The sequence below is a fragment of the Seriola lalandi genome, unplaced genomic scaffold (assembly GCF_002814215.2).
Source record: "Seriola lalandi dorsalis isolate HSWRI2012SDOR001 ecotype SW California unplaced genomic scaffold, Sedor1 jcf7180002054581, whole genome shotgun sequence".
Lineage (NCBI taxonomy): Eukaryota > Metazoa > Chordata > Actinopteri > Carangiformes > Carangidae > Seriola > Seriola lalandi.
Window position 1 is genome coordinate 850,671 of NW_019525134.1, and position 144,179 is coordinate 994,849.

Sequence of the window (144,179 nt, forward strand, 5' to 3'; positions counted from 1 at the left end):
AACGGACGTCCTTAAAATTCAGTTTTTCAATTCACTACTTTGTTAATCAGTTGTGAAGTTTCAGGACCACTAATTATGGGATGTGAGAAGAATTGGACATCAGACTGTGCATCTCACTCATCCTGTAACTCTCCATCACACATAATGTAATACAACAATCCTTCAGCTGATGACAGATTAAAGATTTTCTATATTCATTGTCACCATGGTGACATCGTCATTCATCGCTGTTGCTCTTGATAATCATCTCCTGTCACATAAAAAGTCATGTTTTAGTAACACACAACCGCTACATGAATCACCACGTATCCATCAACATTTGCAGTTGATAAAAAGTTTCCTCTGGCAGTGTTTCATGTGGTGTGTAAGCACTGGTCTGAGGTAAGATCACACATGTGATCTCTCTGTGGATAGATAGACGCAGTGGGTTACATTCATTTGTTTTTACCTAAGAAAGGTTTTAAAATGGAAAATAATAAGAAGCAACTGGAAAAATAACCTGCACAGAAATAAGAAACGTATTCCCTAAATTGGAAAGCAACATTAAATGACAAAACACAAAAGTTAAATGTTTTAATAGATTTCATAGAGGTGCAGTGCAGAAACACCACAAATGTATCAAACAGGCAAACAGGCCAACACACACACACACACACACACACACACACACACACACACACACACACACACACGGCCTACATACTGTAGCATGCTGTACATACAGAAGTGTTGGTGTGTGAAACACCACGTTCTTTCTAAAGAGCTCTAATGAGTTCTGGCATGTTTAATACATATCAGCTGAAACACATCCAGAAATACTGGAGTCGCTGCCAATAAAGAGTCGTGTGAGAAATGCATACAAAAAAAATAAATAAAAATGCAACTTCAGCAGAAATCGCTCCATATCATAATAGATGTAAAAAATTATAACAATAGTAAAATACAATTCCCAGTACTTATGGATCAAGCCTGACAATCACCAGATCTGAACTGGCTGATTCACAAGTATTGTATCATCTTTGTGTGGGAAAACATCTTTGTCTCATTTCCTGTGCACACAGCATGTGTTTGCATTTAAAGGCATTTTGCTCATTTCACAAGTTTTCAGTCTGGATAAGGAGACAAGTGAATCCAAACAACAAGCCGTAATCCCAGCAAACAACACCAGGTATTGTGCTGAAATCTCTTTAACTAAACTCACATTTCATCACTGTTTTGAGATTTCCATAAATACTGTGTAATGAGTTATCATCACTGTCTGCACTGTTGCCAAGCACACACAACTTCAAAATTCTGGTCTGCATTTACAGAGATATTTGTAATCAACTGAGTCCTGATTTTCACAAAACTGATTAGCTGCTGCCATTCAGTGTTTGGCAAGTGGTGTCCCCAACTGTTCAACTTTCAGAGCTGTATTTCAAAATCACGTCCTTGTGAATTTGTCTTCAGTCATACCATGAAGACTCCAACTGTTTTTTTTTTTGTTTTTGCAAAAGTTCCATGACAGAAAGCTATCCTTTGTGAAACAGGCCACACGAATACATAGCAAGCAGGAACTTAAGTCAGGCTCATTAGGCGGCACAAAATAAAGCCATCTTCAATCTTTAATAAATCCTGTGGGAGGAAAAGTGAAGTTACATTTTTTTACTTGGCAGCCAGACAGACGACATCACTTCCCAGAGATGCTTGCTGCACAGTAGGAGATAAACAGCGAGGCTAGAGGATGTGAGCAGGCTCTGCAGCCTAGCATTACATCCTGACTCCTCTACCCCCTACCACGCCCTCTACACCTGCATAACATCAGGAGCCAAACCCCAAGGGACTGATGCCATCTCCCAAATAAACAGCCAAAAGTAAATTCAATGGCAAAAGTGAACAAATTCATATTGGATTTGAGGCTGTGTGCATGAATTTACAGTGCCACTTAAAATATGACTTTTCTTCTATTAGTATGTATGTATGTATATATACTGTATATAAACATAAAGATGAAAAACCATGAGTATGCTTTCAGAACATTTGAGCACAACATGCACACAAAGCTTTAACTGCAATTGTTCAACAGTGGTGCTGCGGTTACAGGAGCAGCAACTCTCTGAGTATGTGATTTAATAATAATTTAATAATGCAAATACTGCCCATTAATATTTGATATATATATTTTGTTACCTTAAAGGGGATGTTTGTAAGTTTTCTCTGCCGCAGTAATGGTTTCTTGCAGGGAGCAGGTGGTGATTGTCGCCTGACAACAGCTTCAGCCTTCGTCTATAAGACAAGAGGTTATAATCGACCTCCTTCGTTCTGTCCGTCCAATGTGTTGCTGTTGTCTCTCGGCCGCTCCTGTTAGGGGTCGCCACAGTGGAACACCATCCTCGTAGTTTCTATGCTGGACGCGCTTCTTGATCGGACCGCCGGCTCCAACACCTGAGCCACAGCCCCTCCTGTACGTCCAAATTGTAATAAAGTAAAAAGTAAGACATATGAAAGTTGAATTATGAGCTTTCCTCATGTATTTGTATATTAGCGAAATACGTATGTTTTTCCATTATATTCCATATAGTTAATGGAAAATGAAGCATAAGAAAAATGAAAATGAATGTTGTTCTGTTTCTTCATATTCTATGGGCATGCAAACCCAAATCCAGTGGAGACTTTACTGAAGCAACATTTATGAGAAACTATGTGTATAAATATCTCCAATGCCATTCTCTCTCAAGACATATTTACAGTTATAGGTAACTGTAATTTCAGGTTGTGTAATGCTGAAAGAAAAATACCTGTATCTATTGTTGTGCAGGCTATATAATGAAAAGAAAACCATGGAGAAGATAAGCAGTTATGTTTGAGCTTCTCTCACTGAACAGATTTGTGTCCCATATGTGTAGGGCAACAAAAGAGAGTCCTCCTGAGAGGAACCAGAGCCGTGAAGCAGGAAACAGACGAGATGTTGAGATCTTAAACATCTGAAGGAATAGGCAAAATTCCAAAAAGAGCTTCAGAGCAGCAGGAAGGAAGTAAACAAGCAAGGAAGCCTTATTGGCTGGGAACCGAGGTGAGAGGTTGTTGAAGGAGCTTACAGCGCGCTGAAAGCTTAGGGAGGGACACAGTGATATTCAGTTAGTGATTTTCTAATTCACTGTAGAGATGAATGCAGAGGAAAAGAAGGGGAAGTGAGTTTATTTAGGCGGGAGCAGAAAGAAAAGGGAGAGAGTGAGACCTTTATTTGACGAGTACTAGACACAGGAGGTGAGGGGAAGAATGAGAGACCTTTAATTAGACAAGACCGACAGTGAGAGGATGTGAAGTCTAATTATGTACGTTTGAAAAAAGAAAAGAAAAGACGGTTGAAAGTGAGATCACTCGACTGAACGAGAGACTTCATTAAAGCTGAAAAGAAGCAGAGAAAGAGATGGACGGTGTATTTTGAATCACTGTGGGCGACATTTTAGGTAACGAGTGATTAGTTATTTTGTCTGTTTCATTAGCAAATGAATTTCCTATCAATTTAGTTTGCATGAAGCAGGGGGGCGGAGGGGGCGGGGGGTAATTTTGTACCAGAGCAGATCAGACTCAATGACCTTGTAAAGTGACAGTCTCATTGTGCACAAACAGGTATTTTCCTGCCTGCACCCCTTTGGTAATGTCCATGGCTCCCCACGACATTGGCAACAAAATATGAAGGGGAGCACATTGAAAGGAAACGTCAGTACAAATCAGGCAATTTGGCTTTGAATATTATGTTGTCCACTGCTGTCAGACGTCTCGGCACAATGGCTACCATTTTGTGCTGTTTCAATAGCCTCAGCAGAGAATTGTACAACACAGACATCTGAGAATCAACATGAACTCCTCACCTATGTCTGTAGAGATTCTCCGAACAGGTGGTATCATCACTCAGTGATCACATACAGGTTTGACTTTTCTCTACTCCTAAACTGCTAAAAAATAAACTGTAAAACTCATTTCTCCTGAATATGTTGTCTTGATCTCCATCATTATCAGAAATCGAAAATATGGATATTACTTTAATTTAAAACACACACACACACCTGTTCTGGTGAAAGTCTTGATTGCATATAAAGGGCTGAAGACCTCATTTACTGCTGGAGGACTGACTCAGTAGTTCGGTGCAGCATCAGGTCTGGTATCTTGCGAGATCCCCATTAATCACCGTGTTGTAACGACGGCTGCTCTTCCTGGACGCTCCTTAAATTCATAAACAATTCTTCAATGACGACAGATATATCAATACACATCCATATCCTCCATACTCACAATGAGACTCACAATACGCAACATAACCAACACCAACTCTAAACCTATTTAACACATACAATAGCTCTATTTAATCATTTTATTAAATGTTAATATAATTATTATAAAGTCTTTGTGAGTAACTAATTATCATTAGTTATTATCATAACTAAAACCATAAATAATTTTGTAAAAAAGTGAGACACCATTTATCTTAGGACAGATGTTTATTCAGCATCTAAAGTCTGAACTAAGGCCACTGCACTCTAAAGTTGATGCCATGCACTTGGGCTGATATAAACCTCCTTAAACCTGCAGTAACTGATGTTTTGGACCACGGAGCAACATTATTCTCATTTATTATTAATTCTAGCCACCTCATGATTATAAATCCAACATTCACCCTACTTTTCAGCTCTGTTTTTATGTCTCCACCAACTCCTGAGGGAAGAATCAGGCTCTTTAGCTGTTAAATGCTCCATTATGTTCACGAACTAGATGTTAACATTGTCCGTCTGCTCTTTGGTGCTGTGCACATTGTGCACAGTGAGTCTTTGAGTCTTTGAGCTTTCTCACTAAAACAAAAGCAACAACTATGGGAGAAGTGAGAGTGAAACACATCAGCAAAGGTGTGGTACAGAAAACAACCAAAACAATGAAAGGTGCTAAAAAGCTTTATAACGCTGAGGGGCGCAACGGTCTGGTGATAGTCCCCTCTGGCTTCATCATCACGAGCGACCCCTTTGACATTACACTGTCATTTGATCTATTGTTATTATAGAAGTATTGATTATAGCCACATTTAAGTACGATCCAGCTGACCATAAGTGCAGCCTGACCTGCACTGTCTCATGTGAAGGTAAAGTATTGACAGGTTGGGTTATGTAGCACATAGAAACTGGCTGAGTGTGGATATTTTTCACCTACAATCCTCTCAAATCTTCAATCTATCACATGGAGAATAGCCCAAAGTGCCCTCCTAACTTTGGATTCACTCTCAAGTTGAGTCTAAATAGAGCTGAAGGAGTCTAACAGAACTGGTTAGTGATTTTAAAGTGAGTGAACGTCGTCCTTATCTCCCTTGAAACCATTTTGGAATTCTTATAAGTTGAACCAATAATTATCTGTAAGTGAAATATTGAAATCTCTCCTCATGGTGATTTTGAAGCAGTTTCTTGCTTACTAAAAGAGAGTAATATCTAGGTATCAGCTGATCAATATTTTTTTTCTCATGTAGGTGCAACGTTTACCTCATATGTATTCAAATTTGGAAATGTAGAGATACTGTCATCACTTGTTGACCAGCAGTTTGTGTTCTTGACAGAGGCCCTCAAGGTACCGCCGCCATATACATTTCATATCTTCTCCACCAGAGACTCCCCATCTCCAATCAATAAGTAAGCAACTATTTACTTCTCTCTCTGCAGTTACAGAGCTGACTCATCCCGCCATGATCCCACTCTGCTCCCATGGCTCCATTCAATAATTGCACAAGGGTGTCGGACTCAACCTCATTTTACAACCACAGCTCACTCACTGCAGCAAAACTTCTCCGTCGACTTTTCTATTTACATTTCAGAGTCTCAGCTGCTCAGCCACATGAAGGGCCTCACTCTTTTAAGGGACGACACACATCCACATTTTTTGGCATGAAATGAAACACAGTCGTTCATTTACACACTAGAGTATATAGCACAAACACTGTTTTCACACTGCGTTTCGTATTTATGACTAAAACGTGATGTTTCCATCGCATTAAAATAGTCCAAAGCCAATTAATTTAAAAAAAGGGCAGAAAATGGCTGCAGCACAGCAAATCCACCGCAATGTCCTTGAAACCAGTCGTAAACCTCTGACTGCAGCACCAGAAATAAATTTCTGATCATAAGACCAGAAGTAAACAGCTGACTACACAACTGGAAACAAACAGGCAGCAATGAGACCAGAAATAAATGACCGACCCACAGAGCTGGAACTAAACTGGTGATCACAGGAGAGTAGATGGATGACCAATTATCAAGCGGTGAACAGGCAAAGCTCCAAGGGTTTGACATCCGTGAGCTGTGTGCGCCCTGTCTCTTATACACATCTCATTTGCTGTCTACAATGACTGTCCCAGAGGAGATGGGTCAGTTCCTCCAAAAGGTTACATTCTGTCACTTCAGGGAAGAGGGTCAGCTGTTTGTGAGGATTACAATCAGCTGGTAATTACTGTACAGTAGGTGTGTGTGTGTGGAGAGAGTGATGGACCAATAAAGACTTTGTATAGGGACATGTAACAGTACTAATAATGATTTTTCTTTTTACACATTATGGAATGACATCAATACTTTTCTTAGGGTAAAAGTGAACTACAGTGAGTATGCAAATAGCATCTGAAAGGTTCTGAATAAACTGATAAGATACACTTTGCAAGTATCTAATATTGATCCTGACTGAAAGAGCAGCTCAGCACAGATAGTGCCAGTCAATAAATGTTGGATCGGTGAAATGTTCAGAAACAGTCAAATCCAAAGCCTCCTGGACAGTTTATACAACCCGAAATAATCACTGTTTAATGTTAAATATTGGACTCGTATTATACCAGACACTTTCAAACTCACTGGATTATGAGGAAACTCAGCAGTGTTTAAACAATGCAGTATGTTAGTTAGTTATGAGATTGGTGAGCACTCGCAAACTAATTCAGCAATAAAGCCCCCGGTGAAATAATAGGTTGCTGCAAACCAAGCGATGTAAAGCCCTACACAGAGAAAATATGTCGTTAGGATAATGAGCCAATCAATTATTTGCATGTGCTAGAGTGACAGTTGGCGCTCACTGCTCAGCAAAGTTAATTCACCGCCTGCAAAATGTCACTAGGTGCCTCAGTTTTGCATGAGATTCCTTAAACCTAAACACCCTCAGAGAAAAGAAGAGATGTAAAACAAAAGAGGAACTACAGCATCTCCCTCCCACAAGAAAGTGAACCACAACCAATTATTCCATCACCCAAAGGCCTCTGTAAAAGGTTGACGAATTGTATGAGGCAGGTGATTAGTTTTAAGTGTCAGATGATTGGGATGTGAACTCTGCACTTAAAGAACTGTTACAAGAACTAATGGAAGGAAAGCTAATATTACTTAAAAACCCCTCTAACAAGCTTTCTGACTTTTTTAGCTAAACATAATGAAACACTTCAAATGTTGAAACGGCTTTCTTTGTCAAATACTAGAAACCCTTTCACAGTGCAGTCGATGCACCAGGCATGATGGGTACGCAGAGAATAACTTACAAGTGACAACTACTTCTGCATTTTTATTATACACACACACACACACACACACACACACACACACACGTATATATATATAGAAATGTGAGATTTCTACACGAGATCTGAATTGGAACTCTAGAGTTCTACTCTGACGCTATGAATTACTCACCAAGAAAGATTCTGCTAATTAGACTTAATATTTAATTACAAAACATAATAAGCCAAGACTATCCTCCAACAACAGACTGTAATGTCCTCAGGCATAACTGTGTTCTACACATAGCTCTTGTTTAACATTTCATTTGCTGAGGGATTTCCTCTCTTCTTACAGATGGTTCTGGATGTGTCATGCTATTTTACTTGCCGGTAAATCTTGAATCTTAATGAATAAACACATTCTGATCCTGTGACCTATGTGTGTTTTGTTTAAGCAATGAGACTGGTGCTTTTGATTCTTTGGTATATTATATAGATAACATTTTTTATTCACCTATTCTGAGACTTGATTCTTGTTTGTACCTTGTTCATAACTCTTCTACTCCAGGACAAACATGCATATTTGGCCCCTGTCTGCCCCTGTCTTCATTCACCCTCTGCTTTTGTGAAGAACCCTTTCTCTGGCTCTTTTTCTTCACAGCAGCTCGTATTACTCAGGGTATTAAGTGCCACATATACTGCACCTCTTCCAATCCATTCTCCGATCATTTGAGTTTACTTTCCATTCCAATCGCTACCTGGATTGAACTGGGTAGCATCAGTCTCAGAGATGTCTCTCCCTGTAATTGCATGACTTGTCTTTCCATAGAGTGGTGCAGCACCTCGTGGCTCAGTGCCACTGTAGTTTTTTGAAAGGCATAAGGGGCTGGCTTGCACCCACCCCCACCCGGGTGCCACAGTGTGTAAATGCAATGATTAATTTCAAGTTTCTTGAGAGCTGCGAGGAGTGTCAGTGCTTACACAAACTGTCCCATAACCACAGAGTCTAAACTCCTCTCCTGCAGCATTGCACTGGGCGAGATGCTATTTGCTCACACAGTCTACGTCCCACTGGCAGCAGCAGCTAAAAAACCTTAGTAACAACATGAAGAAAATGGGTATTTGTGTTTGCAAGCATATGCAGTATCAACTCTTGTGTGCTTGCCTTCTCCAGATTAGTCCAGACTACTGATTGATATGCTTATTATTGTTTTTGGGGTAGTTTTCACTTGCTCACATTTAACCACTTATGCATGTTTGTGATAGATTTGGCTGGAGTTCTCACAGTATATCTAACTGAACAAAAGGAAAATGTCCCCTTGACCTCTGAGGTTGAGAGCCTTTATTAGTTACTGCAGAGAGCAGGAGATATTGTAAATGCACTGCATTCTAATGGAAATGAGAGCAGGGAGAAACTGTTAATGTAGTTCAGACATCTCAAGACATCTATATATATATATATATATATATATATGCTGAATACATCTTAGGCAAATGCGAGCTGTGTTAATCCATTTGGACCTGTAGTGGCTGCTTATTAGATTACTGCTTAAATGTCATGTTTATCAGGTTCAGAGATGTAAATGGAGAGCATTAAATGTATCCTTTAAGGACAGCAAACGGTAGGAAGTGAGCTCTCCCTGGCTACCACACAGCTCGTGTTGAGTTTGGAACCAAATTTAATCCAATACACTCTTACTGTTACTGGCCCACAAGCCTTTGAGAATGTGGGTGGTTTACATTAAACTAAATGAATATTTGCTGCTACAGTCAGCCCAGAAAGTATTTGGACAATGAAATAGTGTTTGATATCATGGCACGGTTCTCTGTCTACTTCAGCTGTTCAACGAGATGATGCTAATAAGGTTAGTTGGTTTTAATTTTAGAGTATCTTCAGATTCAAATTAATATTCAATGAAGCGCGTGTTCTTTCCTTTTTATTTTACTGTTAGAGCCATTATGTGAATGTGGTGCCTGGAGACACAAGTGCCTCTCCATGAACAAGGGGCTTGTTGTGAACAGAGGCCAGCAGCGCTGAAGCACCGCTCACCTGTTCAGCCCCACAGCCAACTCCGCTCTGCTCTGCCCTGCCAAGCTACACCACAACCAGCTGGTGGCAATCTTCAATTACAACACCTGAGCCGCATTAACTCGTCTGTCGCGACCTGAAAGCCAGCAGGTGCATGAGGGAGAGGGGCAGGAGCTCACCGGTATCTGTGGACAAGGCTTGGCTCGTGTCAAAGGAATGAACAGCTGTTTTATTAATGTACTGTAGTCATGTTGTCTTCACATGGAAGCTGGAGATTTGTATTGAACAATGGAGCCACTTAGTCCATTGAAGTTTCACCCTGTCACTGCAGCAAATATCTCATTAATAGATGTTTAGTATTTCACTTGATCAGAAAACTTTGAGATTTTTGATTTGTAACAAACTAATTGCACAGCTTTCATACATTTGCACTTATAAGCTGAGAAGATGATGGTTGTATATCATCAGGAAGCATTAGCATCATATTGGGACCGTTTTGTGAGCAGAAACTCTCCAAGATGAGCAGTCTCCTCTCCTATATCACACACCACTTTCAACTAACTTGGAGTCAAAGATCAACTCCCACTGGGATTCTTTGAGAGGCAGCGCACCTGAGAAAAAAATAAGATGTTCAGTTTCACAGTTAAGTAATTACACAAGAAGCCTTCTGACCTGTTATCTGACTAGTTATTTTTGACATGATTAAATGTAGCCGCTGTGTACTGAGGAGCTATGCTTTTTTTACATCAATGTCCTTGATTAAAGTAAACCCTCTCTGCTTTAACCTCACAGTCATTTGACTTGCCCTTTAAAACAAATCATTACAACAAACTAAAATTCAAAGTGTTGTGTCACCATCAGGTCCTCGATCTTGATGGCAGCGTGCCTCATCGTTTGAATTAATTCTGAAACACTCTCAGCAAGTGGCTCCATTTAGACAAAGATGTAGTGAAGTGAAGATATTAGCCGGAAAATTTATGTTGTGGTGTTTTCATTGAGGAAGTGAGAGTGACAGATCAGCGACGATGCTGTGGACCGTTACGGGGTTTACATTTGTGAAGTAAATGATATCTCCGCCTCCTGTTTTGTGATTGATTGATTTAGTTTATCTATAGCTACAGTTGCTCAGAGTCGTCACATGATAGAAACAACCAAAAGATTTGTTGAATGAACTGTCTTTAAGATAGATGTTGAGTCTGTTTGAGGGCTTGTCGCTCGATTACAAAAGGTCTGTCAATGCAAATGGATAGCTTGTAGGTAATTCAGTAATGACTGTGAGTGTGCTCAGGTGGGAGGTAATAGAGTGTTAAATGAGTGATGCAAAGCTTCACAGGCTCAGCTGACGAGGGAGAGGTGGCTCCGGCTGCTTTAAGCGGCAGCTGATACACATACAGTACATGTGTTTTTTCTCTATGTTTCTCTATTTACTATGTGTGAGAGGAACTGAGGAGGCAAGATTCAATTAGTGCTGATGCTGTACATGAAACATGCTAAGTGCACCCCTCAAGAGTGGTTATTCACTCAAAGTAAATGTAGTGTGATGATGATTCACTTAAATTTACTTCATCAGTTTTATTCAGCAATAACATCCTCAGTTAATCAAAGTGAAAATGCCGGGCAGTAACAGAAAGTGCTGAGTGTGATCAGACTCAAAGACTTGTGACTGTCATTTGTTCCACCTATATCTCTGTTATCAATCATCTATATAGAAACGGCCTTGAACGGACAAGCACAAAAAATGCTCTGTGTGTCTCTCAAGTACTTGAAGCAGTGGTGCTCACACAAGGATGCAGATTTAAATTGATCACTCGGTCATCTTTTTTTTCCTCCTGTGAACAAACCGTGACAATGTCTGGAACATTGTTTTTGCTTATTTGAGCGCAGAGGCTTGAAAAAGCATCACTAGTAACAAGGCAGCGTCTGATCCGTGTTACATTTGTATTCAAGGTACTAAAAGACATGGATTTTTGAAGTCATTCATCAGTATAGCAACCATAGTGCAGGCTTTTAGAGGCATTGCTCCCAGGTGCATGGTTTGTTATATAGTGAGCAGATGTAGCTTGAAGAAGCATTGCTATTTGAAAGTATTTAATTGGAGACTGCATTTCAAGACAGCCAGCCCTGCCGCTGGTTTTATTCTAATTGCCAGCAGCAACGCACTTAATGAAGCGAGTGGTGAAGAGTGTGGGTAAAAGAGTGAGAGTGACCAGGTTTCCTAGGCAACAGCAGCAGTAGCCGAGTAGTGTTTTCATCTTGAGGAAAAAGGCTACAAGAGAGCAGTGTTTCCCTGCAGTGCTTCTTGCAGCTCTAAAATGAATATCTATACAGTCAGAGATATATATTCGTGGAAATGCTGAAAATTACATGCAAACCTGTAGAGTGAGGTCTCTACAATCCACCAGAGGAACAGTTTCCTCCAAACCTCAGGATAAGACTTGTTTAGGCCACTACTGAAGTACAATAGTGCACCAGTCCACCAGGGAGAGAGCTTTGAAAGCTTTCTGTCTTCAAGGAATGAGTCTTTTTTTTTTTTGCTCTGTATTGTTACAAGTATATATCACTGCCGTTTCTTCGGAAGCCAGAAGTGTCCATTTGCACCATTTCAACCACTGATGCCCACAGTGGATCATCATTACCCCTGCAGTGCAGGCCTGCAAACCGTCTCGAGCCCCATGGCCCCGGAAAAGTATGGGATATGAGGTCTGTGGGGTTGGTGCATTTCAGCCTCAGGTCGAGTTCAGGTTTGGTTATTTTCAAATCATTAATGAAGAAGTTGCTTTTTTCTTTTTGCCAGTGGTCTGCATCCATGCATGTGTCGTGTGTCTCAAGTAGGATACATTATGTCCGGAAGGAAAAAAGAAAGACAGGCAGAGCACAGCCGATGTGCTGCATTAGCCTAACGCTCAGTAATGGATGCAATAAAGCAAAAAAAACTTGCTAAAGGGAGAGTCTCAAAACCCCCAGTGATTCACGGAAGGACTCTTCACCGTAAAAACTTTATGATCTTGTATTGTACAAGATTGTACGTGTAAATAGAACTGTCAAGTTTAGCTTGGAACAACGCTCAGAGTTTAAACAGTATTGCTCAGTATTGGGAAAAGGCAATTAGCAAGAGTTTGATATGGACTAACAAGTTCTCAGACCTAAGTCATAACTGCTGGTATGTCAGTGTGTTCCTGTAAACTGTGAAACCGAGGATTCTATCATTAAATTATTTACTATTATTAAAAGGCACAATTCATTTGGACACCTATTTATTTAGTTTTAGTCTCATTGATTTAATAAAAGTTAGTTTTAGATAGAGGTTTGTGAGTTTTAGTGTCGCATTAGACAACATTCGCTAAAGACAGTTTAGCCTCGTTTTGTTTCCACCTCAAGTGGCTGTCAACGTATGAGCAAGAGATATAGGCGGTGGAGGATTCTGTTTTAAAGATGATTTTTTTTGGCATTTCTGCTTTATTTTTTATGGCAACAGGAAAGTCAGGAGAGAGAGAGAGAGAGAGAGAGAGAGAGAGGGGAGAGAGAGAGTATGACATGCAGCAGAGGGCCTGGGCTGGACTTAAACCTGGGCTGCTGAAGTACAGACATGGTACATGCTCTACCAGGTGAACTACCGGGGCGCCATGGAGGATTCTGTTTTACTGATCACACAACAGCATGTGATACTGATTTTGACGTTGCATTAAAACAGAAATGTGTTTATTTTTAAAATTTTTCAGTTTCATTTTTATTTATTGATGAAACGTTTTATGCATTTCACCATAGTTCTCGTTTTTAGTGTTTTATTTTTTATCTAGTTGTAATGGTGTTTTTTTGTCATGAAACAAAGGTTGTTTCACTTTGGTTAAGATTAAAGAAAGATGGTGGTTTTGGTTAAATGTAAACAGAGGTGAACCTGCTGAATACACCAAGTTATTTTTTTAGAACCTGTAGAATAAAAGGTTTGTAAAATATTCTATGAAGCGTGGTCATGGTAAACACAGCAAATATTTCAAACTAAATGAGTCTTTCTTTATTTCTAAACCTTCAAACACAGACCTCAGATCAGGTCTCTGGTGAAGACTCTTCTGCCACCTCGTTATCTAATGTCGCCATCGCAAGGACACTGACAGGTTTTTCTCCTGTGATGAACACAGTGTAAGGTCCATCACATTTTCAAAATAAAATAAAATTCATTTCATTGATTAAACGCTCTACTTCAAAGTAAGAGTCCTTCAATAGTCAAAAGTCAAAAGTATAATATTTGTCTTTTAAGTGTAGTTGAGTAAAAGTCATAAGTTTCCAAAAAAAACCAACAAACTCAAGTAAAGTACAGATACGTGAAAAATATACTTAAGTGTGGTACTCAAGCAGAAGTACTTCACTGCTGTCCACCCCTGAATGTAAATAAACATGAGTTTGAAGTGACTGGATATTTTGATGGAAAACAAACATGTCTGAACATCTTATGTTCAGTATCAACATATTTGTGAGTTACGAATTACATATATTAAAAACATATCCTCATCATGTTCATCTGAAACGTACAAAACATATTTGCGGTTGCAGTTTAGTTTTATATATATATATATATATATATATATATATGATCAGAGGTTAAGAGACAGGGTTGCACTTTCTGCTGTGCTCAGCATCATGTTTCTTTCTGCTTTGCCACTGAACATAAACTTTGGCTTCTAAATGCTGTTGGAACAAACAATCAGTGCTTCTCTTTATCTGGAAAGGAGCTATATGTGAAGGCAGATGGTCTATTATTATGAGATATTATAGTTTCATGTGCTGTCATGGGTCACAGCCAGCTGCAATTTGTTTTATTTTCATTGTACATGTGACATATTGCAAGCGGAATTGGTAATTATCTAGCTTAGCTTATATAAGCTACTTGATGTGTCTTGGCACGAGGTATATTTTGGTCGTTCCCAGATTAGTTATTGGAGATATTCCTTTAAATTCAGCCGGTTCAGGTTTAAACTCATGCATACATGGGCTCAGTTTTATTTTGGTTCAAACCTCTATCCTGATTTTCTTTTTAGATTTATTGAAATGCCTCAGTTTGATATTCACGCTTTTATAACTTTAAAGCAAGCTTACATGGTACAGCGGTTGATGCCAGACTGCCACAGTGTAAAAAAGAATATGATCTCTGTAACTGAATTATAAGTCAGGCTGCTCATGAGATATGTATGGTGTTATTGACTCAATTTAACATCTTCAATTTATCATCTTCCCAGCCTCATCTTTATTGCGCTGTCAATTACCACATGGTCTTGGGTCTCTCTCTCTTCCAATTCTAGGTGACTCCCCCTGAATAGCAAAACACTTCCATGAGTCAAAAAGCAGATAATAACCATAATACTGAGACAGCACATCCCTCAAGTAAGAGGGTATCCAGCAGAACATAGACACATTAATAATTGATAGATAGAAAGCCAGCAGTACATGGCAATTCTGAGAAGGCCAGTGCCTGCCACAGGAGAAATTTCCAGCAGCAAATAGGTCTTGAAGGTGCCAGTTATGTCATCTTTCACTACAACAGTGAATTGAAATGCCGAGCAAATCTAATAGACTAATAAATTACAAAATAGAGCCCCTTACCCTGAGTTAAAATTCAGTGGAGACCAGGAATGCTGTAATACCTCAGTAACAATTTAACCAGTGTTAGTAAGATCACAAAATATCTTTGAATGGCTCAGTTGAAAGCCTCAAAAATGTAGTTACTGTAACAGGTTAGTTTTTGAGCAAGTAGTTCAACACTCTGTGTTTGTAGAAGTCAGAGAACAGCCTCCCCAGTCTATTGTCTATCCACTTGTTTTTCTGCTTCTATCACTGCAGTAGCTGGCGCTCTGTGCACAGCGAGGTAGCTGCCCCATGTCCACCTTTAAGGTTACACGTTATTGATAATATTGGCTTCCTCTCGCTCGCTAGGAAGCAGCGTAGGCTAAAATTAGCAGCAGGTTAAGCGTGGCATCACAGCAGATGAAGTCAGTAAAGTTACTCATGCAAGTTCCCTTTGAGAGAGTTGGACGAGAGCCTGAAGGCCGACAGTTGTGTCTCCTCAAGCTGCTGCAGCTCCTCCATCCTGCTGCTTGGACCGAGAGACACAGAAACGAATTGACAGGCAGAATTTAAGTTTTGGGTTTTTTTGGCTTTTCAAATTAAAATTGCATTTGTGTGAGTTATACAGGAAACGCGAGGAATCAGTTTATTACGTACAGCCGTGCAGTCTGATCCAGAATATTAGTCCCGACATTAGAAGTGACTCTTCTCTTCTCTCACTGGCTTCCGTTCAAAGCCCGCATCCAATACAAAATCCTCTCCCTCACCTTCAAATCCATCCATGATCTCGCACCCCAGTACCTGTCTGACATCCTACACCCCTATACCCCGTCCCGTGACCTACGGTCCTCAGACACTGGTCTGCTCTCCACCCCCTACACCAACCTGCGATCTATCGGTGACAGCGCATTCAGTGTGGCAGCCCCCACCCTCTGGAACTCTCTCCTGGAAGAGACCTGCACAGCCTCATCTCTGGACATTTTCAAAAAACTGCTGAAAACCCACCTGTTCACCAAGGCCTATGGCCTCTAGCTGCCTCATCTCCTCCAATCTCCTCCAATCTCTGCCATCCCTATTCTGTCTCGTCTTCTTTATATTTATTTGTTCTTGTTATTTTGTGTTTCTTTCCCTTTAAAGCGGCCTTGGGTACCTTGAAAGGCGCTATAAAAATCTGAGTTATCATTATTATTATCATTATTAAATGGACATACTGTTGTTGCCTCCCTGTACAATGGTCCTCAAGACGCTCACAATGAGGAGTCTTCAGAGCCCGTCAACTGAGTCCTTCGCTGTTATCTATTCAGACATGGCCTCTTCTTGCCTTAACATCAGTTAAGAAGGTGAGAGGGGACCATCAAAGTCAAAAAACTCATCAGACTGGACCGGAGCTGTGCCATGCTGAGGAACAAGCATCCTTTGCACCAACAAGCATGAAGAGTTATCTCAGGTCCAGCACAAACATTTGGAAGCTTTTCATCCTCCATCTCTCAGGGAGAAAAACACACTGTGAAATAATGCCCTGTAACTACCATGGCATGTCCAACAGGTGCACTACGGCGCACAGGAGCTTTGTGTGCTGTCCTGTCATAGGGGCTGTGTGTTTGCATTTTATAAGCCTATATGGAAGAGGTGGTGGTCTATATGTTCGGTGAGTCAGGGTCTCTCTAAAGGTCTATTTTTTTGTGACCTATGAATGGTGAGCTGTTCTCCATTAGTCTATCCGTTGCCCCCATGTTCCAGTCTGCATTGCTCTCATCAGTGAACGTTCCTCTGCATCAGCCTTTTTCTGACAACTGGCAGGAGCAAGAGGCCATGCGCAATTCTCTTATCCATGAACATACATTGCATTCTCGAGAGACCTGGACATGTGACCGCCTGTGTGTATGGATGAGTATTGAAGTCTTTCAAGCCCTGGCAGAGGCTGTGTGTTTGCTGTGATGGTAACTAATCTGACAACCTACAGTTCGGCAGCACATTTACATCCTGACAGACAAACACTCAACACAAAAGGGAGCTAACCTTGGACGTAAAAACTACGTAGGTGAGAATTGATGAGAGCATGATTCGTACAGTCGTCTGCTTCTGCTCATCCATGAATCTATTGTCAAACTGAATGTGATCTTGTATCTGGCATAGACTTGTTTTATGTAGAATATAACACCTGAAAGATACAATTAAATGTGATGGGACATTTTTGTGAAGCCATTTTATGCTCAGAGTCACTTTCTGCCAGTGTTCACTGAGATAATGTGTGAAAAGCAAGCATATGATTATTGACTACACAAAAATCTTAATATAACAATGTCATACATTGACTGAAGCCTAAGCCATAATGCTCACTGCCAGCTATGACTGAGGACGATGTGGCTAATGAGTGTAGATTAACAGGCTTATACAAGGGAGATTGTTGCCTTTTATCTATTTCCAGAAGAGTTAATACCTCCAGTTCTGTTGGCCTGTGCAGTTGCTCAGCAGTCCCAGGGTGCCCATAGCACATGTTTGATCTTTGAAGCAAATATAATATAGGTACAGTAGGCTGGTCCACTGTTACACTGCAGTGAAAGGCAATTACAAAAGTCAAAGTGCTGACTCTCCTGCACTACATCTGTTTTTAGCCTTGCTAGTGTCACTGCTTTGGTCCACACTGAAATATAATATGAGGTTTATGGCGTCCAGAGGATAAATCTTCATCACGCTGGTGATGCCCTGACGTCTCCTCATGTGTCACCAGCAGGTTGGCATGGCTGATTCACAAGTAAGTACTGAACGGATTACCATGCAGTTGTGTAAAGATATTCACAATGTGCAATGTTTTGAAATAGCGCCTTCTGTAAATTAAAATTTATATTTGACCAATAAGTTGGTTTGTGACAAAATACCTTCAAAGTCTATGAGTTTCCCATCAGCCTCAGTTCTACTTTGTGCCAATTAGCAACAGTCTTACAATCTTACACATTGGTGAAAACACTAATGTTTGAACTGTAGAGAAGTGTCAACCACTACCATATATATATATATATATATATATATATACACACATACATATTTGATACCTAAATGTTATGGGAAAAAACAACTTACTTGTTAAATATGTGTAGCTCATGTTTTGCAACTTTGCTTAAACTAGATAACAGAAAAAAAGATCTCATGAGTGACTTAGCATGATTAACATGAACCTTTCTGCTCACACATTCTTCAGACAAACTCACACACCGTGCACATTTCTTCACACTTACGTGCTCACAACATAATAAACAGGGGCAGGGGGGCAAGCATTGATACACATACCTTGATTTGCATTGTCATTGGACAGAGATGAAGGCTGATCATTCTGCTGCCCATCCCTGATACACCCTGCTGCTTCACTGCTTCCTGCTTCTGTAGGTTTACACTGAAGAAATTCTCAATATTTTGAGACCTTTTCATTGGTCCTGTTGTTGCTCTTTCCCCATTTACCGTCTGTCCCTGAAAAAATAGCAATACACATTCTTGAGTTACTTCATCAAGTCACAAAATTATGTCTTTCTTAAAACTGGACCTTTGTGCCTATTATCTTGACACAGATATTACATTTGGTCATATTATAAATTATACATTTACAATATAAAGCATCTCAAACAGACATGTTAGCAAAGTCAGTAATTGGCAGGACAATGCTCTTTATGATTGAATATCTTGGCCAGTTCGTTACATTGTACCTGTAACTGGACTGTCAGTTGTATAATATGGAGTGTCCCTGACTGACCACATTTCTACCATTGGTCAGATCGGTCGGAGTTGGAGCTTAGCTGAATGTGAGAAAATTACCAAACAAGAGAGAGCAGGGGGGAGAGAGAAGTCATTGGTAACAGCTAAAGAAATTAGCAGATGTGAATAGCATGTAAACAACAGAAACACCTGCAACTGGAAATGAGACAATACGCTTACTGCAGCATAGCAATAAAAGCCCTGTTATATATGTAAAAATAAAAGGTTTCTGCCCATTGAAACGCTACAGGGCTTTTAATTTGAAACGCCTACAGTTAGTGTTGAGTTTGTAATGCAGTAATGTGGAGTGACTGAAAATGAGGCTTCTTACTATAATGTGACCGACTCTACATCTGAAACAGAGGGAGTTAGACATAAAGACCTGCCTCTATTAAAACTCATGACATTCTAGAGTTGAAGTAAATAAAGCTACTATTGTGGATCCAGACGGAGGCTGTGCTCTGTGTCAGACACTAAATAATGAAGATAATCTGTCTCTTCTAACTTTCTCTCTAAGTGATCATGTTACAGTAAATACAGCTGAAATCACAGCTCAGTCTTTGTCTTTAATTTATGTGTTTGGTGATTTTGTCAGACACGTCGTAGTTATAAAATCAGGATTTGACCATGGCGGCCCAGACCTATACCAGACTCTGACCTAGTCTTGTTTGAAGATGACACAGAAGTCTCTCTTTACTGACATGCTGTCAGGGACGGTGTGTTGGCGAAGGTGCATTGAGGAAAGTATATACACTGTTGCTCATAAAGTTGGAATAAAACCTTTTTTAAAATATTTTTTTAGCGCCAAACAAATGTTATGCATGAATTCATTTCACCTGGGTAATTGGGACACATAATGTAATCATTGCACCTGGTCAAAAGTGATTACAGATGCATTTAAATAGGAATAAACAGAAGATTGTGTCTGAAAACAAAATTATTCCAACTTTATGGGCGACTTTATACTGTATATTAATAATTCTCTCAACTAGCCAGCCTGGCTTGTTAGCTAGCTGCTGCTAGCGTTAGCTGCCCTAGAAGTTCTCCAGAGTAACGAACAGTCACAGTCACAAACACTGCACAAACTTCAGTTTACTTACCGATGACTTTTGCTTTCTTGTAACAGCGGAATTGTCTAGATAAATCCAGCCTTGCCAACCGCCTTCATGAATGTATTTGACTGCCTTGCCGGCTTTGAGTGCGTCCTTGTTTACTCCCTATCAACACGTTGCTGGGACAGTGGTTCCTCCCCAGCAGCCTTTAAAGTCACGTGCTCCACGACCGCAACAATCAGAGGGATGATCTGAACACAGGTGGCATGCATAAAATTAAATATAATAATTTGACCAATATTTAAGCACTGTTATATAAACAAAAAAAACTTGGGGCGGCCAATGAGAGTCTAAACCACCCCGTTGGCCCCGCCTATGCTAATAAACCCTCCTGATATACTGTAGGTTGCTAAAGACTTTTATTCTGACACCATATTCAAGCCATGTACTACTTTCACCACGGTTGTTTAAGATCAAAAACGACTTTTGGACCTTTTATATCTGATTGTATCAGTTTTCTTTCCAATGAGTGTTGCATCCTCAGCGCTGCTCGCAGGGCTACTGACTCTCCGTAGCTTTTAGCTGATCTTTCCATCTGTAAATCTCTTTCCGGATTTTGGAAGTGACCTGACCTTGACTGATACATCTTGTTGTGTTAAAAAAATATGCATTGTGCGCTATTATAATGATTATGGAGGACATATCTATACTCCAAGTGAATTAAAATGAGTGCTGTCTTAAATGTCCTCTGAAGAGTAAAAGGTGGAGCAGAACCACATTAGTAATGAGTGACTCGGATAATGTTTGTGAAACAGGCCGGAAATTCATCCTGCTCATGTAACTGTAGTTCACAGATGATTAAATAATATGGTATCTGTGCAACAATGATTAAGTCACTTAAGATCACAGCTAATGCGCTAATGATCAAACACAGTATAGATGCACAGAGTGTGAACATCCAGACATAGAGACAGTTCCCCTTTCACTGAAGGCTTTCCATCCAGGCTCACTGTCCGTTAAAGTGAATATTTCCCTCCGACTTTAATAAAAGGCACTTAGACGTCTCCAAATTAACCTCACGAGACCAACTTCCTGTCAGCTGCAGTGTGCACTAAATGTGTAGCAACGGGCAGCTCATCAGCGCTTTGAAGAAATGTTCCGTATCAGCTTTAGTGCAGTGTGGGGACTGAGTACTTCTGGCACATTGTTTTCTAGTTGAAGTGGTGAGCACAGGTCCTGGGACTCTGCTACTTCAAGCCCTGAACGCCTCCCTCTCAGCATTCTGGAGCCTCCTGACTTAGAAATGAAGCTCTGTTCCCCACATGACAAGAATACTAGTTCTTCTTAATGAGTCTTGGTCCTAGAGTGAAACACATTTTACACAATGTAGCTCCAAGGCTGCAAAGCCTCTTATAAAAATGTAACAACCAAAACCTTGTTTAACACTCAAAAGCGATGAATAATAATAATAGAAAACAAAGAAAACAGTGACAGCATTCATTTTTTCCCTGCAGTGATTTTATTACAAAGTTCATGAGGACTTACAGTATTACAAGAGAATTTGTCAACATGCGAAAACAGAACAAAGCAGAACACAGGAGTTTAACAAACTGGTAAGATAAGACAATCCACTGTTCACGATAAACATAAAAACTGATTAAGTCCTCAGGAGGTGGGAGCCGGTGAATGACTACAGTGCAGGCATAGAACGGCCACATTCACACTGACTCAGCAAAGGTCAATCCAACCAAGGCAAGATGTGCACATCTCAAGAAAACATGTTACAATTTTTATATGCCATCGGCTTTTCTCAGAACTTTTAGAAAGCTTCACTTGTATGTACATAAAACTGTACAAAAACATGGCATCACAAGCATTTTATCCTATATAAATATACCAACAATTAGGATAACAACTAGATTCTCTCTTGCAAAGACATATTTTCAAGGCAATTGTCTTTGTTCTAGATGAACTGTGAAAAAGATGAAATGTTCAGTTAATTTCAGTTCGTTTGGGAGAGGGCCTTTTGAATATGAACCAGCACTGACATTTCATAAAGTAAAATAAAAGGAAAAAGAGTAAACAGTTTCTACCAATTATCTTTGGAATTCATGCTAAAATCATAGGCTGCCTGACAGCAGACACGGTTGTGGAGATCTATGTACACTACACCACCAACAGATTTCTTTATTTTTTCACACAACCACTTTGCTAAGAGTCTTCGATCAGTAAGAAAAAAAAAATCCCTTGCCAATTTCAGTACAGTAATTTGTCCATCTGTCCACATAAATGATCACCATACGATACACACTACAGAGAGGCAAAAGATACTAGTGAATTCAACATTAAATCAATGTTAAGTACAAATTAAACATTATTCAACATACTTTTGAGTGTATTTAGGTGCTTCATGATGTCCTCTTACTTGGATCAAGAAGAACCGTTCTGTGTTTGAGAGAGAAGTTCATTCAGCATGAGTTCAAAAGAAAGGTCAAACCTGGTGATATATTGTTCCAGGGGAGAGTAGCAGGAGGTCATTATCGGCTGGAGTGGGAGAGTCCGACTCATTTCGAGAGGGGAGGGGGGAAATAAGCTCAGCCTTGTTTTTGTTTTTGTAGAGGACTCCAATCAAACTCCTGTCATCCCATTTGGTGCAACAACCGACGATTACCACTTATCTGCTAAGAGTTAGCCCCATTTAATTAATGTAGTGGTGATCAAAGAGACAAATCTGAAGATACGTTCCAGATTCACTGACGTGATAAGAGTACTCAGGCTGGAATCAGGTTGAGATTTAACCCCAGAGATAAATCTGGATGCGAAGCAGTTGTGAATCAGAATTAAGTCAAAGCATTTAAATAGATAAAGTTATGATTGAGGCTATGTGACATTGGTTTTATCACTCAGTGCTATCTTTCTCACTTGTCATTAATTCCAGGTCAGTGATCTTACCCGCTGCTTTCAGTTCGTGAAGCGGCTATCCACAGCTCTGAGAGGGGCGCTCGGGGGAGCCGTGGGGGTTTAATCACAGTGTATCATGGCTGTTGTTTGAATTTTATTTCAGTCGCTAAATGGCTTTGAAAACGGCATAATGTGCTTTCTCCCCCTCAAGGCAGGATAATCGCCCACCTTATTTAATCATGGCCATGTCCAGTAATTTCCATATGTTTTCAGTTTAATTATTCGAAATGCAGTTTTCAATGGCAGCACGATGAGGTAAGTGCTGATAAAAATACCCCCTTTAACTGATTGTAGCTCTGCGGGTGGATTTGCATTATCTGGTGGGTGCCTTGTCCTGGGGGTGTGCTCACACATGCCCTAGCTCAGGACTCATTACTCACCCTAATTAGGAAATGTCCATTTTTGGCTCTTCCACCCTTACTCAGAGACACAATCTCACTATGGAAATACTCTGCAGAGGTGAAAGGTATCTACAAATCAATGTTTAAATCAAAGACACTGGCCAGCTCTATGATGTTGTAAGGCAGGCTAGTGTAGTCATCATTAACATCCAATTACTCACTAATGTATTAGTGTCCTTCAGACATATCCTTCAGATTCGCTCGGAAAATCTTTGTAAAGATAAAGGAAGCCCACGGGCATGCCCTATTTTTTATTCTCTGTTCAATAGCCAGAGGAGGAAAAACGCCTAATAACTTATTAAGCATGTTGTCCTCAATACAAAGAAAATCATCATCAAGTGGAGCTGCAGTAAATCGTGCCTGACTGCTGCTCTGCAGACCTGTGTTTAGACTCAACAGTTTTCTGCATTTTCAGATATCAATTACTGATACCGCAGCAAATATTTACTCACGTTATTGACAATAACTCTGGAGATTTATTCAAACCTATCTATTTAATAGGTAGTCTCTGTGAGTGCTTTGTGCATTGAATTCACCTCTGAAGAAGTATGTATCTAGTGAGAGCTGATATTTTGAAAAACAAAGAAAGAGCTGTGAATGTGGAGCACTCATGTAGTTTACATCAGCTTGATACCAACTTCCAAAAGTGCTCCATCTCTCCAGTGGCTCTCAACACTGAAGTGCCTTTTCATGTAAATAACTCGCGCATTCATCAGATCTACTGAAGTTCTTATAGACCATGAGGGGAGAGGACGATGAGCTTCAGAGGAAAGCGTTGAGCCCGTCTGATTGTCACAATAGAGAGAAGTGTTTTAAACTGAGACACTGGCATGATTTCATCAACAGGGTGAGTCACAAGGTTTCATAAGAAAAGCCAATCATAATATGTCGGGTGAGTACTCTGCGTTTGGTCATTGCGACTCCGGGGTTACTGTGGCCAAGTCAACCGTTTTCATGATGAACGATAGGTCACAGTGCTCAGAGTCAGTGGAACATAATGTCAGTTTAAATGTTGCCACACAGCTTTCTCCACCAGTGGCAGCGCTCTACAGGGAGCAGAGGTAAAGGCCATTCTACCATGATTAGGGGTCGAAGGTGTGTGTGATTGCGTGGAGCGGATAAATGCCTTCCACAATATCGAGCTCCACTTCTGGAGATGGTTTCAATCAAGTTTAAACAGCAGCAGCAAAGAAAAGCTTAAATATGCTAAAATTCTGAGGCAATTTTTTTTTTCAGCTTATGCCAGACAAAAATATATGTAGAACACACCATTCAATTGTATTTACAGCACTGTACATTAAGATAGACCGTTTCATTTGATTGTTAGTCAAAAGTCTAAACTCGCCTTTTGATAGGGCCTGACTGGCTGTCTAGGAAATTATATCTAAAATGGCACAAGAGCACTGATCACAACTTTCAAATTCAAGAGATCACTTCACAGAATGGGACGTGGCTAACTACAACAATAATCACTTCCTACTAAAGTAGCAATTTCCATCTGTATTTCCTTTTGATCTGTTTGAATTGTATCCTTCAAGATTTAGTATAAATAAATCAGTGAGTGCATCAATTAACTGTGTGGAATTCTTAATAAATATGCTAATAACTTAATAATTTAAGGAGCAAATGACAAAAACAAGTGTTCATGCCAGTGATTGAATGAGTCACAGCCTATTGTTACCTACAAAACGGGCATTGGCTTTAGTGTGTGGACAGCCTGTTTCTCCTCCCCATGTGGGTGTATCTTTCCTCATTTGTGCACCAATCAGATGATGATAATTCTCACAGGTAAATTTCTCTTTTTGGAGTGTGGGCAGAGGGGGAGGTGGGTGGGAACTCAGAGGCCACGCTCAGGGGCATCTCCTCTAAGGGGCAGTCCTGACTGGCGTCGTGACCACTGCTGGAATAGGCACTGCGGGAGGGCGGAAGGCGCGATCGGTGCTCCTCACCACCCAGCCTGACGCTCCCGTTTGCCAGGCGTCCCAGGCTCCCTCTCTCCTGGTAAGGCACGAAGGTGGAGAGTTTCGGGGGGTTCCTGGTCTTGCGTACAGGGGAGGGATGCCCGGGCATCCAGCAGGCGTCTGAGTGGCCCAATTCGCTGCACTCTGTCGTACAGTTTCCGGTCATTGCCACATCAGGGAGGGAGCGGATATCTGTGGGCAGGAGAGAGAAAACGCCGCCATCAGAGAGAGCTGCATAGTGACATAAACATCGGAGCAACATTCATAAAAGAAAAAAATAAAAGTCATAAAAAGGCATTTGTGAATAGAAATGGTGTCATCTGAAACACCCCATGAAACCCACCCCCCTCCTTGAGGTCTTTGCAGCTGTTGCTAAGCAGTCAGCAGCAGTTGCTATGTAGCTGTTGCTATGCACTGTGTAATGAGCGCTACTGTGTGTGTGTGTAGTCCACAAGCCGATGTGATACATTCAGGAGACAGCATGCTGTGTCTATGTCATTTAGAAGTATCCAACAGCAGTTTGTCTGGTATATCTGTAATACAGTACATCATCGTATTGTTAACACGATCAGAAGCAACATATTGATCTCTATTCGAGGGCTGTGAATGCTGCTCCAGATATGTGTCACCATGGAGAAAGCACTACAGGGATGGACAAAATACTACAGACACACACACTGCAGACGCAGAATTTGGTTACAAAGGGAATGGCTCCGTCCCTTTGGGCAAAACCACTGCTGACTGAGTTATTGATTGACAGTGCTGAAATGAGTTCCCTGCCCCTGATTATCATCCATTTTTTTATTCAACTGCTCCTAATTAAATAAATGGGTCCATGACCCAGTGACCTCGTTTTAATGTACAATCTGTCAAAGCTCCAAAATAAGTTTGCCTCAGCTATCAGTCAAGAGGCTCACACAGTCTCTGAAAGTAAAACTGCACTCAGGAACCCATGGATTTGTTTACCAGAAAAGTGCAGCTGGCAAACAATAGACTTGTTAAGCAGCCCACCTGTTGACAAGCTAAACATACAGCCAAGATTAAATGGAAATACCACTCAATTTATCTTTGTTATCCCTTCAGTCTAGGACTAGGACAGCCAAATCAATGTCTGTGAAGAGAGGAACAGACAACTAAGATTGGCGAGTCTGTGATGTCCCCTGCATGTAAAGTTTTGATTGCTGTGATAAATGCATTACTGTAGTGCCACAGTGTTGTTCCCGCCGTGGAAGAACACGTCCATCACGGATCCTCGGACTTGTTTTGTGGCAACAGTGGGACAGTGTGTGAAAAAAGAGAGCAAATGTATTCACAGGGAAAGCGGAGAGGTTCGGCGCTGCACACACAACAGGCAGAAAGATGTTGCTGCATGTGAATGATGCAACCACAAGAGATGACGTATTAGAGGTGGTGGCGAGAGTTCACAGCTAATACAGAAAATGCCAGCTTGACAGTAAGCCTATGAGACATAGCATCAGTATTGTACTCATGACCACTGGCAAGATAATTATCCCACAAAATGTCAGACCTCTGAGGCTGGAAAAACTGCATCTGCCCCACCAAGGCTTCAATCAATCACAAGCCAGAGTGAGACAGCATGACTTCAAATCTGAAATTCCTTCAAATAAATGTATGGAAGTTATTTGTTCTCGTTTCGTTTCCCTTATTTATGTCTAAAATATTCATTTCTCATGGATAATCCACATACAATTGTCCCAATGTTTATTAAAATAATAAAAATTGGACAAGAAGAATGCATAGCTTGATCTATTGTTGCGGTTAATCTCGTTGTTCCTGTAATCCTAAATAGCTAGATGTTTAGGCTTTTTAATACATTTACTTCACAATTGAGCAATGTTCTGCCTTACTCATGCTTAATTATATCATTATGCTTAAGTGGCAAACTCTCCTCTCTGTTTATGAGGCCAGTGCCAGTGAACTAAGATTCTTTTCAAATGAATGAACCACATTTTAATGCTTGATTAGGAGAGAAGAAACTGAATTTGGAGCTTTAGGAAAAGACAGGCAACCCAGGCATGAGTGCGTGTGTGCACACACTGCCTGATGCATGATGATTGGAGTTTCATTTTCTCAGCTCCGCTAAGAGCGTTGTCTGTATGCATCACTGCAGTGAAATGGACTCTTGCTACAAAAGATGTTCACGGGAAGAGACTTGGGGAGAGGGTTGAGGAGTACGCTTCTAAGCACAAGCACAGTCGTGTAGGCATCTACTCCAAAAGGATTTCACACTTGATTAAAACCTCTCCACAGCTTCCAGGAGGTTTATGCCACACCAAGCGGCCTCGTGTAAAATTAGATCCACAACTGCAAATCAGTGTATGGACAAAAGATGTACATTTACACAGGTTTTCTAAAACACTTCACATGTCACAATTGGGCATATTTATTATTTTATGAATTAGAAATTGCCTGTATGTGTGTGTGTGTGTGTGTGTGTGTGACAATGTTTGGTATGAACACACGTACAGCTAATTCACAGTGAGGCACAAATATTCATATTTGCCTATTAAATGACGAATTTCTCTTTTAACTCATTCAGCCTCTTTAAAGAAAAGATAAAAGACGTAAAGATTAACACTGATTTCCACACTGACGTTGGCACTTTACTTTAGGTCGACTGTGTTTTGAGAAAATATAATTTGGACTTATTTAATGGAATGCCAGATAAAAGAAAACATGTAATATAAAATGATACCATGCACCGGTGACAGGAATTAAAGCACATACTGAACCGTGCTCATCATCATCAAGGGCCAGAAAATCAGCAATGACAGCTAAATACAGCGTCTAACTTGCCAAAGTCTGCCATTTTCTTCCAACGGTGCCAAAGCACATATCGCACGTCATCAAGAGAAAACATAGATGCTCTAATGCCAGCTATTTTAGTAGGCCATTACCTTGTCTGTTAGTGTTTCATCTAAATTTTATATGGTTTTATTTATAAAGTAGGTTTGACACATTGTCTGTTCTTACCAGACAATTTAACAAACGAGAGCTCTATGTTCAACTGCAGCCTGTCACATTGGAGTAATTGTTTCTACATGCTGTCATTAGTGTTCTATAGTGCAGATAATTTCCAGTCACACAGGTCAGTTCACAACAGTTATTCAACATGTAATAATAATAAATAGTTTATTGTTGTTACGACAGCATGTTATGATAGGGTGTATCATTTGTGAAAGCACAAGTTTGAACATTTGCTTGCACTGACCTTTCTGTCACACTCGAATCCATCTCCACAAAAAAATCAATACTGATAATTATACTTTTGTGTCTGCCTTTTGCTGTGGCCATTAGCCATCTGTAGCTGTAGTACCCACTTACAGTGTGGCAGAGTACTGTACTGTCTGCTCTGCACATCAAAAGCACACTCCCACTCTGAGCTGCAACAATCACTGTTTGAATATTTGCTGGACATGATAAAGCAAATGAGTCAACCACGAGGTGAAGGAGCAGCCAAAGGCACACTGGGAAAATTGGTATTTTCTCACCCACTCAAACCTGTTTTCTGCTGTACCTATACCTGAAATAAATCTGCTCACAGTCTGGAACAAACCCTTTAGAGTTTATAGTCTTGTATGTCATGGATGGAGAGCCAAGGTGGACAATGGAGAACAGATGGGCAAACCACAGCACTATTATGCCAGTGGCTGGAACAGGCTGACTGGATTTAGAGAGCTTGTGATTTGGTTTTGAAGAGCAGTGACTCAATGACATTTCTTCCTCTCTGCAGAGCAGAGCTCTTTTCCTCTAGTCTTGGGGATAGATTGCACCTGCAGCTTCCTCCTTTTTTTATATTGGGTCAGTCCAATATTCCCGCTTAAAGCAATATCATGAAAAAAAACAAAACAAAACAAAAAAAAACAAGACAGTAATTTCCACCTTCCACCACCTTCAGTAGCACATCACACTGAAGCTTAACGAAGCTTCTAAAAGCACCTCCAATGCAGTAGCATAACATGCACTCCACAGTGCAGTTACAGAGTGGGGGTACACACAGAGCTTAACCCCCCGGCTGACAGATACATGTGAGGGGTGGGTTTGCATGCAGCTTGCATCAGTGTGCCAGTGGGAGGTGTTGAGTGTCTGAGGCAGGCTTCCTCATCGTCTGATCCCCTGCCCACGGGCATGGGGGAAGCTGCCTCTTCCTGAGATTTCACACTGCTCCTCTCTGTTTGATTGCAGCCTCTCCCCACCGGCTGCTTTCCAGCGTGTGCGCCACACTGCTATGATCGATGGCGAACAAATATGAGCGACCCACACCTCATGGAGGGATAACGGGGAAAAACAGCCACTATCGTTTGGGAGTGTGTGAGTGATATTAATGGTATATTTGTGGTCCCTGCAAACAGTTTATGTGGTAAATGACTAAAAAGTTCCAAGAAACAAAAGGAAAAAGAAGAAATATCCCACGTGAGCAGATATTAGTGTCTGGTGCTGGCTATCAGTATAATAACTGTGTGTGAATGTATTCTGTGGTTGTCATCCTCTGTGAAAAAAAACAAAAAGAACCCAGGGTTTTGTATTTCTTTAGCTATGACATGTCAAGTCTTGTTATTCAAGTGCTCAGAACACTTCCTCACAGTAAGCAGAAGCTACCAAAAACAATCCTTTTTTCCTCCAGAGGTGCATTTTTAAGAGAGGAAAACTTGCTACAAGCACACAAACATAGTGTTGACATGTACGTTTTTCCTTGCTCAGTGTAATGGAATACAAACCTTAGACGTGCACTTTCACATCTCAGGAGCAAAATTACAATGTGTAGGCTTGAAGGCTTTGTCACCTTGCCTTTACAGAAAGTGAGATGTGAGATAAAGCTGCAGTTAACCATTTAGTGGCAGAGCTGTGGTGTTATTCTGCAGGTAATTGGCATGCCAATTAATTCCATGCGTTGTGCAGGATACTTCACGCACACAGCATCACATGCCTCTTACACAGCCTTGTTGGATACGTTTATTTTTAAAACCTATTATAAATGTATTGTTAATTGATTTCATGTCTTTTGTTTCAGTTGACAAAATGAAAATATATGAATACATCCCTTTATAAGGAGATAATTCAGTCTCTGTTTGGTTTCTGGGTGTAAATGTTGTGGAAACAGGTTAATTAGATGATGAAAAAATATGATGCCAGGGTGAGAATTTGGTTGCAAAGTTTCAGGGCACGCATGTCAAAGTCTCAGTAAGGTCTGAATTCTCAGCTTCTTGAGCAGGCAAGCCTCTTGCTGACAAAGGCTGATGAGTGGACATGTCGGCCAGAGGCCTGTCAGGAAAAGCGCTGTAGATGGTTCAGTGGGTGATGGTACACCTCCTGTCAGTTCTCTCGCCATCCACCATTTTGTCTCAGAGTTCCTCTATTTGAAGACTGCCTTTTGTATCACTGCATTTGACAAAGCCTTAGCACCTGCTGACAGATCACGCTATGCACCAGCTCCTCCAATTGAGAAGTTGATATGTGGTGTGATATGTCAACCAATACTAAGGCTTTGTCAAACTGTGACACACACAAGGCATCGTCGGATAAAATAGATTCAAAACACTGGTGGAGGAATGTGAGGAAACAGGACTAAATCATAATATAGCTGCTTTTGTAAGTAATATAATCGTTTGTTGGCACACAGAGGTGTTTGTGAAATGCTTGTGTAGAGAACAGCTTCATGCCTCTGCCCACAACAATATGTCAGGCTTGCTGGTCAATTACTGACTGGAAATTGCATTCTGAACTTTAACAACAGAATATTGATCTGCAGCAGCTGCCAATGCAAAAAAAACAAGAAATTATTTCTCATGAACATAAGAGATTCAGGTTTATGATTACCATCCAAGTCCAGTTTCAAGACTGTTCCTTGATTGATTTACACTTGGTCAAACCCCAGTATATGGCTGGAGCACGTACAGTCCATGTGTGAAATTGAGGAACCGCTGAAAAGAGTTGACATCGTCACGTCCTATTTACATTCTGCCTAGTATCAGCTGGTTCCAGCCCTTTATTTGTTTGCTTCTCTCCTCCTCTCTGTGCTCACATATACAGTACTTTAATACAGCTGAATTCACAATAAAGCTGTTCTCATTTACATGTTTTTCTGTTTCTGTTGACAGATAATGGAACAAGTTTGAAATAGTGACTGGGACACAGTCCATTAAGACTACATGTTAACTTCTAAGACATTTCCAAGCTGCTTCGGTTAAAATCCTGATTTTATAGCCACGACGTCGTCTGACAAAATCACCAAACACATAAATTAAAAGACAAAGACTGAGCTGTGATTTCAGCTGTATTTACTGTAAAATAATGACTCAGAGAGGAAGCTAAAAACACCAGAATATCTTTCTTATTTAGTCTCAAACAGAGCACAGCCTCCGTCTGGGTAACAAACTGCTGCTCCACCTCTCTGCCACTAGACACACAGCGATAGAGAGAGAGAGAGAGAGAGGGAGAGAGACAGAGAGAGGGAGAAGAGAGGGAGAAGAGAGAGAGAGAGGGAGGGAGGGGCTTTACTCTCCTCTAAGTAGCCAAGGTTTTTAAAAAAGAAAACACTGCAGACTGTAAACGCCCCCCAACAGAACCTGTTTGCACCAATTCAGTTTGAAAGAGCAACGGCCAATGACGACACTCCAACTAAGTCACATGGCATTAGGCCGACCAATGGTGGATCACTCCACTCAGTCAGTCAGTCACTCAGGAACACTTGTGATTATAGGGTTGGCCCCGCTTTGTGTTTCTACTTAATAAATGGCATCTGCAGGGAAAACACAAAATACATTAGATATGTAAATAAAAATCAATGATTATATAATAATTAATTAATAATAATGCAGATGGATAAATTACATATCCATCCAGCCCATAGTATAGCATGTCTTGACCATAGATCTGCTGTTGAAGTTAAATTTACCTAAATCTCTCATTGGAGCAGTCGGCTTGGATAATAAACAGCGTTACTCTATACGCTGTGTTCAATCTCGTATTCATACAGAGAGCGCTTCAGGGACTCGGAGTAAAATGTGCATGTTGAGGTTGAAACGCATTAGTTAGACATCAGTGCCTAAATATAGAAATTTGCATTTGTTCCTTGGGCCAATGCAGGTATTTTATTTTATTAATGCTGTTCATTTAAATCTTTACTGTGGGCCACGCCACAGTTGATGTAGGATGTAATACTTCACACACAGATGCTGACTTGGATTAAAACATCGTATTAGTACAGTTAGTTCACAATTAGTAGTTCATATATATGTATATGTGTCCCATATGATCATGTACAGAAAGTATATGTATAATATTATTCATTTGTCATGATCCATGAAAATACAATCATAATTTGTATTTTAACAACATGTAATTGATATAATTAATTGAATAATGAGGAAATTTACTGCCACATAGACCACACAGATTTACTGTTTTAGTAATCGTATATTTCTGGGAGCCACGTGATAACCTGGTTGTATAATTACATTTAGACCCACTTTCCTTCTTTCCTTCTTTGTCTCACTCCTGAAATACAAAACCATGCATTTGATATTTCTGAGGCGCTCAACATCTGACAGTCCACTCCACACAATTTTTCACCCATGTTCATCTTAGAATGCAGAAAGTTTTGTGGAGGTTTTGGTCGGTGGAGCATCAACTCTCTGTGGGGCGTGGAAGAGACACAGGCGGGGAAAATGCGGCGGTGAAGTTAAGACAGCAGGGACTTGAAACGCAGCTCCCGTCCATTCACCTGGCGAATCTCTGTTCTCAAGCCAACAAAAAAGAATGAACTACCACTCATCAACAGGACAAACTCGGACTTTTCACGCTCGGCTGCCTTGTGCTTCACTGAAAGCTGGCGGGGAATCCATCCCGGACAGCTCATTACAGCTGCCTGGTTCTCATCTCCAGCGAGCGGAGTGCATAACGGAGCAATTGGGGAAAACAAGGGGAGGTGGAATCTGCTTTTATATTAATCAAGGTTGGTGTATAGATGCCACACATTGAGAAAAATAAAATGTGCAGTCCAAACATAGAAACTCTCATCCATGAACCGCAAACCTTTTTCTTCTCAGCCTGAGTTTCACTCTTTTATTCTGGTCAGCGTTTACCGCCCACCTCAGGCCTGTGTTAGTGAGGTGATGCAACACCTGACTGAGCAGATAATCAGCATGGAACATAAACAGCCAAACTCCCTCCTGATTATTTTAGGTGACTTTAACCGAGCAAACCTCAGCCACAAACTACCAGAAATACAGACAACATGTTAAATGCCCCGTTAAGGGTAAAAACACCACTGCTCTGCTATGCCATATTAAAGGACTCTGTTCTTCTCTGCTCCCCCTCAGGAAGGCACCAGGTCCAGACGGTGTGTTTACCCTCCTGTCTGAAAGTCTGCACTGACCAGCTGACCCCCATCTTCACTCGTATCTTCAACAGATCTCTGGCGCTGTGTTAAGTCCCCTCCTGTTTCAAAGGCTCCACAACCATCCCAGTCCCCAAGAAATCCTCCATCACAGGACTCAGTACTGCAGGTCTGCTGCCCTCACGTCTGTGCTCATGAAGTCCTTTGAGAGAGGACATCGCAGGCCCCCCTGCTGGACTCCCTGCAGTTCACCTACAAATAAGTCAGTGGATGTTGCAGTCATCATTGGACTGCACCACTTCCTGCAACACCTCAACTCCCCGGGGACATATGCAAAGACCCTGTTTGTGGACTTCAGCTCGGCCACTGTCATCCCACAGATCCTCCCATCTCCACCTGGTTCCTGACAGACCAGAAGCAGCAGGTGGGGCTGGGGAAAATCACACGCAGCACCCGGACAGTAAGCACGGGCGCCCCCCAGGGATGTGAGCTCTTCCCATTGCTCTTCCCACTCTACACAAACAACTACACCTCAGGAGACCCATCTGTTAAACTCAGACGACACAACATCGGCCTCATCGAGACAGTGATGAGTCTGCACACAGACGGGGGGGGGGGGCAGCTGGTCTGCAGGTGCGATCACAACAACTTCGAGCTGAACATGTGGACAAAGACTGTGGAGATAACTGTGGACTTCAGGAAGACCCCCCCCATCCACTGCCCCCATCTCCAAGCACCTGAAAGCTCCTGATCAGTTCAACCTGCCTCAGGAACTGCTGATCCTGTTCTACACTGCAATCATCGAGTCGCCTCTCTGCACTTCCATTACAGTCTTGGCCACTAAACAAGACAATTACAGGCTACAGTGGACAGTCAGGAAGGAATGATCATTGGTGCCAACCTGCCCACCAATCAGGACTCAGGAAGCGGACAGGAAACACCACCGCAGTCCCATCACACCCTGGACACAAGCTGCATGAACACTGCACGCGCAAACTCGTACCATCACTCTGATGAACGATCAATCAGTCATGTGATATCAGAAAACAATCACTGTGATGCTAAGAACATCCACTTACCTACAAATTATGTTTATATTAGGTTTAAACTCATACTGTGTAAATATCAATACATGTATATACTGTAGGTAGATATGTAAACATGCACATACTGGACAGAATCAGCTGCTGCATGAATGAGTAACTTATTCCACTACCCAATATTCAGTTCAGCACTTCTTGCATTCTTCCCACGCCCTGCTGTTTCCTCCTGGTTGACTTGTATCATGTATGTCTGCTGTGTTGTATATGGACATTATATGTCTCTTTATTATATATATCGTGTCCATTATTGTCTGGACTGCATTTTTTCCATCTTTGCTCAGCTCTGTTATCCTGGATTCTGCTGTACGTCCATGTCTACCTCCCTGCACACTGATACTGGTTCTGTGCGCTGTGTGCAGGTACACGCACAGCCACTGAGAACTGGAGTCAGATTTCTGGTATGCACAAACATACTTGGCCAAAAAAACTGATTTTCTTATCCCCTTCAGTTTTGAGTGTAATTTAATTAGAAAAGCTCAAAGTGTGTAGACTAAAACCCTGTGGTGTGAGGTTGTGACTGGACACTCAATAGTCTGATGATTTTTTTTTTTTTTTTTTACTTTTGGCCATTAAGAGCAACTCCATTACAGATTCCACACAGGTAAAATAAGGAGACAGGGTGTTCATCAGCTTGAAACAAACTCAGTTGGAAAATGTTAAGAATACATCCTGACTGCCTAACGTTTGCTAAGTTCTGCTTTCAGTGGACGTGTCTGTCAACAAGCAGCAGAAGACTGTTTCTGACTGTTTAGCCAATAAAAAACATGCTTTGTTTTTCGCTTAACAACTGGTGACAGCTGTGAGATTGGAAGTGAAGATGGATGGAGCAGAGTAAAATTAACACCAAAAATACACACTCAAACCTTCTTTCTCCAGCGTCGCTTCTCTTTCTTGCTCCCTGCCTTTGAATCTTTTCTCTTGCTTCAGGCTTTAACATCTGCAGTGTGTGGCTCTTTCTACCTCCATGGCCTCGTACCAGCAGCTACAAGATGTTTCTTTTTGTAGGAGCAGAAGAAGAAACAGTCGGCCCTATTGTGAATGTCTGTTGTATTTAAGCTGCTAATTTCCTCAAAGTGAATTTACAGAGGAACACTTCCAGTAATGTGTCATGGTTTGTCCTGACAGGACTCTTTCTGTTGGCTCTCTGTTGGTTATTTTACTTCCTGTCTTTGTCCTGTTTCCCTCTTTGGTGATTGTGTGCCCCACCCTTATGTGTTTCACCTGTGTTCAATCACCTGTGCCGCCCTGTGTTTGGCTTTTCTGTTTTGCCTGTTTAGTTCCTAGTTTTTGGATTATTTTTGGATTTGTCGTTAGTGACTTTTTTTCTTATTAAAACCTCTTTTTCCACCAACTCCCTTGTGTTGGCTGCATTTGGGTCCTGTATGTACAACCCCTGACACAATGCGCTTTTCTACTCAGGTGGAAATATGTTACTACTAGTGTCTTTATTTGTGGGCCAAACATTAAGCTGCCTCCGTTTAACCCAGCACAGAATTAACTTCTTGATTTAAATATAAAATGTGTTTCTTATTGGAGGGGTGAAAGAAATGAAGAACTAAATATACAAACTGGATATTAGTGGCCAAATAATTTGAGTATAACTCATCACTAATTTTATTTTCACTGACAACAAAATGAAAGTCTCCTTTACGTGTGATCTACAGCTCTAACTATCAAAGAAGGAATTATTCTTCTCTTAGGATTTCCCCCGTGGAGTTAATTCCAATGTAGCACTTTCATGCTCACTATCTTTCACTCATTGATCTTATTGACACGTAGAACGGATGTCTTCCATGATCTATTTGTTGTTCTTCCCCTTTCGATCAAGATCTTATCTCTTTGCTAATTCTGCCTTTGATCTCCACGGTCTGCAGAGTGAGACATGGTTAGCTTGGGAGACGTAACATTAGCTGCTAATTAGCCTTCACTTGCACAGACATATGAATAGAAGAGAGAAATGTTGACATATCCTCACCATGCTTCCATGTTGTGTGGGATACATAACCTTGCCTGTGGTCTTGGTTGTTTCAGGACAACTTCTATCATTTGATCGTACATCATATCCTCCAACCACAAACAAAGTGGTCAGGCTCAGACTGAAGAGCAGAGTACTGTGTAGTCTGGATGCGTTCATATATATATCAGGACATGTGATATAAAGAGATATCTGTGGTAAAAGTTAATACCCAGAGATTTAAATAATACAGTCACAGGAGATGCATCATTTTCATGCCAAGTATAGACAAATATTCAACATAATCTCACAAAATCTGATCTTTAGAATCATGTAAGCGGTCCATACAGCGGCTAAATAATGACCCTGGAGAGGCCAAGCTTTATTTGAATGTTGTGTGTAGATAGAGAGTTGCTGCATGACTGACAATTCACTGGGAAAGTCAGCATACTAACGCAGTCAGACGGAAAGCCCACAATGCTCTGAACAATACAGCCATGCATTTGGAGCAGGACAATTCAAATTTACAACATGATGAATTATGAAAATTGCCTTTTGTGTAGCAGAGAGAGTCAACAGGAAAAGAACCGCAGCAATATCCCAGTGCTGCTCTAGCCTTCTGTACCCTCTGCCAGACGATAGCTTTTCTGACAAGGCTTTGATTAAGGGAAGGGGAGAAAATATCACATGGAATCAAAAGGATGATTGAATATATAATTATTATGGAAACCTGCAAATTTCAGTCTTTAAATATCGAGTTCAGGAGAAACGCAAAACACAGAAGGCGGCAGGGGGTCATCATCTTGGCTTCTGAGGCCAGCGTGATTCCAGCCTCCCCTGTTGTTCTTTACTAATTCATTGCTTTCTGCTGCTTGTGTCTGATTGACTTTTATAAGCTTTGGCATGGCAAAGAAGGGTCAACATCCAGGTTCTTTGAAGCTGTTGAAACCCTCCAACTGGAATGATCCTTGAGCACAATAACACCCTTGACCTTAATATTTGGTGAGATACGGAATAAATGGAGGGTGGGGGCTGGGGTGTGGGTCAGGAGCACTTGGGCATATCTGGGATGCAACGTATTTTAGTTAATTGAATGAGGGCTACACCTGCACTTTAGTGCTGTCTTGTGTATTAAAGGGGCATAAAAGAGCAATATAAATGTTTTATCACTTTAAAATAACATCAATGGACGGGACATACACTGCATTATGAGATAATAAAATGAAAATTTAATGAAAGGATGGGTAAATGAGGTCACAGACACAGTGCAGTAGTCTGGGTCTGTCTGTGACCCTGGATGTGCGTCGTTCAATCTCGACGTTCAGCATAAATGTAGAGACTTTTCAGGGATATTGTTTTTAATAAATTGGGTAAATTCACAGAGCTTTTTGTGCCGTGTAAATGTGGCTAGTCGTGAGCTACATTGGGGCAATCAAGTGCAAGGGAGCCGTAGCAACAGCAACAACAAAGTGGGAAAAAGCAGTAAGAGGTGGGAAAAAAATACAGCAAATGCACAACAAGAGTAAACATTGCTGTCACTTTTTTTTTTTTTTTTTTATGACAGTGGCTGCTCTCACCATCTGTTTTTTCAGTGCCTGTGGCGGCTGCATGTTTGATGGGTACCTCATCTCCAGGCTAGATACTGCTTCAAAGTAGACACTTCATCAGGATGAGTGACAAGTGTTGGGGCCTTGCAACATGACCATCTGAGATGGAGTTACCCAAAGGTAAAGTGAAAAAATCCATAAAATAGCATTAAGTAAGATGGACCTCTGATGGCGAACAAGGAATTGCAATGTGATTGTCAATGTTACAACACTGTAATTTAGGAGTAACAAAAACTGGTCACAATTTCTCAATGAAGTCAAGCATGCCGTGTAATTAGAGCAGAAATTCATGGTGGAAACAGGCTACATCGTCATGCAATATTCTCTCAGAATTACTCTACTTTTGGCTTGAGAACAAGGGCCCTTCAGGGATGCCTCACATCAGAAAGTGAGTTTTAAAGTCAGTTTTGAAATGCATAAATTTCCAGAACTGGTGAAGTAATCACTTAGATGTGGTATTGATCAAAAACCCTGTCAAGCCACTGTAAAAATATGTAGATGATTTTATGTAATAGGGAAGTAAAATGTCTATCTATCTATCACCTAAAATGAATAGCACTGCAACATGCTTGGCCATGAGCAAGACAAGTCATTTTACTTAGCTTAGGGCATGTAGGATATTGACTGCATGATGTTAACACAAAACTGCAAATTAAGAATCGATCCTGTCACCAGGACCATATTTCCATTTGTAAACAAACAAATGAGCAAAACAAAAAAAAATGTGCCGCTGCTCTCGACATAGAGCAGAGAGGACATGTTCAGTTTCACAGGGTGTAGTCCTCACTCAGTTTTTAAGGTCCCTTAACTGCACTGAATCCTAAGATATCCTCAACTGACTGTGAGAAAGCCTTAAAGCTAGAGCGGCTTCATTCCTCTGTGACTCACTGGAAATAAGGAAATGCATGTCAGACCCATACAGTACAATTCCAGTCCCTCAAGTGCCATCCATCATTGAAGGGCAGAACACTAGTTAGAGGGAGGTTCAGCGGCTCTTGGTCCCCATCACACTATGATGGAGAGATGACCCCCGGGGCCTTTCTCTGATGCCGGCTTGAGCTGCCCGACCAACTGAGGTTGAAGTGGATCTGGCCCCTAGCCAGCATCCCCTCCCCAATGCACATCGCTCTACCTGCTCTGCGAATCACATCTGGGGTGAGACTGGGTAAGACCCACTGAGAGCAGCAGAGCAGTACCACCGCTTTCTATTTCTGCCTCCATAATTATCCTTAAAGTTTCGACTCGAGATCCCATGGACCTGCCAGCGGACACCGCTAAAAGGAGTGTCTTTTATAGCTTTGAGTGACACTGGGGTAATTATGAAATTTTTCTCCATGTGTCTTTATAAACTTGTACTCTCAAGCCTGTGTTTCACACATTTCCACCTCCAAACCTGCTGCTTCAGCATGCTGTTGCCCAGACTCGATGGCGTGGCAAGAGTAGGCAATGTACTATCCAATTTTTGCCTAAGTACAGAGAGCCATCCACTTTTGTTAGAGTAATACATGAGCACATCTAAAGCTTAGGGATCCTGGCTTAGGCATACTGGCTCACTCATTCATTTTACAAGCTTAGTGCTAAAACCGGACATTGTGGCAGCAATGGCGTTAAAAGCACTATTTATGGAACCTAATGTGTGCTTATATGTGTGTACTTTTCTTTCTGTGCATAATTCAGAACACTCATCTGGGTTTTCATCCATGTTATATACATGCAGATAGAGCTGAGTAGCTTGTGTAGACCTCAATTAAAATGAAGAGGACTGGGAATCTGTCCCTAGAAAATGTTCCAGAAATCTTCTACTAAATCTCTTATGATTTCTGCTTTCCTCTTTTTTCATTATTTAGACAACATTTATACTCATGTTTTATTATTTAAACATCATTTTCTCCGTTTTCTTTTGGAATTTTTCCTCTTCTTTCTAGAACATACACACTATGTCATGTTTATATATAATACCACAACACAAAATATACGGTGTACACAAACCCAAATAAATTTCAAAAACATGCTTTTATCAGTGTAGTCTTTCAGTCAGCTGGACATCATGATGAAACTACAGAGAAATCACTTTTATGTGTCGAATGAGGTAATACCAAATTGAATGCAAGGGGTAGATTTATTGAGATAATGGGACTTCTATTGTAGTTCCATCTAAATTTCACATGTAGCTGCAATCTCTGCTACACAGTGAGAAGTCAGTTCACTCTAAAAGACAATAAACCGATTCCATACTTTGCTGCTGTTAATGGTCTGAGCTCTGACACCATGTCTTTTCTCTCACATAGCCCTGTTCAAAGGTCTGGCCTATCTGAAGTCATTTGACAAACACTGTAATATGTGCAGCCTGAGTTGGGGATGAGCGTGGAGGTCGTATTGTTAGTGATCACAGAGGCGAGAGCACATTTTCAGATTCAAATTGGGCGAAGGGAAATCAAGACGCATTCAAAACTGTGACGAGTTGACACATCGTCGGCTCCATTTTGGATTCAGCTGCATTGTCCCATAAAGTCATTGCTATTGTAAACCATTGTCCACAGTGTCACGGCCTAATCCAGGTTAGAGAGTTTAATTCTGCTCCAGTTAGGCTCTTCCAGTGACCTATTTGCTCTGAAAAAAAATTACAAACAATTTAGGGGGGGGGGGGGGCAAACAGCCGCTGCTGATGTGAGCTGAGCATAATGCATGTGCTAGAATGAGCTCGGGATTATAGGCGTATTACTCATGACAACTTGCCTCAGGGGACCACTTGTAAGGACTTTTTTCCACAGAAGCCTCCACAAAACTGCCAGTCCCATGACCTGTCCCTTCTCGGGTGGCAGCAATTCCAGCAGTGGCTGGCATAGGCCTCTGTGCTGGTACAGGCTGGCATGGTCTCCTCCACTCAAAAGTGGGGACTCTGACAAAGCACATTGACATCTGCTTGAGGAAATCTACACCCTCGCATCAGTACACTATATTGGTGCCCGGGCAGGGGCCCAATCTGGCACTCATAGGCCAAACAAGCCCCATTAGTCTGATGTTCTGACTCTCAGTCTGCACACGGCTTTCTCCACATCTTTCCTTTGTTTAAAATGTGTCTCATACTTTGTACACACAGACCAGATATACACGGGGAACTCATGATGTCAAAAGCAGTAATGGCTAAAATGGTTGTACCCTTGATATGGCAAGCGCTGAAAGCAGAGGAAAATCCCTGACAGGAGTTCAAAAAGAACAAATATACGACGGTACATGCGTCATCTGAGAGATCTAAGGCAGGAAAATCAGACAGCATCACTAAAGAACTTCATTATCATGCAAACGGCATTTATACCATTTTATCTCACCCTTCTCAACAGCCCATATGGCAGAGAGTCCGCACAGAGGAAGACACAGGGAGACCTCACACTGGGCAACTGGCCACATCAAAATTCCTCCATCTGTGGTCAGTTGAGTGTGTGTGTATGTGTTTGTGCATGTGTGTGTGTGTGTCTGTGTGTGTGCGTGCACACTGGTACCTGTCTTCAATCCACCTGTGTCCTATTGGTGTGAGCCTTCGTATCACAGCCAAGATGCCTAACCGCTGATCCCCAGAAGAGTGATTATTGTCTGGGTTGGACTGGACATGACGGGATTGCCGGTCAAACTTGTGTCCCGAGCAGAGAGAGGAGGCCCATCATAGGTCCCGGATGACTCATACCTCGTGCTCTGGGCCGGCACGAGGTTAAACTATTTGTGTGTGCTGGGACTCAAAATACGCTCACTGGCTCAGGGTAGCAAAAATAATCATTTAAAAAGTCAGTTTGTTTCATCAGTTGTCTTTGTCATGAAATCAAATTAATGGAATTAACTAAAAGACTAAAAAATCAAACCAAGTCAACGCAGAGATTATAGATAACAAAATTTGACAGATCATCTTGTGTAACTGATTTCTTATATAAATAATAGTTGTTCAAACTTCAATCCTCTCAGGCAACACCCCCTCTACCCTGACCTGCAGCCTGCAGACAACACTGCAGCTGCAAAAACACTACAAAACCCTGTAATGATATATAGTCAGTATTCTCCTGAACATATATGTTTCAATATGAGTCCAGGATAAGGCAGCACAGTGTGCTTTATAGTAAAGGAGCAAATACAATATTTATCTGTCGTGAGCTTCTGATTTCTACTGATAAAAACTTTTCAGAGGTTAGTGTATTAAGGATGCCACAATTTACATGAATTTTTCATTGGTTTTATCAGACTACAATTCAATTGGAAAGCCCAATGTCCAATTCTATAATGTGTTATTTGCTTGATTTGTATACATCTACAAATGCAATCACATGTAACTGTTTTGTTTGCTTTGCTTTCGGTTTGTGTTCCCGCCCCCGGCCCACTTCTGAAATCAAAACTACCATGAACCAGTAACAAACAGTGTAAATGACTTTGATACGACCACTGTTCAAAATCTGATCAGCAGTGTCTGAGATACAGAGAGATGGACAGATGGGGCAAAGCAGCCTTCATCTGATTTCACTGTGGAGGACAAATCATGCATCTTGACAGCAACCAGACATACAAGATAAGCAGTTTTCATGCTGTCTACAGCAATCAATTTAAAGAGAATTACAGAGCTCAGTGATTATGATGAGAGTCTATTAAAGTAAAATAGCACCGTAATCAAAATGATTTAGGGATTCGGGGTGTGACGCAACACACACAAATGTGAAGAAATACATGCATGCATGCAGGTGCATGCACACGCAGACACACGTGCATCTGATGGATAAACATTTCTGATGAGATTAACCAACAGAAGAGCAATGTGTGAACATAAGAGTGAAAAATACACAAGGGGGAAGTGAAATGGAGTGCACTCTAACACGACCTGAAGATAAGAATTAGAAAAAAGTGGGAGGAGGGAGCAGCTGCTCAGGCATACGAAAAAAGGAACTCCAGAAATTAATTGCTGCAGATCAGGCAGCATGCATGTCATATATCACAAATTTTATTACTGTAGTTTGAAACTACTCTTAATTCCAAAGCCAAGCACCATGAGGGAATATGTTGATGTCTACTTCAGTGAACCAGAGAGACTGTTAGAGACCGCACAGACTCTTTGCTCTCTGCCGTGATTCTTCAGTCTGCAGGACTCCTCAAAAGAAAGAGAACATCAGATGATATAAATGAATTGATTATAATGATACAATAATACAATACATGACAACCCCAGGCATTAATATACTTAATATTAGCATGTCTTGAGGAAAGGAATTGCACAGCCTGGGATGTGTCCACACTGAGACTCCAGCAGCTGACCTAATTCCAGTCTAATACAGTTAAGGTCTGAGTGCGACCATAATTTCAACAACAGCTAAACTAAAATGGATCATGAACTATACACCACTCTCCGCCGTGGGACACTGACACTCTCTCAAAATGTAGATTCAGCACTGCCAAAGTTCAACTTGTATAACAAAACACATCCATGTCGATGGTTCCTGGGCCCAGTGATGCAAACCTGACAGTCTGGGGTTCATATACTGTGTTTTATCCAACTTAAATGGAATGACACATCATGCTCACCTCCCCATTTTTTGGCTGTCACTCATCTCCACTGCAATGAATAAAGCTCCACACCAGTACAACCTGTCACTCTGTCACTCAAATGCTTAAAAAAAAGGCTTCACGTCACTGTTCAGGTGGAGCTGGGGAGGAATTCCTCTGTCTGGTTTGATTTTTCTGTCTAATGCTTCATTTTATGTGGGCTCTCGGTTATCTCCCTGAAGTGGGAATCACATTTTAATTAGGTCTATCCTCAGTTAGCGGTTCATCTTTGCATCTCCCTGTCCTCGGGGCTCATCCTATGGGCTTTGCTTACTTGTCAGAGACTCTTAGTCCCCGCTCCCTGTCACAATCTAACATCTCCCCCATCTTGTGCCATCTTTTCATTCTTTAACTGCTCCATCTCTTCTCCCAATCTTGCTCTCCCGCTGCTGACAACAAAGAGCACCCTGTCTGACAAAAACCTGTGTTCTGCAGATGTGAAAAACACAATAAACAGGTACAACAATAGAAAAAAGAAAAAAGGAAATGCATATTTCACACATAGGAAAGTGAGCAAATGGAAATACTCAACAGCTAGCCTTTATACGGGGCGAATAAAACTATTTATTAAATGCGATGTTAAGCAATTTCTGACCTCTATGTGGCCAGAGGGAAATGCCATATTGGCAGAGCTTATCCTCTCCTACACACCCACCACCCTCTTCTTGCTCTTGAAATATGGTGTCACTAATTGATGTAAACAAATAAACATTTGCAATAGAGATGAATAAGCAAGCTAATGAGATCCAACACAAGTTTCTAGTAAAGAGGCAATGCATCACAATGCAAGACATTGTGCTAATAACAGAACATTGTCATCTGCTGTTTTGGCGTGACGATGACACATTTTAGCCTGTGATACTGTGAGGTTCTGCTGCTGGGAATGCTTGAGACTGAAAAAGGCTTTTTTTCCCTCCACACTTGAAAAAAAAAAAAAAATCCAGAAATGTCTCCGCACGTGGAAAATACAGTCCCATTGACAAAAGAAACATCTGTGTATTTTTCACTTCGACCGTGACAAAGTAACTGTTCTAGCAAGTCCTGGCTGATACATGCCCCACGCTGCACAGGGCAGAAAAAGCCTCATTACTCACCTCAAACTCGCACCCCAAGCACGAAATGCAGAGATAAAACCTCACTTTAATACCACAAACTAATGATTTACAAATATTGGAAGAAAAGCGAGACGTTCAAGGTGAGCAACAAAATATCCTCATGTAAAAGTGTCTGATCCAGAGAGCGGTGCGATGCAAATTTACCATAATGTCTGAAAATGTGAAGCATGTGAATCACTTATCAAAGTGTGTTGCAAGACATGTAATGAATTATGTTTGGCAGCGTAAGGCAGCAAAACAGTTGGCAGCTGCACGGCAGGTACAGCGTTGGCTGGGACTTTTTTTCTAATAAGGACCTGTGCTGAGACCAACAGTGGTCACCCTGTGGATTGATTACTGTGCCTAGAAATTATGGCCTGTGCACACATAAGCCGCAGTGCAACTTGGGTCCAACTGGAGGCAAAAAGGTGCTTCGAGTAAACATAGTGTTGTCTGCACAGATGTCATGGTTCAGATTTATTTAGAGGGCAAATGCTCCATTAGTTGGGCTTTTTAATTAGCGCACTTGTGAGAGAGGGTCATTAAGGATGTCTGACAGAGGACCTGCTGATGAGGAGGATGGAAACACGGCTAACTCCGGCCCTGATACCACACACACACACACACACACACACACACGCCCACGCACACACCCACACAAACACAGATCTGCTTAAAAACCAATAACATTTCACACAGTCATCGACAAACACAGCGAGTCAGCGTCACGGGTGCCACAACATTTCCACTGTAAAACGGCCACAGAGCACAAACACATCTCCCAGAAATGTCTCCATTGGCAACAACAGCGCCCACACCACGACAGCCTATTAAAGCCATTTACATTTAAATACATATTCATGGCGAGCGCGACAGAGAGGAGGGGATTGTCACCGTACCGTTTTCCGGGTGTTCGGTCTCTCCAATGCTGCCATCTGGAGTGGTTCTCTCATAGTGGTCCTCAGGCAGGGTCAGGGGTCCGATGCGAGGACCAGACGATGACTTGCTGCTGGGAGTCTCAGATTCCTCCAAACCGCTGTCATAGTAGCTGTGCTGAGAGGCATCCTGCAGGTCCTGCACAGGGTTAGTGGTGGAGAAGGTCACTCGCCGATGGGGATGCTAAAAAACAGAGAGACAACAAATGAATTCCTTCAAAACAAGGAAAGTATTTTTCAGCTACACTGTCTTTTCTTGGTTTGCTGGCTCGACTGGGATTGTAACAGCTACAGCTCAGGACCACTGTCTGAATTTTGCTGGCCTCCTAATGTTCACTCTTCAAAAGTCAGAAAATAGTATTAAATATTAAACACTCTTAAATATTAAAAAGCCTTTTGCACTACTATTATTCTGAAGATTATATAAGGTAGAAATATATACGAACACAGTGAGGTTATGGACTCCAATAATAAGAGTGTGCAAATTAGCAGCAGCAGAAATTGAATAAATTGAGACAAAAAAACACGTACACTATTAAAAATATCTCTTTATCATAAAATTTAAATATCTCAATATGGGGCATGTGTTCAAATATTCTCTATGATACTGTTCTGTATATATAACGAATGATTCAGATCTATTTGTACGCAGTGTATAATAAATAAGAAGACGTACAATATGTTCAAGAACTTTGTGTTTATATTTATGTGTCTACAAAAATACCACATATATATTTACAGACAGAATCCTGGCCCATTGATACTGTATGTGACATCAGCAGGTGTAGATGCTCGATACAGGAAGTGAAGATGTGTGTTTATGTTATTCATGTCCAGCTCCAGATGGAAGTGACATACAGTACGTATTGAAAAGTAACAGTGGACGTGTGCCATGCGCACTATTGTCAGTGATTTCAATAATTACACTCAGAACATTTACTTGGAGGGAGGCAGACTCTTTATTTAGTAGATGTATAAAGAGATTCCTGTGTATGGAGACAATGTCTGTGTATTTGTGCGGACATGAAGGCAAACATTAGAGGGTGTCATGGAGACTGGGAATTTAAAAAGCACCATTATTGCTGTTATTATCATTATTAGTCAGACAAAAGTTTCATTTTCTAAATCTGCCACTGCCAAATGAATTCTGATGACAATGATTGGTACACTAATCAGTAGCCCCAGTGAGCTACTTCCTATCTCCATATTTTAATATTTCCCTTTTCCTCAGCTTTTGATGTTTAACCGAGCAGAAAGCTAGACAATATTTCTGCAATTTAACTAAAAACGAGTCCCTAGGAGATCGGAATAAGGCTAACGAAAAGAAAAAAACAGAGTGCTGGAAATATAGTTTGTGACAGTCACTATTTTGCCAGCATTAGAATAAATTATTAGATCTGTTTTCGCTGTTACACACTGATGAGATGTGATGAAAGAATGAGAGAGTAAATGAATGAATAAAAAACACTGATGAAATCCTGAATCTGATAGCTTGAAGAGGAGCAGAGCGGCATTATAATAAATCATTCAAGATCACACCCTTTATCAAATTGAATGGCTTGTAAATACAGTTAGGAGACCATTAAATTTCCTCTTCCAAAGATCAGTTTACTAATGGCCACTTACCACCGATCCACAACAGAAAGATGACTCCTCACAGTGCACATGCAATTGCATTCTTCCCCCAACCCCCACACATGAGCACCCCTTGTAAAAGTCAGGAAAGCACTGATACAGCAGAACAGGCCAGCGTCTGCTGCACGAGTCAGCTCAGATCGATACCTCGGGACTGTGCTTTCTACCATTCCACCACTTTTCAGGCAAACAAATCCATGCTAGTAATCATTCAAACCATCAGCCTTTTAGTACGTACACACCAGATATTGAGAAATGCTTTTAGGGCTTAGGTAAGAGCTAGCAACACTGTGTTGTTAATACCATTAGTGGGCTTCAAAATGTTTCCAGAACCCTGTTCATCTCCCCATCACAGTCATATTTCTCCCACTGCACAGGTGCACTTCTTGGTCTTTCATCTAAATAATGATTACTTGAGGCCTGGGGTCCATCATGTTTTTTCTCCCAGCAGTACGTCTGCATCACTTCATCAATAAATCATACACAGTCACAAAACGGTCTCGGACTTCTCAGAGACCTGTAACATTTACTGGAACTTAAGATAAATTTTAAAGCACGAGCGAAAGATTCTTGAAAAATATCCAAACAAAGACTTTTTTATGTTTTTGTTTGTGATAGTGAGAAATGAGAAAATAAGGGAAATGGGAGGTTTTGGTGGATAAAAATTTGAGATTGTTTTTTTCTTTTTTTCTATTAAAGATGCTCTTTGGCTGGTGCATCTACACTCAGTAACATTTTTAACTGTGGAAATGTGTTTATCAGTATGTGTTGGAGCGAAAATACAAAGGCAGAACACACCATTTATAATTCATTCAAGTGGAATTTAAATTACACTGATTGATCTAATTTGAAGTTATGAAAATAAGCCGAACTTAACAAAACTCCTCCATCACACCAGACGATTGTACTATTGCTTCTGTTTTATTTCATTAAACTTGCTGTTGACTCATGCAGCTGGATATTTCAATGGTGCATTCTTAAATATGATTGGAGGCCTCTGAGACTCCACGACTATTTAAATGTGAGGGGGCATTTAGTTGTTTAAATATGGATTCTTGCTTAAACTTCTCCTCAAGGCATCACTCCAGAGAGTCAGCATGTTTCCTGGGTATGATAACTAGCTAGGGCTGCAGAGATGGGAAATAGATTCTCCTTTTAGTCAGAGCACAAATCCTTTGCCAGGCCTTGGGGGCTGCAGGGATGCGGCAAGACGGAAGGATGGAAGGGGAGGCTGAGCAGGAGTGGGGAGTTGGTCAGGCAGACACGGACGGCGCTTTGGCTGGAGGGGACAAGCAGAAGGATTAGATTCTGGGAGACTGGAGGCGGGAGCGCGGGATTGTTTGGGCATTGTGGTAGGAGTAAGAAGCTATGGGGCTGAGAATGAACGAGGGGACAATTATGATGACATCTGAATTCATAACACCATTTAGTTTGGGTTAAAATGGCCTCGTTTATAAGCATTATATTACAACCCCAAAGCAGATGGAAAGATAGAGCAGATTCTGTCCTTACAAGGGGACCAAGACACATTTTAATGTAGTCATAAACAGTAATCATCCACTGCCTACCTAGAGCTCCAGCAGCCCTTTGGAGCCATGTTTTTTTTTTTCTTCTTTTTTTTTGTGGAACTCCCAGAAATATAAAATCCACCCGACTGCCTGAACACTTTGAAGCCCCACGTGGTTAGATTGTTCCAAACAGATATAAAAAGAAGGGACCAGTCAGATAATAATGCAGTTATTTCTTTGATTCAGTAGGCAGGTCATGACGAGGTTCCTGTGGTCAAGTGTAAAATGAAAAGTAATTAACTACACTGTTATATAAACTGGGCCAATCGGGTCTCGTTCATACAATGGCTAACCAGCTTTTAATAAAAATACAGAATAATGACATCCACTTATCTAGCCTGAATACTCCATCCCCTTCCAGCTGATACCTTCAGCATAATACACTTGAAAAAAAAAAGCACACTGTACACCTGCACTGAACGGCAACCTGTGCCTTTGTTTCCTGTCTGCCGACTGACGGGGGCATAAGGTTGACAATAGAAAGACGGGAGATTAATTTCTTAACAGACCAAATTAAAATGTCTCTATCTCACCACCATTACATCTTTTTTATAAAGAGTTAAAGCTTTGATAATTTATGGAAATTAGTTACCAAAGCTGTTGCTTATGATTGAAATTTCATTCTTGATGTGGATACTGCAAATTGTAATAGTCTACAATTAGTCTTCTATATTGCATTCGAACTCGGGTGGTTGGGGGGGCTGGGGGGGGCAGCCTTTTCTACATTTGTAGGTGTCACAGAAAAAAGAAAAAATCTTTAGGTGCTCTAAGGTGCAGCGAGGAGGAAGAAAGTTATATTAAAAGCCTTTAAATACCAGCACATCAAGTGCTGGTATTTCAGGCTGTTATGTAAGAGAGTAGTCTTTGTTAATTTACTGAACTATTGATGTAATATAAAAACATCTATAAGAAAAGACATTTGATTTCATGTGAGCTTCACCTTCCCTCTCCCTCTCATCCTTCAACTGATCTCTACAAGCCAGCAGAAAGTATAGGCGCATGCACACAGTATACATCCAGCAGGGTGAATTATAAAGACCACACCTCAGTTGTCATATATATGTCATATTAGAAGAACATAATATGACATGGCGTATCTTCAAACAACAACTGGTTATGACTGTAGTGATGAGCAGATAATTATAAAAGACGATCTATGTGAATTAAATTATGAGTTTGAGGCTTAAGGAAACAGAGAAGCCTGCTGGTCTGAACTTAGGGATGCGTATTAGGTTATGTGGAGACTGACAGCCTGTATCAGATTTATGGCACACTGAAGCATCAGAATGAATATTTCATTCATCAAATCAGATTTAAACAACATACATGGGTGGTTTGATTTCTGATTTAAAACTTGGCTCTCAACCTGCCCTTTTCATCACTTCACATCTGACACATACCGTAATGGTGACGTCATGCCCAGAGCGCTGTTAGCCCTGTTAGCTGGCTGCGACTGCTACAGAAAAACATGTATCAACCACCTCTGTCACTAATGTTGTCTGGTGTGATGGAGGACTTCTGCGCGGAGACTAGATATTGCTATGGTGTGAAGAGGAAGAGGATACATCTCCATTATTCACCCGGCCCGCGGCTTGCCATTTTGTGTCTGCATTGAAAAAATACGTGTGTGTCGTTTCCACAGCAACCGACACAGATGGGTTATCGTTAACACTTATATCTAATCACTTCCAAATAACAGTTTGGACAGTCTGTCCTAAAGATTGGATTTGAAATAAAAAATAATGCATTTGCCTGCAGCCTGGATGAAGGAAGAAGAAGGGAATCCTGGGGCGAGGACAGCATTTTGGTGACTGTGGAGCATCTCTATTGCCACTGCTGATTTGCACCACTGATTTCTGATGGGACAGCAGACCCCACTGCTGTTGTGCTCCTCCCATAGCACAGAGTTCTGGGTCCATTGTGAATGCCCTGGAGCTACCTGACACCATTCTGCCGTCAGGTGCCCTGTCATCCAGCCAAGCCTCACTGATTGCCAGTGCACAGGGCTGCTGGTACTTATGCAGATGGGAGAGCTTTTCCATCTTCTCTGCCTGTTTTTGAGCAGACATCCAGCAGAGTTGCAGGTGAGTGAGATTCAGCGCTTGAATCTCTGCCTCATGCCTCCAAGTTCGTCTTTGTGTTTTCACTGATCTTCGGGTGAACATTTGGTGATCAAGCTAGTCACGGCCATGTCTGTACTTGAACTACCTTGTAGAAATTATTCCTTGGTGAACTGTAATTCACAACAAGTGGCAGCTTAGTGCTTGATTGTACGTATGGTGGAAACTACATACAGTTCATATAATGTAGAGGCAGCAGCGTCTGACTGAATGTTCACTGAATAATAAAATACATGTGATAACTTTAACTCAAAGATGATTTTATAACAATAATTATTATTATAGCAGAACAGTACTCTGGAGATTCTTCCATTAAAGTACCTCCATTTGATATTAATCTTAATACTTTAATATCTATCTCTGAATTTTAAGCCAAAGTGGATGGTACCCCATTTATGCCATTCTGATTGCATCTCCATTATTCTTGTCTGACTGCTTGCTAAAAAATATCTGGATCAAAGTCAAGTTGCACAGTTTTTATGAATTAAAATAATCCTTTTTATTTTTTCCTTTCCTTTTTTTATTTTATAATCCTTTTTTAATCAAACCAGTTATCCTTTTTCTTCCACTGACAAATAATCACATGTGCTAGATTGGTGTAGAGTAGTAAAAATAGATGCTACATGCTACTGATTTTGTCATGTTGCAGTTTTATGCAGCAGATATTTGTTGTAGCCTTCTCCAGATCTGAGCCTCAACACAATCCAGTCTCTGCGCTCTGCAGGCAGTTCCTTCCTCCTCATGCCTCGGTTTCTGCTCTGATCTGCATTGTCAGCTGTGAGACCTCATATAGACAGGTGTGTACCTTTCCACATCATGTCCTAGCCATTGAATGTACCACAGGTGGACTCCAGTCAAGGTGTGGAAACATCTCAGAGATGATCAAGAGAAATGGAGGAACCTGACCTAAATTTCAGGTGTCAAAGCAAAGAGTCTGAATACTTATGTCAACGTGATATTTCAGTTTCTCTTTTTTTTAATGTGTACTCACTTTGTCGCTCTGGGTGTAGACTGATGAGAGAAAAGTGTATCTAAACCATTTTCGCATGAGGCTGCAACATATCAAAATGATAGAAAGTGGAAGGGGTCTGAATACTTTGTGAATGCACTGAAAATGTCATTGTTATGTGAAAATGTTGTTTTTCCAAAATCTGAAATAATCAACAACACAGCACGTACCCCACCACTGAATATAAGTGAAATTTATTGTTGTTTCCCATGTCTGGTGGGTAACAAGCAATTTGTCACAGTTAGTTTGTTGCCAGATGTTTTCCTTTAAATTTTTTATTACACAGAGGTATTGTTTATGGTGAGTCACTGTGGCCAGAGAAACATGCTGAATATTCAAAATTTCTGTTGGAGGAGCAAAGCACAACAAGAGCCTGAGTGTCACAACTTTGAAGACACATGAATGGGGATAATAAGCAGCTAAACACAATCACTGCTGCGTTGCGTAGCAGCGGGTGCAATTTGCAAGTGGAAACTCGGGTTCAGTTAGATTGCCCACTTTTCTTCTGATAAAAGTAAACTGGTAAAATGGGAGGCTTCGGCAGGTAAAGGATGCAGTCTGTATGTCTGACACAGATGAGTGGAGAGAAAGGAATCTATACGGATATGAACGCGAGCTGCATTTCATTTAGTTTACAATGGAGTGTCTTTAACCGGTTGGAAAGCCGAACAGCTCTGGTATACTCTACTGGAATGCCCTCAACTTTTGAAGCAGCGGGAAACCTATGTGGCCCTGTTTATCAATCCTGAGCTCAGGTATATCGTATGTGTTCTGGAGCTGGGAGCCAGACTTTTCCTATTGAATCACAGTTATGTGTCTCTCAGATATTATGAAATGGGTTTTCTGCCCATGTTAAAGGAAACGGCTGATGTCTCAGTGCCCCTGTGATATGAAAAATTCAATTTAAAAGGATGAGAGAAAGAATGGTGCACGGCCTATTTTCATTCCCCCACACTGAGAGATATGAGAATGATGTTCTATTGTGTGGAGGAAATGATGCCAATCGTACTGCAGAGAAATTCCTTCATAATTCAATTCAATTTCTTCTAAATCCCGATGGCAAGCTCCTCTGCCAAAGAGCAGTAGAATGACGGAGACAAAAAGGGAGGGCTGAAGACTAAGATGGAAGAAGAGGGACTAAAGATTGAGACTGAAACAATGGAGAAGTAGAGAAAGAGTCACAGAGAGCAGCCAGATGTACTGAAAGGTAAGAGGAGGAGACAGCGATACAAAGTGGAGGGGAAGTGGGTAGAAGAAAAACATTTAGTAATGATTAATTTTGATCACAGCGACATTTTAAGTATAGCCAACTAATATTCTCTAATTACTTGGCTGCAGCGTCTGACAGAGGCAGAGAAAACCATTTTTGTTGAGATCTAACAGGACAAGCTGCTAGCTTCAGTGAAGTGGTGTTCAGCCTGGTACACTGGTGTATGGCAAAGTGAATCTATAGTATATGCATCTTTTGTTATTCAATGTGTAGCATTAGTTACAAAATGTGCATGTCTGACAGCCTGCGAGAGTCCCCCCCAGTGCGGGACCAGGAATTTCCATTTAGTTAGAGCGTTTGCGAGTTTACATCCTGGCTCTGGTTTTTTGGGCGTGTATGTAGGAATCAATGAGCTGCTGCCTCTAAAGGCACAGAAAAAATGAGCTGCACCAACAAATATGACAATGAAGAAGTGCACCTCTCAGTGGATGCAGCAAGCAGAAAGCCATAAAGACTAAAGCAGTTGAAAAGGAAATGCATATGGAACTGTTTTTATTTTCCATTCCACCATTATGTCCTCCATTCTCATCCCATCTACTGTTCTCTCTCTCTCTCTTCTCCCTCTTTTTCTGTCTCTACACGCGCACACACACACACACACACACACACACACACACACACACACACCCACACACGCAGTTGTTTTTGTAGGTGCAATAGCTCCAAGGCAAGCAGCGTGGAATTGGAGTCTTCAAAGAGTCTTGGATTATCAAAGAGACACAGCTACCAGAAAACTAGGGGACACGCTGGAGAGGGGGAGGGAAGAACATAAGCGAGAGGCGGGGAGGGGGAAAGAGTGCAGAGGAGTCAGCACGGGTTTTGGTGGAGGATGAAGCGATCAGACAGGGGAGGGGTGGGGGTTGAGGGGTGGATAAAGACCAGGAGTCCCTTTGTTCACGTACTGTAAATGGAGAGAAAGAAAGACTGGAGTGAATGCATTAAAAAACAATCACATAGACCTTAATGGTCTTGATAGGCAAGACTGAATTCGCATTCTTCACTGTCTGTGCTGCCGAAGTATTGCTGAGTTTTTCTGCACAGAGAATATCATTTCAATGGGAGCACTGGCCTTGAAATACCATAATGTTGTCACAGTAAAACCAAGTATTACTGCAGCAGGACCCACCATGTGTGAATATAGCTGCCACATCTAATGACAAATCTGACTGTTCACGCCATTCCATATGACAGGATGTGGGAGTGCTGGTGTGAATGCATCACCCTCCGACAAAAAGCTCTCCGTCAGCCCCTCTGTCCCACAATGAGCTATGGATGTCGTTTTTTTTCCATTACAAGAAGTGAGTGTATGGAAGTGATTCTGGTCGGTCCCCTGCTGTCAGCTGCTGGGCATCATCCAGCAATGATCCTGTCCCACTGCCACAGCTGCCACACAAAAACCTCCCACCTTCACTGAGCTGGTTTGAACTAAATTAGATTCACTTAGTGTCTGATGAGGGCATAAAATACGCTCAAAACAAAGCGGGAAACGTCTACGTCAACTCTTCTTGTGAAGGATAAAAACTTGTGCGAACAGAGGTGTCCCTCCTGCCTGTACCTGTCTGGTAACACTGGGTTATGCCACGGCTTCATTTGTTCTGACACAGGCAGTCAGTGCAGAGTTGTGTCTATGCAGCAGAAACTGTTGAATTCTTATCAAAAATTATGTTTGTGCCTCTGTGCCTCACAGGCCACGTGTGCAGATGTTCTGTGCTATTTCAATTGAATCAGTTAGCGAAGGCGCACATGGACAGGAAAACAGACAAACCCACAAAATCCTAAAAAATCGAATCTCGACTGCTGCTGCTGCTGCTGTCAGCGCAGCGACTGCACAGACTTCTCTTCTTCTCAGACAGTGTTTGCTCATTATCTAATAATCAAATAATCATTTCGTGTGTTTTTCAATTTAATTACAATGGATTCATCAGTTAAAAAACTTTTCATTGCATGGGTGTGAAGTTAATATGCTGTACACATTAGATGAATAATACACAATATATTTTGATTGAAGGGTTGTAACGGTAGACGGTTCAGTTCACATCACAAGAAGTTCGGGACGACGAGCGCATGAGGCTGGGTCTCTTTATTTATTCTGAACAGCAGTGCAAGTTACAGTTTGTTCCACCTTGTGTTATATGTTCCCCCCTGTGGTGGCTGGAACAGCCTGTAGTGACTTAAGCAGTAAAATGTGACTGGCACATCTGAGTGATGTCAATGAATATGCGTTAGCATGTTCAATGTGTTTTCGCACACATACCTTACACCTGTCAAACCACGCCGTCCGCGTCCCATCCACCACTCACTCTCTCCTGCTCTCTCGTTCACTAGGATCCCAAAATCTTCCCACACGACTGATGTGAGAGAAGCAGGCAGGTATCGAAGTTCCTGTGTGAGCACTATTTGCCAAAGTGTGACTGACTCATGGTGTGTTGCTAACTTGCTAACAGCTTACAGCTTAAGGTTTGCGGGTATGAAATTTGGTTCCACATTAAGTTCATTCATCTTCACACATGTGCTGCCGTGTAACGTCCGTACGACTGCATGAGCCGAACTATAACGTCCGTGCTGTGACGGTCCCGGACGAATACCAGTACCGTTACACCCCTAGTTAATTGGTATTTTTCTGACATAATGAAATAAGATGATGGAATGGGGAAACACAAATGTAATATTCTTTGGTGTCAAGAGAGATTTGGAGAGGAGGGATGAGCTTTGGAGAAGCCAGAGAAAGGATCAGTGGTAAAACTTAATTGGGAAGGGCACAGGATTAAAATTTTGATTGGTTTAGGGTTTAGATAGTGATGTCTTTCTACCGACACTCTCATTGTTTTAAACTGTGGGGACTAAATATGCTAATATGAATTAGCTCAGAGGGCCAAAAGAAATCTTAAAGAACGAACACAATTTTTAGAGATGGGGGTTTTGCAAGCAAAGTGCGAACACACACTCTGGAAAGGAATCAGTGCCGCGAACAGAGGAAACAAGAGGTAAGTAGACTGGAGAACATAAGGAGAGGAAACAATAGAGACAGAGAGAGAGAGAAACTGCTGTTTGCTAGAAAAGATGTTCTGAGGTTAGAGAAGATTTTACCAAAGAAGAATGATGTTGTGGAGATGCCCACAAAAATAACTGAAAACTGCAGGAGAGCAAAATTGGGTTTTAAACACTAAACAGCTTTTGAATTTGGATCCAGTCATCATCATCATCATCATCATCATCATCATCATCATCATCATCATCAGTCTTTTAACAGTTAATTGAGCTTTAAATATCTCATGACATTTATTGAAATATTGTTGTGTTATATCTTAATAATTGTAAAATAATTTTCCATGTGTAAAGGAGAAGATCCATGTTCTGCCTGACCAATTCAGATTTAAAGTTTCTTCTGTTTCTCTTTGAGTGATTCAAATCTACGAAACTCCCTTTCTTTTAGTTGATCTTCTGACCCAACATTAACACTTCCTTGAAGGCCAAAGCACATTTGCAGCCTAAATAATTTCCAACAGCCACAACAGGAGTTGCATTGAGAAGGGAACTGTTGTGAATCAGAGGGACTACATTGTACCTTGGATGCAGGCCCGGAGGCTGAAGGGAAGGTGAGAGGCAGGGAGGCTCCAGGAAGCAGATAAATGATTATAACCCTGCATTATTTACTGTAGAAAGGCTAATCTGTGTTTGCGTTACAGTGAGGGCTTAACTGCGGTTCTGTATAGAAGATTACAGTCAAGTCGTTATGCATGGTATATTTGCTTGTTTCACTTTTATATACACTACATATACTGCAAACGATCTAGTCTTCATGATCACTAATAATGGAAAACAATCTGCAAACTGCCTGCACAACAGGACGCACTGCAGTCATCGCAGCACTTATCTTTATATCATGTGTTATTGAGAATCATTGTCTCCCACTGGAACTGTGGTTTCACATCGTCACACATGAAAACATGGTGACAGTGAGTCTAATACTCCCAGAAATCTGGCTTCAACTTAAAAGCTGCCACGTCTGACCTCAGCAGGATATTTTAGGTGGCACATATTTGCACTGTGTGACTCTGCACCTCTGAAACAAGAACATCACTCCCTTTTTGGTGAAGTTCCTCTGGTGAGAGAGAAAATCTGTGCTGTACTGGAGGAGAGTAAACTGCTTTCACCAGGAGGAGCTGATTTTATTGGCCGTGATAGAGGGCGGCCCGCACGACAACTATGATATGTAATTTATCTTAATCAGGCCTCTGTTATTGTGCTGCAGGTAAAAAAAAAAACTATTTTTGCTCAAACCCAAATGATCTAATGCTCTTAACTTAAGCCAGAATCTGCTCTTGAAGAGTCTCTGATTTTCCATGCCAAAGGCAAGAGAAATCAAATTTTACATAAATATCTGGAATTGGCCCCAAAGTTTGTCAGATCACATCTGGTCATGCTCTATAATGTTGCTGAGCAGATGCTTTGGCAGCTTTGCAAATTGTGATATCTGTGTGTGTTTGGCATATGGGTTCAAAGCCCTCTCATGGTCAACTGCAGCTTCATATATTTTATCTAAATAATGTCCCATGGGCAAGTTTCCAATTCAATCTCCAAGAGCTGTGGTGCTAAACAAAACTGAATTAAAGACAAGCTGAATTTCAAGGCAACACGAATTTAAAGGAAATACATGAAAAGGAGCGATTCCCCACCATGCTGATGGTAAGGAGAAAGAGGTCACAGTAACACACTTGTCTGGAGAGCTGCGCTGCATCCAGCTGAAATAAATATCATTCTTTACCCCAAGGAAGAACTTTTTTGGTATCAATTCACAACCATGTCTGACATGGATTATGGCTGATATTTGCAGTTTACAATACATTTTCTAGTTGTTTTGGCTTGCAAGCAGTTGCTTCAGGTTCTGTGAAACCAATCAATATTTACTGTTTTTAAGCCCAGAGCAGAAGTTGCACAGTCACCACACAGTAATAGCTGTCTGTGGGCCAGTGTACACTTTGCCAGTGTACTCGTGTCAGCAAAGAATAGTAAGCTCAATTGGACAAGGTTTACATCAAGTACACACTTAGATGTTGTGATGCTTCCTCAAGTGTATACTCATTGCAGATTGTCAGTTAGCCTCCTCCACGTATCTTCTCTCTCCATTTCCTATAATATACTGTAAAATAAGCATCTTCCAAACTGTCCCTCTGAAAGACAGATGAGGACTCAATAACACTAGAAGGGAGAGATAGACATGGAAGAAGATGGGCTGACGGGGGAAGTGAAGAATCAGACATCAGAGAAATTAATCCTCAATATCCACTCCCTGCTGTGTACCTTATTGCCTCTCAAACTTCCCATCTTCAGAGTTAATATCTTTATTGCAGCAGCATCTAGCTGAGAAGCATGCATATACTTCCATTTGTTTGAACTGGAACATAATTGGATTGGGAAGAGGGATGAAAAAGCCTTCAACCCTACTTAAAACTTCTTTTTTTTCCTGCCCATCCTCTATGTGCATGAGAGTGTGCGATTCTGTGTTTCAGTGTGCGTGTGCTTGCACATGTATGCATTGCTATTAATAGCATCTCTCATGGTCTTGCTTGTCTCCATTTGTTACCCATGCAGGCGAGATGTCCCGATTGGCAATACATTCCAAGAGCTGGACAATTTGGGAAGTGTGTCTGGCTCTCGTTCTTGCACCCAGAGTAATCCTTCCAATGTAACTGGAAGGGGAGATCTCATGCTCCTCCATCTTATCAAGGAACTGAAAAATCATGCTTAATTAGATTCATAGTGACCTTTTTCATCTCTAGCTACAAGCGCCCAGTCAGTGCCGAAGCAGGATGTGTTCTCAACATTGATCTTTCTGCAGACCCGGGGATTGAGAAGAGCCCGGCGCAGTGAAACGAGGCAGAAAAACAACACATCAAAAATCATCAGATGAAGAGATTACTCTGATTGAGTGAGCTGCTCTGTGTGTTGAGGCCTTCAGGAGTTGGTGTGTTTTTGTGAGAAGAGCTCTGTAATCCACCTACTGTATCTCAATCATAGTGCAAACATACTCACACACACAACTATCAAGTCCTGCCCTCTGTCTCGTCACCCATTTGCCAAACATGCACATGTAATCCTGCTGCATTCCTCATTCCCAGACTCTACCATCAGTTGCATCTCCTTGTGCATCCTGCTACCCCTCTCTCTCTCTCTCTCTCTCTCTCTTCTGCAACAGCAGTCTGCAACTGAGCAATGATCTTCCTGCGGGCTTCAAACAAAAGATGACTTACAACTCCCTTCCAGAAAAAAAAAGATACCCTGCTGATAAAGCCACTACGTACTGATCTGCCATTTCCAGGCAATGGGGAACTCATGGTCGATCCCACACACTCAAGGTACATTCATGTATTTGCGGCAACACATTATAAATACCATATATACCACTGAAAAGAGATCTATTAAGATATCTAATCAAACTGCCTTGACTTCAATAACACAGGGACTTCTCAAAGAGTATGAGCAGACTTGTGTTTGTCACGGTCGCTCTGCAGCTTTGGTAATACTGTGGGTGAATACACTAGACACAGTTGATACAGATATGGTATGATATTGATGACAGATTTGATTAGTCCACTGATGAAATTTTGGTGGAGTGCTCCACAATGGGCTTTAGACAGAGCCCCAAAGCAGAACATCTAGTATGAATACTCTATTGCCATATCCTTTCAGAGCTCATTTGAGTCATATCTGACATATTTATGGCTCATCATGTCATATCGTGGCCATCAGAGTACAAGCACCATGAACCATTTAAATACTGTGGGCCATGCTGTCACCTCCTGTTAGTAACATATGTCTGATAGATGCATAAGAAGAGGCACTCAACTTGATTCTTTCATAGTGCTGCGGAGGAGCTGGAGCCCAGAGTTGGCGAATTTACTGGCAGCAATGATTTTGCAAGGAGGCCTATTTATTTGAATAAAAAAAAGTGACTGCTTTATATTGAATGGAATGCATGAGGAACAGAGATACTGGAAGCATAGGAAAATACAACAAACAGGAGCCTTATCTGGATAGAGAGTGGTACAATATCTTTTTAAAGAAGTTAAAAGTTGCACCCAAGAAATCTATAATGATCCTTTGTGTGCACCTTAACAGAGTTGCCTGGCAACCGAACTAGAGTGCTGCAGTGAATTAAAGTGTCAAACGAAATACATTTGTAATCCAAAGGCAACATGGATTAAATTTTAGACAGTAGGAGTGCCTCTTGGACAAGATTTCAATAGCTAAGGTGGGCGATGTGAATTGGAAAAAGGCAAATAATTTTCTGCGCCTTAATAACTTGCAGAACACTGGCTCGCACCTGAATACGGACGGCTGAATGAGCACAAAATAAGCACAACTAATTAACTGTGTAGTTTTAAAATGGACTGTCTACACGGATGCAGTTAGTCACCGGCCACCGGCTGGAGGCCATGAAATATCACGAGGGTGGACGAGGAGCTGATAAATCATGATAGCATATAGATCAGTGTCATACCTCTTTCCTCTGAATTATTGATCAACTCATACGCAGAGCTGCTGTTTGAAAACACATTTCCTGATTGTATTTGGACTCCAGCAGCTAAAAAGCATATCAAAAATGGGATCAGGGAAAACAGTGCTTCTAATACGCTTGGATGAAGATGAAGATGAAAAATCTTAGAAGCACCCCCCCCCCCCCCCCCCCCAATTCGTCTCATCTCTGTCTGAAATGCCACACACACACATACAAATAAAGTGTTTTATAAGCAGACTGCTTATTTTCTGCTAAACAATGTTAAGCATTTACACAAAGGGACACAAATGAGCCTCTGATTGAAGATAGAATCAGTGCCCAAGCAACCCATCACAGCTCCTCTCAGCCCCACATATGCATGATTAATACATCAAACAACATCAATTCTCTTTCCTCTTCCACTTGTCAATGAGAACACACACGCACACACACCCACAGTATACAGACAAACACACAGACACACACACACACACACACACACACACACACACACACAAGTGCATATACCCCCACGCACACACAGACACAATGTACCCAAATCCTTACAGGACTGCTCATGAGCACACAGAGACTGCCCCCTCCATCATGGTTAATACATCAAACAGCATTAGCTTCCTGGATTCCTGAAGCTTAGACAGACACGGTTCTGACAGCCCATGATTCCTCGCTGGCTGCCTCCCCCTCCAGCTTCCCCACTTTCTTTATTCCCTATGAAGTCTGTTTGGGTGGTTACAGAACATGCTGCCAAAATAGATTCACTTACGTATTACCTTTGCTTTTTGTAAGCTTGTATAATGTCATGTTAGAAAGCCATCTCTACAATAAGATGACACTGCTGGAGCTTTAGAGGCCTGGGAGATGCAACAATAATAACCACAAGCCCTGATCAACAAACTCTTTCTTTTATAAGATTTCCATATTCTTGTGACATCAGCAGATATTTATAACCATGAATATCCAGGAGTCACTTTTGTACCATCAGTGAATCCTCAGTGAAAGAAGAGAGCAGGTGGCTTATTGGATCATTGGCTAATAAAATGAACATTCATTAGTATATCTTTAGCATAAAGTGCTTTGTAATTACCATGAGAGGCCTGTTACCTTACAATGCAATCCTGCATATAATCTCCATTTGATTTTATGGTGCTATCAGCAGGATATTGATCTGAACTTGATTTTAGAGATCAGAGCTTTGTCTGAGCAGGAATCTCTGTCCCTCCTGTGATGAAACTTAGGCACAAAGGAAGTTTTGGTTTTAGTATTTCTCCCTTAATTCTATTGACAAACTGTCAATTTTTTGTGATGCTTTCAACATCAAATGAATAAACCTGCTGTTCCCTTCAGTCTCCATCTGTTTTCATTTCACCGTGTATAAAAAAACACTATAGCAGTTCTAAAGTATCTGAGAAAAGATATGCTGTTTAAAGCCCAATATTTACCTTATTCCGATTCAAACTACACCATGCTGTTATCTGTAAAATGCTGTGGTATCTTTGGGTATCTAATCTGATTTTAGAGTGAACAAGTGATTTATGAACAAGCTTCTCAGGCAGCAAAGACATATGCAGCACTGTTATTTTTCCACAATACTTTCATTGGCTTAAAGTAGTAACATTAGGGCACTTAGCAGATTGTTTCATGGTTTTGAATGGTATCCAATGATTATAGATCCAAAATAAACACAAGAAAACCAAATGAAAAGAGGTTGTGTGTGTTATGGGAAGCCTACTGAGCTGCTGATAGTGTAGCTTAAGTGCAGGGGGACTCACATGTGATCTGCTATACTGCAAATCCTCAAAAAGAGGATAAAGAAGCTTTAAAATCACATTTACAGCACAAGAGCAGCATCCCGCTGATAAATACAGATCATGGTATTTGACCCTGTCCATCAGCGCATTGAAAGCCTCATGGCTTCCACACTACAGAGTCACAAACCAACCTTTGTCACTAACAGATAGAGGGCTACACTTCGATAAACTTAAATAAGCACCAGTTTGTGAGACCCAGGGAGCAACTGGGGGCAAGTCAACTATGACTTCTGAATTGTCCAGAGTTTTGCTCAGTTATTTGACCTTTTGTTTGGTCCATTAAAACACGCTCTTGATTTTAACTCTCAGACTTGGGTCTGAAAAAGCCAGAATGCAGAGTCTGCCGTGAAATATGTTGTGTGTCACACTGATCGATCGGCCTCCTAAAAGCCAGCGTGCCATATTTGTTCCCTCATAACATTCAACAACAACCTTAAATGTCAATACTGATCGCCATCTGCTAGACATTTTCAGTACTACCTGAAAGGAATTAAGTTCACAAGATTACAGGAATCCGATGGCAGCAGGAGCGTGGATCGTGCAGTTCTAGCCACGGGCATATTGTTGTTGCAGAAACCAATAACCCACCGTACGTTTCTAACACATTCCTAAGGAGATATGAAACCTGAGATCTCTATTCGATCAATGCGTCATTATGGGCTTTTTAGTTAAAAATACAATCAAGGGAACAACTGTATAGATTAGCTGTGTCTTTATACAGAAGGAAACCTGCTATTCAGTAATATCTAGCAGAAGATAATAGTTTATGTGTATTGATATTTATCCTTGCAGAGGTGTTTCTCTATAACTGTTTATTAATTTTTAGTTCTGTTTTCTCGGAGAGACAATACTCAAGTCTGTAATGAATTTACTGAGTGGATGTGGAAGTCGTTTCTAAGGGCGAGTTTGTGTTCTATCAGCCTTGAAGTGCCATTAATTGGACGTATTTTATTGTCCCCACAATCTAACGAGAAGAAAGAATGCAGACTGGTTCCTAACTGTCCGTCTACTCCTTCATCATGCACATTAATTGATCTGATTTTGACAAAACAGCAGGAAATTATGCATGCCATGATTTTCAAAATAAAGTTGATTGACCTGAATACAGGACACACTTTGTTTGTCTTTCCATAAAACACACTCAGTTACAGGTCTCATCACAGAGGCTGACATGAGCTTGTCAGGTGGGAATTAAATAATTAAACTGGATGGGAAAACATCATACATGAGCTGACGTCTCATGTTTATTTATTTTTTTTATGCGGCAAATAAACAGAGTAATGTCACACACTGTAGCATTTAGCGACAGTTTGCAACTCTAGTCCCTCGATGGACTTTTATAAGGGAAAAATGAATATACACTGAATGAAAAATACATTTTACACTGTCCACAACACACACTATAAACAGACAGTACAAATTACAATCAAAGTACCAGAGCATATTTTAAAGGAGAGCTGCGTAACCGTGATTCAGTAACAGTTCTGCATTAGCTTTAAAATGGCATGAGGCCTTTTGAGCTCAGTAGTAAGGAGTTCCACATATTGATCCCCTGAATGGAGAAAATGCCCAGAGTAACTGAGCCAGAAACCCTGAGAGGTTTCACCGTGTCACCGAGCGCAAGGAGCAGTTATAAAAACATTTATAGATACAGTGAGTTTAGCGTGGCGCAGTCAATGAAAGTTGTCGTGCTTAATGTCTTGAGAACGTATGAATAATGAGGTCTTATTGACTCGCCATCCATAATCTTTAGCGCACAAGACCTGCTGACTGCTGCTCATATACCAGTCTTACTAGTTTGGATGATTGTAGAAGGAGCTTAAAAGAACGGACTTTCCCACCTTCACACACATTAACAACTGATGTGTGTTACTCACTGTTACTATGTAAGTTTGCAAACTGCAGCTATACTGTCAGACAAACTGAAGATTTCTATAATTAGCAGGTCTATAATTTATCATTTGCAATCTTGTTAACCATTTCTGCACTTTTCTTCATTAACAGCACAGAGTGAGATGTTTTACTTTAGAAACCTGTTTTGCAGATTGTTCTTTAAAATCTAAAGACTGCGTCAGTTCTTGATGTTAAGTGTTAATCAGGGGTTTTTGAATCATGCTGCCATAGATTTCAAAAACTGCTACAATGGAGCAAAACATGATACTTCTGCTAATTATAGAAATCTTCAGTTTGTCTGACAGTAAAGCCGCAGTTTACAGTTTAAATCTGAACTGATTTGCTGCCACTGAAATTCAAAGACTGTGGATCATCAGATAGGCCTGGGTTGATAACCGTGTTATTTGATGAAGATAATGAACAACCACTCTAGGAATTCAGCTGTTTTCTTCCATCAGACATTAGAGGCATGTGAGAAAAAATAGCTCTATTTCCCTGTTGGCATTTTAGTGACATTATGATGCGAAACGTCTCTGGAGAGTTGGGCAGAAATCTACTATATATGTTCAAATAAAAAATCTTCTGTGCTTTATAACCACCGTGTATCATCTGTCTCTGATCGATCGCTAAAGCCAAAGTCCAGATGACCACCCTGAATCAATAAAACAAAATTAAACGTGTTCTTTATCTAATCTTCATAAGCTTTCTCTCGTCTCGCACTAAAGTGTGTTTTCACATTGTGATGGTGGCTGCTCCGCGGCTGATGGAAGCGGTGGCAGGGAGGTTAACTTTTAGAGTAAATACAGCGATGGCAGGTTTTCACCAGTGTTGGAAATAGTTTGTCATGCTTTTCCCCTTTCCAAAACTGAATAAGAACAGACCTCGGTGACTCATTGGCACTACAGTAGTAGGTTCCTGCTTTATTTATGAGAGCTGGTGGTTTTCTCCTGCGTCTCTCCTAGGCCCGGTGATTCATGAATGGACTAGACAGACGGAGCCTGCAATTGTGGAGGTGCATTGGGAACAGTGGATATTGAGGATTAATTTCTTTCGTGTCAGACTGTTATTCCCAACCCCCATCAAATCCATCTCTCCCTTGCTCTCTATCTACAATGACTTTCCCATTTCTTAGTTTAATAGTGTGAAGCACAATTATTTGTCCACTGCCTGACAAATGGTCTGAATATTACCATGGAGCAACCCTCTGATATACTGTAGTATATATTATGTTGTTGTTGGAGGTTATGCTTTAGACACCACCAGTCAAATTCTGGCTTGTTTTTAAGCACATACAGGGTTATATTACTTGCATAGTGGACCCGAGCAGAAAGAGCAGTGGGCCTATTATCCTGCCAGGTGATAAAATCAGAGATTCGAGGAGTGAATGAAACCGTATATCTGGCAGTGCTACTCTAGCTAAGTTCAATTGTGTCCTGGCTATGGCAGGATCTGGGCAATTTCTTCTTGTCCTGGTGATCAAATGGGGAATGCCCACTCATTTGATTGGCTTAAATGATGCAAATCTTGCCACATCCTGTCACAGTTGGAACTGTTAGACAGTTCACTTGAAATGTAGCTTGTGTCTCTAGTTTTAGTGACACAGTAGGTGTCCAGAGGAATCTTTGAAATAGATGAATATGTCCTGGTTTCAACAGTATGTGTCCCCAGATATTCACTTTTTGGCAGATTGTTTAATATTCCTTTCTAAGTAATGTTCCTTCTGCATCCTGACCCACAAAAATCAAACCATAAAACAAACAGCTCTAACCCCATGTGGGGTTATTTCTGCAGCTGTTGATGGTTGCTTAACTGCTGACATGCCAGTCAATCACGACAGAAATAGTTTGAACCGTCCTCACGACATTGATTCTGAAGCAACTCCTGCTGTCTGACAGGAGAGATTGCTGACATTTTGCATTTCACCTCACCAAAGACAAATTGTTCAACAAAGACCTCCAGCTAGAATGTCTTTATCACCGGCTCGCATGAAGGCAGCTCATGATATTCAGAAACAAAAATGACGAGGGCTCTGCTGAGAATAAAGGGAATTTCAACCTATTTTGGAAAGTACGATGTCAATGTCCAATACAATGCCTGCCATACACAGTGGTACAACATGGTGGTTACTTCAGGTACTTTGCCCTGCATTTAGCTACAGCCATACACACAGGTATCACAGTATGCTACTCTGTCTCACACAATGAGAGCAACCAGCACAAAAGATTTCTAAAGGGTCAAAAATGTATTTGCATTAATTAAAGTATAAAAGAAGCAAGTGCTGCAGACCTCAGAAGACTGATGGCACTATTTTCTGCTGGACCCCCTCGGTGTTGTTATTAGATCGCTTCCTGGCTGATCAATGTGGTAATTTGATTTATAAAGAACAAGATGTATTGAACTTAGCAATTACTAAGGGCTGTACAGAGGAACTGCAGAGAAGCTCCATCCGCACCCACAAAAGCCATTTTGTGCCACAGTGCAGCTTTGATCTGTGAGAAAACAGATGCAGATCTGTACACATGCTTTACACTGTAATCCTATTTTGTAGTATAATCTGTTCTCTCATAGTTCCCTCATAGTTCAGCAGTCGTTCTCAAATCTTGTTATTTTGACTCAGGAGCATGAAATATCATGAGTCTGTCTCAAATTTCAGCAGATCAAGGCTGTTCACCTCAGCTTCACAATATCATTTCATACAATGTCAGAAATTTCTTGAAAAAAAATTATCAAATTATTTAAGAATGAAACTCAGTTATGGAAAGGAGTATTCAAGCTTTCTGATACACCTCTTTGGCACTGTTAATATTACAAGATAAGCTTCTGGCTTAGGGGAAGCTGGAGCTAACAACACTCCAAAACAACACATTAGCATGTGCCTCTCTTCTTATGTTATCAGGGTGAAAATGGAATATAAAAAGGCCCATTGCCCGTCGCTATTTCACACCATTTTGCCAGGGTGCTAGGTGCTCACATGACGTAAATACATTTTTCAACAACAACAGCACTGTGACTTGACCACTTGACCTTGTGATTATTTCTTCATCACACAGAAGGATTTGATGGGACAGGTTTAATTTTCACTGTGAAAACACAGGAAGAAAGGCTGCGCCTGGCTCACCTGCAGTAAACAAACAGACTGGACATGGAGACTATAAGACACAAGTGTCACTGTCAAACCTTTATTTCTTTGAATGGATGTGATGATTGTGACTGGTGGTTAGTAGCTATCTTACAGCATGACTGTGGCACACAAGACCGCCATATACTGTATGTTGTTATTTAACACAACAGTGAGTTTATTTTTGCTAGTTTTTTAACATATACGCAAGTCTCTGCCGCTGAACACATGAATGCAATCATCAGTCTAACTGGGGTCAAGTCAAAGCTTTTGACTTCATGACAGTGAATTTGGCACCGACCTCATTCCCAACAGCCTCAGATATGGACTGACGTGAAACTGCTGTAGCTCTGCTAAAATGAATGTCAGATTAGCCAAGTGTCTTTAAAAAAATCTTTTCTATTTTTGAAAGATAACTCCCACTGGAAAGAGTAGAACGGCTTTCCTCAGTCTGCAGTCAGACCTAACTAAACAGCCAGGAGGGTTATGATGGGAACAAAACCAACAGGACTCGGAGAGCCCTGGAGGTAACAGTGGGTTTATCATAAGATAAATATTAGAAGAAAGAGATGGAATAATTCCAAGAAGCTCGATGGCAGCAGAACAACATGACCCAGCCACTCTTTCTCATCATGACATCTTCTTCTCTACAGCCAAGCAAATAATAAGACAGAATTTCCTTTCTTCTTCTTTCCATGTCTCACTCTCTTGCCCTGGTGCTCTGTCACTCACTGTCTGCGGTCTGCTGGGTGTAAGAGCACGTCTGACACATTTCCATTAGTGGGGAGACTATTCAATTACCATAGCTCAAGATATTTAAACCTTGCCAATTACTGAACATCTCCCCTTTAAATTATGCATACACGGAGCTGATAAGGTTGTGTGTAGTGATTTCTCCTTTTGACACGTTGGTGAGTGTTCTGCTGTGTCAGACTTGCTTCTTCAGCAAGGGAGAAGACTACATATTTGTTTCATTTACATAAAGGCAGGCCTTGGGTTTCACTGTCGCATTTGACGACTCCAGCCTTTATCCACAAGTGCTGGATTCTAAAAGTTGTCGGCAACAACGAGAGGAGGTTTTTCTTTGTGAAAAGTGTGAGGCCGGCCAAATTTGCAAGGCTTTGTGATATACAGTGCGTGTTTTTGGGTGGTAAACTGCTGATCTTGCACTGGGTCTTGAGATTATAGAATTGCTTACGCGTGGTAGTTTTCTTAAACAAGTAATAATCATTGGCTCTAATTTACTTGATGCCAAATCCAGTGGACATTTTTGTGTGTGCTCTCCAAGAGCATCTGATCTCTTTCCCTCGTATCCTAGCAACCCCCCTCCATTTCAAACGATACAGTAGCATTCACACATCCTCCTACTCGGCAAGCCCACATACTTCTCCCTGCCCTGTGTCTCTGCTCTCTGCACCTGACCCAATCCCCGGGTGAGCAGCTACCTCCCATCTCCTACCAGACTTTTTCTTCACCTTCACCCCAACCCACTCATTGTTGTGGCTTTTTTCTGTAGAGACACACATAAAATACTAAACACAAACCTCAGTGCTCTGGCACTTCTCTGTGTTCTATACATAAACTGTACGGTGGCAGGTTTACATGTTGTGTCCACTCTGACACACGCGGCGCGGCGTGACGCGGCGCGGCGCGCGGCTCTGCAGCTGCCACACTGGCGTTTCATTGAAGTGAACTTCCATTTTGTGACATCCCTACGTTAAAAATGCATTTCTTCCTTTCATACTTCAGAGGCGATGTCCATCCTCTCTTTAAATCAGATGATGTTTATGGGAGAATGTCCCCATTGATTGGACAAGAGTTCAAGAGAGAATCTATTTTATGTGCTGTGGAAATGACAGACAAACTGAAAGGATTCATAAAAAAAGGTGAAGGTATAGGGCAAAGTTATAAATGATCTGTCTGAACATCGAGATGATTAAATAACTTGATGAAGAAGTTTCAGTGGTAGCTGAGTCACTCTGGTGCTACGGTAAATGGATTTTGCCATGCAGTAAAAACTGGTATACGGATTATGCTCATGGGTTAAAATCTCTAAAGTATTTGTTGTAAATTATGAATTATAAGTGACGTGTCACTGCTCCTAATTCTTGATGGAATTATTGTCTTCTCTTAGTGAACAGATAATATGTTTGCCCTTCGTTATTCATTTAACCTTTTCAACAAGCTGCTTATTACAGAGCCACTCAAGACAACTCTGCTGCCAACATGTGTGAATACTGATATGTTGAATACACATTATTTAATTACATTCTTACCTGCTGTACCTATAGCCAGCCATGTAGCAGCCTTCCTTCCAAAAAGTTGTTTTTACAGCTCTAATATATAATCAGATATTTCACGTCACATGGGTGAGCATCAAAAAACAATAAAACCTATATTTCTGTGTCCTATGTCCTTATCAATACGCACGGATGAAAACATTAACTGAGACATGTTTAAACCGAAAAGCATTTATACAGATTTGAGACTTAAAGGAGAGTTAGTTTGACTGTACAGAGATCGTTGATGCAACAGTCTCTCAGTGAAACCAGATCCAGGAAGGAGAAGCTACGTCCACACTTCCAAACTGAGCGAGAGTCAGGCCAGACAGAAAAAAATGAGCTGTGTCATTTACTCATTAGTCCTAATGACACAAACACACACTGACACTGCCTTCAGCTGTTGTTTATATGTAGTTTGATGTGTTTGTGTACGACTTAAATGCAGTGGTCATTGACATGTACAAAGGAAGCTGCGGTTGGTAATTGGCGACCTCACTGGTCTGATCTCAAAAGCTAACAAGCAGCTAACGTGGCTTTACTTTCGACGCCAGAGCCCAGGCTCTACATGTTGTATCTTATATATAAATATATTATGGTAATTATGCATGTTTATGTTTTCATTATTTATACATTGCTACAATGCTTCTAAGTGGATTTTGCACATTCGTGTTTCCAAATGTCAAACACGTTTAATGCGTTGCTGCCACATACTGTTCTACAGCCAAAGGAAAAGGGAGATCACTTCTCAGGTTAATTCTTTCTTCATCCATTAGTTTCTGTGAGATCCTTCTATCTCCTGAAGCTCTGGGTATAAGCTTTGACCCAACAGCTGATAATATTACAGGAACCCTTAATTATCAGAGAAAAAGCCCAACGAAGGCCTGGAATCAGTCTTGAAATGCTCAAGGCTGAAGAACAATTAAGACTTTGCAGGATTCTTTGCAATAAGGAAACACTTATTACCATCACTGTAAAAACTGGGGGGCATCACACTGACATCATCTAACCTTTCATCTTATCCTGGAGAAAATAACACACCAAAGGACCATTTGAAAAGAAGAGAAAGAGTTCAGAGGCAAAGGATTGTGCCAATGAAATTTTTGCATTTCATCAAAGCCCAGCTCTTGGAAAATATTCTGTAGGTACGGGATTCTTGACATAACAGCAAATGTCATCAAGATGTAGATTAGAGGCGTCAAGACGTCTGCAGTGGGGTTGTGGCATTTATTAAATACATGTCAAATTTAAAGTAAACGTGTGAGGCACTTTTCCTTTCCCAACCTATTCAATCATCACTATTGTGACTGGCAGGAGAAAAACACTCTTAAGGAGGAGAAGCGAGAACAAGATGAACACACAAAAAGATCCAGAGTGTGCTTATTTTGTCATCCTGCCGTCCACCGGACAATTTGATAAACAAAGTAAGGTCTCACTACAAACTCATAAATCATCCCAAATGAGAGGAGAAGATTAAAGACTTTTATGAAGCCGTGTCTCCAAGAAAGGGGAAAAATAGGAGCCAACAGCAGCAGCGGTATTCTCCTGTGGAAACTCTACGTCTTTCATAGGAACGGAGAAAACCAAACTCTGTTTTCTGCATTATTACTTGTGAAATGATGGAAATTAATTGAATTATACTCAAGTCATAAGGGTAATTGTTTCTGATTCAATGACTGTTTCTGACAGTGAGGCAGACAGGCTGAAAGACACAAACAAGCTTCCAGCTGGAGCGATACATGCACAAATTCACAGAATCAAGCAAATTACAAATGGCTATCATCAAATACATACAGTACTGTGACGGTGAGCTCCTGCTATCTCTCTCTCTCTGCGTTATCAGATAGATTCTTATCAAACCCATAAACCAAATGAAATAATCCAGACAACATTATCACAACCAGACATCTTGCTCACCTGTGAATCAAGTTGACATTTTGGCTTGAAACCAGATATAAATACGTGAAAAACAGTTATTATTATAATATTAATGTTAAGCTTCTTTCTTGAGATAATAAAATACAGAGTTTACAATGCTGAGCTGAGAGCATTGGCTCAAGTGAGAAAACTTACATTACATACATACAAACTAATATTTCTAATTTTTGGTCAGAGACGGAGAAAACAGGCACAGCTGCACGGTTCGAATGCAACCGAGTCTCTGCTCAGCGAATAAAAGTCATGAAACCAGAGACACTCAGTTCTCTGCTGCAAACAATCTATAAGCTTAAAAAATTTACACAGAGTTAGGATCAAAAAATAATGTTAAATACACAGAGACCACAAGATCAAAGGCGCGGCGTTCCGGAGGCCTATAGTGAAACGTAAGGCTTATCACACACTCGCAGCATATTCATGTAAGACATATGCTTATCAAGTACATACAGAAACATTATTAAATGCATTGACTCTTTCTAACATATTCTCGGGTTGCGGCTTTCGCAAACAGGCTCTGAAATGTTCAGGTTTGTGATATATTGTATTTGAGCTTATCCATCTCTGCAGACTGTCTGTTACTCAGTTAACAAGGTGGAAAAGGAAGCACACAACTGAAAGAGAATATAAGGAGCTTCTGTCAGATACCCAATATACTGTGGTGGGTGTGTATTCCTCACAAAGGGCATCGCCTGTGTAAATCAAGTAACCATGGATCTGTTTTTCTTTTTTTTAACCACAAGTTAAGAAGCAGATTACTTACTTCATATCCTCGGGAAAGATTTGTGGACGAGCAATAGCTGCTTGTGTTTTCTCCTGGAGGTGATGGGACCCTTCAATAACTTTTTGTAATCATCAATATGCTGAAACTGCCCCTGGTGGGGCACTGCAACTGAACACCTGGAGATACCCTCCAGCGCTCAGTGTAAGCGCAGCCAACGTGAATGATCACAGCTGTAGGATCAGAGAATGCGGATCTGGCTGCGCTCTAACATATTAGTTTGTGCTTCCTAAATTGTGCATGTCGTGCCTCATTGTTCAATCTGGTCAATTTTTAGGAGTCTCTGTCATCTCTGTGTAGGAACAATGGTGAAGTGTTATTTTTCTAAGGTGGAGTGAGGCTTTTCCCTCCTTCATTTCTGGTGTCACGTTTCAGTGGAACCTTGACCTGTAGCAGGTACGAGCAACATGAATCATGGATATTCATTTAACTGTGTTGGCTAAATTAAAATAGTTTAAAAATGGGAAATATCTTTTTTTTGCAAACAAGCAAAAGCTGTCTGACCTTTTTAGACGAGGCAAAATGTGATTACTTAAAAAAAAAACTGATAATAATAATAATGATAATTTTATTTATATAGCACTTTTCAGTGCTGTACAAACGAATCAAAACAAAACAAAAGACACAGAGAAGAGAAGCAACGTGTCAAATAGCAAGGCAAGTATAACAGGGAGATTTACAAATATGTGTGTTAAAACAATGAGATCAATAGAGCAGACAGAAGACGTCTTTTAGAGGAGTGTTTTAAACTGGGGCAGCGACTCAGTACGTCTGATTAAGGATTAGCATTAAAAAAGTGAAACATTTGAGAAACACTGGACTGTCTACAAATATAATAAATACCCCATTTACAATATACTAATATACTAACATTACGTACACATGTAGTACCTTAAAACTGAGTGACCCATAGTGCTTTGCTTTATATTATATTCAAACACATACACGGTGCTTCAATGGTGCTGGAGCTTCCATTCAAGGTGATGACCTGCTCTACCATCACAGTTACCGTCAGCCCACATTCAAGGGACTCATTACGCATGAACACCATGCTGAATACAAGCATTCAATCCAGAAATGTGAATGCATCTTGTAAAGACACATCATCTGCCCTTGGCAGCTTATTCTGACTGCAGTGTGTGTGCACTTTGAACTCTGCACATTTTGTATGAGAACAATAGGCAAAGATGCTTCCCACTCTCCGCTGCTGTCACTGCTTTTAAAGGGCATAAAGGAGCCAATATGATTGGCCACAGTTGTGGACACAGCCCCTAAACGACCCTTACTCACATACCTATTATGTATGAAAATTGATTTGCCCTAATCCAGCCCGACTTCTCTGTGTACCCAGGAGCGCTTCATGCTCCAAGCCACAAAAATACCCAAATTGTGTCACCACTCCCTCTGCACACATGGCATTCTACAACATGTTTCCTCAAAATGAGCGTCTCCTTTTGACCGACTGTCTAGAAAGTCTGAAACTAAGAAGTTCAAATAGGTGAAATCATAATAATAGTAAAGATTTGCGATCCATTAAAGACATTTGACTAGTTTCCTGTCTCAAATCGTAAACGCTGTGGCGCAGCCCTTGCTCGTACATATAGAGGTTTATTGGCAAATTCCAGTGTCATGTCAAGGGTACGGTGGCCCTGAGAGCCCAGTGTACTTCAGCTGAAGAAAACACATGCAGATAGACAAAACACAAAAAAATTCAGAAAACATCTTCATCAATTTGACAACACGTGTGCTGCAAATACTCACAACACAAAGAAATACACAAATTCATGCAAATTCATGGTATGTGCTCTTCAGATGTTTTCTGAATTTGTTTGTGTTTTGTCTATTTGCATGTGTTTTAGCTCTCAGGGCCACCGTACGAGCTAATGTATTACCCTACTTTAGCTCCTGTATGCTAATGTTACAGCTAGGAAAATGGGATATGGCATTCAGGGGCTATTTCCTGTTTCTTTTCATTTTGATCAATGGGTTCGTTAATTCATTTGTAACTTGTTCTTGCTTCAGTACAATGCCTCGGGAATGTCACTGAAAATGACAGAGCATTTTTTCAACAAGTTATCATTTATTGGACAGCAGTCAGTTGAGAATGTGTATACATTACATCTGTCAAGGTTCCAGGTTTATGCATATTTAAGAAAAAACAGTATCTAGTATCTTCCTATCACCTGACATCTATTGTGTCTTTAAGGGCTCTGGGGCAACTTTAATGCAAAACAGGAAGTAGGTGCGTCAGAGTTCAGGGAGAGACAGCCCCATAAGGGTGCTGCAACAGATGGGAAAGAGAAGTAAACTTAACAATAATGTGCATGTTTTATTCTGGCAACATTTACAGCAAAATATGTCTTTTTTTTAAAAGTACTGTCAGTCAACAAAGTCTGTAATTTACCACTGGACAAGTCTGGATATAAAGTGTAAATGTGACAATGGTAAAGTAATTAGCAAATTTAACCTAAATTGAAGTAGATGCATTTCACACGAGTCTCTATATTAGGTTTTAAAAATTTATGAAAATGTGGTAAGCACTTCATGAATGAAGGGGGCTGAAAGTGACTTTTCTGCATCATGTTAAGAAAGAGGCAGAAAACTGCTGCCGTAGCAACCTGTTTGTGGTACAATTTCTCTTTCTGGGTGAATCTCCATTTAACTCGAATTTGGGGAATGTAGGATGCCTTGTGATCCTGAATACGTTTCACTTGAGTTCTGAAGCTAAAAACAGTAACAGTGTGCTTATCGTGTTAAACACTTGACACACGCGCGCGCACACACACACATACTAACACACACACACACACGAGCAGTCACAATAAACACAGGCTTGAAATGTGAAGAGAATCTCAATTTGACAATATGAGATGCATATTTCTCTGATTATACTGGAACTATTCACGAGCGAATCTTTCAGTACGCCACAGTGAATGCAGCTGCAGTGGATGCATATTGTTTGAACTGAAGTGGAAGCTGGACAATTGTCCTACTGTAGGATGCCCTGGAGCTCAAACTGTGCAGCCATGGAAATATCAATGTGCTGAGCAAAAGAAAGCCTCAGATGCAAACCCACTCCAGCTGTGCCACCGAACCTCTCAACAGCTGGAACCCACAGCTCAGGCCGGATGCATGACCAATTCGCGGCTGTACAGGATTTAAGTGAGGTGCAAGTAGAGTCAAGACAGTTTCTGTGGTTTCATGAATTACAAATTTTATATTTATATCAACCAAACAAACAAAGGAAGACGGTTTTAAAAAACTGACCACTATGATCTTCAGTCTAAGAGAACGCTACAGGTGCATTTATCAGAGAAACCGGAAGTAATGATATTATCTGATCAGACACTTTGTTCATGCTCAAATGTAAAGTGCAACTGTGAGCAGGACTTCAAAGGGAAAAGGGAGTGTTTCACCTTCCCGGTTGGTTGAGAACTCTAATTAGATTGAACTACAGCTAACCGCTGCTAAGAAAGGAAATAATAAAGTCAGACGTAGTAAAAGATACGGATCTCTTCTCTGTTGAAAGGAGGTTGACAAACTGACTCCAGAATATTGTAGCTGAAATTAATGTAACCAGGAAACTGTGAAGGGTTTTTAATTTGTGCTATGTGTTTTTTTGGGGTTTTTTTTTGGAAAGATCTTATAATAATCTTATGAATGCTTTGTTGGCAGTGTACATTAATAATCACACCAGAGGAGAATTACACAAAAACACATTGAAATGTTTGTTAATATCTTACCATGACAATGTAGAGCTAATATAAAAAACAAGCTTGGCTAAGTGATATAAACTCTGTTACAAGAGTGTGCAAATTCTTGGCCAGTGACACAGTATAATCAGTTTAATAGTAGAAGAAGGCTGCCAGTTATTCTGACCTCGAGACAGCAGAGCCCACAATAATTCTTGTGGCAAATAATTAGTTTTATCGCACAATGACATGGGTCACCCATAAGGGCTTGATTATAACAAGAGAACAATATAAGAAAATGTGCGGTTCAGTGGAGCTCTCAAAGGGGATTTCTTCTTCATATCTTGTCAAATTCCAGATGACATTTCATATGACTGCAAACCAGAAACAATCCTTCCCCATATGAGCTGCTGCAGCCTCTGAGAGTCATTATATTGAGAGCTGAAATTCCACACTGCAATGCTTTAGTCTTCACTCGAAGTGCTTTGTTTGTACTGACACTTATCAGAAAGCAGGAGGAGAGAGAGATATCACATTTTTAAATCAATGTTGTTTGCACTATTTTCTTGAGTAAAATATGCAAATATTAGATTAATATGTAAACAAAATATTGAAATTGTATGAAGGCATTAAGGGCTGCCTTGTTTGCTATTAATCTTTACCTCTAACTGATTGACAGTATTTATTTGAGCTTGTATTATTCATCACACTTTCCATTACCCGTGGCGAGCTGTTCTCTTAATGGCACTGCATATTGTGCCTGCTCAAAGGAAATGGTGTGGCAAACATGCACATTTTGCTTTTTTTACTCTGACTCCAATCTGTATGGTATTGACCATATGTTGAATAATATAGCCTGCTATTTGTTATTCCAATTACATTTGGTACACGGTATTTTTTAGCTCTGCCTGATGGATTTGCACTCATCTAATGTGTGCAGTGTACTGCTGCTTAACAGACTCAGAATTTGCATTATAATGATTTAGAAGACCAATGCATTTTTAATGCTCATAAACTAGAGTGTGTACTGTAGCTTTTTTTTTTTAACAGAATATGTTTACTCCACCATTTAACTGTGTATATGGTCGTGACATTCGTGGCAGCTCCTTGGTATGAAGCTGCTCTTGCTTCTGCATGAGACTAATCATGATGAGAATGTGTCTCAGCAGAAACACAAAGACGGACGTTTAACTAGAATCTGCGCCTCTGTGGTCAGCTGCCGCTTTAAAATTACACTGGCTTTGGTCATAGCCATTAGAGCAACTGCGAGACTGTAAGCTTGGCTCTGAGAGAAATTTTTAATTAATAGTGTGTCTCTTATCATGGTGTAGGAGACCTGATTTTTTGATACCGATCAGCTTTTGACAAAACTTCAGGGAATTATTCATGTCATTGCTGGATTTTGGCGTTTTTAAAATTACACTGATTAGCTGAAGGGCGGCACTGCAGTATCCATTCATTCCTCCAAGCATCACACACAATATCTCACATATCACTGACTGAATTTTTACTGAACTTGGGGAGATGATGCATGCCAGTACAGCATTTGAGTATTTTTAGATGTAGACAGATCGGCCCAAAGGGGGTGCTCTGTTTGCCATTTGATTATCCACACATTAATAACCTGTCACTAAAGTACATTTCCAAAGACTGCACAGAGAACAGAACATGCATGATACTTTTCTCCTGCCATCATCGTGCGTGCGGCGTCCTACGTCAATACACATAAAATCAAATTCATGCCACTGAAAAGAAAAGCTCCAAAAACACACAAACCAACCAGTCACATCATAGCTGTATTGTTACAGTGCTGTGCAAACTCACAATACGCTGCTCCTTCCATTCAGTAAGTCATTCTGTCTGTCTAAACAGCAAGTGGTAATGTGGCTCAACAAAAGATTTGTGGAGATCAGGATTCCATGTATTCCATGTATATATATATATATATATATATATATATATATATGTATTCACTATCCAATGTCATTGTCTGCTTGTTATCAATAAAACCTGCAAAGCAAGAGAAGTTCCCTCCTGTATGTCAGATACCAACACAAGGTAACTTAACTCAGACAATGCACCCACAATAAATGCGAGATAGTCAGAGGAGTTTCTTAAGGTATTAGGGTGGCCCTAAGCCTTTATCTTATCAGGTTTCAGTCCAATGCACAGGGGGATAGGGGCGGGGACAAAAGGAAGCCAAGCAATTAATTGTCTTCTCTGCTTGGCATCTCATTTCAGCACCCCAGAAGGTCTATTACAGGAGCAAGACAGTCATTAAACCTCAACAATAATCACTGCTGAGCTATGCCTTCATCCTCTGTGCTACTTCAATGTCTCCTGCTTAATGGCAGCCGGCTATGACAATTCCACTCAAACGCAATAAAATTTTGATACATGCAAGTCAATTTATAGTGTTTAAATGCCATGTTAGTCACATCGCCGACATGAAACAGAAGTGGAGAAGTAATTATTGTGTGCTAGAATCAGTCTATCTATTAAATGGACTAAATAATCCAGTGAAATTACTACATAATAAAATGCAGCAGGACCTCTTCAGATGCAAAAACCACCAATACTTCTGAAGCAGCAGAGCAAAAAAGAGAATAGGGGAAGCTAACAGTGGGAGGCAGAGAAGTGAAAGAGCATCACGGGGAGAACAAAAGACAAGGGAAAAAAATGTAGGACAGGGGAAACTGAGGCTGAAAAAGAGCTTGGTAGGTGAGAATGAAGAAGATAGGGGTTGAGGGCGCTCAAGAAGAAAATGGTGGTGGTGGGGGGGTAGGGAGGAGACAGAGGGTGAGAAAGGAGTTTGAGAGGCATAAAACTGGCAGTTGGGGAAGAGGAGATGGTTCATTTGTCACTGTCAGATCAGTTTGTTTCTCCTTCGTAACTGCGAGGACGAGCTCTGGCCCACAACCCAGCCCCGATCCTCCCCGTTCTTAAGCCAACCTCCCATCACCATCTATCCTCCAACCTCTGCCAGCACCTGCCCTCTCTCCTATCGCTGGAGATGAGGATGCAACCATGCTACAGTGCACTCTGTACACACACAATTTTGTCTGCCTGCATGGACATGCTCACTGAGCTTAATCCAATGTATGTCCCAGTAACAGTAGTAGCCTATAGCCTGGAGTAAAATCATCTTTCCAAAGGCATGTCTGAATGATATTAACATTTCTTTCGGCAGATAAATTAATACGTAACGAGGCATATCCATGCAGTCGTAGTCTTTTACATTGCTCACGTTTTAAATAGAAGATGAATGTTTGATTTTAACTAAATATTATAAAAATACAAAGCAGCTGCTTATAGCTCAGTCTGACTACGGCCCCTCTTTCTTCTCTATATATGTACCTCCTGCAAAGAAGCAGAGGCAGCATGCTGATACTGCACTCCTGGATGCATCACAGGCAGAATTCCACAAACTTTTATTGGCTGAGCGTCTACCCCAACCTGGGCCCTGTGATGAGCACTGTGGTGGTACTTCCTCACTAAAAATCTATCAGTTGGAGGTTAAAAAACACTTTCTTTGGCTCAGGAAGCGTGCGGTAGTTGGCAGTCATATTGCATGTTCAGTCCCCGGTGGGTAATGTGTCTACGGATCCATCACCAGGTGTAATTAACCTAAATTGTCTGTGGTGTGTAGGTAAGTTTGCAATTACTGCACCTAACTACGAGATGTTTTCTGCTGCTCATGCAGTTATCTAACAAGCAATTTGGTTTCCGAATGATAACCACGGTCGTGACTGTTTCTATAAAGACACTATTTCTTAAGAGTCTTTCTCTTCTTTTACTGGAACTCTTTTCCTGCCGGGCGTCTCTGCCTTATGACAGCTGGATTGTTCATTCCTTTTTTTTTTCCTGCTGCATATTATCTTCCCATTTCCTTTATTTGTTACATTAATTCCTTTTTATCATTCATCCACATAGTTACGTTAATATGATTGATGGTTCATTCATCTCTCTTTATCTTTTATTTTATACTCCATGTACTTCCATGTATATTTTAACACTCCTGAATGGACCAAATGACTGTCGAGATTACTGCAGCTATATACAGTGGAACCATCCCAAAGTCCATGTCTGTGGTAACATATTAAATAGCAGAGCAGTAAATTAAGGTTTTGTCATTTTGCATCATCGCTGTAGAGGAGCACAATGGTAATTTATGTATCTATAAATTGCATTGTGTTATTATTAGCAGAAAAGAGTTTTTTCAATCCATTGTTGGAATTTTGAAGGAACTATATAACTTTAAAATTTCACACTCAAATAAATCGGTAGAAGGTAAAAGGTATTGGCCTGTACAGTAAAAGGAAACGGGGCATGGTTCGGACACAGCCTCCAGGTTTGGTGAATGAGACAGGTGTGTGCAGGTAAAGAAGACTGGAGGGGCAGAACTGACTTCACACCAGGGGAGCAGGCCTGACTTGTTATTAGATACTGATGCGACACATCTTGGAGTCGCCAGGAGGGCAACAGTGGAGGTGTTGAGTTCTCATGCCAAGAAAATCCCAAAAGGGTGAACAGTTCCATGCAAGGGGACATGAACTGCCAACATCAAGAGAAGAAGTGGCAGCCCTGGCAGAGGAGGTCTACAAGCCAGCCGAATACTATCACCCCCACAAAGAGTCCTGCGGCTACAGTGGAGCCAAACCTATCGCCCCCCAGGCAATGGAATCTAAACGCACTCAGAGGGGACGGATATGAATATCCTTACATCTGTAATTGCAGCACACAGGTCCAGGCTCCGAGGGAGCAGGTGAGTTAGTTGGAAGGTAGACTGTGTTGAAATTGCCCTTAATAGCCTAATGTTATACTGAGTAAAAAGTATCTCTGTGACATGCTAAGCCTAGCTTAGCACAAAGACTGGAGCAGGAGGAAACACCTAGCTCCTGTCAAGAGAGAAAAAGAAAAGAAAAGTCTTTCCAAGACTAAAAATATCTTATTAACATGTTGTATCTTGTTAGCTGTCAAGCAAGCCAGTCACCATTGCATCGAAAGGTCGGCTAGGCTTCTTCTGTCATGAACGCATGAATGTGGCACTAACTCTTTGGAAAACAGAAAAATCTAAACCCTAAAATCCATATTCCTTTAAGGTTTTTGCAGGTGGGAAGTTATCGTGTTAACGGGAGCCGCTCTGGCAGTTCTCTCAAGTTAAAAAGTAATAATTTACTCAGGGAGATTGCAGTTATATCTAAATGTAAAATGAACTGAATCTAATTGCTTAATAGCTTTCTTAAGAGTTGGATGTGTCACAACATTCTGCAGCTAAATGAAAATTTGTCATAATCGGAAAAGTCTTACTATGTCACAAATCTTAATGAAAATCTTGGCAGTTCCACTAATAAAGTAAAACCTTTGTGAGAAATTTTAATGTAACTTTTCTGATGTAACATTTAAAATGTCAAGCACATCAAAATTAATGAGATTATTTTCTTTTGGCAATTTTCTTTTTCTTCTTCTGACTTCTTTCCCTTTAGTTGAAAAGCATATGAACAGTGAGGTCTGTGATCATAAATGTAAATGACATGGTCACATTACAATAGTCTTTCATCTGGCTTTCACTAGCTTACAATGCATTTCAACAGTTTATTGATAGCACTAAAATATTCCTCTTTCTGGATTAGATGCTGATATAAAGTCACACCTGTCATCCCCCTGTTAACAGAACATGTCCTCATCTTTTCACCTACTTGGGCCAGGACCAGTTACAAGACACACTAAAAAGGTCTTTGTGTATGCCAGATATGCAAGATTGCAAATTCATAATAGTCAGAATTTACATAAATTCCTCTGACTGAAATATTCATGCAATTAAAAGGTTAACTACTTCTTAATATCTGTCTGTAAATGACTGCAAAGAGGAGAGAGTGATATTAGACTAGAAAATACCAGAGGAATGAGGGACGATTAACCACTTGCAATGTAAAAGAGAAAATTGCACTGTGGACCGCTCAAGGCGATGTGCTGCAAGTGGCTTCCCTTCTTCCAAAGTTCATCTCAATTTTCTAACATTGTTTTAGAAATAATCATGCTGATATAAATACCCGAATGCATTTGGAGACTGAATCCATTCAGTTGGATACTTAAGACTAATTTTTTTTTCTGTTATTGGATTATAAATGGATCTTTGAGCCATGTTACCCTTTAGGGGCAAAATTTGCAAAATATAAAATATGTTGGTCCCCCACAGCACACAGAACATAATCCTACAGGACTAATTCATGACTCTATTCAGAGCAGCAGTCATGCAATGGAAAATGAAAGCAATAGAGGCACATTACATTTACAATTCACAAGAAGTAGTTATACAGTCTTGTATAATGTGTGTAAAGAACATAAATACAATTCAAATGATGCATTTCATTTTCATGTGTTCATTCATCACCAGCTCTTTTAAAATAATTAAATTACAGCAATACGACAAAAACAAAAACAAATGTACTTGTGAGTGAAGGTTGTAGAAAAAATTGAATTCATGAGTTTCTCTCGTGCTGCTGTTAAGTCCGAGAAAAAAAAAAGAAGCACTGAAGACATGAAATTAATCATAGCCCCACATCAGTTTGTCACAATGAAATGTTTCCTCAGAGCTAATTAAACGCCATTCATTAAGCAGCTCCAAAAGTATGCAGCTGCGACACATCATACTGCTTTAAAAATTTGTATACATATTTAGAGATGTTTTCATAATGTTTATTAAATGCCATGAAAATCTCCCAGAAGACCTGATGGTAGAGTTTCCCACAGAAATACACCAGAAATAGCAATTTATGGCCAAGTCAGGGATTCACCTTTGACTTGATCTAGGATTTAGAATTTCAGACTCGCTATGAAAAATGTGTCTGCCTCTGGAAGATTTGGGTCAGGCTCATCAAACGTAATAAGCAGCACTCTAATCACATGAGAGGCAGTATGCTGAAACCTCACAGCTGTATGCGATTGTTCCGATCGAAGGAGGGTGAAAGAGCTGTCACTGGCTGAGGAGCATGTTACAAAATCTCAGCTTGGGTCTGTTTTAGCTCAATAACGTTTCAGCTAAATTCTATTTATTGGGATGATGATCATTATGTGGTGGTCTGCTAACTAAAAAATAAATGGATAACTGTATAACTGTGCAGTTTTCACCAACCATCGCTGAATGCAGGGATGATCAAGACTCACTGATATCTGACTACTGCGATGACATTTCTGAAACTGTGTTGCAACCACGTAGAAACACTTGACACACACGAACCACTTCTTTTTTGTGCAACAACAACATCTGACACATAGCTCTGAATACATATCCTAAGGACAACATGGCAATTCGGTGACGAATCAAATAAGTTTTACCCCATCTGTAACTGTGCACCTTTGTGGCTGACTGGTCTTAAAGGTGTCTGTGGGCCGGAGCACTTCCCTAATGGACTTTTATGGGTTTTATGGTGCACTGCAGGCTTCTAATGGGGTAGTATGTCTGATGGGGATGCTGCTCTCTGGCCCTCCTGGGCCCTGTCTAGGTTCCTAATGTGACCGGAAGAGAAGAATGCATAATGTATCACTGTTTCTCTAAGTCAGAGGTTAATATAGCAAAAGAAAGTGGAGAATTTTGGGGGTTGAAAAGAGGGAAATGTGAGGTTATGAGAATGTGTAAGAGCAAAAGACACGAAAAGAGCCCAGGAGTTAAAGCAGCGGGAGAAAAAAAAAATACCATGGCATATTATTGAGGGACACTTTGGTGCTAAGCTGCTTATTGATAAAAGCACTAATCTGCCTGGCAGAAGGTAAGAAGGCTGGGATGTGTGGTGATATAATATCTCAGCTAAAGGCAATGCCATCAGGGAGCTGAGCCTCCACACAGCTTTACCTTAAGGAGTTACTCATTTTATTTTATTTTTTACATAAAAGACGGAATCTGACCATGTGCCAAAAGCATACATATAAGCCTGGGGAAAAATGAGAGCAGATCACTGTGAACCACTGGCTTTTCATCAGACATTTCATCAGACTTGATCGATAGGGGGAGACCATCACTTTTTAATACGTATATAGATCACTAGCAACACTTTAATTATTTTCCCTCTACATCAAAGAGCAAGTCAGCATTGCTGGGCATTTTGATGACATCAAGAGGGTTCATGGCTGGCAGTCAGTGCTAGCTACACTCAAAGTTCTTGCCATTCATCAGGAAGACTTTTGTCACGGGTCCTTTGGCCATTAAATCAATACATTGCCACATTATTAAATATGTTTAATGCATAATTATCACATTAAAACTGACTTGATGCGTGAAGCAATATTCATGAAAGTGCCAGTAACTGTTAAAAACCTTGGTTGAAGCCTGCTGCTGAAATGTTATTCACCTTGCCATGTCGCACCCGACCTGGCATGCAATCTCATTAAATCTGTTTAAAAAAAAAAAGAGCTGAGGAGGAAGTTACAGTTTGACACTATGTTAGTACTTTCAAGCACTGAAATCAGCAGCATAAGCCCAGTGGTATCACACATCGTTGGTACTTTTTTTGTTTTGTAATGTCATGCCAAAAAAAGGAAAGAATATCATCACTTGCCTCTGCAGAGAATAATGTGTTAAGGAACAGGTTTCAGCTTTTTACAGGTAACTGGGTAAAATAGAATTTGCAGATAGAAACAGACAAGTATGTTAATTGTACTTTATACACTGAAAATGTACTACGCTTTCCTGCTCACGGTCTTAGGCTCTTACCAACACCTTTAAGTCCTGTCACACCGAGACTACGGACCAAGCAATCTCAGTGGGCCAACTCTGATCATTCAGCCTGAGAGTGGGGTGCAAATGAAATCGATGCCTATGTCCTAGTTCAAAGAATGGTTCTCTCATTAGGGCGAGCCTGCTAATTGAAGTCATTTGCCTCTCAGCTGTCTCCGTTGCCCTCCTCATGTTGATCATCCCTCTAGTTAAAGGCTTTTTTATTGGGGCATTTTGAATCAATACCTTCTCTGTTACCTAGAGTAGTGGGAAACATCTAAATATTATCTGCTCACAAAAGTGCTGGCAAATAATTTCTCATGTCCAACTATTTTTTCTCTTGATAATACGTGTTTTCCAATTGAAGTTAATTATACTTTCTTAATAAAGTAAGAAAGACATAGTCTAGGAATCCCATCACACATTCCCAAATACAAACCCTCCTAAAAGACAAAGAGTTAAACAGATTAAGAGAAGTTGGGTAACAAGGTGCGAGGTACTGTATATTTAAATGACTATATTAAAAAAATACTTAAAAGTAACTATAGTTTACTTCCCAGCGAAGTGAATTTTATCAATTAGTGACATAAAATGTTATTCCAACTGTAATTCTAATATCAGCAATTTGTAATTTATGTATTAATTGGAAACATTTTTTAGGACAAGCCCAATTTACACTTTTAACTGAAGCCCCAGGGTAAGCAGTGTCCACCAGATGAGGTGCTGAATATGTAAACTCAGGCGTGTCCACCTTCACGTTGTGAGCCATAGATTCTGACCTTCGGTTCAGTCAATTTTTAATCTTCTCTCCTCAGCTATCTGGAAGCCGCCAATAAGTCTGGCACCTCCGTTGGTCTGCTGTTGTAAAGCCAGAAATCTTCATATTAATGAGCATCACATACATCAAATAGGATTTGACTTGCTAAGTCACAAGGACTTAATGAAACTGCGTTTCAACAGTTGATTGGCCTCTGAATAATTAGGATGTATCCTGAGATTTAGGCGCTCCAGACTGCAGTCCAGTGAACATGAAACAAGACAGCATCAGAGGGCTCCATGGAGAGTGCCAGGACATTGTAAATGTGCTGAGTATAGCAGCCGGTCTGAGCATCCAGCGTTTCCGCATAAGCCTTGATTATTGAGCTGTGCCATCTTTTATATTGTGCAGCGCCAGATCGTACAGCTGACATCCGTCTCCGTCTACTGTAACTCAAGGTAACACACATCCTCTCTACCCTGGCAAGACACTTCAAAGGATGTCTAGGGATGTTATGTGAATATTTTTGGCCTCTTTATCTCCACCTGCCTAGCGCAGTTTTTAATAGCAATGAGCAGACACACCAAAGAAGATATGAAGGGGTGGAATGTAAGGATTTTAATTTGAATTTGGTCATTGGCTGAGACATGGGTCCCTTCTTGTCTGTGGTGTTGTCTTCACTGTCGAAGGCAGTGGTGTGTTTGCAAAAACAATCAATACATCTTCGTTCTTACGAAATTCGTTCTTACATTTGTCCTGGTGTTGTTATGTTAGCTAGCTACTTCTGTCAATGAGCTAAATGTCATAGGTGCCTGCCTGTCTGTAATGCAGCTGCACGTTTGACTACCGCAGCTACGGCAGCAGCTCCAACAGGCAGGTCGGGGACAAACCCTTTTATACTTTAGGGTGAAGCAACTGAAGAAAAAAAAATATGAAAAACAGAAATTTCTTTGTCATCCTTAATAAATGTTGTAGATCAGTGTAAGTTGTGTGTCTTACCAACTGGGCTAATGAGCAAAAAGTGACTCAAGTGTTTCTTAAGGATACAGTATGTATCCAACAAACACCCAAAGACCACTGCCACAAAAAATAAAATATATTATTAAAAATCAAAATTAAGACTTTGTTACCAACTGATTTTGATTTTGATTAAAAAAATCTTTTCCGATGTCAGCCCAGGTGATATTTTAAGGCAGACAATGAAGAAAATTAGACGTGACATTATTCTATTACTTTGCTCTCTTTCAGGGTTTCTTTGTCTTTCCCTTTATGCTTCTGCTTCTTGTAGCTGACACTGCTGGATTAGTTGATGTTGACAGATTGACATCCAATCAAAGCATAGTTGCTTGTCAACACATTTTCTTCTTTTTCCTCAATATCCAGCAGGACTTGAGATATCTGAATAAAGGACAGATTCATCATTTTGAAAGCCTTGCAAATAACATAGGTGCCATTAACTACCTGCATGTGGCCATTTTTAATAAATATTCACCTTTTGTCTGATTACTGATGATTAGGAATGTTTGTAGTCTGTCAATAATGTCCAAATTTAGTAGCAGTTAGTTGTCATAATGAACAACACCAAGAGACAGTAGCTTGTCAGAGGAAAGCAGTCACTTTTAAGATTCTAATCTTTTGATAAACTTTGATAGAATACAATTTTTATGTATCTATCTTGCGTAAAACGTCCTGATAATATTTCTCCGGGTAGAATAACCTGAATATTTTGAGGATGGGAATGCTTCATTATACTTTAATTTAATTAGTGTCCCAAGGAAGGGAAAGGAAGTTGCCAGTTCAGTCTTCCTGTGCAGCCATCCTAAACCACATGAAATTAGCCTTCTTTATGGTCTCCCTCTCTTTCCTCTTCATAGACACGTTTGTCTTCATATACAGACACAATAGTATCTTTTTTCTCTAATCTCAGTGTTTTCAAGAATTTTCCTGTTTTTGTCATTCCTCCTGTGTTTGCCTCCATATAGATCACCTGCAGTGTTTCCCCTCTGGTATTTTTTCCCAGCAGTGCGGTCTGGGGGGGCATAAGGTGAGGGGATGAGGTGCACCCCGAATGACAGGCACATAGAGAGGGCCAGTAAAGAGACTGACTGGGCTGGTAAAAACTTTATTGATTTTGTGACCGGCCTACCGGAATTTGTGCCAGTATACGCGATGGGCAGTCCAGCTGTGAAGGGTTTTGTTGTACCTGTGTGATACATGCACATAGTACGCCGGCAGTCAAAATGAATATCAATAGGTCATAAAAAATCTATCTCACTTAATCTACCTTTCTGTCTCTTCTGTTTCTTTTTTATCTTTTTTCTCCCTCTCGCCTCGGTCAGGTGTTTCCCTGTGTCTCCAGTTTCAAATTAAAAGCCCTCTGCAGAGTCATGCAATTGCAACTCCATGATATTGCAGCGGTAGCAATAATTTTTCAGCAGCAGGACGCTTGCAAAAATGCATATAGGGGAAACACTGACCTGGTCCTATCACCTGTCTACCAAGCTACTACTCATCCACAATTAGAGGTAGTATTTCTTAGAGGCTTGCTCACTGCCAGGTTATGTTACCCTTCTGCTTCAGCATCCCAGCCATTCCTCTTGTTACATGTTTGTCAGTACCTGCCTGAAATCTTCATGATTTGCCCAATACCTTGCCTCACTACCAGTTGTTCATATCCTGCCTGTCTGTCAGTTCTACTGTGTTTTGAGCTATAAGCCTAAAATAACTTACTTTTGAGTCCAACCTTCGATTACCTGAACGTGACAGTATGATCTGGCCAGACTGAAGTCCTAGCAGACCCAGTATTTACAGTGGAAGAGGGAAAAAGGCAGATGAAGTATGAAGGGTTATGACAAACAAGACCACTGCACATGATTTTGTACCCTCATGGTATGTGCTTTCTCCGATGGTGCAAGATTTCCAATTAAAATTTACTCAAACCTCCTGAGAAATCTGCTCTTGTCATCTTTATGACTTTGTTTGATCCTACCATGTCTTGGCTCCATCAGGGCTGGATCAAAGTCCCATTGATTCATTACTAGCTTCTGCTCTTAAAGCAGTCTTTCACTGTTTGTTTGCGTGTCAGAAATGTCACTTTATCTCAGCCAACAGTGATCATTTTCTTCCGACATATTTCCAGGTTGGTGTTTTAAACTTAATTAGGGTACTATGACTGCACTAGTGCAACCAAGCATATAATTACTTTATTATAACATTACATAAATTGGTATACGAAATGTTTAGATCCTCCTCAAAAACTTAAAAGCTACAACATGCAAGTTCTGGAAATGAAGCTAGCACTAGCTTGAGATTTTAAAGAAAACCACTCTGCTCTGCTACGCTACGCCCAGCTCTTTGCCTATATCCCTGTTGTGTTCACTGTCTCAGCCAATGCAGGAATCGGGCACTTGCTAGTCTGCAAGTCAGCCATAGTGACGTCTTAGAGCAGATAACACTAGTTTTAAGCCGCAGTGCGACAGTTGTGAGCCTGTTTACATTAAGATATGTTCTGAAGTATATTACATCTTAAAATTTGGAAATTTGGAAAAACCTAGGCACTGTGGCTTTAAGAAATTGATAATAGTACGTAATGGCAGCAAAAAACAATGACTGTATATAAAGATGTATGGCACGTCTCCACTTCCTGCCATTGAACAAAAATGAAGCCAAAATATCCCAGACACGAGCGCTGCCAACTTGCACTGGTGATGTCATTTGGAGCCAGAGTCTACGCAGTTGTGTACTAAAGTCCCGCCCCTAAACCCGTTTGACCAAATTGTGAGTATATCATGACATTATACTCCCATTTTATAGCATCAAATAATTAATGTAAATCACACTACTGTACATCCGTGTGATAAGAGCTTCCTAAAATGACAGAAAAATGTTTGACATGTACATTGATTTGTTAGTTTCAGGGGGCGATCAAGATGTTTTGGCTTCACTTTTCCATATATATATATGGAAAATAGTATGTGTTTTCTAGCAAGTTGTAACTGTACTAGCAACATTTCTCACAGCTAATATGTTGTACTTATAGGATGCATTGAGTACTATTTATATCGTATTAAGAATAAAGGTCAATATCGTTTATCTAAGTAGATTTGGCAATGCAGTGTGAAATGGCAGCAGTATTGGTGACTGAACACTACATAGTATTTTTAGTAAAATGCTGTGTACGATCCAACACATTGTATTGAATCATGCTTTTATGCCATAAAACAGTAAGCAAAAACATGCAGTACAGGCAAAGTAAATTATTCCAGCATTTACAATGCTTTTCACCTCACTTTCCTTCCAGCCTTCTTTTTCTGGGTAATCAGCCAGGGCAAATATGTGGTGCACAAAGAGCCGTGTGTGTGTGGGTGTCTGTGTGTGTCGTGCCTGTTTGAAAAATACTGGAAGGCAGATTGGAAACTGAGATAGGAGAAGATAGGGAGAATAAGTCAGCTGCATTCCCTGCCTTCTCAACTATTCACTGGAATGCAGATGACATATTTTCTATGATTTCTAGGTTTCAATGGTCTTGAGCACAAGTGTGAGAGAATATTGTGTCACAGTCTTGTAGAACAAGTGGAAATTTTGCCTCTGGCCTCGTCTATAATACACCTCTGCTGGGTTCAAACAGCAGAATTGGGCTAAATTGGGCTAATCCCAGCTCAAAGGGATGCCTAAAGTTCACAAAGTGTGGGCTCTGCTTAACAAAGAAGCAGGTTAATTAAGACTGACTCACTCTACCCACTTTCCTGTTCTGAGAATCCACTGGGTTGGTTTTAGGTAACTGGACAGGAAAGGAGATAAATGAGTAGCCCACAGGGAGACAACACTCATTCATTTTCTGTAAATAAAGCATTTTACTAGCATGAATGTACATAAAGATTGAATTTACAGCTTTTCAAGCAGCCATGATTACTGTGTAACAGGGATTCTTAGTGTTCAATACCACTCACATAGTGTTTTGTTCAGGAGGATTCTCATGAAGTGAGGTGTGAAAAAAGGTGGCAGCTCTTGGACCCAACAGGGCTAATTATCAGCTCTTATGACTAATGTGAGTTACTGGTTTCTCCAGTAACCATCACGCAATATCACACATTCAGAGGTGACAAGGGGGAAGTTAAAGCTACAAAGACAGCTGATGATAATGGTGCACAGACCTCCAATGTAAAGCTTACCGTGTTTCTGCCGAATGAGTAAATGTTAATGTAATTTGTGGACATCACTGTGCAGAGGCAGTGTGAGTTAATAATCTTCAATTATGTCTGTATAATACTGTAAATATGATTTGATTTAACAAATCACTCATAGGTTCCAACATGCAATACTTTAGCAGTTCCACACCACACAATTTGAATGAATAAATGTGTGTTAATTTATATTAAAATATTATAATGTTAATAACAATTAAAATCTAATTGATGAAATCAGTTTTTTCAAATGTAATTCAGGACCAACATCTGTGATGTCTACTCAGATGCTGCACATCATGCATTTTAACAGTACATGATATTGTCACACTGTTAATTATTCCTTTGAAATAAGCACATTTTACTGTATGTAAATGCCTACCCAGGCTCAATGACAAATATGTGACATACACCTGAGAATACTTCAACTTGCCAAGACCCTGAGGAAAATTCCCAATGTCCCCACTTTAATTACAATATTACCCAAACAGGTGCAAGTTGTATGAAAAAAATTGTAGGGGCCTCTATTGAGTGCATGGAAGCTACAGCACAATATCATGCAAAAAGCTTTTTTTAAAGCTATTATAGAACATTTTGTGTTGTTTGATGGTGAATTTGCACTTGTTAAGACTTTTTCTTGCCAGAAAATAGATCTTTTTATCTGAAATTGTGGGAAAAATGGTTCATTTCTTTTTTGATTTTCTAGCTGTTGGTGGGCTTTCACCACCTACTGGTAAAATATGGCTGTTTTTTTTATTTAGCATTTCACACATTCAAATTAGTGTGTGTTAAAATTCTAAAGTGTGTTAACTAAGGACCACAGAAAACAGGAGTCCATCTATACCAGCCACACACGGGCCTATCATCTTTCTCACTACTGTGCTGCGACGGTACTCCATCTGCACAGCGGCTGTGGAACAGTTGGCAGCAAAAAGCACTGTCCATGGTTCTGAATTTCATGAGTCGTGACACATACATTACATGACAACCGTTGGTTACAACTGTGGTTAAGGGTTTCAGATGTCTAAGTCTATTTCTGGCATTTACTGGTTCCTTTCTTTTTTTGGAAGAGGAATTTTAGGAAAAGGATTTATTTTGACTTTGCTGTGAGGTGATGGATATTTTTTGCCCAACTGCATTTGACCGTATTTTGAGGCAGTATGTCTGCTGTAATATACGATATCCCAGAAACTGCATTTCAGGAATTCTGTGCCAAAGTGGTTTAATCTAAAGCAATTAGAGGGCTGCTAAATTCTCTACTGAGTCTTGGGAAATGATGAAAACGTTTCTGGATTGATAACAGTACTATCTCCTAGTCTAGAAAACAAACTAAATATGGCTTTGAACATATAGATGGCACATGCTTAGATAATACTGTGATCTAATTAGAACATCTTAAACATCTGCTCAGGTTTTGGCACCCTCAACAAACCATTCTTGAGTATAAAGTGCTCAAATATTCTACTATCAAGCCTCAGGCTGTTTTCAAGGCTAGCATTTATTGATGTATATGTTTCCATAAAATAAAAAACATCCTCTGATAAAAGAGAAATTGGACGAATCAATTGATGTCTGCAAAATAAATCTATAGAGTTACCGTAAGTGAGTGCAGCAAACAAGGCCGTATAGTACACTGTAAAAAAAAAAATCTGTAATTTAACAGAATTTTTACTGTATATTTTACAGACTTTTCCTGTATTTTTAAAATACATGAAAATATTAATAAAATTACAAAAATAGACTGTGATTTTACATGTCAAATGTTAAATAACATGAAAACAACGTATCTGTGAATAACCATAAAATTTCAATTTTTTTAAAAGAAAATTACGTTTTTTTCACATAAAAATACTGTGAAAATATATTTGCAAGTGTATAGTAATTTCACAAGTATTTCTTTGTTATTTAAGAGATTAAACTGTTAAATTCAAGTTTAATACTATAAAAAGATTATAAAATGATAAAATTAATGACAATTAACAGTAAAAGAAGTATTTGTTCTGTAATTTTATTGAGATTTGTTTGTTAATTTACAAAAATCTTGTGTAATTACGTAAGTTTTCACAATAAAAATGTTGAATAAATGTGTTTTTGTCAATGTATAACATGTATAAGCAGTGGTAAACTGTCAAAATATAGTTAATATAATTATAGTTTCAGATTTTTTCTCCATTTTACTTTTAAGGTAAAATCAATGTTTGGAAAACGGGTTGTAATAAATATATGCATTTTAAATTTGAGTACACACCCTGGACAGAAAGGCGCCTTATTCAAATATTAGGTTTGAATCTTTGCCGTCCAATCAGAGCATTGCACTCGGCTCCGCCTCCTCGAGCTCCGGGACAGTTGTGTGTGTGAGCTATGCTACGCTCTCTGCTCTCCTCCAAAAGTCAGTCGGCTAACTTGATCCTCCAGAACTTTGTCTTCGGCTACCAGGGAAAGGTGGAATCAAGTTTAACAAGGTAAACATTTTTTATGAGTGGAATTATTTAGATGATGTTGTTTATGTGAAATTATGTAGATTATGTGTTTTCAATTGCTACTAGCTAACGTTGCCAGTGAAGGGCAAATTGATAAGCATTTTAGCTGTGTCCAGATACGTTACCGTTAGGCTAACGATAGCTCTAGGGTAACTTAAAGCTGGTTCTGTCGTTGTTAGGTTCATAGACTGTAACATTATCAGCCGGTCTGTGGACAATCTTTTTTTCTCCAACATTTGGCGGCCACAGTTGCTGCAGAGGTTGAAATTTGCCGTGGAAGACAGTGTTATGCTTGCGGCTATTACAGACTCCCGCTTTTTTCTCCTCTTTGAAGTGACATCGCCTGTGAAGTGGCTGTTGAGTGTTTTGAGAAAAACGCGGTGCCTGATTTTGCATGTCAGGACATACTGTTTTTCAGGCCAAAGTGTCATAGTTAAATTAGTTAAGTTATACTGTTCGTTTGTTGATGATTATAATGTTTTGTGGAACATCTGTTCAGTCAGTAAATGCATATATTGTGCTGTCCAGCAGGCTGAGCCAAATATGTCCAGTGGTCCTGAAGTCCTGAAGTTGAGTGGTCCTCAGCAGAATCCTTGACATTATTACTTTTCTAGGTAAGATATACAACTCTAGAAAAAGTAAATGATGATTACATTGTGAATAAATAAATAAATGTTTAAAACTTTTCTTTTTTCACGTGTTAGGACATTGAGCTTGGCCCATTTAATAGCTACAAAGTTCACCTCAGCGTTGGTGTTGGTAGATAATATAATGTAATAAAATCCTTTTTTAACATGAAAGGTATGTTAAATATACAAGAAATCTATATAAAATTACATGTAAAAACCAAAAATGAACAGTTGATTGTTGCAATTTTAAACCCCCTACCGAGGTTTTCAACAGCTTTTGACATTTTTTGAAAGAGAAATCAAATGTTTTTATGTGTGGTATATCATTTTATTACATCAAATATGAATTAATATACAAGTTTTTTATGTAAAATTATGTAATAAAAACCAATTAATAACAGTACCTTTCTGCAATTTTAAGCCTTATTATTTGTATTATGACAATGTTAGACCTTATTTATAGGTAATTTCATTGTTTTTATACGGGTAAATATTCTCTATTAAACATTAAAAAGCCGAAAAAATATGGAAAATCTCATGTAAAATTTAAGCTTTAAACTGTATTTTAATTATGGAAAATTGGGCAGTGGGATACACACACAATACCGTATATCTAGCACTCGTCTCAATTATTAGTCTATGTACATTTGTGTTAAAGTAATATCTGTATACATAACTAACTTACCACTACCTTTGTAACTGTCTGTGACAGTTATAAAGGAACTTTCAAACTTGTCAAGAGAACAGACACGTACATTTTCCAGTTTCCACGTCACACTGCTTTACTTTGTTAAGTACTGACTCAGACTTCACCCAATAATAGATTTGTTTTAATAAGTGACCTGCCTTTAATCCAAGCCCGAGGGAGTGATAATGCTAGAGACAGTTACACAGCTAAATTCTGTTTGTAACATAATTTTTAAAAATCTGATTTTCATTTTTCAACAAAAAAAAAAAAAGCTTATTACGTTTGATGTGCTCACTATCCATTTACACAGAAGCTGCAACTTTCAGACATAATATTAAGAAGTGTAGTACGAACCTCAACACCTGACCAGTGATGTCACGATACTAACAGTATGACTTTGATACGATTCTGGACTAAATATCTTGATACAGACACTCAGTAGATACCACAAACCTGTTCTCATTCACTTACATTTTTAAATCGAATTTGACTGAACAGAAAACTGGAACATGCGTTGAGTAGAGTGCAGGGAGGTGTACTGAGTCATTCGTGTTCAGTCTACTTTAGTGTGCAAGCTAATAATAGTGAGTTTGAGCTTCATCACCATGAAGTGCCAGTGCCTTACAGTTAATGTTATTTATTATCTTCATACTCAAATAAACTTGTACTGTGGATTGTTTCCTTTTGTTTCATTTTGTTTTTGACAATGAATCAGAATATTTAAATAACAGGATGATTGTGATAAAGGTCATAGTGTTAATAAAGCTTTTACATGGTGTGCAGTAATCTGACTCCAGCCATACTTGAGTTTATGTGATTTCTTTGCAACCAGACACCATTTATTAAACAGTGTCTAATGAGATCCAGCCTTGTCAAAGGTCTGCACTCTACTGAGCTAGTAATAGAAATTACTATTGACAAAAATGTACATGCAATGATTATCACTACCAATAGTGATTGAGTTTAAATTGATCATTTATAACTAGTTTGTTGATCTGCATACATGTGAACGCCTGATTTTTAGCAGCTTGCAGGTTGTAGTTGAGTTAATGTTACACAACGTTGCGTTTGTCACATTGGTAAGTTAGCTAAAAAGATGAATCCAAATTAAACTGTTATAACTGCCTTGTAAAATGATGAAAAAAGTTCACTTGTCACAAAATAAATCATGCTCGTTTGACTTCTATTTGATGGCATGAGCATCACATTCACTAACCTGTCGCTCTCTGAATTCTTCGAACAGGTCGCCATGTCTGTCGACGAGATGCTTTGCCAAGTTGGCTCCCGTTATTCTGCGTAGGTTTCAAAACATCTTTGACGGACAGGCTTTGTGGTGTTTGGCCTCAGTGATGGCTATGTTAGTGAAATAATGCCATATTTCGCTTTGTGCTTTGTTGACAAGCAGTGGATGGCCAGCAAGAGCACTTGTATTTGCAGCCATGCCTCTTGTTTTGTCTCCATGAAAGCTGCAGTGTGAATATGAGAAAAAAAAAAGCTTGGCGTGCCCACCGTTCCTGCAGGGAGTGGAGGCAGAGCACTGCACACACACACACACACACTCACGCACACACGCACGCACGCACGCACGCACGCACGCACACACACACACACACACACACACACACACACACACACACACACTGCCCCACTGTTGCACATCGACGCAACTCACTGGAAATACTTGTTAAAACACTGTCATTCTTGAAGCAGCAGAACCAATAAAGTGGGGTCTAGAACTGTTTTAACAGCAGGGGAATGTGATACCTTTCCAGTATCCGTGTGCCAACACTACACCTGACCACATTCCCATTGAAAAGCCATTGTTGAGAGTAGCACAGTTAATTAAAGCAAGGGCACCACTCTACATCTGTCACATCACTTGGCAGTTACTTTAATTATATATTTTGGTCAATCTGTTCTTCCTGATGTGAGAGGGGATGCCATACATGAGACAACATCTGCTGAGGTATGTCACATGAGCTTCAACATCTGTCCATGTTTTTACAAAGCCTGTCAATCACTGGAGTCATGTCTCATACACATCTATGTTATCATATTGAGAAACCACAAACACTGTCAAGAGCTGAGCGTCTACATCTGTGCCCGAGTTACAATTAACACTCTTATAATAAGCAGCAAATCTACACACATACACAGAGATTGGCACTACACACAAATACCCAGACACACCCCGTGGCTTGCAGTCATTTTGGTCCCTTATGTTGTCCATCAAGGAGACAGTGGTGACTGTTCTCTAAACTGACTCCACCCACAAAGGCTTGTGATCACCTAAGCTGTCAGCTAGCATCTGCTGAAAGTACCGACCAGCCAACTGCGAGACTGGCTCTGAAGATATCTCCACAGAAAATGTGTCACCTACACATGTTCAGAACTCAGCAGCATATTTTCCACTTCTATTTTTGCTAATTTTAATGTGGCAAACCTTATCTGCAAAGCCTTGGAGAATGTCAAACTCCTTTCTATGTATGACACTGCAATGTAATATATGGAAGCTCCTTGAAAGCTCATGTCAACGCGTCTTGAGTGAAGATACATTTTTATACATTACTGTCAATGTATACCATTTAGTTTCATTGATTAAAATAATAGCCACCTTTTCAATGTCACTGTAATAACACGGATATTGCATTCAGAGAGCTGGTTATGATTTGTTTGGTTAACAAATATCCGTCACAGTTCAGTGGTATTAGTCATGTGAGGTTGCTGATCGTGGATGCACTGCGTTTGTTTGAGAGGGAATGCCCCTGGAGCAGGCAGTCTTTGGATTTGGAGGTACTTTGAAGTTATGTAATACTGTCTTTACCTCCTACTGATACCTTGTATTTTTTCTCATGCTGAATGAGAGTTGAGTGCAGTAATTACTGCATTTGGAAAAGAGAGAAGAGATGCATTACAATAGCCTGTGTATATCTGTCTTAATAAAGTGTTGGGATCATGACATCTGGACATTTTGCAGTACTATACAGAATGTTAGACTATTCAAGGATTATGTTAGTCTGTCTTATCCGCTTGCACACAGACACAAATACACATCGACACTTATTTAGTCCAAGACGCACATTCACACACTTGCAGATGACACAGAAACCTAGAGACACACTAGCTTCCTGTCCCTAGACTTTACAATTTTTCTGTTCGTAATCCCCTCTGAGTCTATTAATATTTCTGTTTCCATGGCGATTCAAACCTTGCCAAATGTTGTAGAGATAAGAGGAGATAAGAGCATAAGGAGCAGGAAGATAAGAGCAAGTGACCTGCAGAGATCAGAGCACTAGAGGTCAGGGAGAAAGCAAAAATAAGTCGCTGAGAAATGGACTTTCCCTGCTCGACTCCACGGCCAAACAGGTGAGGAAACAAAATATGAAGGGCCATCCAAGTTTTCTAGTAGTGCAACACATCAACACATACTTGGAGTTAATCATTTTTGCAGCATCTTTCTTTGTGTATCCAATTTCACCCTCCAGAGAAGTTACATGGCAGCAAAACAAATGGTGAGACAGCATGTCACTGCAGTTAATATTAAGAGAAATAACTGATACTATATTATATCTATAACTAGAGTCCAGAAAACTCTAGTTTTCATAATTACATTATTCCCAAAGCATATAAATGTGGTCCTTGTACCTACAGAAAATTTTAGTGGCAACTAGAAATGAAGAGAAAACAATTTGAATTCAGTTTAAACATGTTGTAGGCTTTCAAATGGGAGTCAACGTTTTGTCTCTTTTTTAATCTGTCATATCACAAATTATGTGCCATTCAGCAGAGAATGGAATTGTGAATAGAGAAGTGTCAGTAACATATCTGCAATAAATGTTTAAGTATCATTTTACATTTTTACAATCCAGACTGACGGCACAACGATAACAAAAGCCATTCAAATTATTCAAATTTGGTGTCATGTTACTGTCTTTTCAATAGATTGTGACATATTAGCGTAGCTGGCTACACCAGAGCTCTTCACTCTATAAGATGTTTTAAAGCTGTTATACGAGTAATATATTCAGTATGAGTTCTAAAATTGAACTGTCCCTCTTCAAATGTGACACACCAACCATCCACTCCTCTAACAGACCATGTAGACAGTAGTTACATATTGTAGGGCATGACTTTACCTGTTTGTTGTTGTACTTCGGTTGGCTAGTCTTGTAGCTGTAATCTGAGTACTGGTCTGAGCCGGTAGAGTTGTCGTCTCCTCCTGTTCCTACAAAGGTGTTGGCAGCAGGGAGGTCCTGGACGGCTTGATGCTTCTGTGAGGCGGAAGGGGATTGAGCCTGCAGCTGGATGGAGGGTAGGGGGGAGTTGGAGCGGTAGTGCCTGCCTATATCAGGGCTTCCTGGTGAATAGGTTAAGGGCAGGTGTATCCTGGGGCTATCATTGACTCCATCGAGGTTGAATTTGAGACTCTTTTGAAGGCTGACCTCTTCCTCTTCCCCGAGGGGTTTGGGGGACTTCTGGGGTTTGCCTTTCCTTCCTCGTTTGCCTTTGGCATTCTTTGGTGCCTGTTTGGGTGCGTATAAGTCCTTTGTCTCCTTTTTGCCGGCCTGATAACCACTCTTAGTTTCTCTCTGGATGCGGTGTCGAATGAATACCACCACCAAGATTAACATGACGACACCTGCCACACCGGCAAGGCTTCCAAACAAAATGTTACTACGCTGTGCAGCAAAACCATTGTCAGGATCACCAGCAATGTCTCTGTCCAATGGAGTGTAAAGACTGTGTCCAACTAGGGCTTCCACTAAGCTGACATTTGAAATGGTTTCATTGACATAGATGTGGACCAGGGCAGTGGCATGACGTGCAGGCTTACCCCTATCACTCACTCGCACCACTAGGCGATGTAGTCCACCGTGTTTTCGGGTCATCTCCTTAGCTAAAGTGATCTCCCCACTGGAAGGGGAGATGCGAAATAACTGGTAAGGGTTCCCACCAGCAATACTGAAGACCAGCTCTGCATTAGGCCCACTGTCCAAATCTTCAGCTTCCACTACCTCCACATGGCTGTCTGGGGAAGCCAGAGGTGACAGGTGCCTGAAGGAGGAATTGGAGGGCTTGGTGACCACAGGGTCATTGTCATTTTCATCCAGTACATTGATAGTAACACCCACATATGAAGACCTTGGTGGCTCTCCTCTATCCACTGCTTTCAGACGGAAAGTGTAGCTGCTTTCTTTCTCCCTGTCAAATGAGATGCTTGAGAGGATGGTGCCCGTTCCATTTTGAACAACAAACTTCCCTCCATCAGGCTCGACAGAGAGGTGAACACGAGCATTCTCACCTTTGTCTACATCAAGGACTGTTACCATACCAACTGGACTGAGGGGAGGCATGTTTTCCAACACTGAAAAGCTGTAGCCACTAAGCATGAACTTGGGGTCATTGTCATTGCGGTCAAGGACTTTTACTACAACGGTTGCTGTTCCTTTATGAACAGGTGACCCTTTATCTGCCGCTGTGACCCGGAACTCATAACGCTCTTTATGCTCACGATCAAGCGGGCTTCGGGCTCTTACTTCACCTGTATTTGGGTCAATCTCAAACAGACCTTTGATAGATGAGTCTGCCACAATGCTATAAAGGAGTTCTGCGTTAGTGCCACTGTCAGCATCCGAAGCTGTAACATCCAAAACCTTCTCCCCTGGTTGGTTTTCTTCGGCAAAATCTACCTCAAACAAGGTTGGGGAGAATATCGGAGAATTGTCATTCACATCAGTCACCTGAACCTTCAATGAATTTGTACTAGAGAGTGCTGGATTTCCAGAATCCACAGCCACAATCTCCACTCGGTACTCCTTAACCCTTTCGTAGTCGAGAGGAGTGGTGGTCTGTAGAAAATACTTCCTCTTGTTGTCACTGGATGAGTCGCTGGCAGGGCGTAGCTGGAAGGGCACATCTCCTGCAACCACACAGGTCACCACAGCATTCTCTCCCTCATCCTTGTCAGACACTTGCACCAAAGCTACAGCTGTTCCCACTGGCATGTCCTCTGAAATGTTAGCCACTCCCTCACTGTGTGTCACGAGACCGATCCCACGAATCTCCACAGCTGGAGCATTGTCATTTTGGTCAGTCACCTCAATGGTTACAAATGTCTTAGAGCTTTTAGGCTGAGGACCTTTATCTTTTGCCATCACATAGAAGGACAGGCTGCTGATTTCCTCCCTGTCCAGGGATCCTTTGACATAGATAATACCAGTAGACCGGTCAATTCGTAAGAGTTTCGGCACAGGGTCCACTGCTTGGTGAAGGGTGTACTCAATTTCTCCATTAGGGCCCATGTCAGAGTCATTTGCTTTGACCTACAATTAAAAAAATTAAATGGTTAAAGGCATGAATTAGTATTAGAATTAAAGGAAGCAAGTCAAAGAGTTTCTCTACTAATCATTAGTCAGTGAATGAATGAATAAATTAAATCAATGGATGTCCGATCACTTAAAAGCACAGCATCTGAACGGCTTTATTTAGGCATATTTGCTGATTGCCTTCCTCTCTCTGCTTTCGATGGTTGTGTCCCTTGTATCCCCCCCCCCCCCCCCCCCCTTCTTTTATTCCAGAAAATAGGCTATAGAAAATATTCACATGAAAACATATGGTAAAATATTAGGGCTGCTATTTCTTTCATGGCACTCATGTGCAATTTCACAGCAGTATGCGGAAAAAATCCTACACAGAGCATCTTACTCCTACACTCCGGCATTGTGTATCTCTAACTCTATTTCTGCAAGTATAATAGCACAACAAAAGCAATATGCAGCTTAATTACCTGTACAAGCATAATGTGCTCATGCTTTAATACTTCTAGTATTACTTAAAAATGCACATTAGAGCAATAGGGGTAAATAAATCTTACATGTGAGAAGATATGTGATTCAACATGAACTAACTTTGGCCTTGGTTCCCCAAGAATTCTGTATTAGGTTAAATTTTGAACATTCAGAGTTGTAACACTATGTTTAATATTTTAAAGCTGAAAAACCAGAGTAAAAATATCTATCTTTGATTTGGTTTCACACATTAAGACTGAATTTAGGGAATACACACAAGATATTTATATTTATATAGATATTTTATTCTAAATCATCTTTATAAATATACTTTCTGTGTTTCTTAGCTGCCGAACATAAAATTCCAAACAGTATATCGACCTGCAAAGAACAATTTTGGTTGCAATTGGTGCAGATGGGAATTTGATTTAAAATAAAAAGACAATTTAACAGAAGAATAGTACTACAATCTTACCTGCAACACAGAGTGGCCCACTGGACTATTTTCCGAAACTTCGGCCTCGTACGTGGACTTTTCAAATTTGGGAGAGTTATCATTGGCGTCGGTGACTACGACTCTAAGCAAAGCACTGCTGTAGCGCTGAGGGTTTCCTCCATCCACTGCCTTGATGGTGAGGTCATAGGAATCCTTTAACTCACGATCTAGGTTGCCTAGGACAATCAGCTGTGGGAGTTTCCCACCCCTGTCATCAGCCACTTGTAAACCAAACAGGGTTGCTGCTTCTGGGCCTGCGGTCAGTGCATAGTCAGCAACTCCATTCCTGTCCGAGTCCCTGTCTGTAGCTAAAGGTATGGAGAATAGCGCCCCCATGATCGTGTTCTCTGGGACAGAGATGGTGAGCACAGAAGAGGGAAACTGTGGGGTGTTATCATTGATGTCCTGCACCTCAATGCGTCCTTCGATAAGACGTGGGCTCTGATTTTGTATCAGATCTGTCACTGACACTTCAAACTCCAGGTAGCAGGGCTTACCCTTAGCCAGGGATCGACAGTCCCTCAGGGTCTCTCTGTCTATGGGAATCTCCGTTGTGAAAATGTCTCCCGTCTTTCCATCGACACGGAGGTAAGGGGCACCCACCTCCAGCTTGTAGAGGTGACCCGAGTCTGGCAGTCCCTGGTCTGCTGCCAGGCTACCAATCAGAGTGTTGGGGGGCTGCTCCTCCTGGACCCGGTACAGGATACTGCCTTCAGCAGAGCCACAGCGCAGCACCAGGACCCAAAACAGCACTACAAGTAAGTTCAGTTCCATTAGGTCATCAGAAGATCTGCCTGTAAATGACAGAGAATCTGTGTCAACATATCGTCTTAGAAATCATATATGAAGATTTAGGTATAAAACAAGATATATAGGCAATAACTTAAGTTTAATTTGACAAGAATACCACAGAACCCATATGATCAACTCATAATGACCATGGTGACACACTTATAGTCAGTAGGGGGGGAAAACACATTGCATTGTTATTATTGTATAGTATTCTTTGTTCTGTTATTTTTTTCAATAAGTTGTTCCAACACCTATAACAGGCCTGCAAGCACAATATAATAATGAGACAACAGCAACAACAAAGGATTTTTTTTTCATAATCATAAGTATATCCCAGCATGGTTTCTTTTCTGTCCAAGAGCTTTAATAGCTTCAATAAATGCCTCAACTTTACAAATGTCATGTAGAAATTAATGTTGGAACAAGAAACTATATCTTGTGAGCTTACACACAAAACAAACTTGAGGGCCAGTGTGGATTGCTTCAGCTGTGTAATCAAATAAGAATGAAATACAAAATCTCTGAGATTCAACACAGCCTAAGAGACTCATTATTTCAGTATTACGCTACTAGACATTGAGTGGTGAAGCAAAGTAGCTCAAAAGTAACATACAGTATAAAAATATCCTCAAAAATAAATCCTTACGAACCTGCAAAGATGTTGTGTATTGACAGAGCTAAAATGTTTGATCTATTTCATTACCAGAGACGAAGGGCTTTCATACTAAGGGTCATAAAGCAGTGAGTCCATTTCTTCTGATGCAGATTATGCAACTTGGTCATTATCATCTCCTGCAGCTTACAACAATGCACAATGCAGAAATTTCCACCCATACTCCATTGCTACTGGCTAGCTCAAACACTGCAATCATTGTTTGATTCTGAACCTTTCAACTCTGTAATTACGAGCCATTATTTTAGTGTCTTCTTTGATCTGTATTCCCTCCAGCTAAAGAATTCTGCCTTTTTTTCATGCTGCAATGATTTTAGACTATAATTATTTCCTGTGTGTGTGTGTGTGTGTGTGTGTGTGTGTGTGTGTGTGTGTGTGTGTGTGTGTGTGTGTGTTCTATTGGTAATTGAAATGGGAGCAGACACTGAGGTTAAGTATCAGGGTCCAGTGCTCTGGAAAACTTAGTGGTGGCAACATTTTGTGTGAGTGTCTTCTCACTAATATCGGTGTGTTCATTCCTATGCATGTTTTCACTGCTGCCCAGACTGGACCCGTCCAGAATAAATACTGTTTCTTAGTCACTGTCTTAACTGGGACAATAGTATTTTCTAAACTTTCCTGAATCACATAAGAAAAATTTGCACAAGCTTTTAAATAACATTAATGTGGTACGACGCCACAGTTTAATATAAATGTTTAATTGGAGCATCATGTCACATTACATATAGAAAAATGGTTCCAATCAACTCCACACAGATTTACATTGAAAAATAAAGAAGAGTACAGGAGCTGGATCTAATATCGGTCACAAGTGGGATCAGCGCATCCTTAGTTTGTGCGAAAGATAGAAATGTACATGAGGACGAGCAGACAGGGTTATTTTGAGCTCAAATCAGAACATTCTGCTTATCTTCACATGAAAACAATGTTCCAGAGAGAAGCAAAGCAAATGTGTATTAAGCTAGACAGAAAAAGACAAATATACAGAAATCCAATGAGAAATCCAATTCCTTTTGAATACATTAAAATTGGAAGTGCAGGTTATTGATGTACTAATTGCTCAGTTATTGATGTGTCCCTCTCTACATTTGCAGGGGAGCCTCTAGTCATTGTGGCATGAACGGTGAGTGTGTGTTCATGTGTGCAAGGGGGGGTGGGGGGGGGGGGGGAGTAAAAGGTGATCAGAGGATAAACACAGAGACACATTTCTTATACCAATATACAATATTCACTGTTTGAGTTTTCAATTTTATTTTAGCTATAAATGTCCCCCTGCCATTAGAGCCACTTCTAGAATGAATAGGAATGCTTTGATAGTGACATGATTGTTATGGTTGATGACACTCATGACTTAATGTCTTCCAGTTGGCCTAATGCCTGTCTTCCAGATGGCTCTGTGCCTGGCAGCCACAGCGAATTGGTGTTCTTTTTTCTTTGTTTACGTTTACATTAAAATTCATGTTGTTCGTGAAATATGGGTTTTGCCATCACTCAGTGAGAATCTCTTATCAGCTGAATATTATTGACACCAGGCCTTTGGGTTTTTATCTCACATTTCTCAGCTATCTCACAAATATTTTATCAAAAGCTTGACAGTGTACATTTTTTTCACTCATCTCAAAGCACTCTGAGGTGGTCATGAAGGGGAACTAGTGCTGAGATTTTTCTCGACTGGAGGATGTGAGGCTTCTTGGACTGCTACACGTCTCACTCAAGTTCACTACCTGAGCAGCAAAATGGATAAATTAGAACTGCTGAACACAACTAGGAGTGACATTTCCTGCATCTCAGCGCTTTTTCTCCGAAAAACTTGGTTATCATCTGCTATCCCAGATGGTGTGGTGGACCCACAAGACTACCTGCTAATTCAGGGAGATTGCAATAGATAACTCAGCATAAAATCAAACGGAGGAACAAGAGGTACGTTTTTCAGTGCTGTGTCACATTAGAGTCCTGCTCAACCAGTTTAAAATCAAATGGTTTATTTTGTCGTTTCCAGGATTAAGGCTTTGGCTTCTGTGAGCACAGAATTCTACAATGAGAATGGCAACAAATAGGGCATATATTACAACAGGTTCAAGAATCGTAACACAAATCTTCAGGAAGTGTAAGACAGTGAAATCCTTTTGGCTATTAAAATTCACCCTGATAACACCCAAGTGCTGTGGCAGCACTGTGGTGTTTAACAGAGAGAATCACTGAAAAACCTTTGTGCACTGTCTACCCTTTATAACTAGAGCTACTATAACTAACTCGAGCTGCTACTGTACTTTGTGGTAGCCACACCTCAGGACAACTTAGCCCTGGGTAATTCTTGACTGACCCCTACTGTACCACAAGTTGTATGAGTGTAGTACACACTGTACTTCCTTTAAATGGAGCTGTTGGGGTTGTACACGGCCTAAAGAGCTCATACTATAAATCCCTCATGCACTGTATGCTGCAAAAAACATCCTGCTCAAATAGACAAAAACAACAAGCACAAAACACTTATGGAGGTGCTCTGCAGCAAAAATATTCATAAGAAATATGTTTCCAAATAGAATCAAAGCATCTACGGTCAGACTGAGGAGAGAACTTAAACTCTACCAGTGAAGCAGCATTCAGCACATGGGCTCATGCTGTGATCATGCAATGGTCCAGATGGTTCCAACACAGAGAAAAACCGAAGGCAGCCTGTACCGCAGTATGGACGTGGACCTTCAAAGACCGTCTCAAACTGCCTGATGGGTCTACTGTTTGCTTCACCTCCTGTGAAAATGTTTAACTTCGCAACAAGGCAAAACTGTTCGGCAATGGAGTTAAAGACTCTGAGAACATCAGAGAGGAGAACTGCAGCAACAAGAGCAAGACTGGACCAGAGGCTCTGTGTTTCGTGACTCCAGCTCAGCATGGCCATCAGTCCACAGACTTCACAAGCTGCAGGAGAAGCTCACCCAAGCATACCCCTTCACCTGTCAATGACCTCTATAGATAAGAGTGGCTTTGAGAGAGAGAGAGAGAGAGAGAGAGAGAGAGAGAGAGGTTCTCACACCTGCCCAATGTGTCACCGAGTAGTGTGTTGTCACTGAGATGCATTGTGTTGATTAATACATGACTATTCTATGCTCTACTATAGATAGATAGATAGATAGATAGATGTCTCCTCACATTGTGGCTGGTCTCTCCCTTACTTCACTAATCTACACATTTCCTCTGAGACCATTTTGAGTGACTGAACTCCCAAATTCCACCTTGTGCCTGTGAAAAACTTCAGTGGCAGCTAAACATCAGTCATACTGCAAGGTCTGATTGAGTCTCTCCTGGAGCCCTCACACTGTGCACCACCCAGCTGACCCCATTGTTCAAGAACATTTTAACTTTTACATGTCTACAATCAACGTCCCATCTTGTGTCAAACTGTGCACAATTGACCTCATTCACAAGAGAGATACAATTCTCTGCTTTTATGATGCCAGGGGCGTGGAGCCCAGTCACACAACGCAGACATCTCTGTGACACCTTGGCTCTGATATTAGGACCCTGTTCGTTCAGTCTGACTCCTAGAACTGCTCCCTGAGTGTTTCGGCATGTGCCTTTTGCACCACAGGCATTTGTCAAACTGTTTTCAGTTTTCAGGAATGTTGACATTTTATAAATGGGAGGAATGAAAAATATAAGGTTAACTGGTGCTTTTTAATAGAGAGTCATGATTTTTATTTTGAGGACAAATCATTGGGCACACAGCATCCATATTAATTGATTTTTAATATAGTAGCTGTGGGATTTCCAAAGAAACACATTGGTAGTCTAAACAGCAAAGTATTTCATCAGTTATGTATCACCAGAGTGAATAATATCATCCATCTATCATCATCGTGTATTTCCTGTGTGTACATGGACTTTTTACATTTTATTTGTAAAGGAAAAGAAATTGCAGTTAATTATCTTAAAAGGTATTAAAGGAGTTTAGAAATCGTTATTTTTTGTGTAAGATGTAGCAGCTTTCGGCTTAAAGTAGAGGAATTAGGAAAACTTGAAAGAGTGTGAATCTGCACACGTGTGACTGCTGTCATAATACATAAAGAAATCAGGTATTTAAAAAATGAACAATATAATTGTGCTGCTGAGCATGTGCCCCTGCCCTGGTTACCATAGAGACAGACTATCTACTGACTGAGTAAACTCAGTGACTGACTGGATGACATTTGCTCTTTAAGTTGTTCGCTTCACAGGTCCAGCAGAGATGAGTCAAGCAAAGAATAAGCTGAGGCGTAATTGTGAAATTACTAATATGTCAAAGGGTTAGGGTTTGGGTCTAGAAAAAAAAAAAAAAATCATGTATAGGAATAGAATTGCTTATTTCCTACAGATGACTTGTTTTCTGTGGTAACTGCGGGGAGGATTATGATTCAGCCGCTCTATCAGGCGACGTCTTCCCCTGCAGAAACAGGATTTTCACCTGTTACCTGGTACAGATGAAGCTCATGAATCTCTAGTGTGGGATGTTCTCTGCTCTGCTTTGCTACGTTGTGGGGAGATAACGAATGATTTAATGATTTTCTCAACTGATGTGATTTGATGTATTGGCTGACTCTGCGCCTTTAGCTAGTATAACAGGTAAAAGCCATTACCCTCCCACCAGCATGATTTATGACGGGTAGTATCAGAGCTATGGGTCTCCTCACAGCTGATCAACCATTAGAATTTACTGCTAAATGTTAGCCTACACACTTCTAGTGAGTGTAAACCCTGGACACTGGTAGTGAGAAAGCAGTGGCCTTTGGTTGGAAACACTTGTTAGGGGCATGAGTATTTAATTTAGCTATTCATGTAGGCTGCTCCACACAAAAACATTGATGGAGAGTGACTCCTACCACAAAAATCCCATTAAATACAGTGAGATCAAAGAGGCTGCATTCAGACATTACCAGAGTGTGTAAAGGGAGATATGAACATAATGACAGGTCATACACTTTCTATTCATTGTTGGTCTGTGTGTGTGACTGGAAGCAGAGTTTCCTGACAGGATATTTCACTGTGTTTGTATTATTTTGAAAAGGTTCACTCTGTCAAGTGTCTGTTGGAGCAGTCATGTCAGAAAACCCATTCCAGCACTTACTGTGATTTGATATTTACCAAATGGCAAACAGTTAGCCTTCCTTCAGCAACTCCATTACAGGACACGTCGCATGTTATTGTACAGTATTCTGTGGAGACCAGGGGAAATGTGTCAAACTCCCATCATCACGCAACTGCTGCATAATGGACTGACTTGGGTCATCACTTTCATCAGGGTTCCGTCTCTGTCAGAAACGGGGTACAGCTGGGTTACAGGCCTGTTTTGATCTGCTCTGTTTTGACGGCCTTGTAGCCTACAGTATGTGTGCGAACTTCCGACATCACTATGTAGAGCAGACTATTCAAACGTGTCTGGTGGTCGGTGGAGTGGCGAGAAACAACACCCCAGACTCTTGCTGGAGAGCAGAGCACATTACCCGTGCGGATGCGCTGATCAAAGATTTATTTTTTCTCTCCAATTACAGGCCTGAGCAGGAATCTCTCCGTAGGAAAACTGCCGATTAATTATTAACACGGCAGGCTATACGTCAAATTATTTGCGCAGATATGGTTTCTCGTGAGTAAACAGCTCCAAATAAAGAGTCACTGATAGTGGTAATTAGTATGATGTTTGCAGCCAGTAGAAAAGAAATGGCAGGAGACGGATGATACAAATGGATCACATTTTCTGCTTCACAGAATCATAATGGTTTAATAAAATGCAATTAGCCGATCGCCGGTACAGATCAGATGGAAGTGCACGGACTCATATTGTAGCTGAAGTGCGATGATATGCAGACTTAATGACTTAATGCCATTACTCGAGGAGGCTCGAGCTCAAGTCTGTTCGGATGTGTTTTAATTCCAGCGGATCGTCTTATCAGTCATGCAGCGCGTCATCATTGTGGGTGACATATTTCGACTGTTGCCTTTCTATCACCGCATCCTTCATCAACCTGTAACACCGAGCAGCTGCCGTATCGGCGTCTCTATTATAAAGTGCACCGCGGACAACTTGTTGTATTAACAGTGTATTTAGACCCCGGCCTGTCACATCACTTCGGACAAGTCAGAAATATTTTTTTTTCAAAATAAAACTTCACTCATATCGCAACACACATCTTCAACCACACCAATATCAATAAAAGCAACTTTCTGTGTGTCATTCCGCAGTGATTCCTGCAGCTACCTGAGCCGGAGACTTCTCTGTGAGCGCTTGTCGCGTTGCCAATTCCGTCCGCGGCTGATGTGTCCACCGGTGCTCCCAGAGGCAGGTGTCTAACCCTCAAACCTCCGTCACAGCGCCCACATCAAAATAACTTCAACAGCCGCGAAATCCATTCACAGCATTCACAACTTTCCGCATCAAAATTCAGGATCCTGCGTCCGTCGTCCGGTGGTCTTTGTAGAGCGGGGGATGTAGGTTTCTGTCCGTGAGGTTATTAGAAGTTATGAGCGGTTTGTCTTGTGAGATTTTATGACAGAGCTGCAAAATGAAGAGTCTTCCTCCATGAGGATAACCCACTCTGTGCCATTTCCAATCCTCAATAACTGATCCCTGCCGAGATATGCACTCGTTGGCGCATCCCTCTGGTCCCAAGTTTCTCCAGCTCTTCCCTGGTGTAAGTCGCCTAGAGCGCACTCGGAGGATGCACTGGATGTCTCAACGGCGGCAACGCAAATGTCATTTTTGCAACGTGAAACGTGGGATAGCTAACGGCTCCTGAACGAGAAGCCCATCTGAAGCATTTCCAGAGAGCAAGTGGCGAGATACTGTGGGTAGGTTAGTTGCTCCCCTCTCTCGCTCTCTCTTTCTCTCTCTACTCATCAGTGCGTGGGAGGAGGTGGGGCTCCCATCCACCGCAGCACACAGCAACTTCACACTCCACATCACATTATACCCGGGCTGCCTACCAGGAAATTGTGCGATTCCTACAGTTTAAAAAGATCAAATCAAACTGGGTCAGACCCCAAACAGGAGAATTCACCTCATTAAATAAGCGTGTCCCGCCGTCACTGTGCCCTCCTTTTTACTCCTGTGCAAACCATCGGTGCTTCCCTTCATATGAAACGCACTGATGGTCCCACTTGTCTCTATTTGATGTAACAGGTAGGCTGCACTGACAGTTTACTTGTTGATATGCATTCCATGTAGCAAAATGAGTGGCCTAAAATGGAAGCTGGTTGGCCACTATTTATTCATTTGGCGCCACCCTCAGGCGGTTAGAATAAAGAAGGGAAGTGATACAGTCCTCCACATTAGCTGAGGAAATTAGGGGAATTGAATGTTAACGTTGCTTGATGTTGGAGTAATGCATAGTATAATGTTAGTTTCTTGCCAGTGAAGACAGTGACTATCAGTTACACAGGAAAAAAGGCAAAGCTGTTAGTGTACATTGGAATAAACTACTTATGTCTGACATCTCCTATTAAAACTGCAGCAGTGTAATTAAAAAAACAAAAAAAACAAAACAATGCTTTTGCTCTGGGCTATAAATCAGCATGGCTCAGCGGGGAGTGAAATTCATCCACACCGCAGTTACTCTCTCCCTTTCTTCCCAAACACTGATGCCAGTGATCATAACTGCATAAGCATAAGCAATGGACCGGGGACAATGAGTCAAATGCGGGTTTTGTCACAAAGGAAAGCCTTAAGCAATGTCCTCTGGAGAAAACTTGATTTCCTATCTTCCCCAGCCTTTCTGAAGCAAGAGTTTATCAGAGTGTTTCCAGTCTGTGATCCTTTTACTCCTCCCCCATCTCTCATTAGCTGCAAACACACAGCTGTTGGGTTACCTCTCCAGGGCTCCCATTAAGGGCTGCCACTCAGGCTCACAGTGTCCCTGAGCCAATCATATTAGAGCTCCCGCCCACGCACTGCTATGCTATGCTGCTCTTCAGCAGCCATACTAATAACATTTAAGTATTTTCACAGGTGGCCCATGAGTTGTCTGAGAGAGCAGGTAGAAAAATGCTACAGCAACATCAGTTAAGACTCGTGTGTGAACCAATAAAAGAGAAAATTATATAATTAAGAAACTAACTGAGTGAGTCAGTGTTCCAGTGGAGAGTGACCAGCCATCTGAGTCGAATAATTACTTTTCATTTCAAATGTTTCACAGGCTCATTTAGAATAAGGCATTATGTGTTTGCAAACAATTTCAATTCATAATCCTGACAGTGAAAAGAAATGAAGTTTGATGATCTTTCATAGTTTAACTGAATATTTTTTATTTTTGTAACTAACCACATAAAAGGAAAACAGGAATTTAAATCAGTGTATCAAGATAATTACAATTAACCTGGGTACATGTGCCAAAGTCATGCATTTCTTAAACCAAACCACAGAGACACACAGACAGACAGTGGTATTGTCCATTTCAGGTGTAACTGAGTGTGGGCTGAAATACTCCGTCATTTGATGTCTTTATTTGTTAGTTGAAAGAGTGCAGGCCTTTTTGATTCTGACTCACCTGTTCCTGGTGGCCATATTTGAATATGAGAGAGGTAAAACAAGGACAAGGCAAGGGTAATCAGTGCATCAGAAACAAATTCTCCCAAATTCCCCAGATGAGTCTGCCCACCATGTACAGTAGAACCCGGCCAGCAAACCTTCTGCGACCCCTCCCTGAATATTGCAGCCTCACTCTGATGCTCTGTCTCAGTTTGTTCGAATCTGATTCAGTCACATTCAACGTTCATTAATTAAGCGTTTTGCAAGTTTTTCTCCAGAAATGAATTTTTGAGACCAATCTGTCGTTTACGTCAAGTGATGCTGAAAACTTTGAAGCTCAGCTTGAACACTCTGCAGTCAGACAACTCACGGTTTGTTTACTATTGCAGCACACGGCGACACAGCGTGTGAATGTGATCTGTATACATTTACATCTATTCTCTTATCACATACCACACCTGGAGCAACCCCCCCCCCACACACACACACACACACACACACACACACACACACAGACACACGCACTTTCACAGTAGGTATATATAGGGAAAAGACAAACACAGACGCTACAACAGACAGATGCAAAGATACACACACGCATATACATGTATATAATGCAAATGGAGCTACACACATAAATCCACACTGAAGGAGAAAGGCTAAAGTCTGGTGCTGCACTGTTCCAGAGGTACAAATGTTGAAGGATGCTGCTCCTCTGGTCACACCCCAGTCAGTGATGTCACAGCAGATGTTTTTGCCTTTGACAGGTGATTGAAAACACCTCCTGTCACATCATAGGTTGTGGCCAGACTTGCAACAACACTGAAGCCCGCAGGCATCAGTGCAGCAGCAGTCGTCTGCCATATGTGATTTGGTGTGGATTTACTCTTTAAATGTCAAACCAATAAAAATAGTCTGGGATATTTCATCCTCGGCTACAGAGAGAAACATCCTCACATTTTCTTTTCTCTCCTTGGGTAGACACTGACTTAAAGAATATGTTGCATTCAGATTTGTAGCACATCCACTTGTGGAGCAGGAGCAGTTACAGACGGGTCAACCGAGGGATTGAAGGAGCAGTGATGCGAAAAGGAAACTTCATGATACTTGAACTGTTCAGCACCAAGTCAAAGCCCAGCAGTACAGAGTCATCAGTTTAGGAAAAAAATTCAATATACTGATTTTAACCTGATTTACAAAATGTTTTCATCACTACTTAAGTGAGGATTTTAGTTGGCATCGCTTCAGTAATGGGAGGTTCACACCCATTCATCTTCCTCAGTCTTAATTCCTAGATTTAATTAGTACTTCTTGAGATTCTATCAGCTGTAACAGTTCAATCATAAAAGCAACTCTCTCCTATTACTCTGCACAATTTTAGGAAAATTTCCTACATGACTAATTTCTGCTGTTGTTTCATATTCTGGTGCACAATTTATGGAACTTCCTAATAATGTAATTGTACATGGTCCCATCTTTTCCTCAGCTGAACAAATACTTTCATGAAATCAAAATAAGACATTTTTATTTTGGTATCATCAATTCTTTATAAAACTTTAAACCCTGCCTGGTGAGGACAGTATAATTGGAGTAAAGCAGGTTCAGATTTGTAACACTTTTTAATGAACATGTTGATATATGAGTGTAGAAGTCTTAATGCCAATATAATACAAGCTGCATGGACTCACACACCTGAACTAACACCCACCTCTACTTCCATGTGCTCGCATTTTATTTAATTTGTTGTCAGGTAGATGGAAATTAATTCTGCATATGATATCACAGATCAGTTCAGTTGATTTTCACGTCAATAAGAAATACATAATGAAAGAAACGGCAAGCCATTGTTGTCTGAAGGCTGCTGTAGTCTAATGACTGAAATGTGTTAATGGACAACTGATTTCCTAATGGCACGCTGGCATTTGAAGAGATTTAAGAGGTGTGTTTATAGAGCTGTCAGCAGCACATGAACAGCTCACCATCATCCCTGTGTGTGTTGTGTGTTGGTGGGTGTACGAGTGTTTCTGATTGGCAGTTACAAAGGTTGGACAATTTACCTGCTAATATTTTCACCAGCAGCTGTCAATTCAGTTACGACTGCACTCCACACACACTCATTCATCTTTTCCAAACAACACCGTATGTGAAACAGGTGGGGAGCTTAGCAGTAAGACAGGCACTGATGTATGAAAAAAAGGAATAAGATCACCAATAATATGACAATGCCAGTATGATTAGGAGGAGATGGGTGGTAATGGTCATATGTTATGGTATGGTGTATACTTATACTGGCACATTAATTCCTCCTGTGTGAGGTCTGACCCCCAGCTCCCCTTACAGCATCACACATACAGGTATGCCTATATAAATTTCATGAACAGCCTCTGCCGCCAGCTCTTACTCACAGGGAGAATATACAGTGAACTTAAATCAAAACAAGAGAGAGCATTTGGACTTATGTTTGGCCCCATGTGGTTTGCTTAATTAACAGAATGGGCTCTCTATCAAGCAGAGAGTATTAAGAGGTGGGAGGATCCGCTCCACTCCTCCCTCCTGTAGAAATGCAATATCTGAATTTGGGAAAACAAGGTGCTTTGGAAACAGTTCCTGCATGTTCACAAATCTGGACTTCAAACAAGAAGCCTGTGAATACAGTTTTAAAATAAATAATGTGTGCGATGAGTATACTGCACTGAAGGGGCGAGTAATCCTGTTACTGTCATGTAAACACGTCTCTGTCTTATACTCCCCTTATCTTATTCAGTGCATTATTCAGCTTCTATGTAGCAGTGCTGGATGTCGGTTTTTCTCTTATAGGGGTTGGGGGTGGGGTGAGGTCGGGTGTTGGTGGGGTTGCAGTGTGTTTAACCATGCCAGAAGCTACAGTAGTTTGCATTCACTTTCCCTGCACATTGTTTATGTTTGCCACTGGGCTGGGATTATATTCACATGATCCTGACAGTTAGGCATGAAACAGCAGCAACAAGAACATTTCTGATAGTGAAACAGTGGGCTTTGAACACTCCTGCAGTCATCTGCTGCACAGCTCAACTGCTAACCCTACCCCCTCTAAAGAAAAATAAAGAAGGGTGAGTGAGTGAGTGAGTGAGAAAAAGAAAAAGAGAGAGAGAGAAAGAGACAGAGAGAGAGAGCGAGAGAGAGAGAAAGAGACAGAGAGAGAGAGAGAAAGAGAGAGAGAAGCAAATTAAGCTACTTAGCATTTTGGTCGTGCTTTTTAAAAAGATTAAATTATGTACAAAGTCTTAAATAAATGCTATAGATTTGAAGGGGTTAGCAAGTGGTAGCATTCATCTAGGTTTGCAGCCTGAATCAGGGGCTCCACTAATTGAATTGTGGATCAAATTATTTTGTCTCATTTTCCAAACTAGTATTTTTTTATTTACTGCATATTGTGCCAAACCATTCAGCTGATTACAAACTCACTCTAATAGCAGTGGGAAGGTTTCAGGAGTTTTATGCTCTAGTTGATGTAATTGCAGGAAAATAACAGAGTTCTCTAAGCTCTTAGCTATGAGCTTTAATATGGGCACAGTATCATTCACTTGGCTAATTTCTCACTGGGGAACATCTTCAGAGCCTTAAAAATGGCTGGATGAAAAACAGAGTTTAAAGTGTATATCATGGGGAAAAACAGATAGCAGTGTATATTTGCTCATACGTGTCCAACCCAAATGAGAGTAATAGACAACAGCTTGGTAGCACTCATAAAGTAATACAAAGTAGATTGGGATTCATCTTCTCCCTTTTTTTTTTGATTTAGTGATATATTTTGGACTAATCATTCACTAGATTAGTATGTGTCCAGTGTATTAGGATATAGACTAAGTGGCATGAAGTGACACTGGATTTACCCGTGTTTAGTAGAAGCTGAGTTACACAGTTAATCATTAGACCTGCTTGCTATTGACGCCTGTAAGTTCCCTTGTAATCTAGCTTGGTCATGTTTAAGTTCAGTTTTAGCCCAGTCGCTTCAAACAGCTCCTGTGTTTGAGCTAACTACATAAGTCCCATGGCACATCTTTATCCTTCTTACATTTTCATTTTAGATTTATTATCCTGAATGATCTGCTTTTAATATGAACTATTTTGACATGTCTTGACACCAGATCCAAAATAACAGTGGAAGTTCCATGTAGTGCGATATATTATTCCATATAAAACTTTAAAAATCTGTGGAATATATGGGCGTCACAGAGAGAGACTTCAGAGGACATATGAAAATGCCTCCATATTAGCTGTGTTGTTATTTTTTATTATTAGATTTTGGTAAAATGGGATCTCATTTCCATGACTTTAATAATGTTCAAAATCAGATTCAGCCCTCTAAAGAAATTTTGGCAAGGGCTAAAACAGGAAATCAATTTCTGTTTATCATTTTCAAATTATTAAAGTCAACTTAATGAACACAATACTTATAAAACACGAGATAATAACAATAATATGTTTTTTCCATTTGGATACAGAACAACAACAACAACACAGTGTGTGTGCATCACTGTCAGTCACCCAAATCCTGTTGCATGCAGTAAAAGAGTAGTAGACAAAGTGTTTCCTATAGACCTCACTGCCTATGACAGAGTTGACTCGTTCATTTGGTTCAGTGTTTTTATAATTACTACATCCACTAATTGCCTTAGCTAGCTGTAGATATTGGCTGAAGTGTGAATAAATTATCTGATGATTGCTATTATTAGTGTCTTTATCATTAAACTCTCTTTCTTTCTTTCTTTCTTTCTTTGTGTTGCTAACAATGTAGTTCATGAAGGTAAAACTAATAAGTGACCCAAAACACACTCAACACATCTTTATTGATCACACTGATGCATCTGACATTTAGCAGGTCTGTCTCTGTGTGTATGTGTGTCGCCTCATTTATTTTACCCCACACACATTTTGCAAAGACTCGCCCCTACTCTGCCTCCGATTGGCTCTGACCCTGATATTCTTCTTTGCTGAATACAGGGGGGCGACATCAAAACCTTAAAACAAATGTAATTCAAGAGGAAGAGAAGTGTTGATTGTTTTTTCATCAAGAAAAATTCTGCGGTGCCCATTACAACTGGTCTTTTGTTAATGAGAATATTCACTTCTCTTAAGATTCGACAGAAAATTATTCAGTTAATATTTGGTACAAATACTTGATTCTGTTGCATATAGATAAAACTACTCTTAGACCAACAGATGGAGCAAAGGATAGAGGACTGTAGTGGGAGCACTGGGATGTCAGGTGTGAATGTGTGGTAATGGCAAATGGTTTACATGGCTCATGGGTCAGGCAGGAAGGCCACTTAATAGAATTTTGCTTAGGGCCCCAGGGAGGTCAGGACCAGCTCAGGGTAACCGCTACACCACCTGTCTCTTCGCTGCCCCCGCTAAGATGCTTAATCCTGACAGAACATCTTCGGCAGAGAAGGCTTCATCTTATTCTGAGTCAGAGTCAGAGTCGGAGCCTACAACATACAAAAAGCCCAAAATATCCACCTTTGACAAAGAATGGCTTCTCCATTTTCCCTGGCTCAGATACGATCAAGCGTCAAAGAAAAGGTAACGTTTAAATTTATTATTGCAGCACCAAAAGTCACGGTGAAGAATCATGTGCTGGTGCACCAGTGCAACCAATGTGAAGTTATTCTGGAGCCCTGCACAGTCCTGAAACAGACGGTAAGTTTGAACTAGATCGTTTGGTTTTATATTTGTATCTCTTTTAGTTTTTACTTAAAACAAATAATTTGTAGATGAGAACTAGTTAATCAAACATATGAAGCATATTTTCTGTATACCATAGGCAATAACATTCAACACATTCAGTCAACCTGTAGCTAATTAATCATCCAAACTACAGCACAATGGGAGTATATCACACCCACAGACAGTAAGGCAAGGGAGGTTTATTTATATAGCACCGTTCAGACACAAGGTAATTTAAAGTGCTTCACAGAGGCACAGAAATACACTGAAAAGTAAGACATTAAGATGACATTAAAATGTATTTAAAAAACAATAAAAACAAGGCCATTCAAAGTGCTTGACACAAGCATAGATTAATTAAAAAAAACATTAAAAATAAGACATTAAGAAGAATGCATTTAAAAGACAATAAAAAGAGTCGGTTAACAGTTAACACTTTTACTTTTTTTTTGTTTCAACAGATCTCAGGTGTTCAGGAAACTTGTTCCACAGGTGAGGAGCAGTAAAACTAAAAGCTGCTTCACCTGGCTTGGTTTTGATTCTCAGAACATGGAGTAAAACTGGATGCTTTGTGACGTGCAGTAGTTAGTAGTAGTAGACCATTTAGTGCTTTATAGACAAGGAGTAGGATTAAAAATTCTATCCTTTGACACACAGGAAACCGATACAGTGGTTTAAGGACTGGTGTGATGTGCTCCACTTTCTTGGTGCGAGGACTGGCAGCAGCTTTCTGGATGAGGTGCAGCTGTCTGGTTAATTTTTTACTAAGATCTGTGAAGACACAGTCACAATAGTCCTTTTATTCTTGCTATGTTTTTAAGACGGCTGGTGGCTGACTGTGTTTGTGTGGTTGTCCATAACTACATTAATATGTCTGGCTTCATTTGTTGGTTTTATGGATTCAAGGTGAGCACCGACTTTTCATCTTTTTTTCTTTGGGACAGAAAACAACTATTTCACTTTTTTCTGCATTCATTTGTTGAAAATTCACATCCACTGATTGATTTGTTCAATGGACTTATTCAGTTAATGTAAGGGAATATAGTCATGTGGTGACTTATGACTTTTGAAGACTTATGTGTCATCTGCATAATTATTGTAAGAGATGTTACAATATTCAATCATCTCAGCAAGGGGGAGCCAGTAGTTGTTGAATAGAAGAGGCCTGAGAACGGACCCTTGAGGAACTCCACGTTTCTTGTTCGCTCAGATTCATAATTACCATCTGAAAAAAAAACGTTCCTTTTCTTGTAAATCTGATTTGAACCTATTTAGTCCCAGAAAGTCCAAAGTACTTTTCCAGTCTGTCGAGCAGTATCTTAAAGTCTACAGTGTCGAATGCAGCTATGAAATTCAGTAATAGTGAAACTGAAATTGTTGATGCATCACTGCTCAGATAAATATCATGCAAAGCTTTAACTGCAGTCTCAATGCCCATGATGTGGTCAAAATCCAGCTGGAAAAACATGAAATTGTTTTGTGCCAAGAAGTTTCTGAACAACTTTTGCAATGATATTTCCTGGTTAATATGGACCGATAGTTATTTATTAGTGAGCCATTCAAATTACACTTTTTTTTTTAAAGGTTTAATATCTGCAGTATTCAGGGCCCTTGGAAAAATCCTTGAGTGAAGTACTATTGACTTTCTGTTTTACATGTGCAGTTAAAAACATCTTTAAAGAAGCTCGTAGGCAGAGTGTCAAGGCAGCAGGTAGCAAGCCTAAGGTGTTGAACAATTTCTGTCAAGACTGCATAATCTAGGGAGTGAAAATGTGCAAAACTGACTAGAGGAGTCTAGGGTGGAGGCACAGGCAACACAACCGTTTTGGCTGAGATTGAGTTACAAAATGTTTGTCTTATCCTCAGCATTTTATCTGTGAAAAAGGATGCAAATACATTGTATGACTTGGTGTAGAAAAGTTCAGGAGGGACCGATGCTGATGCTGATGCTGAGGCGTCTGTCAGTCTGTCAACGACAGAATAAGGTGTGTGCATTTTTATAATTTCTATTAATCTTAGAGAAAAAGTTCTGCCTTGCCCTTTTTAGATCCAAGTTATAGATGCAAAGTTTCTTTACAGATGTCATAATGAACCAGGAGTTTGGTTTTCCGCTAGCTGTGTTCTCCCTGTCTACACTCTCTTTTTGAGCTTTACCAGTGTTGCTTTCCTCCCTGGAGCTTTTTTCTAACCAGAGACAGCTATGATCTTCATTGGGGCAATGACATCAATAACATCAATAACTTTAGAACTGAAACTGTCTAAAAGATCACTGAGAGGAACTGGAGGCAGAGCTGGTGTGGGCGTAAAAGCCTGAGTGAATAATGTGCAGGTGTTTTCGTTGATATAGCACTTTCTGATTACCTCTGTTTTAGTCCTGCTGGTGTCAGCAGCAACGGTCATTTTAAAAGAAAACACAGTGATGATCAGAAATGGCCAAAGTTTCAAAATGACAACTGTTTGCATTAGCGGACATTATTAAATAAAGTGGCTACTCCACCCCCCACCCCTGTCCTACGTGTTCTAGGGTGACTGATAAAATTAAAGGTTGGTGGAGCTGATTAAATAAGGGCTGCTGCAGTACTGCTTTAATTGAACCAAGTTTCAGTTAAAACATAAAATCAAGGTTTTTCTAGATAATAAAATCATTAATTAATAGTGACTTCCCAGAGGCCTGATATTTAATACAGCTAAGTTTAATTTACTACAAGCATTGTCTGACACAGTCTGTGGCTGGAGCACAGCACTCAGTTAGATAAAGAAGCTGTGAACTTTGTTGTGTTTGACCACACCACCACTTGTTTAAGATCACTGGGATGTTTAAGGAAGCAGCATGTGGTCTTTTAATCTCTGGTAGACACCTGAGTGACCTGGTAATAACCACACCTGTGGTTTTTGCTGTTAAACAGTTCATCAATTTGACTGAGCTTCAGCGTGGCAGCTTTAACTAACTCCGTGATTGGTGAGTGTGGTGGAGGGGTGAGGGGGGGGTCGTTGGGTCCCTGATTTGGACAGAGACATCCTCTGAATGCCTCAGGTGATGTGGAGCAGAGGGTCAGGTGAGGGGGGAGAGATACAGACTGTATGCCTGTGTGCGCTGTCCTTCACGCTTATCCACACATTCTTGTTTGGGTATGATGTCCCAAGGGCATGACATAGGTTGGCACTGAGTCATCTGGATCCAGTGATGCTTGGATGAACCCAATCAGGTTTGAAGTGGTCTTTACTGTTCCAAAAGATATTGAAATTGTCAATAAACTGTATCCCATGGGTGAAGCAAGCCCACGTCAGATCTACTAAAAGATTTGAGTCTCTTCCCCAGAGTTGGAATGGGACCTGAGATGAATACATGTTGTGATAGACTGTCACTCAGTTTTTCCAGTAAGCAGTGGAAAGTTATATAAAGTCTTTATTTTTTATCTTAATTCTATCACCTGAAATCTGAATGGCAATGGTTGCCATGTTGACGGTGGATACAGCTGCCTCTCATGGACCAAATATTTATTTTTTCGTTTTATGACGTTTTAACTCTTAAGAGCAACATTTATGCAGCAAAACTCAGCGACAGCAGCTGAGACCTTCAGGAGATTGGCAGAGGGAGTACGATGGACTATCCAGCTTGAAATGAAGATCTGGTGCATCTTTGTTTTCATGGAATCGTGGCCATACAGCAACTTTCCAGACCCGGCCGTCGAGCTGGACAAACTAAGTCGCTACTGAAATGTAAAGGGATCATTTCAGTCTGGTGGGACTCGTGGCAGTGGACTGTGTGTGTAAGTAAGACCTGCAGGAATGCTGTGGTTGTGTCCCACATTGTTCTGTGTTGGCCATATTATCTACCAAGGGAGCTAAGCGCTGCTGTTATTGTAGCAGTCTACCTGTTAGAGCTTTACAGCAAAATCCGTGATCAACAAACAGCAGAGTTTTCATCGTCAATGGCGACGTCAATTACTCAAATGCATTCAACTTCTACAAGAGGTGAATAAACACTGGACCCTGTTTCAATCCAATTTGATGCCGCTAATGTAAGACTGTTCACTGGTGTTTGTATGTCTGCTTTACTGCAGCAGTGAGGTCCAAGAAGAGACATTTTATTTCCTTGTATATACAGTTTGTCAAATGTGGAAATGACAATAAATCTGAACCTGAACAACTTAAATACAAAAAAAGAGGGATGGACTGAAACGATAATTCAGGCCGGTGATGTGACTCCGCGGCCATTCTGTTCACGCAAACCACCAGACGCTAATTCTGTTGTGGTTTAATTCTATTATTATATCAAGGTGAACAAGGCTAGTTATGAATTCAACCACTATGTTCATCTGGGAGGAAAATTATCCAGATTAGAAAATATAAAAATTTGGGACTGACCAAAAAATATGAAAAGATTCTGTTCAAATTCTAACAATTTTAGCAATTGCATGTTATTAAAAAACGTGTGTACATGTGTACTATATAGTCAAAGCAGAAACCCAATGTGGGCTATGATTATATCATGTCAAGTGGGAACATTAGTTTTCTGGTGCTCTCACTGTCTCTTGCTCTGATCAAGGGTAAACAAAACTCACATGACTGCTCTCCGGTAACACTTTTCACTTTTTTAGAGAATGAAATGAAATCAAAAATTATATTATTGATCGCCATTATTGAAGGCAAACTCAGAGGTTAAAGACGGGGCTGACAGGAGCAACATGGAGGTAAACATGCGTGGAGCTGCAGCCGCTCACAGACAGGGGAGGAACTTCAGTCTCCATTGACCTCAACGCTGCTCGTGAAATAGCTCCTTCTTCAGACTCAACATTTACTCAAATTATGTTACTTTATTCATTTATAGTTGTCTTCCATGTCAGTGATAAACCGGCCTGAGTCAACATGTATAGCCATCTTTCCTCCCTGAAGAGGTGGGTGTCCATTTTTCTAAAAGAAAATACTTAAAAAAAGTCCTTGATCATTCAAATTCAGTGTCATTTGCTACTCCTTTTCCAATTCAGTGGCTGTGCTGCTTCAGTTGGTGTCCAGACAGAGAGGTAATCATTATCTGCACTTCATTCTGAACATACAGACTAGAGTTCAACAAGTTTACACCCTGCAGTTTTTCATCTGTCAGACCTGGTGAGACTATTAAACAAAGTCCTCTGAAGCCATATGGGTCAAATCCACAGTAACCGTCAATATTACTCCAGCTTCTAAATCTTGTCCCAATGTGTTGATTTTTTATTAATCTCTGTCTCTCTCTGAAAAATAAATTTTGATCCTTATCCTGGCAGAAAAATAAGCCTTGTGGTCTAATGTTGTGCACTAACTAAAGCTGTGTTGCAACTCATCTGTAATTCTACTTGTTCCAGGTTACAGCTTGGTACAAACTGTGAGGGGCTGATTTATGGCATAAACCTCAAGCAGAGCAGAGATGATTTACAAAGAGGTGGATACAGTAACAGTAACAATCAAATGCAGTCCAATTACCTCGCAACACACCGTCTGGGTAAAGCCTATACTATGGGAGTTTTTGAGGCTGTTGTTTATAGTGATGCTGAATAGGATTTCATATTTTATAAAGAATTTCTATTATTCTGACCACAACCTGAACATAAAGTGGATTTTTTTTTTTTTTTGGTTTATAGATTTTTTAGAAAAATAGACACCCACCTGTTCAGGGAGGAATGACTAACCTTTGGTAGAAAAGATGGCTATACATTCTGACTCAGGTTGGTTCATCAATTCCATGAAAACAACTATGAATGAATAAAGTCTATTCACTCTTGTAACATTATTTTAGTAAATGTTCAGAGTCTAAAGGTGGAACTATTTTATAAACAGTACTGAGGACTAAGGAGACTGATAGGAGGCTGATAAGTAGCTGTACTGTAGTTGGTATTCCTGGGCTGGAAGAGAATCTCTATCAGTCCTCAACGTTAATGTGATGAGCATTATCAAATCTTTATGACTGCAAAAAAAAAAGGGGTTCGTAATTTCTCCAGCTATTCTTCAATCTCATAGCTCAAAGAACAAAAGCCCTGCTGTGCTATCTGGTGTCAGTAATAGTTACAGTTGAAAGAAACGATTGTTTTCCTCTCCTCAGTGGGAGCCAATAATGCAGATATCCAAAGGAAGAGACACAAATCAAGTGTTTCACTGGTGTTGACCATGATGGTCATAAAGCAGAAAAGAAAATAATATGAGAGCAGGCCTTTAACAGGCTATACCCTCGTGGTCTTATAGGGCATTTTGGACGAAAAACATTCAGCAAATGACATCTATATAAGAATATCCACTGGCTGAAAATGAAAGAACTTTTTCTTGCTTTATTGTGCATCCAAATAGCTTTTTGAAAAATACAGAGGCTGGAGGCTGCCAATAGAATACTTTGGGGAAAAGAGAGAAGGCAACATCTGGCCTCCAAATTTTAATTAGACTTACCATTAGGATTTCTTTCATTTTACATACTTTTCCTTGAGGAATACTTGACAACATGATGTGAAATAAAATGATAAAATATAAGCTAGTAATTTAAAGTATTACTTATTTGTGAATTCATGTTCACTTATGATTTATCTGTGAACAGTCTAAAACAGCAATTCTAAAGTTTTCAGCTTGTTATAAAAACGATGCTGTGAGCATTTCAGTTTAGTGCTTTGTACCAAAAACCACAGAGTAAGACTTGGATTTAGGGCATGATCATGATGTCTGAAGTTCCACTGTAAACAAGCTAAGTCATTTTGTCAGTTTGTTTGTTTGATTTGAGATGTTATATTCACAAATTAGACTAGTTCAACTGATGTGCAACTGGCATTGAAGCAGACAATGCACTCTTATCTATAGAAAGTACCCTAGAGTGAATTTGCATCACACAGGGAGGAAAACTGCTGCTTCACTGCTCTAAGTGGGTTCAAAGTTTGAAGCATTAATCTTTCCTCAAGCATTCTTTGAGCAGTCTCTCACTCAGTTTTACATTGTCTTTCAGGACTGGTCAGCGCTGCCCTTGCATAAGCTCAAGTAGGGCATACCTTTATTTTTTAAAAGGAAGTACTTGATAAGCTTTACTATTATTTAGGTTATAATGTGCAGCTCAGTAGTGCAAAGTCCTGTGAGCTTTTTTTCTGCTGACTTAAGCTTGGACATATAGTAAAAAAAAAGATCCTTCATTTTCTCTGTCCCCCTGTGCCATAACTTGCTAAAAGTATTGAAACTTTAGTAACTACTTACGTAAGTGTGTTAAAAGCAGTTATTAGGGCTGTGAATCATGAATGTATAAAAGATATTTAGTGGGCTGAACTCTAAAAGTTGAAGTAAAATTGAAATTAATTTTGCCAAGAAATCTGTGAATATCGTTGGTGTTTGTTTTGACATTTTACCGAATTATGAAAAAAAATAGTTGTATTAATTTTTCTGCAGGGATAGAGCCCCTCATATTAGTGTTCTGCAGGGAGTGGGAATTTACGGTTCCAACTTACCATGGCAATATTGGTAATTTGATTGGTGCAATATATAGGGCAGCCACTAAAATAGTTTCTAATATAGTTATATAATATATAGATATAGATGCCACACAGGCAGTTATAGTCAGCAGCTGTGTTTTATCCATTTCCTAATCCCATCTGTGTTTTGAGAATTCCCTGCAGTACTCAGTGTCGTGACTCGAATCACGGGGTAATGTACAGTGCTGAAGTTACAGGATTACATGTTGCTGTGAGTTTTTACCGTCTGATTATTTGCCATCATCACATCTGAATGTATTACAGAGAGATAGCTAACACTCTCTCCTTCATATAATGTGAGTCAACACAACATAACTGTGCAGCGGCTGCCAATGACTTAGCAGGTGCTGAAGCAACATGAATGAAAAGGATATTTGTGGTAGGAATCAGTTCCAACATTAGCAAGCTAGTTAGCCTAGCTTGGTAGCTTCCACTTTCTGAGTGGAATAAAAACTGAATGGCATGATGGGTCCTCTCAGGTGCTGAATTGTACGTAAGTGTTTTCTTAGCTTGTTGTTTGAGGGGGGAGAACACTCTCCTGTAGCAGAGCCTGTAGGCAATGCAGGGCTACGATGTGCTCCGGTCAGAAGTGGACCACTGAAGTTGATGGTGTGTCGCCTTTTAAATGTCAGTTACCAGCTGCCACAGGACCTGAAGCTTCGACATTATTCCCCATAACATGTCAAAAAATGGTTTTATTCTCTTGTGTAAAAAGCTTGTATTTCTTTACACAAAAATGAGGAGAACTCAAATTTCAGCTGGACTTGAACCATCAGCATTTTTCTTAAAGTCTAATTATTCGCAGTCTAATTCTTCTAATTGTGTTTGTAAATGTTCTGACACTGACTGCAGGATTTGCAAGATCAAATAATGTTTATATAAACAAAAGTTGCATTCATCTTTAAAAAGTATTAGATATGTTCCTTAATTTAAAAAAGTTTAACTTAAGTTAAATAATAGTGTGTTGAATATTTGAATTTCTGGCATGTTATGATATTATGCTTTGCTCTCTGATGTTGTTTAAAAGTAGGTCATGTAATTTGTTATATGCCATAATTAAAGAACGCAGTAATTTGGAATTTGTCGATTTCGTTCAGCACTTTTCAAACACGGATATAAATTTGTTCAATAATTTTAATCTTAGAAAAATAAACACAACCTATAATAAAATGCCAAATGACAATAACATGATTCCAGAAGAATTACATAATGATTAAATTATATTAAAGTTGTCTTGCTTCACTGACATCCAATAACAATACCAGGAGCAAATGCACTGACTCCACCAATTTAAGCTCCCCAGGTAGGATGTTCTCAATGCCTGAGGGCCTGAAAAGCAAAGACTGAGCTGCCTTTGGTCTTCAGACTACAGAATGGCCAGGGGGGTCCTGAGGTTGTCGATTATATACTTGCTCAGGTTAAAAGATCAGAGGTAGCTGCACTCACACATACCAGAGTGTTATCAGTAATCAGTATGACATAAAATCACAAACTCCAATAGAGATACAACAGACACATAAGAGCAACTGACAACCAGCTCAAATACAGAGAGTCAGGTCTGGCATGTGTGGAGTCTTCCTTACTAGTGTAGCAGCAGGTTTTACCACAATCTGGAAGCGAGACGAAAGAAAGGTCGATGAATGAACAAAATGTCAACAAACTATTTTGAGGTAGCAACTTTTGAACAACTTCTGATCTTAATGGTGATAAATAATGATTTTTTTGTCCCTTATAACCTGCTATAATGTCAGATGTCTATTTTACATACAGTGTATTAGTCAGTCTTCAGAACCAATTTCTTTTCACATTTTATGTTGGAGCCTGATGCTAAAACACACAAAATACCCAATAATGATAAAAACTGAACTTTAGAATTTTTGCAAATTTATTAAAAAAGAAAAACTGAAATATCACATTGACATCAGTATTTAGACCCTTTGCTTTGACACTGGAAATTTAGCTCAGGTTCCTCTGTTTCTCTTGATCATGGTTGAGATGTTTCTACACCTTGTTTGGAGTCCACCTGTGGTGAATTAACATGACTGATGTTGACTGACACACACCTGTCTATATCAGGTCTCACAGCTGATAATGCAGATCAGAGAACTAACCGTGTTGAGGAAGAACTGCTGAGCTCAGAGAAAGGATTGTGTCGAGGCTGAAAAGCATTTCTGCTTCATTGAAGGTTGCACACTGGCCTCCTTCATTCTTAAACGGAAGAAGTTTGGAACAACCAGGACTCTTCCTGGAGCTGGCCACCCAGTAATCCGCCCTAAGTAATGGGGGAAAAAGGGCTTTGGAAAGAGGATACCAAGAACCTGATGGTCACTCTGACTGACTCTGACCCTTTTACGTCTTCTAAAATGAACAAAACAGCTTCATGTTATTGTCATTAACACTCTTTATGCAAGCTGTAAGTTTACTTAACACTCTTATAATGATAATGCTATGGCTTAGTATGGTTTAAGTTTAGTCACGCCTTTTATTTGTCCATTTGCAGATGCAAATGGAGCATTAAGTTGTACATTCAGATCTAGAGCGATTAATAGCCTGCTAAAGATAATTGTTTTTAATTCCCACCCCACAAGTTTAGTGAATTCAGTCTCATCAACATTGGGTCTCATTCACCAACCATTTTTAAGAAGAAATTCCTTCTTAAAACCCACTTACACACCTTTTACGAAGATCATGACATACACCAAAGTTTTCTTCTTTGGGATTTGTTCTTAGGTAAAGTGCTCCGTCTTTAGATTTTCATTTTGGAATTTTCTCAACTTTCCCTTAAGGTATTTCTTTGTGACTTCTGTCTGTGTCTGCACACGACCCTTCAGTCTCATGCCCTTTAAGGGCGTTTACCTATGCTAATTAGGGCCAACTGGCGCACGCTTTCAATTTACGAGGAGATTGGCATTCTTCAATCTAAGAACACAGGTGCGCACAATTCTGCGGTTTAAGAACACGTTCATGAATCTGAGGTAGAGTTTTCTTAAGAACTTTCTTCAGAACAACTTAAGAAAGAATTTAAGAAAATACTTAAGACACTGGTGAATGAGGCCCATTGTTTCCAGCTGCAGCAGGTTGTTGTCCTGAGCACAAAAGCTCCGACAAACCATTAGTACACTACATCCACACAATTTTAACAGACAACTATTTTCTAATACGTTGACAACATTATCTTTACAAGGCCATAATATGTGAAACACGTCTCATTTTCACCTTGGTCGTGTTCTACGTCCAAAGACTGTTTAGTAGAGCTAGAACAGTTTATACTGCGGAGTGAATAAGCTTTTTAAAAGAACAGTTGAGGATGAAAACTGGCCTCTATTTCAGCTGAAGAGGGGTATTAAAGGGACTTTTGGAAATTTGCGTGCAGGTTCACTGAAGACTGTTTGTGAAGTGGGAAGTTTGATAATGATCAGGCAAAGCAATGTAGAGAGATGTTTTACTTCCTCTTTCAGCAAAAACTGCTGCCAAATATATTTGCATGTCAAAGACCAACTTCTGTTGATAGGGACATCCAAAATGTGACTTGTTTTGCATATGCTGAATAATGAATCAGGAAAGAAAAATGTGCTTTTGATAAGTTCACATCATGATGGAAACTGCCCAGACCACGGACACGACTGGGGAAATAGAGGTTTGTGATAGATGACGAAAATGAAAATTACAGTCAAATTTTGTACCAGTGGTGACACTGGAAGAATTGTTGTTAATGTCAACAGAATTTGTGTATGTATAAAAGTATAATACTACTCTATAATCTGTATTATAAGTGGGAAGAGTACTGCAGGGAAACGTCTCACATTTCAATAAACATTTGCCAGAATCAAGTTTCATATGACATCAGACCAGCTCTATTGATAAGATATAATACAGCTTCAGAGATGTTTCCTTTTGTGTAGAGGAGATTAATGTCAAAGGACATTTTTTAAAAAGGTGGTGAAGTTGAAAATGGTATACTTGAAAAGGTTTGTATTATAGAATGTTGTTTTATTATTGTTGATGTTGTATTGTACAAGTATAGTTATGTGGAAATTAGTCTTATTTATTTAATGTGGCAGTTTTTTATTTTTTTCCTGAAAGTCTTCCTGAAACCAAGGCCAGATTTTGCCAGAATGCCAGATGGGCTCTACAACTGTAACTCTCCATGATTTACAGGCAACAGAGAAACAGAATTAAGACGGTTTCAAGAGGCTTTTCTTTGAAAGGATGATGGTACTTCAGCTTTTGTCTGAGAATGAATAATTGTGTCTTTCAGAGCTATCCTGGGTGGACCTAGGGGACACAGATCAGCAGTTTTGTGAGCGGCAGGCTTTCGAAATCCATTGTTAGATTCCTCAACCACCCATTGTGTCACTTTGTACCAGGATGTTTTAAATCACCAATCTCGTTGCACAGGGCGATGTGGGTTCACACAGGTAGTTATTTAGAGTATTATAAAACATATTATAAGAAAAGTTGAATTTCTAACTTGGTCACAATGAACAGAGACGTTATGGTGGGATTTTCTTCTCATGTGTTCAAACACTGGAAAACATCATGCTGTGAGGCATTGAATATCATGATGGAGATTTCCATTACCATGAGAACTGTCACTATGTGCTGTTTTGAAGTAGACGCCATGATACAGAGGAAATGAGAAGCTTTTCATGTTTAATTAATAATGCTAATGAAGCTTAATTAGAGCAGCTTATGAAAAATGCATTCAAATGAGAGATGAGCTTTATCCTTAAATAACAAGCCTCCTGTGCTGGATTTGGTGTCCTATTACATGCTAATTAGACTGCACTAGGGACTGTTAATGAGCATAGATCATTTCAATCTTTAGCACAGCAGGGCCCATATATTTGGAAATCATCTCATATGTATGTATATAGCATACACTACGACTGGTTCTTTGTGTGCGATATTAGTTGGACATCAGTCTGGGCTACTGTTATCATCCACTGGCATATATTATAGACATTGATAATTAATTGATTACTTCTTATCCATTGAAAAACCTGAAATTTTTAAAAAAAATTAAAATGTGCATAACTTGCATGAAGTCTCTTTGCCTGTGTTTTACCAACATTATCTTTATTAAATACTTCAAATGAATTGGGAGTTTATTCAGAATTTCACATTTTTATTTGCTAACTGTGTCCAGTGGAAGACATCAGATAATCAGGGAAAACAGCCTTTTAACTTTAAATATTTTGTCAGATTCCAAATGACTTTCCAATTACTATTATTTTTTAAGACCATTACAATAAAAAAAAAAAAAAAACATTTAAATAATTGAGTCCCTCTTGTATCTGTGATACAAAATCTTTAGTTATCTAAAATATTTTGATTGTAATTATTTACATTTGCTGCACTGAAAACAAGTCGGGACTGACATGTGCATCAGAGATCGCCTCAGAGCATCTCAGCGTTCGACAGCCCTCTGGGAGTATCTATTAAAAAACCTTGCAGACTGCAGGCGATCACTACACAGCTAACACATTTGAAATTGGAAATCTTCAAACAAACTTGAGCAGTTCATTTGCTGTTCAGTGAATAGGCATCCCAAAAATACATTTTCAGATGCATAGTTTGTATATCTGCATACAATTTTGTATGTTCGACACATCAATTATCCACGTTTGGTTTTTCGCTCTTTCATCTAAATACAAAAGTCAGAAATAATAGATTTGCAATGCTAAAGAGCATGTCTACTGATGCATGCTGTGTGCTGAAAGTACATGGATGGTCTTTATGTAGAGAGACAGTGGTGAACTGTCACAGTGTGTGTCATCTTCAGATTCCTAACAGCTTACTAACATCACAGCTCAATTGCTGAAAATGCCTGTATACCCTGCAGGTAAGGGTCTATTAAATCCTCCTACACTGTGATCCTGCTCCTACGCCTGATTCCATCTCAACCTGTGAGGCTTCTGGTCAGTCGCACCTATTGCAATTTACTTCTCTTGAATTTCAACAAATTAACCCTTAAAACGAGAACAATCATTGATTTTAGTGCGAACACGGGGCAATTTACACCAGCTGATAAATGAGTATGATGCATATACATAAACTAATTAACTATATAACTGGTGTCTCTGTGCTAAAGAAAGAGAGGGGGTTGGATGAATGGGTGGATGTGTGCGCTCTGTTTTACACTGTCAATTTGGCAGACGCCTGCAGGGGCTGGTGTGTTGCCATGGTGATATGAGCACGGCATGAAAGAGCAGCAAGGTTTGCCTAACAGGACCAGTCTCATAAGGACTGATAAAATGAGAACCTTTCTTTAAGAGTCTCACATACACTATATGCCTATTCAGCCCAACCCAGAGTATCGCTCTTAAGCACAACACGACGTACAATGATTGAATCACACCTGCTCACTGAATCTTTGAATCAGTTCAAAACATTTGCTTTATGAGGAAATAATTCTGCTTTCACCCCAGTATTCAGCATTTATTCTACAAATGCCAAATTTATAATAAATGTGCTGTAAGTGCTTCACAACCATCTGAAACTGAAGGGTTGACCTGATATGAAATTAGAAATGTATTCAGATGTTTTTTTGTACAGATTAAAATTTGTTCATATTCATAGTAATTATAGGTTTGACCAGGATTTGTCTTCAGCTCAAGTTTTAATAGTTAACGATTATTGCTGGTAATATCCTGGGATGGAAACGCCACAAGCTGTTAAAAATCAAGACCAATGAGGATATTTACTACAGTCAAATCAAGGACCACTGGGGTTGTGCACTGGTGAAACTGAGGAAAGGCAGCACCACAGAAAACTGCATGTTTGGTCTCATGCAATATGTACATTAAGGCATTCCTGTAAACAGGCACAAAATACAGAAGGAGGGAACGGAAATTCATACAAATAGACACTGTATCTGATTTATTAATGTAGACCAACCACTGCGACAGAGGAAACTGTGTCTGACATCGTACATCAGGGAAAAGCAGGTGTAACATCTGTGACACCACTGTATTGGGCACACATGCAGGGAGAGACTATAGTCAGGCGGAACTCTCTGCTCAGCACAGCAACACAAAACAAAAGAGCAGCAGCGCAACAACCTGATATATTTTACATGACTTTACTTTTGTGTTTCCTGCAGGTCCCTCCTGCTTATTTTTCCCGACTTTTAATCTTTTACAGCAGCTCTGTTCTGGTAATACCTACTAAATAGGCCTATATATTGTGTTTAACAGCAAACACATTTCAGAGTTTTACCTCAAGTCTCCCACACTTATTCTTTTTTTATTTTTTTATTTAATTTTTTTTTTAAACTTACTGATGTTTTTGTTGAATTGACAACATAAGGCAGTTCCTCACATACAGCTTTCATCTTGCAGGATGAATACAAGCTTTCAGTTCCACAAGTGTCTTCTCTGCAATAAATATTCCAAGTTCAGCTGCAGAAAACACCGTCTTTTACACTCCATGCACAAGACATGTCAAAACAGCACGCCATCAACAGCACAATGTGAAAACCAGATGAACTGCAGTTGTGCTCATCTGGAGTCTTAGTAAAAACCCAACTAAATTCAGGATTGACAGTGACGCAAAGTTTTGCGCTGCTGACGTGATGTTCAGCAAAAATCCTGCCAAGTGTCTACAGCCATGCTAACAGCTGTGTGAGGCTGTACTCAGGCCCAGCTGTGCTTTGAGCTAAATGCTAACACAAATGACAACATTTACATCCATGTTTCCCATGTCTAGCATAACATTAGCAAATTATCACTAATCACAAAGTGCAGCTGAGGATGATGAGAGTGTATTTAAATCAAGGTACGGGTGGCGTCTCGGTGGCTCACCTGGTAGAGCGCTAACCACATAGGTTTAGTCCGAACCCCAGCGGCCACAGGTTTCAGTCCGACCCACGGCCTTGGCTTCATGTCACCTCCTCTCTCTCTCCCTGACTTTCCTGTCTGTCTCTCACTCTGCTTTCACAATAAAGGCAAAAATTCCCAAAAAACTAACAAACAAAATAATAAATCAAAGTGACATGAATAACAATCCATCCAATAGTTGCTGGGACATTTCTCTCAAAACCACTTATGTGAGCCTCGTAGTGACTCTGGAGGAAAAGGCTGTGGTCACTAAAGTCAGTAGGGTACTACTTGTCTTATCTCATTGTTCCAAGGTGATATATTTTTATATTTTAGGTGGTTTATTTAGGTATTTTGTTAACAAGCGAACAAAAACAATCTCACTCACCAAATACTGCAGATTCCTCGGTTAAGTCCGCAGCAGAATCACTTCTGACTTGGCCAGACGCAGCACCAAACATAACTGGCAGCGAATGCAGGTGGAAAGACGAGCCGAGGATCACATTCTCTTCACTGCTCTCGTGACTCCTACTGGTTGAACAGACTGGGATCTTCAGGGGTGAACGTTGTGCCATGAGGTTCCACGTTGATTAGGCTCTCCCGGTCAAGCTCGTCACTGTCGGATGGTAAGGAGCAGCCGATGTGACTCCATGGCTACACGGCTGTCCATTCCCTCCACAGGCCAACGGTGAGCGTGCACATGGCGCAGTAAATAATCCCCTTTGCACTGGAAGACAAAGAGAGCACGGAAAAAAATAATGTGTCAGGAAACAATTATGTTAACTTTACACAGGGACATAACAAACGAATGCATATACACGGACACCTGCTATGAGGAGCTTTGGTCTCACATTGACCCCGAGTATTGCATAAGTTGTATAAGCACTAAAGCATTACATTTTCAAGTAGTTTGATAAAAACACGTTTTATAGTAAAAGTTCAAACAGCCAGGTGTCACCATCAATTCTGAAGTTAATGATGGTGTCAAGTGCATAGCATATATCCTATGTGAGTGATGTTTAAGAAAAATAAAATGGTGTAGTGGTTGCATGTGGTGATCCCAAAAAAAGATAAATAAGGTTTTTTGGTTGGAACAAATCAAGTAAATACCCATGTGCAATTTGTGTCTGTTTGTCTTTCTCTGTCCCTCTCGTTAGAGGTGAAAGTATTGGACCATGTAAACATGCATTGGCTCTTTCCTTTGACTGGTTGACTGGATAATGTTGGTGTATCTTTTTTCATTCTCTCATTTTGTTTTATTTTTTTTGTTTTTTTCTAATTCCGTGAATTTTCAAACAGCAACCTCCATAATTCGATTAATCCCTCATTAATCCTAATTTCAATATTCACTTGTGTCTGTGTTTGTTGTCCTTGTGTCGACCCTGTTATTTGGTTCTCTGCTTTTTAGAACGTTTCAAACACGAGCTTGTTGGAGTGTGAATGGTTTTCCACCGACACGTCATTAACCATTACTAATTGTTTCGCTGCAGTGTTCTGGTGTTTCATTTTTCATCTTTTTCTACATGACACACTGGATTGTCAACTCCATGCTTTTTCACAATGCAAATAGTTTTTCTGTAATAGTCTTAACCTGATGTTTCTCGCTATGTTAACACTGTGTTACTGTCTAATCAGGCTGTAGCATAACTTCTTTTATCTTCTGGCCAAACTATTGAACGATTGACTGTTTACTGCTCTCATTAGTGATCTGCTACGCTCCAGTCATTATTCCAGCTGACAGGTCAGTGCACCCTTTGGGTGAGCCTGATTTGTTTGCATGCGTGAGCCCAATCATTAATTCAACCAGCAGATATGGCCCACAGCTTTAGAGAAGACTGAATAGTGGGTACTTTACGTTGCCTTTCTGCAACCTCACAAACCCATAATTAAGAACTTCCAACCGAGAGACACACTGGAAAGGCCTGTTAATTCAGGGCTGATCAGATCTGATATTATGGGTTGTACAGCATTTCACTGCCTGTGAAACATCGAAGTCTCCTCCTATCACTGGCAAGAAGAAAAGGCTTAAATTGGACATTCAGGTATTGAGTGTAAATTGATGCACTGATGCATTAAAAATGAGGGGTCAATCACAGTCACACAGAGTCATGATTAACACATCCACAGTTTTTGATTTTCAGTCCTTACTAGAACTGAGAACCTTTTAGCGGAGAAATGATGTGAGCAGACAAAGCAAGCTCCACCATCCTGCAGAAGGAGCTGCATCGCGCTCAGCCGCCTCTCTGTGTCAGCTATTTTCAGCTGCATGCTTCTAACCAAACCGACTGCCACAAAAGTGGAAGAAATTGTCTCATTAAATGGACTCACAGAACTGGTCCAAATGCTCCAAATGCTTTTGACATTTTTTCATTAGAAAAGAGAGAATGAAGACAGTACAAATGTTTCGGCCTCAAGTCTTCTTCACTGGTACTTACAAGGCCTTAATATACTCAGACAGATTATATGATTCACTGGTCCACACACTGAGAGAGCATACCATGGCTTTTTAGTGAGAGGGGGTGTTGATATATGATCATCTTTTATGTGTGGCCAAACGGACTAACTCACACACATCTTACCGAGTCCATAAGAAAAGGTTTCTGTGTGAGGTTTTACAGTATGAGAAGTAATGCAGAATAAAGACGAGCATGGCACTCAGCAGAATGCATAAATCCACCAAGGCCAAACAATTGTACGTGTCTGGGAGATCCAGATTCTGATCTGGATCTGCACCAAATTGTAAATGTAACTATAGATCATTGTTTAGTGTTGCTGAGTTTTGCAATTAATGTTGGTGGTAAAAAGAAATGGCGGTTATTTTTATTAAATCCGTCTGAAGATGGCTTCTTATTTAATGTGAACTTTATTATATTTTTATGAGATGCCTGTATTTATATATAAATTGGAGGCTGAGGCGTCTGCTGAAGACATTCAATTTTGTTTATGTGAATATTGATTTTTACTAATTTTCTTGTTTGATTTCAAATATAACTACTGTGAGGGCATTATTCTTTTATTTACTTCTATTACATATATGTATGAATTTTGATGTACATACACACAAAGAAAAATGCTGGGGTCAGAGATCGAGAGAGCCTGCGAATGTGTGTGTATGTTGCTCTTCTAGAATAAACAGATCCTGATTCCTGGTGTATTCCTGTGTTCTTCAGTCTATGGGCAACCGTTCTACAGCTGCTACATAATGACATCAATTACATGTATAAAACAGCACAAAACAAACACTGATTTCTGCACATGTGAGCAATGACTGACATTCTTATCACCTCTGTTCTTAAAGCGTTTCAAAGAAAAGAATTGCAATTTTCTGCAATGCTTGACTGAGTAATCTCCCGCCTTGCAGATATTCATTTCGACTGATTGTATGTGATTATATGTGCTCTCGTGTTTATTTAAATTATATCCGGTGTTGACACACTATTTTACGCCATTTACATGTTTTTTGTTTCTACTTTGTCTTTCCTTCTTCACCGTTTGATTTTCTTTATCTTCCTTCTCTGTCCCCCTGAAATTCTCCCAAAAGTCCTTTCACTTCTTTGTCTTGTTCCCTCTTTTCTGTCACTTTTACTTTTTGTTTTTCACACTTTCCTTGTTTGTCTCCACTTCTCTCCCGCTCTCCTCTTGTTGGAATATTCTGCTCCTTTACCTATGTTTAATTCCTCCTCTCTTCTCCCTTTTGTTTCCTCCTGTTTTATTCTTCACTTCGTATCTTTCCTCTTTGCTTTTCTCTCTTGTAATTCTCTCCTCCATCCTCTCCTTTCCTTTTGTGTTTCTCTGTTCCTCTCATTTATTCCTGTCCTCCAGCTCTCTTTGTGTTCACGACTATGCTCCTAATCCTGCGCTTCCTTTGCCCGTCCTCTCAACTCTTTACATCTCTTCTTTATTTCCAACTTTATAATCTTGTACCCTTGAATTAACACAGTGAAAATAAGCAACAGTGTAACAGTTGCACTGGCTGTTAAACAATCACTCACCCTGTTCTGGAAGTTTATGGCCAGTGCTGCTGTAGGTGAAGTTTGCCTAACATCGCAGGATCACGTCTTATTTACAGTCTCCAGTGATCTGACAGAAACAAACGAGGGAGCGCTGAGTCTGAAGATACTTACTGTAAAATGTGGGGTGTAACAGGGTGATACTTCAAGGTCAAATCCAACAGATTTTCTTCTGCTCTCAACTACAGTTTGCATGGCGGAGGGTGGGGCTAACTGCAGAACTGCACTGTGCAGCTTTAGAGATAGTTGGCAAAGAAATGCTACGACTTGCTCCAGTCTATAGTTACAGATTCTACTGCAACTCAAACTTAGATTACACACAAGATCTGTTGTCAGTCTGTCAAAACTTATCAGTGATTACAGAACTTTGATGTGCAGGCTGATGTCCATTATAATTTGTTATGTACAAGCTTGATTGTTCTGTCACTAATCAGCTTCCACAGTTGACAGTTACTGGATGTGTTGTTTAGGAGGAATGATGCATCTGAAGCCAATGTTTGTTTTTTCAGTGACACATTCTGTCATTTGAAGAAACTCAGCAAGGAACTAGTGAATAAAACAGTCTCTGTTGTCAGCCTTCACTCACCAAGCAGTTTATCAGTAACATTGTATTAATACTGCGAAGGGCCCAAAGGTGTTCTACTGGACTCAGGTCTGGCGACTGAGGAGGCCACTGAAGTTCACCGAACTCACCGTCATGTTGATGAAACCAGTTTGAGACAACGTTAGCTTTGAGACATGGACCATTCCATAAAGAATGCAACAATACTCTAGACAGGCAGATTGATTTATATGTGACCATTTTTTGAGAGTGTGGAGTTTAAAATTTCACGTGGTCACATTCATGAAAGTGCATGATAAGCATAAAGCTGTTTTGGTGCCCCTCCCTGCGTTAACCGTTGTGGTGGGAAGTAGTAGATTTTCTTCTCCCTGTCTTATCAATGTGCGAACAATCCATTCAGTTGTAACCACAGCCGGACTGGACAAATCACAAAAATCTAAGGGTTTACCGGCCCTCTCTGTGTGACTGTCATTCAGAGCGTACATAAGAGTGCGCTGCATGCATGTTCCCTCACCACCTGAATCTCGTTCCATGCCTGCCTCAACTTTAAAAAGGTGTCAATATCTCAACGTTGTGTTTACAGCTTGTTGCACTGCCCCCAGGTGGCTAAAAAATCATTGCAGGTTTGACCTAAAGTATTTGCTGTCTGTACATTCAGTCAACGCTTTACCCTACCTTTCAATTTTTGTACCGGCCCCTCTTCTCGCAGTGTGCTGATGTCATCTGTTGGACTGGATAGTGGAGTCTGGAATATAAAATGACAATTTTAGAAAGGAAATGGCAATTTCATAAGAATGTCACTAATCTGACAATCACATACACATACAAAACCAACTGGGAAACAAACATGGAAGGCCTCCCTACGCGCTCTTGACTGGCAGCTCCACTAATAAGTATTTAATCCCTTTTGTTATATTAGTTTTGGAGCACCTGAATGTATGCCCTTTTCTACTCTTGTACAGGGAGTTAAACAGAGCTGAAGTGAGAAGTGTCGTTCATTTATAGCATCTAATACATGGCTCAGATGATGTCCATGAAAAAAGTAACAGTTGGTGGTTTAAGTCTGTTTTCTTCACAAATTTACCTCATTACATTCAAGAACCAACAAGTAAATGATCAACATTTTCTTATTTCAGGTTTTTAACGGTTATTAGAAGTGTTAGGTTTGCTGACTCTTAATCAGACCTGCTGGTTTGAAGGGCATGTGCCATCTTTTGGTTAGCTGTCACTGCTGATGAGAGAACTCCAGCACACGCATTTAATTCACACACCAGATGGTAATGTGGTAATTTAATGTAATGATTCCTAGTTAAACGACAAACAGTGTAGGCAGGGCCGGCTTGTGACATGCGCAACATAGTCGGTTGCCTCAGGTGCAAAATGGGGGGATGAAATTATGTTAGAATGCCACTAACATAATTTTAATCATCATTACAGGAACAACATTATCAACAAAAACAGCATTTCAATTACAATATTTGAATTACTGCTCTTCACTGCACTTGTACTGTGCACACTGTGCACTGAAAGTGGAGGATGATGGGTACCGATGCACAATTGTGTATCATGTCAGGGACGTACCACTGACTGAAAGATGGCAAATGCTAGACTGAATCAGCCAGAGGGACAAATTATTCCATAATGAAAAGGTCAAAGCCTTCAGGTGCACAAGGACGAAGAGGAAGACGAAGATAAGAAAGCCCAGAGTAGAGGTACGTCATCGTATGTTAACATTAAAATGCAGTTTTGTCTATAGACATTTCAGTACCACTTTACAATAAGACTACCATTATAAAAGATTTATAAATGGTTTATAACTAGTTTATTAACTTAACACGTCATAAATCATTTATAAGTTGTAATAACACATTAGATAAAAACGGCCACAGTGACCTGTTGCTTGCCAAATAGTGAGCCCACGTGTCTCTGTACTGTCCAGCCTCATATCTCTTTAGTTACTGAACTTTCTTTGTTTCCTCCCTCATCCAGCGTTTGTACATGCTGCTTCATAACATTTTTGTATAAATTCATATAATTTATATATATCATAATCCATGCTATCAGATTTTTATGTACAGTGGATATTAAAATGGAGCTGCTTTTTTTTTTTCTGGTTGGTCTCTTCTTTAGGACTTCAGCACTGCAGATAATTACAAACATTTATAACTGATAAAAGGAAGTCTTACTGTAAAGTGTAAAACATGAACATGAGCCTGAATCAATATATGAAAACTGTTATAACTTATACTTAAACTGTTAATTTATTAAATGTTAACTGAATTTATAACCAAATTATAAACCATTTATAAATCCTTTATAAGGGTAGTCTTATTGTAAAGTGTACCGACATTTCATCTATGTTAGCTAGCTAGCTAGTTAAAAGTATAAGCAGCAAATCTTAGTAAAAGTATTGAACTACTGGTTTGGTCCTTCTGATATATTATTATATACAGTGATATGAAAACTGAAATATCACATTGACATCAGTATTCAGACTCTTTGCTTTGACACTTGAAATTTAGCTCAAGTTCCTCCAGTTTCTCTTAATCATTGTTGAGATGTTTCTACACCTTGATTGGAGTCCACCTGTGGTAAATTCAATTGATTGGACCTGATTTGCAAAGACACACACCTGTCTATATAAAGTCTCACAGCTGACAATGCAGATCAGAGCAGGAACGATGAGGAGGAGGAACTGGCTGCAGAGTTCAGAGACAGGATTGTGTCATGGGCTCAGATCTGGGGAAAGATACAAAATATTTTTTGTTTCATTGAAAGTTTCCAAGAGCTCAGTGGCCTCTATCATTCTTAAATTGAAGAAGTTTGGAGCAATTAGGCTGCCCGACCAAACAGAGTAATCAGGGCGACAGGCTTTGGTAAGAGAAGAGACCAATAACCGGATGAACTCACAACAGGGTATTGATTGTAGATTGATGAGGGGAATAAAATTAATTTAAGCCATTTTAGCTTAAGGCTGCATTTTATAACAGAATGTAAAAAAAATTAAAGGGTCTGATACCATTTTCTGTCTGAATGCACTGGATGACATCATTAGACGACTAATAGTGAAGCATCAGTGTATAAGCAGCAGGTTACTGTTGTAGCTGCTGGAAGAGGAGCTGTATGATACACAGGGACACGGCCCTCAGATTTATCTGAGTGAGATGATTAATGGGAGAGGAAATAAGAAAATCAAAGTCATTATACACAAATCTGTTTTCAGTTTTTTATATTGGAGCATTTGAACTTTTATAGCCCTTTACAACTGCCACTCAATTTTTTTTTTTTGTATCTCTCCCCAGATCTGTACCTTGACACAATCCTGTCTCTGTGTTGTTGGCAGTTCCCTCCACCTCATGCCTTGGTCTCAATTCACCTTGTTTGTTTTCCATCAGGCAAAGGTTGTGGATAGTACCAGGTACCTGGTACATTTTTTGGTGTCCCCTCTGCCGAGGTTCCAACTGAGCTGAGGTGATACCAAAGAAGAATCGTCACTACTGCGTCATCGCTGGGCGAGACGGGATGTTCTCAACAAAACCTCCATTTTTAAACACCCAAGAAACTGCACACCGCTCACTGTCGTCCGTTACATTTCGGTTAGTTATTGTACTGTACTTTTAGTATGGCAAACTTGTAAAACCACGCCACGGTCAACTGAGGAGATGCAAACGTTTTCCTGTTTGGTATCGCTTCGTTATTCTCCAATGTTCCTAAGTGTGTCATGCTGCCGATGTCATCACGGTGACCTCATCTATTGTCGCTTTAATAAATGCCACATTGACTTTGCTCATTGGAAAAATAAGAAACTCGTACCAAAAGTGAGCAGAGTTGAGAACTACATTGGAAAAATGCTATCACTGAAATGAAACCACGACAAGGTTAGAAGGAAAAAAATCTGTATTTGGTGGAACTGTTAACAAATCATAGACATATGAAATGTGACACAGACTACACACTGCTTTTTGGAAGACATCAGAAGCCAAAAAGGATCAAACCAATGGTTTAATCTTTAACACTATGTTGTGTTTTTAAAGCTTCAAACATGCATTATGTAATCTTCATCTTAAGAGTAACTAGTAACTAAAGCTGTCAAGTAAGTATATTGGAGCAGGAAGTACAACATCTCCCTCTGAAATATACTGGAGTATAAAGTAGCATAAAATGGCTGACCGTAGGCAGTGGATTCACAATATACACTATATCAGTTAATCAAATAAAAGTCTTTGTATAACTGAGCAATGACAAAAGAAGATGCGCAGCATGTAGCAAATAAATTCTATTCCAGTAATAAGGAAAGAGAAAGCATTGTGTTGCAAAATCATTATGTCTGATAGCTCTGCTGCCATCTAACATCTCATTAGTCTTTTAATGGGACCAGCTATTGCAAAAAAAAAGGAGCACATGAGCTCTTGACGAAAGGAGCCATGCACTATATACACATATTAAACTAAACCAACACTAAGCTAGTGGCCAAAAGCTGCTTGGAGCTCCACCCGTGTTATTTCACTGTGGGTTTGGCAGTACAGCAACCCGTTCATGAAACTATAAGGAAGTGGTTGTGGTAAGTAGGTGGATGAACTTGACCTCTGTCGACAAAGTGGCTACAGCATGTCACCACTGCCTTTATCACTGTGTCAGCCATCATTACACGCATTACAATTTTTTCTTCTTTTTTCATAAACTAAAAAACAAACAGTTTGCTATTACAAAAAATGAACTATAAATAAAGTACGGTACATTAATCCAAAATTATGTTGTGTTATATGTTGGCATGAATTTCATGTAATTACATTTTTTGTTGTATAATTTTAGGTAACACTTTAAATGCAACATCATAAAGGTTCATATTTATATCTCCCACACGTTGAACTGTTTGATGTCATCAGTATCTGATCTTTAGAGGAGATGCACTCCAGTTAATTTACCGTCAGCAAAAGTGTGTATGACAAAAAAATTAAAGAGGTTTTATATGAGCCAATGATGTGTGTCACTATTGTTAGACTGTGGTGACATTGACGAATAAAACTAGATATTTTAGCCTTTTGAGCATTTCTGTTTGTTTGCTTGAACACTGAAGCAATCATTGGGCTGTCGTCTGGAATGCAGTCAGCTAACTAAATAAATAAAATCTTGAGAAAAGAGAAAGAAGAACAGTGCAACTGCCAGCACCGCCACAACCAATCCCATAGGAACACAAACACACACACAGATATATATATAAATATATATAAATAACAATAATACAACTATAAGTAAAACAATTTCGTTATCACTTCAAGTTAAACTAACTATTCAGCCAACATCACCCACATCCTTCCGGGTCTTAGCCCTACAAGCATACCAGTGAATGTCTGATAAAATAACAGCAGATAATAGCCTGCATTTCTGTTGAAGCTACAAGCATCCCACTATGTCTGGAGGGGAGGTGAGCATAACAGCTGTGGTGCCAGCTAACAAGCCTGTAAGTAATTGGTGGCAGTGCTGTGGAACAATCCATACACACACACACACACACACACACACACACACACACACACACAGCAAACAATCAGATCAGATAAGCAGGATTTGTTTATCCTCTCTGTGGTTTCCGGCCATAAAGCAAACTTTCATACAGAGCCACTAAGAGATGTCTTGTATGATCCATTCAACCTCTAGCCACTTTTCCATTTTCACATGAACTCATTTCCACTGCATTATCCCCAGTAGCATGATGAATTGAAGGCGGTTCGAACGAGTCGCTTTGCTTACTCATGTAGTCCAATCCACCTTCAGTATAATATAGGGTTGTATTCTATTAGTCACCAAACCTATACATCTGTTGCTGCAAATGCATATCTGAAAACGGCACCCTGTATAATTCATCTGCCACAGACTCTGTCTCCTTAATGAAACATTTGCAAAAGTTGAATCCTGCCAAAATGTTGAAATCTAATTAATGTGGAAAGAGTGACTCATTTACAGATACTGATTTAAATAGGAATACTAAACATGGAGATTTAAAGTGCTTTATACTGACATAGCAAATAAAAATTCTGGCGTGCTGGAAACAAATTGCCTCCTTCAACCCTCATTGTCTGAAAACTGAATATTTGACTGGTTATTGTCATAGTTCAGGTTGTCATTTGGGTTCCAAAAAACACACACAATAATAGAGGAAGTAGGCCGTGCATACATAACACATCTGAGGTTTTAGACAGCAGGTGAGGAGGACAAAGAGATGCTCTCAAGCAGGACCAGGTAGAGTACACAAAGACATCATCTAACACCTGCTGAATGTCTCTTTGTAGCTTTTTTTTTTCTAAGGCAGTCGAATGAACATCCACATACTTTTCTAAAAATGTCCTGCTTCACACGCTGCCGTCACATATTCACACTTGCCAGTTGCCAAGTACAACTGCAATCTAGTGACTGATTGGCTCACAAGGAAGAAGGATACACCACTCAAACCATCACACCTGCATCCT

The 144,179-nt window shown here is 40.2% G+C and overlaps 1 protein-coding gene and 1 pseudogene across 1 annotated transcript; one reads left to right on the forward strand and one right to left on the reverse strand.

The window, feature by feature from the left end:
- Window positions 1-21,366: 21,366 nt before the first annotated feature.
- pcdh1a (protocadherin 1a) lies at window positions 21,367-110,442 on the reverse strand. Its single transcript, XM_023418347.1, has 5 exons — window positions 109,875-110,442; window positions 102,160-102,974; window positions 99,033-101,219; window positions 45,784-46,003; window positions 21,367-25,385 (listed from the first exon to the last, which is right to left on the reverse strand). The coding sequence occupies exons 2-5, from the start codon at window positions 102,952-102,954 to the stop codon at window positions 25,015-25,017; spliced, it is 3,573 nt and encodes a 1,190-aa protein (XP_023274115.1). The 5' UTR covers window positions 102,955-102,974; window positions 109,875-110,442; the 3' UTR covers window positions 21,367-25,014.
- Window positions 32,803-34,303, forward strand: LOC147818438 (uncharacterized; annotated as a pseudogene).
- Window positions 110,443-144,179: the final 33,737 nt, after the last annotated feature.

Coding starts and splice junctions, on each gene's coding strand:
- pcdh1a (XM_023418347.1), bottom strand. CDS start 102,954: ATGGAACTGAACTTACTTGTAGTGCTGTTTTGGGTCCTGGTGCTGCGC. Junction 101,220..102,159: donor TGGGCCACTCTGTGTTGCAG/GTAAGATTGTAG, acceptor TTTTAATTGTAG/GTCAAAGCAAATGACTCTGA. Junction 25,386..45,783: donor GACCGAACACCCGGAAAACG/GTACGGTGACAA, acceptor TCCTGCCCACAG/ATATCCGCTCCCTCCCTGAT.